The sequence below is a fragment of the Manacus vitellinus genome, unplaced genomic scaffold (genome assembly GCF_001715985.3).
Source record: "Manacus vitellinus isolate BGI_N305 unplaced genomic scaffold, ASM171598v3 scaffold_4_pilon, whole genome shotgun sequence".
Taxonomy (NCBI): Eukaryota; Metazoa; Chordata; class Aves; order Passeriformes; family Pipridae; genus Manacus; species Manacus vitellinus.
The window spans coordinates 34,185,788-34,329,966 of NW_021940604.1; the positions used below are offsets into that span (position 1 = coordinate 34,185,788).

Genomic DNA, 144,179 nt, shown 5'->3' on the forward strand with positions numbered 1-144,179 from the left:
AAGTCTAATGGCAATGCTGGAAAATGGGCTGAGTGGATTATTTTTTGGATTAGTGTTGCTCTGTGCCATGGCAACCTGCCTTGCTGCACACAGTGCCTCCTAGCTGACACTGAACTCAAAATCCCGTTTTATGGGCCAACTTGCAATTTTGTCTTCATTACAGTGTGTGAAGAAGGCACCAGGTTGGACTGAGGTGCTGGGTTCCAGTTCACATTTGCCCATGGTTTGAGGGGACTCTTAAAAGATGGCATAGGCTAGGGCAATCACCTACCTGCAGTGAGGAAAAGAAGGGAGAGCTGAAATACGTTGCTTTCTCTCTTGGCTCTGAAAAGCAGAAACCCAGATCTGCAGGGAATTTGGGCCAATGTGTTCCTCACACTTCTGTCGACAGTCCCACTCGTTCCTCACTCTGCAGGCTGTGCTGTGCCGAGGTTTCGCAGCCGTTCACGGTGCCAAGGGTGTTTCCCGGTTTGCCCTGCTTCCCCAGCAAGTAAGGGTGGCTGATTTCAGCACACAGGGCTGCAGGAGCTCTAACAACAGAGGACTGCAAGTCGGGAGTATTTCCATGTAGAGCTTTTTTCATGAAAACATGTTCATCTGTTGAAACTGAAAGTCTTCATAGGGGAGAGCTGACTTTGATGAATTCCCCATTAAAAAAAGAAAAAAGGCATATAAAAGGCTCAGCAGATTTGAGAACATATGGGGTTTGATTCTCCACTGTCTTACACGTTGTGCTGTTGTTTACAATCTGACAAAGCAGACGTAAAATGCAACTCACTGCCTGGTTAAGATTTGCCTCCACAAGTATGATTGAATACACAAGATTAACAACCTTGGTGAATCAGTGTCCCGCATCTTTTCCTTCATGATCAATGATCATTTGTTACCCACTTTTGACTACCATGTCACATATTTGTTTATATAGTCCTACTCTACTGAAAACTTCCTGTCTTGCTTTGCCTTCCCATCCTTCTGCTTTTTTCCCAAGTCTTTGCATCTTTCTGGGTTACTACATCTGAAGTGTGTTGAAAGGAATGCATTCTTAGAGGTTGAAAGAGGGTGGGAGAAACAAAGGAAACGGTGATTTTTTTATGAGGGTCACACATTCTGTCAGCAAAGGTGGAAGATGATACCTTCCCTCCTCTTTAGCACTGGTGACTACACCTGAAATACTGCATTCCATTCTGGCATCCTATGACTGGAAAAAAATTACAAGAAAGAAAGAAGAAAGAAAGAAAAGAGCAATAAAAGTGATTTGGAGGCTAGATGTACAAGGACTTAGTGGAAAGACTAAATTAACTTTTAAAAGTTTGAGCAAAGGCTTGCCCAAGCAAAAGGCTACAGGAAATACTTCTGTTTCAAAACAGACTGTAAAACTGAGTGAAGAGGTGAGCTAGTTATAGTACTTCCAGGTGGATGGGGATGATTGGATGAAATGCAGAAAAGAAAAATGTATCCTTGCTGTGAGATATAAACTTGCCTATGCTATAGAACTGTGTCCTTAGTACACTGTATTAGTGGTATTTTATTGTACTTAGTTAAAGACAGTACTTCAGAATTCATAGCAGGTTCCCTGTCCTGTAATCAGCTGAATGAGCTAGTGAACACATGACTCTAATAAATACTTATATTTCTGCTAGGCCTGAAAAGAGTCTCAAAGACCACAATGGAAGGTGGGTGTATGTAAATCTGTACGTATGAAGGGCAAATCTTCATTTTTTCTTGACTTCTTCTTGCAGCTTTGGAATTCTTGTTCCTTAGTTCATGGTTGTGAACACTTACAGGTTTTTGTACAATTTCTCACTATTGCTGCAGTCCAAGAACCTCTAAGGTCCAATCTTTGTATCCCTTGGAAGTCCACTATCTACACATAAGGCCACTATGGTGACAGACAAAACCTAAAGGGAACCGATGTAGTAATTGAGTGTTTTTAAGGAATACATGTCCTTAATTTTTTATTTCTCTGTTTCTGTGATGTCATGGCCAAGAATCACAGGGTCCTCTGCAAGTATATGTGGAACAAGTGTCTGTTCTGGTAGTCTCGTTCAAAAAAAAAATAAAGTCAGGATCAAAATGCCACAGCACTCTCTGTCCAACTTTGCATGCTTAAAAATATGCTAGTTTTAAGGATTTAATGCAATAGTGAAGCATGATGTGTGTCATCACCAGCTAACCATTGAAAATTAATCTTACTGGGCTTACTGAAATGTTTTGATATCTTTTATGGGTAATAGATGCATTTTACATTATAAAGACTAATTATCAGCTCGATGTTGTAAATGATTTGAGGTCTGCCCATTAGGTTTATTATTTCTGAGTATGAACTGGGGAGAACTTCAGCACCAGAAAAAGGAAACAAAGTCTTGTTATGGCATTGGAGAAAAATCTGCCTAGTCCAGCATTTTGTCTCTTATGATGGCCAACAGAGGTTGCTGAAGAAAGACATTAAATTCTATTCAAATACGGACTCCTCAATATTTTTTCCCAACCTCCATTGATTTGTAGCTGAGGCACTTCTTAAGTCAGAAATATGCTTCTCTGTTAAGCTGAAGTTTGCAAATAAAATTAAGAATCCTTAATATCTTGAATGTTTTAAAAACAAAGTAAAACTGTTACAAACTTACATCACCTCTTTTAATTTTCTAGCTCTAAAAAATTTCAGTTATAGAAGGAAAAAGGAATGGAAAAAATGCAAGTGAAGCAGAAGACCTGATTAATTCAGTTACATTCCTTGGCCAAACAGAGGTGGAGAGATGAAAATAAAGGGGACAAAATTCTAAAATTTGTAGTTTTTGAATATAAAGAGAAACAGAAAACATTTGATTTTTTTTAAGATCTATTTTTGATCTATCTTTCCCTACAATATAACTAACAGATGACATGAAAAAGTATTTGAACATTTTTCTGGGAGAAATTCAGTTTTCAAGAAATTGTAGTTACGAATTTCTGTGATCATCTGAATATATTTATTCACAAATATTTATTAAGGGATTAAAATATTTATTAAGGGATTCAAAACTTCCTGCCTTTAAAAATTAACAGTTGATCTAATGCTAACCACATTAATTCTGGATTTCTGTATGTTTGTAATACACTTCAGAACTATCATTTATGCTTGATGTTAGAAAGACACTTGCACAATATATGTCTTGCAAAGTCCCACAGAGAAAGTTGTTGGATTGTTTCTTTGTTTTATTGTGGCCTCCTTGTGTCATATTTACAGAGTAAAAATGCGTTGAAGTAGCTAAAATGGATTTCTGAAGCTCTTTAGCTTCTCTGTGTGCAGGTCTCTACAAAAATGCAGTATTGAAGTGACATTTTGAAGGGTCATGCTAGTTTCAGAACGAACCATATATACCCGCAATTTATTTAATGGGTATTGAGGACAGCAGAAACTACCTGAGACTGCTCTGGCTCACATTTGGGACAGAACAGTCACAGCCTACAACACAGACTGACTCTCAGTGCCCACATCATTTTTCCTACAATTCCTACCCCCAAAAACACAAAACCAAAAACAGGGTTAAAGAAGTAACTGAAAAAAAAGGCTTCCAGTTGTGGATAACCTCAAGGCAATACAAACACACAGATATAGAGGTTCCTCTAAGTGGAAGAGATGTGTTGCTTGAAACACGGCAGAGTGGGCAAAGATGGCACCCTCGCAGCCTGTGATGGAGGTGATACAAGGTAACATAACAAAGGTGTTCTTGTTGAGGCTTTCCTGCTTGAAGAGATTCATGACATGAAATTAGATCCAGTCTGGAAAGATTGTTTCTTTTACAGCTAGGTTAAAATATTCTGAAGTTTGAGATGCTAATACTGAGTAAATAAACATGACACTTCAAAATTAATGTGGTGCTGGGGAAAATGTCCAGAAAGCAGTTGTTAAGATGGTTAAATCATCTAGGTCAAACTGGAAAAAAAAAAATCCCGCTGAAGTTTTCAGTGCTGGGTATGTTTTATTGCTTATCACATATATTTTCTGCTGGTACTTATAATCATAACTGGAAACCGATCACACTGGGCGTGGAGGTCTTGGCTGCATTTAAGTTCTAAATTATACTAGTCCGTGAGTCCTTTCTTGAGGGTAAATCAGTTTCAGTATTTAATAGTAATTTTAATGTGAAAAAGTCAATTTTTAGTAATTGCAAAAATACTAGGACATGCCCTGTTGCATTTATAGATTCCTATTCAAATGAGTGGAAACTGCATAGTATCTTGGAATTGTTGAGGCTGCAAGTAAAATTATTTTTTTTTTTTAATTTTATGATTCTACAGTGACAGAAGAGTCGTTTTCTCTCTTTTTTGCACTGTTAGTATTCGATTTATTATTTCTTTCAGTCAACATGTTCTTTATCACATGCTTAGACAAACTGCAAATGCATGTACCTCTACAAAACTGCTGCAAGTCAGGAAGCAGAACCAGGCAAGATGATAGGAGAGGAAAAATGGGTCAGGATGCATTCATTTGCTCTTCACTGTGTTTTCAACTGAAACTCAACAAGTATTAAAAAGGTAATAATTTATTGCTTTACGTAAAGTAGAGGCAGCTTTTCTATATGCCATGACAACTAAATCTCCAGTCAGCTGGCATTTTTGTCCATGATTTAGTATCAGTTTGAAAAATGCATTCACTTTGCCAATCTTACGTTCCCAAGTCACAGTTCAGAGTCGTCTGAGAAGGCAAACTCAATAGCTGGAAAAATACAAGAGAAAAAAGACTGGCCTTGGACAAGATTTCCTTTAATGCTGCTAGGAGATCTAGTGCTGGCTAGATCTGTTTCAAAACCCTGTATTTTTATGATCTTCCTTCAGGAAATAATATGTTACTGTACATAATGCACACACTGCCAGCTGCTGTTCTTCATAGCTGTGGCTAGAGCTACAGGCATCTCAGTTAAGCTGCTCTGAGATAATTCAGGTATCTCTAGCCTTACAGTGAAACCTGCAGCAAAGATAAAAGCTCTTCTAAGTTTTATCTTCAGAAATGACCGATTCTATGGAGCCCAGGTTTCCCAGTTTCTAACCCTTTTTGATGTTTTTGAAAGTTGGACCAATATTCTAGCAAATGAACCAAAAAGCATTCCCGTTAGTTGGTATGTAATCTTTACAGAAGATACTGGCACTTGGGACCATTATGCACACGTTAACATTAGCAGACATTCTTAAATGCTCTGTCCCCTCTCTCTGGTCCTTACTTTTTGAGGGCAAATGTGATTGAAAGTTGATAAATTTCTTTAGAAGGTAAATGATGGGTTGATTTTTAGCTGATCTTTAAGCATGCATACAAGATATATGCTTTGAAAAATACTTAATATGCAATCATATACTGATACTTTGTAAGCACATCCGTCACTCTCATGGGACATATCTTTCCAAAACTCTCCTTCATGCATATGTCTTTATGATTTTGCAGATACTTAACATTATTCAAAAAATTCTTTCTTCTACTTAAAGTTAATAAAGGGTTTCAGAAGAAGACAGGAAATCAAACTTGGGTCTTCTGGAATCAATGATGTTGTTAACATCTCTCATGATCAACAGAGCTAAATACCTTTCTTCTTTACAGCAAAGAGAAAAAAATGTTGACTGTGTCATCATGGACAATTCTGGCCAAGTCTTGTCTGTTTTAGTGATTTCGTGACAGTGATCAAATAGAGCTTGCAACCCTTTGTCAGCTCTGTTTACTAACTCTGAGGTTTCACATATTGCCTGAGAAGCAAGCAGCTCCTTGAGCAATTTGACAACTATAATGTGGCATCCATCACTTGCATCCTCCTAGAGCATTGAGTGCCTCTCAGCTTTGCAGCAGGATGTTCAATTCTTTTGCTCCTTCACAGACACCTGCATGGCCATAACTGACACCTTGTGTCATCTGCCCTGTGAACATTTCTCAGATCATAGCTTGACTTGTCTTTTATGCTCACATAAAGGTATACTTTAATTACTTTTATGTTTCAGGCTGAACAAGCGGTTTGTTATTTTCAAGAATGCTCTTAAAATCATGCTCCTTTTCAGTGACAGAACATTACTGCCTTTCAGGAGCACAGGATGACTGCCAGGGCTATTTGCCACAGTTTCATGAGCTAAAGAATTTAGTGACTTGCTAGGCAGTGACAGTTTCCCAAAATCTGATGGATCACTTAATCTTGTTCTTTGCCTTAACTCTCAGCACTTCATTATGGGTCTCCTACATGTCTTTGAAAAAGCCAAATAAACCCTGGCTGTATGGTGCCCACTGATAGAACATTTCTTATTTACATACTTGCCCTGGATGGGGTGTGATTATTTTGAAAAAGTGTTGGCTGGTGTAGAAAATAAGCCTGTGTAAGCAGAGAGGGAAAATATATTTGAAAGACTCTCACAAAAGGCTAGGACTGGCATTTTAACCACGATGTGCACGAGACAGATGATAATGTAAAGTCTTAAAAGCCACAGGTAATGTGACACTCTGCAGATGTTTTTAATGGGAGCAGAAGCTCTATAGAAATGTTTTCATCTGGTTACACAATTACTTATGTTGCAGGCTCAGAATTAAATCGTTTCCCAATTCAGATAGGATGAAATAATTCCCAGGTTTTATAGTTGCCATTTACACTGGTAGAGATACTGAATGTGAAAGCTAGAACAATCATTTTGCTATCTCAAATCTTTTTCAGCATTCTCAAAAGCATGTTAATTCTTCTCATTATTTCTTCCTTGGTTTAAGGCTTTGTTTATTTTCTTCAGGTTAATGCTAATAGGCTAAGGAATAATCCAACAGCATATGAATTCAGACAACCCCCCCACTTTAGCAAAATAGCAAATTTAGCACACTTTAACTAACCTTGTTTTGTCTCCAGGAGTTTAATTCATTCATTGTAAGTAACTAAATTCTCAAGTCAGGGCACTTTGTAGGGCTTCTAACTATTTCCTTGTTACAGAGATGTTCTTGTGCCCAATACTCACAGTTGGTGTCTCTAGAAGGTAAATTTATACTGTTTGTACACTGTTGATGAATAGAACAGCACTACTCAAAAAAAGGAAGGTTCTATGTATAATATCAAAATATGTCCCTTGGAAATAGGGAGAAAATGCAATTAGCATTTCTTGTTATTGACTAAATTTTGCTATTCAGTCTATAAGGCAAAAATGAGATAGGCTATGCTTATTAAATCTCATGTCTTACCTTGCCAAATGTAATCCTAAAGAAGGTTTATTAAGTGTTCAGGCAATGTCTTTAGTAGTGAAACATGAATGGGGAGAATGTATCTCATAATTACTTTTTCATGTCACTTCTTCTTGGAAAAAAAAAAAAGTGCTGCAATTGTTTAATCTAAAAATAAAGATAATTTGTAGAAAGCAATACTGAGTGTGTGAAAAGGTCAAATGTCGAGCTTCAGAATAAATGAGAGCTAAATTTGTCTAGGCATGTATTAATTGTGTGTACCAGAGGTCTTTAGTTGGATGGAGAAGAGAAACTAGTTTTTCATTCAATTAATTAAAAAAAAACAACCTTACATCAAAGCTTGGAGTAGATTTGAACAAATCATCTTTTCTTCATTTCAATTATGTGTGCTAAAGGCTGGAACTTTTTTTATGCAGAAATGTCAAGTGAATTTTGATAGGAGTATTTTTAGTTTGTTAAGCCTACAATTGACTTTCTGTATCTCAGTGGCTGACTTGTTTACCTGCAGTAATAAAACAATTCTGGTTCTGGAAATCTAACCTGTCTTATATACACTCAGGTTTGCTTCTATTTTTGGATTAGTATAAACCCACTTTCTTACAGATCTATGCCACTCCTCTGCAAATGAGCGTGGGACCATGTATATAACTCCATCCTATGGGGAAGAGAGGTGATCCATAGGACAAAGCCTTTGCATGTGGGTTTCTTAGGCTGCAACCTCAGCCGTGACATGGATTCCTTTTTTTTTTTTTGTACTAACCATTTCCTCACTGGCAGCGACATGTGCCTGTCTGAAACTGGTCATGATGCGTAACATGGAAATGTTATTTCCTATCCATAAGTTATGTTGGACTGTACCATGCCCTGTCAGATAGCACTGGCAATCAATGAGGCATTCACACTCTGTAAATTTTAAGTCAACCAGAACTTTTCATTTCATTAAAAGTTCATCACTTATGTTGGTTCCTTTTGTTTCTTATACTGGTTGTTCCTTATCAACCTGCTGTAGCTATTTTCATTTCTTTTGTGTACCAGATTGCTTTGACTGTGTTAATATGCTATTTTTATAGGAGTGGAATATAATTTTTTCTTTTTTGATATAAGCATGTTATATATAAAACAGCTGGCAGCCTGAGAATTCCAGAGATGCATTACGTGTAGCCGAAGTAAAAAGCATGCTTTTGTTGCAATGGCTAGAAATTATTTCAGGTGCAATGTTAAATGCAAATTACAGAATATATTATTTTGCTCACAAGATGGTCTTTGTATAAACACAATAATACGAAAATAGGGAAAGCATTATTTTGGCAGCTTAGATGACTTATTTACTGTTTCTTTTTGAAAAGTTAATATCCTTGAACATTTTCTGGTTTTGATGAGGCATGTTCATTTTTGCTAAAGCGACATTTCTCCAGCCTCAGATATGGCTCCTATTACAGCGACGATAGACTTAATTATAGAAAGGGAATAACTCCGCTGGGTCAGAATGCATGTAAAATTACAGAAGCTGCTTGACTAAATTTCAATGTTAATTCTACAAACAGCTCCATATGTTACATTTCTGTTCCTAGCTGAGTCCCAGGAATTAAGCTGCACTCCAAACTGGGCACTGTCTATACAAAAACAGAAAGAAAATCAGCCCTGTACTAGCATTGTTATCAACTAAAATGTTTCTACTTGCCTGTATTTAGTGTAAGAGTAACAGAAATCTAGATCCTTGGGATAATGCAGTGCTTATTTCTCATTCCATGGGAAAATTTTGCTTTATAAAAACAGGTAATGAATAAGGAAGGATTACAGGTACTGTTTTTTTAAAGAAACTATCCTGTGCTGTTCCTCTGGAAGGCACTGATTTCCATTCAAGCAGAGTTAGGGCTGAGCTCTTTTAACCCCTTCCTCTCCCTTACTAGTTTCTTGCTTCCATTTCTGGACTTTTCTGGGAGCCCGATTAAAGCTATTCACCAGATTGCATTGCTTAGGGCACAGCATTTTATTACTGATGATGTTCCTTTTTGGTACTTTGGTATCCGAAATGCATCTACAACTTTCATGGCTCTCTGATACTCCCCTTTTGGACAAAGTAGCCTTTCAGCTGTTAAAAAGCTTCTGCGATAATGTGTAGAGCATCCTGGAGATGTCCCATGCTTTTCTTTGACTTACCATAAAGAGCAGCCTCTAGCCAGTATAACAGATGTATTAACTCTTAATGTTTGAAAGGAATCATCTGATTTATGAACTCAGCTGAATCAGTTTTTGTTGTTATCCGCATTTCTCACAGGATAGCTTCAAAACTTACATTTTGAACAAGCTGACTACAACTGGTTATAACCTTGTGCGGTTTTTGGTTTCCTTTTTTCATTTTTGTCTAAATCCTTCATAAGGAGTATTAGGATTCATGTGTTTATCTTACTTCAGAGAATTAAAATGCTGATATCATTTGGCACGGGGCATATATCTAAAGACAAACAAAAAAAGTATTCTGAGGTAAAATGGCTTGTGAAAGGGGTCATAGTTGTAAAATTACTCAAAAGTAATTTTAGAAGTACTTATTTTAAAGTAAAAGTACTCAGAGTAAGCCCTATTTGCTTAGCTGCATATATAAACTGTATATATGTATGTCTGAGTGATGCACAAACACTATAGATATACTGGTAAAAAAGACCAGTTTGACACATTACAGAGTCACTGACCTGAGCTTTTACCAGCAGCTGCAGTTTTACAAGGAGGTTGTCATGTCCCCCAGGAGGCAAAGGACACCAAAGGAATGCTTTCCTCTCTCCTTGTGCAAGTGGCACAGGCAGCTCATGATCGCCTGGCTTCCTCATTGAGAGGCATTAATCTTTTCAGTATTCCTCTTGCAGCACGAGAGATGCACTGGGAGTATTCTCTCTTGTGTTGAGAGAAGAAATTACCTCCCTACCATTTTTCAGGTGCATGAGCCAGATGCCTAGCATTTCAGCTGTATTGTTATAGGCATTGCTGTGCTTGCTGCATATAGGTAAAAACTGATAAGTGTCATGTAAGTGTGCTATAGAATGAATCACTGCTGTTTGTTAGAGTGATCAAGCACTCTGTTGAAGGTAACAGGGTGACACTGGTTCATAGGTTTTCAGGCAAAATTCCTTAAAACATTTTAATGGACTTTCTTTCATTACATACCTACATTTTAGAATCTGAGAAAAGCAATCCTAGATGAAGTGTATGAGGTCACTCCAGAATTTTTTTTCTGCTTCCTTATCTGATGGGAGGATAATGGCTTTGTTTATCTTCTGCTGTCTTAGCAGCTGGTAATTCCCGTTCTCCTTTTTTCTCTAGATTTTTACCTTCTGCAGGACAGATCAGAACAACAGACATAATCTTCTGTTACTTTATATCCGATGCAGCCACTTACAGGTATGTGTGTAGTGTCACCTTACCAAAATGGCAATGTTTTAAAGAGATATAAATTAGAAGGTACAAGCAGTGCAAGCAATATAAAGAGCATAGCTAGGAGATAATCAAGTGCCAAGGAGAGAGAGAAACCAGGTTTAAGTCTTATACCATCTGGACATGACTTTTTGTGAGTGCTTATGAGTTTAAAATATATGTAGGTGCTGAGGCATCTGAAGGTTCAGTGACATATGCCATTTTTATATGATCAGCAGCTGAGTCCCAGATCAGAGATTTACTAGCTCTTAAAGGGAGATACTCCTTAAAAGACTGGAGCAGACAGATTAAGCTTCTTACTTTTCAGAAGCTGCTTTTATAAAAGAAGTTTTCTGTTATCTTCTTCCCCTCCAGCCTGTCTTTTGCATAAAGCTACACTAACTTTGGTGTTTGACTATGTGAGGACATGGAAAATGCTCTTGTGCAACGATATTGCCTGTGCTGGTAATACAGACCTCTTTGTTGGACAGAGTTGAGAAAAAGCTGGCCATAATCTGTTCAGGCTGAAAAAGACTGAATGCAAGGCTTTAAGTCATATAAAAGCAGGCTGCAAAAAGAAAAGGATGCTGAGGAGGGCTTGTAACAGCAATGTCCTACAGAGTAGAGAGTGAATCATTACACTGACTACATGATATCATTAAACCCCATCTATTTGGACCTGTTTATTACAGAAATTGTGTTTTGTGTCTCATTCCTTTCACCACTATGCAACACCAGTCACTTAAAAATTCCTTACGGGTCTCTTATTTCAACACCACCTCTGAGTATCTGTTCCCCAGCCTTTTTTTCCATGCTTTGGTGGGAGGATAGCATAATGCCACTTAGTATAAAATGTACCTGCACATGATGTTAGAACATCATAAAGGTTTTGTTGTGCTGCCATAGAGCCGAGCCAAGACATAAGACAATGTTGAGGTGAGACACTGCTGTGAATTCTTTACTAAGGCAACTAAAAGATAGACAAAAATAATTTCTCACAGGTCAGCTCTTTAAGGATGCTACTGAGTTACAGGGGAAAACAGGATTCTGAGTTGTTTTTTCCTTTCCTTTTCTTTTTGCTTGGGAGCTGAACCAAGTTTGCTTAATGAGCTTTGGCATGAAAAATGCTCTCTATTTCTTCCGTTCTATTATTTTCTGTAAAAATAGAGCTGAGAGAGCAAGGAAGAGTACCTGGCAAACAAATGGGTATATTCAGAGAGAAATGACCACTTTCCTCAAAATAAAGCAAATGTCAGGGCATAGTGGGGCTGGAATATGGAGTGGCAGGGGCTCCCCCGGGGCAGGCAGGGTCTCAAAGCCAAGGATCCCATCACCACAGCAGAGTGGGCTCCTGGGGTTTTCTTAACCATGTCATTAGTCGGTGAACTGATGCCCAGCACTTATAGCTGAGTGTTGCTTCTTGTCCTCCTTCTTTTTAAAAAACATTTTAATCTGTGAATATTTTTTCACATAATCTTTTCCCATACTACTTTGCAAGACAAGGAGTCTGTACTTTTGGCAGTCTCTATTCCATTTACACTGTCATTACGTGAATGGCTGAAATAGAACTAGTATGGTGAGCCAACCTGGAGCTTCCTGGCTGTCACAGTGATTTCGAAGTATTTTACCACTTATCTTGAAAATGTTACATGTCTCTGCTAAAACATCCATTTGCAGTCTGGGCAGTCTTATGCTAGTATTCCAGTTTTATTGCTGATAAGAAAGACATTAGAAGGGTGCTGTGAGCTGTGTAACAGACTGTGGTGTATTCCACATTTTCTTTTTCTTGCATAGTTGGCCCACGAAATTCCTGCCTCTCCATCCTATCCTCTGTCCTACACATTCATTCCCAGGTCTGTGCTGCAGTTGTTCTGTTGTGCTCAGGTATGTTTGTGAGGCTCTGCTGAAAACAAGATCTAGTCTGATTTGTATTAAAAAGAGGAGTATTTCTGAAATCCACATAACTTATATTGTAGATCTAGCAATGTGGGTCTACAGTATCTTCACTGACCTGAGAAAATACTTACTGGCTTAGTAAAAACTTAATCCAATCCTGTATGTAATCTGCCTTGACAGGTTTATTCTGTTCAAAAAAAAAAAAAAAAAAAAAAAAAGAACCTTAAAAGCAGCAAGCTGATAAGGCTGTTTTTCAAGAAGTAGCAGCCACATGTTCTGCAATTTACTAGTGACCAAACTCTCAAGCTGCAACAGCTAGGGAAGACGTATGCATAGTAAAAATTACTTTTAAAAATGAAAAATGAATTAATGTCTTTGCATTTTTAACAACATTTTGAATTTCAAATACTACAGGTTTTGATTCACTTTTCAAAATACTAAACATTCACTGAATTGCCACTTATAGATTCTGAGCACAAGTCCTTTTATTTCATTTCCAAATGATGCCAAATTAAAATAGTCTCACATTTGCTCAAAACAGCATCAGAATTACAGCCGTGTGTCACTGTTTCTCAGCTGGAACTTCAGGTCAGTCTCCCTATTGTGCCAGCCTACCCGAGCCTGGAAACGGTCCCACTGCCTGCAGGTACCTTGGCAGGAGCTGAGCAATATTTAGCATAAGGATAGCTGTTCAGGTAACCACTAGACCAAAGAAATGTGGGAGCGTGCGGACACGTTCTGCGACAGAAGGAGAACCTCTCACGATTAAGGGATTATTTCAGTTTCTAGAGTCTAGAAATAGGATTGCAAATTTGCTTTAGTCCCAGTCAAATAGCTGGATGGAGTCCTCCACAATATACCTTCAGGGTAATGGGATACTTCTTATTTTCTTCACTATTGGAAAAAGGAAGTGGAAGAATGGCCCAGCTTACAGGTTCCTTTCTTTTTGTCCTGGCTGTTGGTTATCAGCTGCCTTTCATGTGAGAAAGAACAGACGTTTTGCAGCTGAGCAAGGAAGGCATATATTCCCAGATAAGAGGACTTTGGCAAAACTAGGGAAGAACTAGCATTTTTTCCTGGTCTAATTAAATAGAAATCTCACACGCCACTTTCGCTCCCTAATTTTGATTCTATAATATTTAAGTAGGATTGTGATTAGGTGAAAGAACTTTATTCTGTCTCTAAATGGTACTGTAAGTATTTAGACAACTAAATACAAAATGAACTTACTTGGAGTAGTCTGAAAAGATATTTCCCTGGTTCTACTTCAGGAAACTATACCATATTCGCTAGAAATTTCAGCTTCTTTGATTGTGTTTTCCTGTCATGTTTTCAGAATAAGACCACCCAAAACGCTACAAATAAACATATCTTGCCATTCTTTTAATGTGATTTTCCTGAATACTTTTGGAGAAGCCAGATCAAAGAACAAATGTGTCTCGACAGTGGCATCTAGTGGTGCCATACGTGTGATGTCCTTGAGAGAACCGCAGCCGCTGAGCTGGGTGGGACAACCAGCCAGCCACCTTCTTCTACATCCTGATTAATGTTTGATCCACAGATTTGTACTTCTCTGAGAGGCCTCCCTGCAGGCGATTTGAAGACTTCTTCCATCCAGAACAGACGAGAGAGTATTTCTAGCAGTTTGCACAGGAGATGATATTTTGCGGGAAGAGGTCCACACTTTCAGTTCAGTTGCTGAGAAAGACTTGCCTTTTGCACACCTGAAAATATTTCCTGTGTAATGAAACCATAAAGGGAGACTGGTATCTTCTGACAACGTAGTGTTCCTTAAGCTAGTCTGAAACAGCGAGTCAAACAGTGAGCATAAGCACTATGAATTTGAGTTTTGTGGGGAAATGGAGAAGAATATCTCAGTTAGTAGAGCTAATAGGAACTATTATGGATGGAGCCCTTAGCAACCTCGTCTAGTGGAAGATGTCCCTGCCCATGGCAGGGGGTTGAAACAAGATGATGTTTAAGGTCCCTTTCAACCCAAACCTATGACTCACACTCATATTCTATGACTCTATATATATGTTTTAAAAAATTCAGAAAAAGGAGACCCTACTCACTTCTTTTATCACTTCACTTGCATCTTCATTTGTAATTTCATCACACACTAAACTAAAACTGAATCTCAAATTTTAGCTATTGAAATATTTACCATTTCTTATTCAGCCTTTTATTCATGTTTCAATGTACTTTAGGTAGCCCTATTAGCCACCTCCCTCCATTTCCCTTCAGTACCTGAAGGGAGCCAACAGGAAAGAATGAGAGAGATTATTTGCAAGAGCATGTAGTGACAGGACAAGAGAATGGCTTCAGACTGAAAGAGGGCATGTTTAGATTAGACAATAGGAAGAAATTATTTACTGTGAGGGTGTGAGGCACTGGAATAGGTTGCCCAGAGAAGCTGTGGATGCCTCATCCCTGGAAGTGTTTAAGGCCAGGTTGGATGAAGCTCTGAGCAAAGCCGTCTAGTGAAAGGTGTCCCTGCCCATGGCAGGAGATTGGAACTAAATTATATTTAAGGTCCTTTCCAACCCAGGCCATTGTATGATTCTATTTTGCTGGGGAGTCAGTGATCAGAAACAGCCTCCTACAAGGGACAATTTAAAGCAAAATAGTTAAGTTCCTGTTTTCTACAGTTCCAGTGGAGGAGCTTATTGTTACTGTGCATGGAGACAGACTATGGTGGAAGTGAGGAAGGATGAATATTCTCCCCACTGCCTAAAGCAATACTGAGTGAGCCACTGGCAATGCTGAGACTAGATAAGAGATCTGCCTTGAGTCCTGAGCCTGCACTCAACAAGCTCGGCTTGCAAAGAAAACTGCATTACTATAGTTTTTGTTGCAGAATTGCTCTGCTAAGCCTGCAAGCTGCTAACCAAACAATACTGCGGTGTCATCTGAGTGTCAGAAGAGTTTTTCAACTGTAGATGGCACTGCATGGTAAGTGCAAAGGTGTGCCTAGTAGCTGTGAAGATTTTATTTCCTTGAGGTTTTTTATCTTCCAAACACTCTGCCATCAAGAGGTTTTTAACACATGAGAAGACCTAGAAAGAAGTAAGGTAAGGCTGGAGGAGAATTATCTGGAGGCGATGTAAAGGGAATGCCATGCTATCTTTGCCAACATACTATTTAATGCAGGGCTATCCCATTTTGGGAACCAATACCTCCCACAACAGCGGTAAGTCACTGCAGATCAATGTGCAGGAGTGGTGACTGCAGGTGCTCCTGGCATTCCTGGTCATGCAGCTGGAGTAAGATAACCCAGTCTCCAGGCATGACTTCAGGTGGGCCGTGAACTCCTGCAGAGGTCACACTGGTACACTCAGAGATAGGGTGCATCCCACTGTGCCCAGTGCTGTGCAGTGCATCCTGGCCATGGCACTTTGTGTGGCACACTGTGTGGCAGTAGGTGGGCACCCTCTGCCACCCTGACTGAGCACAGTGGGACCATACTGGCAGCAGCAACCCCAAAGCCACTATATCTAGCACTCAGGGCCAGAGAGGGTATCAGATGACTTGTTCAGGGATAGCACCAATATGGCCCAAATAGCTGCATCTGGGCACGAAATGGCCAGAAATATATCAGCTGTACTGTAAACAGGACATTTACCTAGTCTTTAAAAAAGTTTTGAAAAAAAACGACCTCTTTTTCCCAATCATTGGAACAGGGTAAGAAAGGCAGTTCCTCTCTGTTCCCACCAGTTCAGAAGCTATAGACAGATCCTCCATTTCTCCTAATCACCATGATCTTGCCTCTCCCCTGTCTGTGAGACTGTCTCATGACCAGCAGTGTTATTTGCTGTGGTTAAGGAGTCTGAGATTTGCACTGGAAAGTCCTTATGAAGCCCAAGAGAATGTCTTTGATTCTCGCACATTTCCATCTATCCTCTTCTCTCCATGGGAGGCTGATGCTCTGAAATAGTCTGCAGCTTTGCTCCTTCTATTTAGGAAGATCAGAGTGAAAGATGTGCAGGAAAGACAGACCAAAAATTGAATTTTCGTGCTGCACTCTTACAATAAACTTCCCACAGAATAAAAGCCCCACTTTGTTTAGAAATCATGCTCTTCTGCAAAATATTTCACATCACAACAGAAAACATCCACTTTAAACATACTGCAGTTTCTGATTGTATTGAAGATTATATACCAATCACTGAGAGTGACTGTCCCTTTGCCAGTTTCCACAAAACTTCTTTTACTACTTACAGTATGTAAATGCAATTTTTGTTTCATGTACATTTGGCCCTTTAGCATAATTTTTTACTATTCTTTTAAATTTTTTTATTTTTTTTTTTTTTAAATATGGGAATTCTGAACAAATGTGGGACAATGCATTCTCATTGCACACATCTCACATCACTGGTATCTGGACTACTACAATAACAGAAAATCTACCTTGAGCATCAGAGATGCTCCCAAGGTCTAATGAGATAAGTTGGAAATCCTGCAAGTTAAAGAAGAGACATCAGAGTATCTGCCATGACAGAGCTACGCGGAAGTGTTCCCAGTCATGCAAGATGAAGACCCTGCTCTGCTGACCATTGTTTGATGGGTAAAAGCTCCTGGGTGCTCACTGCATCTCGATTTCCTACTTCACCCTCACGGGGGAACTTTCAAGTAGATTGATCAGAATTCCGGGAGTCCTCATCCATCACCATCCTCCTTTCCATGCTGTTCGATCCCCAGACTTCTTCTCCAAACTATTCTTAAACAGTATTGTCATCTGGAATTTAATAACCCTGTCTGTTTCAGTAGGAGGATAGGTTTTCTGAAAGCAAGATGCACATACTTTTAATAAATTTGGAGATACTTTTTTGCAAGTCTTCCCTGCTAGGAGGTGTTACATTGAATCTTCCTCTATTAGTTCTGTAATACAAATTTTCCAGTATTTTATAATATTTTTTTCCAAGTTCATAAAAGAGAAAGATCATGAGGAACTTATTTAGTATCAGCAGAAGTTAAGCCTGGAGCTGAGTAATTTTTTCTTAATCAGAGTATTACTGCTACCAATAAGAATTATTACTCAAGGTTTCAGAGGACACTGGTAATAATTAGGCCACTTGTGGACCATAAATAGATATGTGAAGGGGGAAATCTGTCACTTGACATTTAGCATAGCTGAAAAGAAAAAAATTAATTATTTTAATTTTTGATATATAGACTGAACTTTTTGATTATTGGCTGATAAAAATGATTACCACTTTTTTTCAACATTCAGGGTCAATTTCAGATAGCACAGAGTGCAGAGTTCATTTGTTCCTTATGTCATTTACATCTTCTCCTCTAATTCCACCAAGTAGCCTAAGTCTGGTCCAGACTACACCGGATGGATTGATAAGATTAACAGGTCACCAGAAAGCTGCCTACTGGGGTACTGTCCTCCCTATAGCCTAGATTTGTCTCCCCTAACCTTAAATGAGTATACACATTTGGAGCACAGGCAACCCATAACCCTTCAACAGTCAATGAACTGAGATGCAAAACTAAGACAAACATACCCTCTGTACGCTGTTAAGTCACTCAAAACTGATGTTCCTCCTCAAATTCTGAAGATGGCCAAGTATACCCGTTTTCCTTTTTAAGTGCTGCTTTTTCCATTTTACCTTTTTTTGTTATAGATTATTGACTTAAAAGTCTAGAGCTGCTATAAAAAGTAACAATGGTGGTCAGAGGCTTATTATTTTCTTATAATTACATGTTTATTTGTGATAATTCAGACCTTTTCATCACAGACTGAAAAAAGCCAGATGGACAGTTCCTTATTGTCAAGCAAGTAGTACACAAATCTGGCTGTTGAACTTTAAAAAGGACTCTTCAACGACTTGTTCCGGCTTTTCATCTCCACAACCTGTAATTTCTTCAGAAAGTCTTAAAATAGGATATTTTTCTGTAACAATGTTGTAGCTTTCCAGGAGTAGAAAAAGCCAAACCAAAAGACATAGTTTAAACAGAGGCTCAGGTTAACCTGTTTGAGCTACTTTTGTTTTACAATGTTACTTTATCACCTCAGCATAGCACTAGCAAATCAAATTACAGCACCTCTGTTCTGTGAAAGGTGTTTATTAGCTTGCTGCTGCTTATGCAGAGGCAGCACAAGATAGCAGAAATTTCTGTTACTGACCTATAAGATGGGGTCGATTACAAAAACCTGAACAATAAACAACAGGCAAAGTAGTTAATATCTTAATTTTCAATGAAAATATTAAAAGTCCTGTAAACAAGATAAAAATCTTGCATAGAAACTTATTGCTAAAAGCCTTTGGTTATTATGTCACGATTTTGGCTGACTCGGACTCCATTATGTCCTATTCATGACTTATTTTCCAACTTTTCTTTGTTCTTTGCTGTAGTTTTCTATTCCTTACAATAGTATTTTTTTTTAAAGACTTGAGGGGCAGTCCAGGTTCTAGAAATTATTTTTCTCATATAGAATCTTGGGCCTTATTCTACTTAAACCCTCTTCATTTTTCCACCGAGCCCTTTACCTCTCCAAAGGATGCCTGCCCCAGCTATTCACTTGAACTTGTTATTGTGCAATAAAGCATTTTTTATGACTGACTTCAGCTGCATTTGGACTTCCTTATCTCCCCAGATGGTCATCACTGTTCTTAGGCCAACTGGCAGCATACTTGGAGCAAGGCCACCTCTGAAGTACATTTGTGACTGGAGCTCAAAGAAGCTATCACTAGGAAAATAATGCATAAATAAATTTCATGTAGCGTGTGGGATTAGTTATAATGGTGAACGACTGCTGGCAAACTAAACTTTTATACAGAGAAAATCAGAAAGCAGACTGTACTATTCACATTTACTTCATCAGATGGCACAGATAAAAACACTTGAGATTCACCTATATACAACTTCTACTCAATCTTTCCCAAACTGAACTTCTGTTGAAGCACATACATAACTTCTCTTTCAACTGTTTTGTGGTTTAAAAAATAGCTAGGTTCTTTTAAGGTCTTAATGCTCACACCACATGGCATAATACTGTGGCTTTAAAGAAACATGTAGAAACTTTGGCCACTGGCATTAAGGCATCATTCATGTTTTTCTTGGAAAAAATATATCATTAACGATTTTTTTGGAAAAAAAAAAGTGATGTGTGTTTTTTTTTACTCTGTATTTTACAGTAGGTACTGCTTGTCTTGGTTCCAGCTTCCCACCCTAAAATGCTACGCCCTAATCCTGTTCCAGATTAAACTGTAATCTGTAGCACCCATTGCATCATCTGAGACGTTAATCAAGAACTGAACTGAGCCCTCAGGGAGTTTACTTGAAGCACACATGAAGTGAACCATAGGTAATTACAAGCGCAGTTTTGCAAATCCCGCCCACACGCCAAGTTTGCTTATGAGACTGCCCCCAGGTGGTGTCAAAAGCCTCATAAAAAATCAAGCTGTGTCTCATAAATTAGACCACTTGCTCTGTCAGAGAGACAAACTGCAGTAGCATAACGCAGCCTGAATCAGCACAGCCTTCTCGATTATTATTTTGAGGAGACCTGCAGACTGATTATTAGCTTTTGAGCCCTGCTGGAGGGAGGCGTTGCCTCGCCAGAAACCCATCCCCTCTCTTTGCAGAGACGCTGCTTCTCCCGTGAAGTCTGCCAGCGGGAGGCACCTCAGCTCCCTGACTTTCCTTAATCTCCTTGTTAATTCCAGCCCCCTCCCTCGCCCACTACAAGACATGTATTACCCTCATCCCTCCTCACCCGCAGCCGCCATTTTGATTTAACGCCTGCGCCACCTCCGACACCCGCCCACGGAGCGACCCCGCCCACCACTGTGGCTCCCCGCACGCCCCCAGGACCCACGCCCAGCGACCGGCCTTCTTCCCCTCGCCCCCTCCCGCCCCCCGCCTGTCAGTCAATCCCGGGCTCGGACCCGGAAGGGGGCAGAGCCCGAGGCGCGCAGTCACAGCCAATTCAGCGTGCGCAGTTGCGCCGGCCACTCGGAGCCAATCGGCGCGGCTCGCTTGTTGGTGGTGCCCGGTGGTGGTTGTCGGTGTTCCCGTGCTGCGGAGTTCTGGGGCCCCCGTCCGCGCTGCCGCGCCCGGTGGTCACCGTCCCGGTGTCACTGCACTGTCGCCGGCTGGGGTGTCGCAGCGTAGTCTTCTGGAGAACACAGCCACAGGCCTGCCCTGCCCCACATCATTGAGGATGAGCCCCCGCCGCTCTGCCCAGCGCCGCGTCCCGCCCTGCCCCGGCACCCGCCCGAGCCCATGTCATCTAGCGACTGGTGAGGGGCGCGGGTGTGGCCGGCGGGGGCGTACCGCGCCGCAGAGGTAACATGGGGCGGGCGGCGGTGGGGGGCTGTGCAGAGGGGAAGAGGGGAGAGCCCTGAACAGCGTAACCGGGCAGGGTAAAGGCCAGCGCCACGTATGGATGGAGCCGGCTTCCGTGCTCGGCCGCCGGTGTTGAGGAGTCTCTTGTGTCCCTCGTCGGTCCCCGGCTATGTGAACGTGTGTAGTGGGAGTCAGAACGGCCCTCTGTCCCCCTGCTTTCCTATGGCCTCTCTCCCGGCTCTGAAACATTTCAGACCTTCCCCCTCTTGACACTGGCTGCAGTCTCTTGCCAGATTTCCTTAGCTGGAGATTCCCGGGAAGCCTGCCGTGATCCTTGTCTGTGGCGTTTGGTAGAAGCTCACAGGGCTGCTGCTCCATTTGAGCAGCAGCGTAAGCACTAGAGAGCTGAGGTCTCGTAGTTAGCTTAAAAGGATACTTAGGGAAAATCAACTCTTTTTTTTTTTCTTTTTTTTTTTTTTTTTTTTTTTTTTTTTTGGTGACGTGGTTAGTGTAGTTGTCTGTCTTCATGGAAACTGATCACAATTTGTGGTTTACAGAAAACCAGCAATCGCCCAACATCTGGTGTGGGTAGTCTATAATAATACTGTACCAAAAGTTCAGAGTTCATTCAAAAAAGTCAGCTTTTCCTAAGATGGAAAAAATCCTTGATGGATTTATCAAATATGGTTTTAAGTGTGATGAAATTCTAGAGCACACTTGTGGTTTGTTGTGCTTGACTTCACTTCAGCATTATCTGTTTCAATAAAAAATCTATAGCAAGGTCCCAGTGTATTGTGGAAATGCCTATAGCTGCACTCACTATACTTTTGTCCGTATCACTTTCTGTATGTTTTAATTGTTTTGGACAGTATTAAGTTATTAAATATAAGTAGTCTTGACTATTTCTAGATAAGCCAAGCACAATATTTCAGTTTACTGTTTATGTACTATGATTCCTGACTAATAGATGTCCTCTGACGTGTTGTAGCTGAAATTAGCTACCAATGGTACTTTGGTCTTTTTTTGACAGACGTTTCTGCCTTTAATTGGTAGTGCTTGTTAGCTCAGTTAAGAACACCTGAATTAGAGTTGCTGGATTGCTGAACGTTTTAATTCCGATAAGGATTATGCTGCTGTCACTGTGAAGGAGGAAGTTATAGAAACTCTGGAGAGAGCCTCTAAAGGCCACTTGTGCCAGAGTGTACCTGTGCCAAGCAGTGGCACAGAGGCCCCAGCCCAGTAAATGAAGCAGCTGGGATCTGCCATGGCCCGAGGGACACAGCGGGCATGGTGGAACATGGTGTTTTTTAAAGCAACTTGGTCTTCCTCCATAGCTTTACTTATAGGCAGGTCACATTTATTTATAACCTGAGCAGTTTACTTGTTGTCTAGCCTGTTTTGAGAGTGTTATTTTCATTCAGTTTGTCATCTGAAAATCCTTCCTATCTGAATCCTTTCTGGAATTTGAACAAATGACTACTTATCCCACTGTCAGGGTAAAACAGACTGGAGTTTTGATTTTTCTTCTTTATGTAACAGATGCTGCATTCAGAGGCTCTGGGTGTTCTGCTGAAGCCACAGCTGAAGGAAAAAAGAGATCCAATTTGCTCAGCCTGTACTCACGGGTTGTTTCATAAACATTCTGAATCCCAGACTCTTTCCAATGTTTTCCTCTACTGACTTGCTTCTCTTAAAACTTGATAGCTGAGCTAGATTTTTGCATTGAGAAGAGCAGAACACTTTTTTTAAAGGTCTCTATGTGGGAATTTCAGACTGCCAAACCACTCTGAGCTGCTGCATGGCTTAGATTTACCTGGTTTTCCTTGTATAATCAATCACTTTTCTCTCCATAAAATATACTTTGTATTCATATAATACTGTTCAAGGGGTTGAAAAGCTTAGATTTTTTCCTAGACTTCAACAATTGTAAAGAGAATTTTTAAACAGATTAAACTGTCTGTGGATATGTAATTTCAGTAGAAATTAATAGTCTAACTGTTCTTTTAAACCTAGGACAATATGTTACCTATACCCTAAAGGTGTGTTCGCTTTGTTTATCTAGGAATTCATCTGTGTTTCCTTAAGGATATGTTGCTTAATGCCAGTGCTAAGTTTATTATATTACTACCCAGCTTCAATTTTCTAGTCACTTTTGCCAGATTCTAAACTATTACTTTAATATGTATTAGTGAAAGTTGCCTTTAGGTAAGAATATAGTCAGCAGAAAATCCTGAAAAATTAGTAGCATGATAGCAAATTCCTATGGCTTTAATTCTGTAAGCTTTAGATTTGCTTCTTTGATTAGCTTATTAGTCGAGTAGTTGATGTGGTGAAGTTTGCTTTGGCAACAAATATTTTCAGGATTTTCATGCTGTTATGGTTACAGATCTTTTGTGATCTTATGAAACAAGTGCAAATGGACCAACTTGGAGAACATTATGAAATGTCAGCATGTTTGTTTGAAAAACAACTCCCATTCCACAACGGAAATCTTTAGGATCTTTAGGATCCCTTATAAGGATGGACTTAGCCTTCCTGAAGTTTATGATGTTGCCAGTCATCCCTCACTTCATTTAGCAACTTATTATCAAAAGGAAAAGCAAGTGAATTTTGCACCTTCAGAAAAACCATATTATTTACACTATTTTTGTAAAGGAAGGGTATTATGATTGACAAGGAAAGCTCTAGGCTTCTTTTATATGGAAAATAGAAACCATTATTTAGCTCTGTTTTAGAAGAGTCAGATGCTAGGTAGGTTTTCACCAAGTGCATTTTAGATGCAACTAGTATTTAGTAAAACTAGTAACATCTTAAAAAACAAATAAAAAGTGAAGTGAATGGAATGAAGTTATGCCAATTTTAAGGTCTTGAGAAATATCTTCTTAGTAAAGCAGCCTGAGGATGGATTTCAAGGCCATGTCACTCATTTGACAATTGAGTTACTTTAATGCAGTGCACGTGGAAGATGCAAACCCATCAATCTGTCTTCAAGTGGCACTGAATTCTGAGTAGTTGAATCTCTTCTGTATTCTCTTTCACTTCCATGTGAAACCATTGTCTATATTAAGATGAAAAAAGCTACAACAGCTACTAGCCACTGCCTTGGTACTGGTATCCACATTCACGTTAGCCAGATTTTGCTGGATCTAATACCTCAGTGTAGGCTTTCATCAGGAAGAAGTGGAAGGACCACAGATACGAGTTCCAGTATCAAATATGTGCCTCCCAGACTGGTTGCCAGAAACATACGCTGAAGCTGCCAACCATAAGGTGAGGGTTGGTTGTTCCCTTGTACCTTTGAGCCAAGAGCAGACAACCTCTGTGGAAATGCTTTCTAGGAAAAGAGAAAATTGGGGATGTGTTGATAGATAATGTGATACACAGATTTCTGGAACTTCACAGTGGAGGGCTTCTGCAACTCTGTTCATTTTGCTCAAATGTTGAGATTTCATGTCCGCTGTCTGCTGTTTTCAGGAAATGAAATCTGCCACCATCATCCTTAGTCATGAAGTTATTTGTTAGCTTGGTCTTACAAATGTGTAGAATCTTTGTTCATTTCATACTCAAGAGAGGTGTGACAGCTGTGATTTTTGTAGTGACTTTTTCAAAGAAACAACCACAATAGGTAGAGAGCTACTTTTTCAACTACCAGTGTTCTGACTCCATAAGGTCAGATGACACATCTGACACACACCTCCTTGGAGGGTGTCTGACATCTGTGGTGCTTTGCCTTATCTGAACGGGAGAGCTGAGTGAGACAGCTCTACTTTGTTCCAGGAGGCAACATACTACAAACACTTTCTTAGTTCTAGGGAATTTCTTCCAAGTTGTTTGTAATCTTTTAAATTTTCCTTGACTGTGAACATGTATAATAAGTAGCTCATGTCTCTAGGGCAAAAATTTAGAAACCCACTTGCTGCAGAAATAAAACATCTTTGTTATCCTCTGAATACTGCTCCAATTCCTCCTTTTTTTTGATGACTTTTTTCTATAATAAAATGTAATTAGGATTTGTCTTTAAAAATACTTTGAATTCCAAATGATACTTATTTTATCATAAAAATGTTGAAAATGTTATAATCTTATTTATTTATGTCTTCTAATAATTACAGAGTTAGGAAGACAGTGGTATTATAGCATGAATATGACTAGTGCTGAGAAGCCTACAGAAATATCTGCAAATAAATGTAGAGACACGTAATCAAAAGGGCACTGTGTTCTAGACATTTCAATTCAGAGTGAAAAATGCTGTTGCTTCTCCTATTTTGTGCTTATTTTAGATGCTGATCATTCATTTGGGACTCCCTGTACTAGAAGTAAGCATTTGAACAGCAGAAAGGCTTTTACACAGACCTGAGCTTCAACTCACAATTTGAAAGTTTTAAGGTTTCACTTAAGGACTTCCTTTGTGTAACAGTCAGATCTGATTATTAACTTTTTTCAGATGAAGTATTAACATGATAATGTCTGTTACTGGTATGCCAGTCTATTGTGGAGGGGTGAAAACTTGATCTACATCCTTCTGTCTTGAAACTCAAGGTGTATGTATGAATATACTATTATAGTATCTAGTTTTGTAATGTTTGGAGTAAAGGAGGGATGGGTTGGAATGACTTATAAAGAAATAATTCAGCAGAGTCAGGTTTCACATAGCTGCGGTAAATGTCACCATGATGGAGTTAGTGTGACCTAGGAGAAGACTTTTTATTCTTTTAGTGTTTGATTTGTTGTTCACATTTTGGTGTTTGGTGAGGCTAGACCTCAGGTGCCTTAAATAGGTTTTTCTTTGGCCTCTCTCTTCCTTTCTTGCAATGGCACATGTTTCTTTGAAACCAGGATTTGATTGCTTCTGAATCATTTTCTCATGCAATTCAGTGTCTTAAATAGGTGTGTATCTATCTGCACAAGGGGAGGTATGGCACATGGCACAGCAGGACTGCTTCCTTGGGTGGTGCTGTCATTTCATACCGGTTTACCTAAGAGATTAGTCTACTTTGTTTTATGACTCCTCTGAGTAATTTTTCTTGATGTTGTTTTTAGTTTTATTCTTTGTAGCACTAATAATAATGTCTAAACAATGAGCTATATTTAAGATGTGCTTTAAAAGGCATATGTAAAATTCATCCTTCTTCCACAGCATAATTTTTTTGCCTAGTGGCATATTGATGAAATCAGACAAATTGACTTGAGGATTATGGCACTTCTGATGTTCTTCCTGTAGATCTCCAGATATTTTTTTTTAATTATTAGTGTTTAGAAAGGTGTTTGCACTGGCAATCTGAGTCTGCTGATAGTCACCTATCACACTTTGATTCCTTGGAGCTGCAAGTCAGGCTGCGTTCTTGAAATTAGAGCTTTTTTTTTTCAAGCCTGTGACAGTGATTCACTTCTCTTTATAGTCTCAGGCTTGAGAAGGTCAGAGGAGAAAAGTCGATACACATATATGTTTATTTTTTTGTGTTACTGCAGAAGTTTGTAAGTTGGTTGGAAAATGACCTGTAGGGTGAACTGAAGCTTGCTTTGACAAATACAAGTTTTGGTCAATTCTGGTCTCGTAAAGCTTTCTCATTGTTACTCCTGGTCAGGGATGAGGGACTAAATTGTAGTAGATAAAGACTACTTTTTTTTTCTTCTTCATTTGCCTCTCTGTGAAATTGTTTTGAAGGTACACACTGAAACAACTTCTGATCTGTAGCTTTGCATTCCGAGTATTTAATCCCTTGTGAATGAGGTGGAAAAATAATTGTTGAAGGCTTTGTCGTGAAATGTTTAAAGGAATACTCTTGGATTAGACCTTTGTTTTCTTGGAAGTTTACATTCCATTACTAGTGTTTGCTCTAAACTGATTACTTGCAGCTTTATGGAAATCTCTACAGGAGGAGAACTGGGATTTCTGTTTTCCAAACAAAATAAGTTTTTTTGTGATGTGTCTTTGCAGAGAGAGATGTTAACAAAATATGGTTATGCACTCAGTGCCTGAAAAGCAGTGAAAGCTAAGCTCAACAGGCTTTTTGGACAGGGTGGGGGTCAAGGAGTAGGACCTGAACTTGCTAATGACTGCTGAGCTGGAAGTAGCAGTGTGTTGTGTCTTGTCCTATTTCACTCAGTTTGAAACTAAACTTATACTTGGAAGATTGAAGCATATTGTTTTTTTGGGGCTTAATAGCAGTTCACAATTAATTCAGCAGTGTATCAGTGATGTCTGTAGTTTCTCTGTTTTCTGGGTTTGTCTGTGATTTTTATACTGCTGTGTACACTTTGTGAATTGCGACGCTTTTGACTTTAACTGTACATGTTTCATATGCAAGGTGAGTGCTTCTGTCAGGCCTTTACTTTTGAGAAAGAGGATGCCAGAGAAAGATGGATGTGCTAAAGATAAGTATGCCAAGCTAAGCAGAAATGCTGTATGCCCCAGATTGTGAATATATTTTCATGAAGAAAATTTGTATCTTTGGTTCCTTTTCCTTCTTTTTCCTCCCTTACCTCATCCAACCTAGACCTTCACTTCTTCCTACCTGTTTCAGGAGCGTTAGACCTTAGCCCTGCCTGAATTCATGTCTCTTGTACAAGCTGCTTTTATTTGCTCTGATGCCATCCTTTCTCCCACCTGTGTTAGCAGCTATGGGAGTGGTGGAGAGGAACCTTCCTGTTGGTTCTGTGGAATAGAATTAGTAGGGACATGAGTATGCATTCAGGGCAGGGAAGAGAAAGTGGGGCATAATCCTATTTTTTGCAGTGGCTATGGAAACTGTGGTGGTCCCTCCCTCCCCCCGGGTGTTACTGACAAGTCTTCTGTTAGCCAAAGTGTGCTCAACAGCTGGGGGGGTGTTGGTGCATGTTTGTTTTTGGTTTTGCTTGTATTTTGTTTTTTTTCTTTCTTTCTCTTCCCCCCCCCAGTCAATCTTCTAGTTCAGTTCAGGCTTTCTGATAACAAAGTAATGATACAGTTAGTAAACAGTCAGGGTGCTAAGGACCCTAAGGTTGGGAAAGCATACTTTTTTTTTCTTCAGATGACTTTTTTGGATCCAGTTCACGTTGTAGGCTACAAGATTTATGTCAAAGAAAGGTAGGAGGTGCCTCCTACCGACAGGTAGGAGGTGGTTGGGGTGGGAAAGGGAGTAATGTTTTTTTTGAACTGAGTGAATACCTGAATATAAGCTCGGATGGCATGGGGCAGGTCAGTTAACCCTTGCACATTGTCTTGTCCTGTACTTGAAAGTGCTAGTTTGGTATGCAGTTAAATCAGTACAGTTGCTGGGGAAAAGAGTTTTTGATTGCTAATCTGTTCTGGTTTGTTCTCTTTCAGGTCTCCCTTGCAATTATGGAGTTTTAGAAGAATAAGGTTGTGTGGAGGGGGAATCCCCCTCTGCACACTAGAGGTAGTTCACTTTTGGAATTTTCTATGGACAAGAATATTTGTTATATAAGATGGTGAAATAAGACTTCTAAAAATATATATTTATAAATATTTATTTGAATCAAGTGCCAAACGTAATAGAACAAAGTTTTCTAATGGCAGCTCAATAAAACTGGATTTACATCCTTGGAATTACAATTTTTCTAGGGCACTGTGTTGTGTACTGAATTAGAGTGCCTTGATACACTTAAGGGTTGTTCCCCTTAAGGAGAGGAGCAGCTTTAGAAGTGAAGATGAGTTCTCACATGCCAGAGTGCACTTCAAAGTGTCGATCTCTACAGCATGCTTTGGATGTTATTTCTGTAGTAACCAGAGGAAGTGAAGGCCAGATCAAGGCCTTTCTCTCTTCTTACTGCTACAATGCTGCAACTATAAAGGACGCCTTTGGCAGAAATGTTATACATCTCGCTTCGTCTTGTGGCAAAAAAGGTGTGCTAGACTGGTTGGCTGAGACCAAAGGAGTAGATCTCTTGGCGAAGGACAAAGAGTCTGGATGGACGGCTTTGCACAGAAGTATATTTTATGGATACATTGATTGTGTTTTGTCATTACTGAAGGTGAGTAATTTGCAACTGTAGTTTTCCTCAGCATCTACAATTTTTAGAGTTGTATTGGTTATGTAAAAGTGTGTTTTTAAATTTGACTGAAAGCCTCTTGAGGGTTTTCTCAATATATGTCTTAATAATGTTGTATTTAGATCGCAGAGCATTGATTTACTTGAAGGTTGTCTCTGTGTTCATGAAAAATGACTGTCTGCCCATGCAGAAATCAGCACTGAGTAAAGATCCCTGATTAAGTGTGGACTTCCTGAAGTCCACAAGTTCTTCTTGTTTGTGTGGGTGATATCAGGGTCAGGATCTTAAAAGTGGAGAGTGATCAGATTAAGGATACTCTAAAAAAGGACTCTTCAGTAATTGTACCAATTGGTGTAAGAGAACATAAAATAATGAAAGATTAAATGGCATTATAATTAGAAATGAATCTTATATTTGAGAGAGAGGCACTTCAAGATATGGCATGTTTTATTAAGTGGCTTTTGCTCAGTCCCCCTTATTCCTTTCTTACAACTGCTGTTTCTTCCCACCCACTTAGCGAGTTGTATGTATTTTTAATTAATCTTCCTTGTGTTCCTCCTGTCCCAAGTACAGCAAAGGGAAGAGCTACATTTGTTTGAGGTGTCTGATATCCCTTTAACCATGTGAGAAAAGGAAATATTTGTGGTTCAAGGTTGCTTAAAAACCTCTTAAGGCAGAGAATTTTCCATTTTGAGTTCAGCCTTTTTAGATTAGAGTGGCTAGCCATTTGTAGACATAGAACTCTCTGCTTTTAACAAGACTTGAAGCAAAAAGATTGTGGATCCAGTGTTTTATATTTCTTGAAGGTCTGATAATTGTTAAATATGTGCTGTACCCTTACATAGTGAGGAGATTTCCATTAAACTTCACAAAAGTAGGTGTTTTTATAAGAATTGTACATGATTCTGTTCTCTAGAAAATTAGTAACTCTGTGCTTGATATATGAAAAAGTTTTCAATCCTCTAGTGTATGTGTGTATATCTATATCTTTGATATTTGCTTACAGGAGGCCTCTACAGGTTTTCCCAGATGTATTTTACTTTTCTGTCAGTTGCATAAACAAATGAGATTTTTGTGATAGCCAGCTCTGCTGATACTCTTCTAAGAAGCAGAGAAAACCAGCTCATGGAGAGTGTTCTGTCTCCTAGTTCCTTAACAGAGTCTGCTGTACTGTGTTATTTAAAGGATATGTTCTTAAGGTATTATAGCAACAACAGGAACGGATTATAGAATAGAATTACGAAATAGCTGAGCTAGAAGGATATCTCTAAAGGTTGTCTAGTCCAACCCCCATATTCAGGCAAGGTCAACTAGACCAGATTGCCCAGGGCTGTGTCCAGCTGGATTTTGAACAGAGCATCAGACATCTCTGTTCCGATATTTTAATACCGGTGCAGTAAAAGTGGGGTTTAGATTTAAACAGAATTTCTTATATTTCAGTTTGTGCCTGTTGCCACTTTTTCTGTCACTGAGTATCGCTACGATCCCACCTCTCACCTCCAAGCAGTTGTTTATTATGCATATTGATAAAGCATGCTGTCCTTCTCCCCCGCCCCAAACCTTCTCTAGGCTAAGCATCCCAGCTCTCTCAGCTTCTCTTTGTATGTCAGATGCCTCAGTCATTGTTTTCATGGTCTTTTGCTGGACTTGGTCCTGTATATCCATGGCTGGGAGTCCAGACCTGAAGCCAGCACTCCAGCTGTGGCTTGCCAGTGCTGAGTAATGCTTGCTGGCAATGATCCCACAGGCAGCCCTGGGTGCTTTCACCATTCCTAGCTGTGAGGACACATTGCTGGCTTACAGTCAACTGGTTGTCTATGAGAAGCCCCAAATCCTTTTCTACTGAGGTGCTTTCCAGCCATTTGGCCTCCAGCTGTATCGGTACGCTGGGTTGTTCCTCTCCAGGGCCAGGATTTGCATTTCCATTTGTTGAACTTCATGAGGTTCCTCTCGGACCATTGCTCCAGCCTGTCAAGGTCCTTCCTTCTGAATGTCAGCACAATCCTCTGACTTATCAGCCGCTCCTCCTGGATCATCACCTTTGCTGAGGGAGCACTCTGGCCAGTTGTCTGAAGATATTAAGCAGTACCGTTTGCAACACCAGTATAGTTTGGTCAAAGAATATTTGGGTTTGAGGGGACCCACCAGGATCATTGAATCCAACTCCTAAGAATGGCTTGTATGGTGATTGAACCTGTGACCTTGGCATTATTAGCGAGCACCATGCTCTAACCAACTTCCTATACTGGCCCCAGAATCAGGCCCTGGTGCCCTAAACTAATGGGGATGACAGAATTCTGCTGTGGGCTGGAGGCAGTCATGCCTATTTCTCAGACTGTATCTTACTACAAGATTTGCCACTCAGCGATTGGGGTTTGTTTTCACAAATTCAGGCCATGTGAATATCACTGCAGCCTCTGTCTGCTTGTGAATGACTGAAATGACTTCCAAAGTGAAGAATATCCAACAACCGGTTAAGTCAAAGAAATAGGTCAGTCTTTCTGTCGTGAGTTAATACCAGCACTGTAGCTAATAGGGTTGCCTTTATAATTTGGAGAATGTGTATTGTTGTTCTTCTGACTAGTGGTTTTTCAAGGAAAATTATGGGTTAAAATCCCTGTTTCATATATGGCTGGCTGTCCTTCTGTCATGCTTGAAGGAATTGTGAACTGTGCTCCCTCCATTTTTGTATTTCATGTATTTACCTCTTAAGTGTGAGGTTCCGTAAGGTTTTCCTTTGTGTTAGCAAGGTACAGCTGTTTTATCCATTAGGTTCTATTGGGAACATCTGCAGTTCTTCCCTTTAGGGAAGTGGTTGATGACACTTGACTTCCTTAAAACCAAGGCTGGTGTAGCAACACTCTTTTGTATTGAGCAAATGGTATTTACAGAGGTTGTCTATGTCTCTCTGAGTTCTAAAGGAATGAACTGTTCATGTTTTCTGCCTCTGAACCTTCCCCACTGTCTCTTGTCTGGCTGTTTGTGTCCTCTTGCCTTTTCTCAGTAGCTGTGAACCACTGTTCCTTGCTTGTTTTCAAAGTCATATTAGTTTTTTTTATTTTTTACTTCTCTAGATTGTCAAAACTGATTCTATAAACATGCCAATTTAAGAAAATATGTTCTTTGAAGCTGGTAAATGCATTTTGTATGAATACTTGTCATTCTTAGATGTCAGTGATATGTTAGATATCTTCAAATCTGTTTACTTTGTATTTCACTGATTGCATCCTATTACACAGTCAGCATTCAGACAATAAATCCCAGTTAATAAGTCAACATGATGTATATGTGGCTGAACAGAATTACATTGTTTATTTTTTTTAGATTTGCTCAGTTTATTTGAATCTGAAGAGTTTCTTTTTTTCAGTATTAAACTTCAATTAAAGATTTGTATAGATTCTTAAACGTTTACCTGGGTTACTTCAAACTGTGCAGCTAAAATGAACTTGAGTTCTTCTCTTCCCCTTCTCTCCTTCACTTTCAGCATGGCGTTAGTCTGTATGTTCAGGATAAAGAAGGTTTATCAGCCCTGGATCTCGTGATGAAAGATAGGCCTATCCATGTGGTGTTCAAGAAAACCGGTAGGAGATTAAATAGCTTAATTCCTGTTTTCTAAGAAGATAGGTGTCACCAATGTATTAACGTATGTACCAGTGTAGACAATATTTTATTGTCTATATTTTAGTTAGGACTTTGTAAATTATGAGATACCTGAAGGTATGGGGTTGCCAATATCAGAAGAAAGCAAGAACAGAATCTTGGTGGTAGGCACAAGATGCACATATGTGCACAGGAATAATGACTGGCTCAGAGGTTAAAAAAAATAAGAAAAAAGGCAAGTGATGTAATAGGTAACCCAGAGAGGTTGTGCAGACTCCATCCTTGGAAATACTCAAAACATGAGAGAAAATAGTCTTGGGCAACTTGCTCTAGATGACCCAGCTTCAGCACAGGCGTTGGACTAGATGATCTCCAGAGGTGTTTTTTGACCTCAGTTATTCTGCTGTTTTTCTCAGTTAAAATCATCAGAGATGGTTTGGATTGGAAAGGATCTTAAAAGTCATCTAGTTCCAACCCTGCTGCTGTGTGCAGGGACACCGTCCACTACACCAGGTTGCTCAAAGTGCCATCCAACCTGGCCTTGAACACATCCGGGGATAAGGCATCCACAACTTCTCTGGGCAATCTGTTCCAGTGCCTCACCACCCTCACTGTAAATATTTTCTTCCTCTTGTCTATCCTAAACGTACCTTCTTTCCATCTGAAACCATTCCCGCTTGTCTTATCAATACATGCCCTTATAAAAAAATCCCTCTCCAGCCTTCTTGATAGGTCCCCTTCAGGTACTGGAGACATAAGGTCTCCCTGGACAGTGGTGCAGCTTGGCGAAATACACGTTGATTTCAGTTTTTTACTCATCAGAAAATGGTGTTCAGATGTCACCGAAAGGTTATTTAAAAAATATAAATGTTATTTTTGACCACCTCTGATTTGAATTTGGGAAAGGCTTTTTACTAAATTGAAGCAAAGCACATATAACTTAAGGTGGTTAATAGTTGTCTTCTGAAAACGATGTGTAAATCTGCTGCTGCAGAATGTTTGCATTTTCTGCAAATATAACTAATGTTGATCATCTGCACAATATTGTTAAAATATTTTGTCGTAGCGCCTTACTTCTCATAGGATTAAATGTTTGTAAAGTTTAGTTTTAGGTAAGAAACAGCTTTCCTCTTCAAATTTTAGATAGAAAAAGGAGTTGTTTTTTGGAGTCAGTATGCACAAGACTGGTAAATTTACAAGCTGCAGAGAGAATGTTTTTCGTTACAGATCCCACAGAAGTCTACACCTGGGGAAACAATATAAATTTCACTTTGGGTCATGGTGGTCAACAGGGTAAACATCATCCTGAGCTGGTGGATCTTTTTCCTCGGAATGGCGTGTATATCAAACAGGTATTCTTAATGTATTACATAGGCACCTTTCTTGATGAACTTGGATGGGTGTGTGAGGGGGAAGAAGTATCAAAGTTATCAATTATTGAGAACTCTAATAACTTCCTGGGACTTCAGTTTGAGAATGTTTGGAAGTTTAAAGTAGAACATGAACAAACATTCGGGGCATACAATCTGCTGCAGTCTTAGCATGTTTTCTTCAGCTATTCTGAGACAGTATTGTGGCCCTTAAAACTCAGTCTTTGAACTTCTGTTAGCCTGGGGGCTGTTAAACTGAAACTGTTGATCTCTTCAAGTACGTTAAAGCAGTACATAATATACTTAAAGCAAATATTTTGTGTTCCTTGTACCTTGATTTGGCAGTCCTGTGCTTTAATACTAATATCTTACTTGTATTTTCATGAACATATCTTTATTAAAGAAGAACTTCTTCACAAAGTACTTTTGACAGATGTTCTCAGATTATCCAGGAAAATTAATTTGCCCTATATTGCCTCCTCCCCTCCCCTTTTTTGCCTTTGTTTTTTTCAGGTGGTACTCTGCAAATTCCACTCTGTATTCCTTTCCCACAAAGGTCAAGTTTATACATGTGGACATGGACAAGGAGGGCGCTTGGGTCATGGTGATGAACAAACGTGCCTGGTATGCTGCTTTATGTTAATGTAGTCTAGCATAATGTTTCTTTTATTTCAAACAGCAAGTTTAAAAGTGAATTGGAGTTTCTGTCAGTGTACTTTCAAAATGAGTTTGCTGTTGATTTCAAACCAGCCCCCTTGCTCCCCACCAAATAACAGAAACCTCTCCAGTGCTAGTAGTGAGGTGGCAGAGAGTAAAGGAATGTGCATTTAAATATAGTTTAATTTAGGATAGCTAGACAGAGCAGTCAGACTTTTTTTTTTGTGTGTTATGGCTGAGTTGTTTTAAAGGTTAGCTGATGCCAGATAAGTGGAAGCAAATGTCTTTTGTGTGGGCTGGCTTCTTAAGTAGGTTTGTGATGCCTTCTGATTTGCAAGGCTGTCACAAAGGAAACAGCAGTACTGTGGAGCTGTAGTGGCATGAAGAGTGATGGTAAGGTTGCTTCTTACTGGACTTACACAGCTATTAAGTGCAAACTCACTGCTCACTTCCATTTGAATAGTACATTGTTGCAATATGAAAACTAAGATTCGACAAGACTAAGATATGATGACAATGCAATTCTTAGACTTAAACATCTTATCCTGTGCACATTACCTGGTAGTGTGCATCTAGCTTGCAGCACAGTCATTTTAAAAAATTTCTAGTATCCAGTATCTGGTAGAACTGGATATTCTGTTGGTGAATGCTATAGTGAAGATTGGAGCTCTTTGAAGAAGAGAGCTTTTTAAAGCAATTCTGTGAAATTAGAATTTTTTTTCCAAATTGCTCTTTCAAAATTAGGATGTTACCTAGTTGAATAAAGGAGAACTCATGTTAGAGGACATGAAGAATCAAGGATACAGAACTGCTTCCTTATTCTGTGGAATTTTCTTAGAATTATCCTGTATTGGAGGGAGAAATCTTTAATGTTCATGATAATTTAAAAAGAAAAACAAAAGAGGTAATAGCTAATATCTGTTCAGCTGTTCTAAAGATATAGTTTCCAATCTAATTTTGGAACAGGTGGTTTAAAAGTCATCTCACTTCATAGCAGAGGATGCATTTCAAATGAAAGTAGTTCATCTTACTGCATTGGATGTGGTAATTATGTTAATGAGCGTATCGTGTGTTCAAATGCATTTTTATCTGTATTTCAGTATTTGGTCATGACTTTCTATTGGTGTTACTTTGGTGTTCTATTGGTGTCATAGATGGCCACCAGTTAATATCAAACCAGTACATTTTTATATCAGTATTTCTTTTCTTGTTCAGGTTCCAAGACTTGTGGAAGGCTTAGCTGGTCATCAGTGCTCCCAGATAGCTGCAGCTAAGGATCATACTGTTATTTTAACAGAAGATGGATATGTTTACACATTTGGTTTGAATACTTTCCATCAATTGGGTATTCTTCCTCCTCCTTCTAACTGCAGTGTTCCTAGACAGGTAAAAATAACATCAGTCAAAGCTTAATTGTTTAGTTTTTGTTGGTTTTGGTTTTTTTAACAGAAAGTAAAATGTGAAGGTTATGGAAATAACTTTTAAACTTTTTCAGGACAACCAAGTTTAATGTGAGTTCAGATAAATCTTGTTTCTGTCTTATCATACATCTCAGATCTTAAATGCTTAACTCTGTCCTGAAAAATGTCTTAGTTTGTAACCTGAACACTACTAAAGTTTGTAGTGCGAAGTATGATACAGGGTACAATTGTCAAAACCCTTTTCTTCCTCAAATTATTCTGTAGCTGAAGTGATGTAACATTAATAGGTGTGTATTATTTGACATTCTTGCTCCTTTTGAATCACTGAATGATGGCTCTCAGGGTTTGATTGTTATATCCTTTGCTGGAAGCACTGTTGATTCTGGAGTCAGTGCTTTGGGAAGAATAATGACAGGGAAGAGAGGGTATAGGCATCAACAATTTAATTATATTTCTATACTTAATCTCTTAAATTTTATTTTTTTTTGTAAGTAAAGAAGTGTTACACTACCTTTCATTGAAAGGAAGGTTCATCTGAAGTAGAGCAACGCTGCACTACCAGTGTTATAAAAGTAGAAAAGAATTATTGACCAAAATGCAACAGGATAGTGTTTTGGGTTACCATGGGATGCTCTTCATTAGTGTAATGACAGCTCTGTATCCACAGGATTTGTTTTGAGTTTTTCATCTTAATCTGGAAAATCAAGTTAAATTTGAAGTGTGGAATTAGTAGTGTAGTGTTCTGCAGTATGTTTAGGGCATTAGGACTTACAAGTTGAAACTTTTAGCTGACATTTTGCAGCACCTGAGTCTTCTTTGGCTGTCTTATAACATGTTCTGTGCAGTCTTGTTCAAAATCTTACATGTGAAGACAACATAAAGAGACTTGATTCCGGTTCTGATTAGATAATGAAAAAAGTTTATTTCTTTTTGTCACTAGTGCAATAGTGTCCCACCTGACGAACTTCTGAAATAATCCTGATTTATTAGACTGTATGTGGATTGATGTCAGTGCTTCATGCTTAACGACTTTAGGAGTTAAATGTTGTCAGAAGTTTGTACATGTGAAATTCACCTGTTGCTACTTGATATTAAGATGTACTTTGGATTTGTGCTTAGGTTCAGGCAAAAAACCTGAAAGGTAGAATGGTGATTGGAGTGGCTGCAGGCAGATTCCATACAGTGCTATGGACTAAGGAAGCAGTGTATACCATGGGGCTGAATGGCGGCCAACTAGGTAAGGTAGAAGTGTTCTGAAAGTAAAACCTAAAATCCAGCCATTTAAAGATGTCGTTCATGCTTAACCTGTCATCTGCTTCTTAGAACAGAAGCCTGGTTGAAGCTTTCTTTTCCCTCTTTTTTTTTTTTTTTTAACCATTCTGATGACATCATCCCTTCACACTTCTTTTGAAGAATATTTTTCATTACTACCAGTTTCACATTTTGAGATGATAGGAGCTAGTCAGACTTAACTGACTTATTTGAACTCTTTATAATTCTTCTGCCTTACGTGTTTCAAGTATGGTCCTGCTGCTGAATACTTTGAGGAAACAGAATGTTGCTGTTTGTGTTGGAAATTACCCCAAGGCATGCTTTTCTCCTTCCAGCAGTCTGCCTTGTACTGCCCTTAATAAATTATAAACCAGCCTTCAGCTCTCCTACCTATGTCCTTCTTTCATCATGCACTGTAAACATGATACTGATAACTTTTTCCATACTAACTTTTTAAAGTTAGATACTTGCCTATACCTAGATTTTTTCCAACAATGCCATTACCAGAAGCTTCACTTAACTCTGTATTATTCTGAAGTCAAGAAAGAACCTACTAAAAACGTATTACCAATTGGTGAACTTCTCGATTTGTTGTATGAATGGTATATTTTAATTGCTTTTGTCTTTTTTGATAAACAGGTATTGCAGTATTGGTTTGGATTTGCATTTTTGCAGTTCTGTGTCTGTGTGCAAACAAAACTGTTTAGCTAGCTCTGGTGCTTATAGTTAATCTGCATCAGCTCTGGCCTCAGGTTCCAACACTTTTTGTGTTTCTATTTAAGGTTGAAGAGGTATGTGCAAAAACTTGTCTTTGTCAGAGAAGTATTTTACAGTGAATATCTCTTTGGTTTTGCCATTTTTTTTCATATGCACCCATCATATAAGTTGTTTTGGTGGTTGCTTGTGTTGTTGGGATTATTCTGGTAGGCACACGTCCCAGTGCAGTATCATAGAGACACTAAGTGAATTGTAAACGGTAGAGTTGTGTCAGCTGGGCACCATGATAGACCTGTGGTGGTAAACCTTGCCTGTTTAAAATGTTTGAGCATGGCCCTACACTGTCATAAGGCAGTGTTGCTTCCAGCTGTAGAGGTAGCTCTGCTGCTTGTTCCTGGATATCTGTACCCTGCTCCGTTTGGTGGTGCAGACCTAAGTGCCCTGCAATTATGCCCTGCACACAAAGCAGGGTTATATTATACATGAGATTCTTGTTGTTAGGTTTCTTGTCCCAGCAGAGCAGCAATGGCCTTGTTTTATTTTTTTTTTTTTAATGTTTTAAGAGATCTTGCATTACAACTGCAACCTTCTCTATTTCATGTAACTGCTGCCTTCATGCTTATGTGCACTTACGGTAGTTTTTCTGACAAACTTTTTTGATGTCTTCCAGTGGCTGAAATAAGCTATAGTTTATGCCAGTGTTACAGTATTTTACTGTATTGAACTGTAATATGATCAAATAAATATTCTTTTTTTTGGAATCAAAGAAGTACAACCACATTAAATAGCTTCCTAGTGGAATATGCCTTACTTCATTTTTATGTATCAAATCTTGAGTGTTTTCTGGTGTTTGTGGTGAACTAACAAGTATGTGTGGTGTGTTTCTTACCTGCCTTAATTATTTTGAAGATGAATTATCCAGCTACCTAAAAAATCTTTTAGAGTTTAAGGGTTGTTCAAAGTAGTGTAGCAAAGTATCCTTTAAATGTACGATGTGTAGAATAGCAAATAATGTTTTTGAGGTGTGTTGTATTTTTTAGGTTATCTGCTGGATCCTAATGGAGAAAAATGTGTAACTGCACCTCGCCAAGTTTCTGCTCTACACCATAAAGACATCTCTGTGTCCTTGGTCTCTGCAAGTGATGGTGCTACAGTATGTGTTACTGAAAGAGGAGATATTTATTTACTTGCAGACTATCAGTGCAAAAAGATAGCTTCAAAGTATGTGTTACTTTTCTAATTTGTTGTGAAAAACAATAGGTGAAGATTACATTGTAGTTGTATACTTGAAGGTCTTAAAAGATTTTTGTGCAGATAATACAATGATCCCCCAGGTTTTCTTCATTTGCAGTTCTTTTATATGAACTAGGGCTATCGTTTTTGTTTGTTTCTTTGTTTATATTTGTTGGGACATGAGGCTAAGGTGCCACTTGCTGTTTACCAAAGATATTTAAAGAAAACACACTAAGAGGAAATATTTTGTGCTGATTTAAAAACATTGAAACTGGTGTTTTTTCTTCCTCTGTTAGCCTGGTTTTGTATAAGTACATTTTGGTAGAGGCATTGAAGATCTGCTATTCTATTTATTTACGTTGTTATGATTTTGAATCAGTAATTTAGGGTCTGATGTTCATAACTAATGTGTGGATAAAGTATGTTATGAAGAGTAATTTAAGTTGCAAGAGGGCCCTTGTAACATCATCTGGTCCATATGCTAAAACCTGCATGTAAAACCTGTTGAAGAAGTTGGATCCTTGACTCATAAATTTAGGAAATTATTTGATCCTATTCTCTGTTACTTAGTTTGCAATAACAGATTAGAATTGATTAGATTTGTTTAGATTAGATTTTGCCTAGTTGACTCCCAACTAGGTTTTCAGCTTCATTTCAAATTCTGACAGTATTTATTGACGTATTAAAGATTATTTTATACTTCTTTTCTACGTGGCTGTAAGTGAAGGTGCTGGCACTTGTAGAAACTTAATACAACATGCTGTGCTCTTATACTAAGAAACTGAGAAGGGATAAGGAATATGGTTTTGATCAGCTAAAAGCCAAAATGTACCAAATCCCTGAGAAATAACCTACTGGATAAGATAGGTCTTTTAATACAAACAGCTAAGTGAATTTTTGTAATTCTGAAATCAAAGATGTATCATCTACTGGTTTTCACTAATGGAATTTTGTGAAGAACCTGTAGATACAAAGTGCTTACTTAAAAACAAAACAAAAATTATAGTCTGCTAATAGTAGTAGTAGAATACTATTATAGTAGCACTACTACTAGTAGTGCTAACAGTACCAGAGGGGCAAAATTAAACATAAGTAATTTTTCAGTGTCACTGCCTCAACTGTATTTTTTTTACTGCTTCTATAAACAAAAAAATTAACTGTCATAGGAGTAACGTAAATACGCAATAAAGAAATACGAATTTAACCTTTTGTGTTTTTAGGCAGCTGAACCTTAAAAAAGTTCTTGTCAGTGGGGGATATTTGGAATATAAGGTAGATACCCAACATCTTAAAGAAAATGGGGGTCAGAAGATTTGCATTCTGGCACTGGATGAAGCTGGAAGAGTAAGTTATTTATAGTTAAATGTATACACTGTGTTGTCTTAAAACTGGAATACTGTGGTGGATTTATTGTTTTCTTCCCATAATAAAGTTCCATTTCACAGGACCTTTCAGAATCTCGGCCTTTTCTAAGATCTGCTCATTGGGAGAGTTAAGCCTTCAGTGCCATCTAGTGGTGTTTACAAAAAATTTTTCTTATTGAAATACCTTCTTAAAGAATGTTAAAAACTGATCTTGTATATCAAAATAAGGGAGCTATGTGGGTATTTCCTTTTCTTTCCTTGCCCTTGACTGAATTATGTTTTGAGATGACCTTATCTGTTCATTAGGTTGGTGTAGTATTTGTGCATGTGAGTTTTAGCCTCTAGCATCTGTAGTATTGGTAGTGCCCTTTTAACATCTTTGGGACACTGCTTTAGCAGTAAGAAACTACTTTATCTTCCTGCATCAGTGGAACTATATTGATGTACTGACAAGTGCAGTGATCTTTAGTGCTTCTAGGCATTCTAAATTATTGAGTAAGGAAAGGGATGTGATCTTAATACTTCTCTTTCCTAAATCAGTGCTTCCTGGTCTGGCTTGGTTGTACTTCCTTTGAGGAAGTACTGTTTAACCTAGAAAAGAGAAGGCTCAAGGGGGATCTTACCAATGTGTACCTGAAGGGAGATGTAAAGAAGATAGAGACAGGCTCTTTTCAATGGTGCCCAGTGACAGAACGAGAGGCAGTGGGCACAAACTGAAATAAAGGAGGCTCTGTCTGAATATTGGGAAGCACTTTTCTCATTATGAGGGTGGTCCAGCACTATCATAGATTGCCCATGAATGTTGTGAAATCACCATCCTTGGAAATACTCAAAAGCTGTCTAGATGTGTTCCTTGACAGCTAGCTCTGGGTAGTTCTGTTTGAACTAGATAACCTCCAGAGATCTCTTTCAACCTCAACCGTTCTGTGATTCTGTAGGGCTTGAGGGACAGGAAAGGAAATAGGTTGCTCGGGTTCTTTTGTCCTCTCCTTATGTAGGTGTTAACAGACCTGTGCAAGCCCTTTAGTGGGAGAAGATGAAAGTCTGACTTTTAGTGCTGTTAATGCCATGTCTGGGCTTTACCTTGCTTGCGACTATTTCTTTATGTTCGCTTCCTTGACATGTACAATTTACCTTGTGGGGGACTTGCTGTGCATGCAGTGTTTCACATTCCTGTTGAATATTTTTAATGTGTTTGGTCATGGTCTCCATTTCAAAACCTTGACTAGTATAGAGAAATCTAAGATTTTTGTCAAACAATTAACAGGAAAGGGTTTAAATTTTTGGTATGCTAGCTTTGAATTTTGTCTGATTTATAAGCAAACCAGTTGGGCAAATCTGTAAATTAAGAACTAGATGAAACATGTTTCTTGACTTGATGACACCTTTTGCTGTCCTTCTTGATGTGTCAGTAAAACCTGTACTGTATATTACTGCCTTGAAGATATTCAGAGAAACTTTTCAAATGCCCTTCATGGGCAAATGGATCTTGATATCATAATAGCTTTTCCCTGTTTTACTTGTGGGTTCTTTGATGCTCATAACACTTTATTCTAAAATTTTGGAGAATATCTTTCTCCTTTTATATGCAACTTAGAGGTGGTATGTTCTTGTGTTTAGAAAAGTAGTGTGTAATATGTGACTGCTTTTATAGGATATGAAGATTTTCCCTTTCTCTAAAATATTTATATTGTAGGTGTTCTGCTGGAAGTCATCTAATAACTCCATGAAGCAGTGCCGTTGGGTATATGGCCGGCAAGTCTTCATGTCTGATGTTGCTTTAAATGGGAACGAAATAATGTTTGTCACACAGGATGGTGAAGCCTTTACAGGGAAGTGGCTGGAAGAAGGGAAAAAAATCTCAGAAAAGAAAGGTTAGCCATGATTTCTTAGTGGCTTTTAAGTGCTTTAAATCAATATAAAAGTTTAATCGAATATTTACAGTCTAGCCATATTATGTAGTGAGTTTGTTCTTCCCTCTGTGACTGATGGTTATTAGTATTGACTCCTACTCTACATTTTCGTCAGTAATACTAAGACTTACTTATTTTGCAGCCTTCAGTTAAACTTTAAGTGGAGATTTCTGGGAGGAAAAGTACTTCTGAAGAGTAATAAGAGCACGAGGGTCTAGTGCAATGATCTTGTCGCATATTAGATAATGAACCCTAAGAGAATTGGCATTAACCCAAAGAAGGAGCATATTCTTGCTTGTGCTGCTAAGTGTGTGAAACCTTATTGTGTTTCCTAGACCCTTACCTGGGCAGAATACAGGGTCCAGAGCAATTTCCACCTTACTAACTTGGCTCATATTGCTGAGAGTAGGTCCTGTTGGTTTGTTTTGATGCAAGGAAAATACCTGTCTACTACAGGACAAGATTTTAATTGAAACTGTCAGCTCTTTTTCAGGAATGTATTTGAACTTTATAACTGTATGTTGCAGTTCGACTTCCTTTGATACTGAGATCCGTCTTTACTTTTCAGTCCAATTTTATATTCTTTCACAGTAAAAATCTTTCCTCTGTTTTTAATTCAGAGTTGCACACTCAATTGCTACTTTCTTTTGTTCTACACAGCACATAGTACAGAAGCACCAAATGCATCTCCTTTTTACTGTTTGTCCTGGTGCTGATATGTGTCTGTAGGCACTCTTTTTTATGCTTATTGCTATTCTTTTTTGTAGTTTTTAATGTCTTCAGGGAAACTTCAGAATCCACACCTGTTGACTAGGTGAATGCCTAGTTGATCACACACAATGACACATACACAGAATCATCAAGGTTGGAAGAGACCTTCAAGATCATCTAGTGCAACCATCAGCCTGGCACCACCATAATCATCTCTAAACCATATCCTCAGGTGCCTTTTGAATATTTCCAGAGAGGATGAGTCCACCAGCTCCCCGGGCAACTTTTTCCGATGCCTAACCACACTTTCAGTGAATTTTTTGTTCTAATGTCTAATCTGAACCTGCCCTGGTGCAACTTAAGGCCATTTCCTCTCATATAGATGAACATCTACGATATTCATCAGTGATTTGTAATGAATAAGGGCTTCTGGTTTTTTGCAAGGTTTTAATCAATGTTGTGAATGGTGTGCATGTATTCAGTTACCAGGTAATGGAAAATTCTAGAGATGCATTCAGAGATGTATTCATGTTATTTCAATAGTATTTGGTTAGTTTGGGTATAATTCAAACAGATATGAAATCCAAAGGCAATTGTGTTATCTCTGTTATAATGATTTGACAGGAAAAGAGAACAGTCTTGCACGGCTGTACGCTGATGCACAGCTTGTTTCATTCTGCAAGAGGTTGCACTGAATGTTAGGTGGAGTGTTTTCCCTTACATAAGAAGTGGCAAAACACTTCCTCAGGAAGTTCTGGGTAAGTTCTCCTCCTACATATACAGTATATAAGCTAGCTGAAATCTTCAGCATGATTTAGTCTTATTCAATGACTCCATCAGTGGACATACAAAAGTCAGTCTTGCCTTTTTGTTTTATTTGTTGCATTTTAATTATCAGGATCTTTCTATGATTTGTATTCACTTTTTTTTTTAGCAGAACTCGTATCGAGCCTTCAGAATTCTTCATACGATGTGTCTTGTGAACATGATGCAAACAGTGTGTATGAAAGAATTCGACTTCAGAAGCTAACTTTTGTCCACCGAGCTGTTAGTATTGCCACTGACCCTAGTGGCTGCAATTTTGCTGTATTACAGTCAGATCCTAAAACCAGGTATATTTAAAACACCAATGGTAATGTTTTGCGTTTTTGTGTGTGATTGCAGTTGAATCATTCTTTTCCAAACTATTTTTTGGCTCATACAGAAGTCACAGTAAATATGGTTACCCATCCTGCTAGAGGATAGCACTTGTTAGTAACTATGTTGAAGTTACCCAAAAATCTCAGCTAGCATATTTGCATAATTTGTATAGACAGTGTTGTTTTATCTAAGGTGTTTAAGGCAAGCGTTTGCCCTGCATTTTCTAACCCACTCTGAGTTCTAAATACTGTAGACATTCACCTCTTCAGTAATCACCAATAATCAGCTTTTAAATAGAAGTGAAAAGTGAACTTTTACTTGTTTGAAAAAAAATGTATAAAGTAAAATAAATAAGTAGAATACTGAACCATGTTTCTTATACTCTCACAATAGTTTCCAGTATATCTGATAAATAGCTAAGCATTATTGGTTTGGTTTGTAATATGAAATACAGTGAACATTTTTGTGTTTTCTTGTTGGAAAAATGAGATGAAGATAAGATAGTTCTGATAATACGTATTTTTTGGGTACATTATAAAGACAAAATACCATATTTGATATTCTGAAGCTAGGGAGGTCTTACATGTGTGGTGTAATTGCCTAAATACCATATTATTAGTTATTTTTGTAAAGAATAGGACAAGAAATGTTGAGTAGTGCAGCGATGTTAGAAAAAACCCAAACAAATCAAAGGGAAGCAACCTCATCCTCCTCATCAAACATACTATATAAAGTTTTATGAAGCTTGTAGATTTTGGTTTTTTTTAATGTATTTCATTTTATTCTAGTCTCTATGAAATTCCAAGTGTGTCATTATCAAGTTTTGGAATGGATTTTGGCAAACTGTTAGATGAAACAGATGAAATGGACAGCATCCACGATGTGACTTTTCAGATTGGCACAAGAACGTACCCCGTGCACAAATACATCTTGGCTGTACGCTCTGACTTCTTCAGGAAGCTGTTTGTTTCCAGTGACAACCAGCTAGACACTCCAGACATCTACCGTAAAGATGAAGATGCTGTTGGATGTGATCTTTATGTAGTAGAGAAAGTTCATCCAGATCTATTTGCATACCTCCTGCAGTTCATATACACTGATACTTGTGATCTTTTGACTCATGGTTATAAACCAAAAATCCCATGTAAAGAAAAATCAGAAGAATATCAAAATACTTTAATTTCTAATCTGAGCAAAATGAGTTTTGATGAAAATGTTAATGGAAAGTCTGCATTTGAGATTTATAGAAATAACCAAGTACAAGTTATGAATGAAAAACAGAAGAGCAAATCTAAAAAAGGCAAAGCTGGTGAAGAAGCTAACCTCATTAAAATGTTGCAAAGTGCAGCAAAGAAATTTGGACTCAGCAATTTAAGTGGAAGGTAGGTGAAAGGAAATTATATATTTATATTATATATATATTAAATTTATATTATAACAAACTCTTCATGGGGTGTTTTTATGTCAGCTGATTTAACTTTAGTTGTTATGACAATAATGTAAATAAAGACACATGTTAGAATAAAAATTGGGAGGAAATGGTGGGGGGATGCTGCTTAGGAAGTCGGCATCGGTTGGCAGATGGTGAGCTATTGCATCGTGTGTCAGCTGTTTAGTATGTGCTAAGTCCTTGATTATAATTAATATTTTCCATTGCTTTTATGCTTTATTAAACTGTGTATCTCAACCCATGAATTTTACTATTTTTTCCCTGGTTCTCTCCCCCATCCCACTGGTGGGTGGGTGGGGGAGAGTGAGTGAGCAGCTGTGTGGTGCTTACCTGCCAGCCAGGTTAAACTGTGGCAGTATCTTTTAAGGCATGGGCTCTATGGGATTTGATATCTGATACAAATCATGTGACTTTCCAGAATGGCTGTTTTAAAACATCAGTACTTGTTTTGTTAGAGACAGCTGATCTAATTGAGTTTTATATTGATTAATTTCTATACTCTGGTCCATAGTCTAGCAGTTTTTCCACAGACAACAAACATATTTTGTGTAAAACAACACAAAGCCAAATTGAATTCTTGTTTAACTGTTGTTAATTTTATGTTACATGGTGAAACGAATGGAATTGAGACCAAATATCTCTGTAGAACAGTATTACACAATTGTCTAGGGTTTCTTTTCTGCATTTGTCCTTTCAAAAGAGGGAATGAGTTTTTTCAGGACAGTTTTCTTTGCTGTAGTTTTTGCACACACAGCAAAGATGTGAAACGGCTGCTAAAACTGTGTTCCTGAGTAAAATTTCCATGGTAAAGCACTTTGCCTTTGGAAGTGTGTTACTTTGTAATCTGCCAGCAGTACTCCTGTGTCTTTACCATCCCATTCATAAGCCTCTCTGATGAATTAGGATGCTAAAAAAGCCTGTGCTGAAACATGCATCTCTTCTAAACTGCTATCTTTGTTCAGATAACTGACTGGTAGCAGTATATATTATTTGTACATTTTTGACCCTGTGGTGTGGGACTTTGACCTTAACTATATAATATAGCTTTCAGGTAAGATAATAAATAAGACAGCTAAGATGTGGAAAGAATGTCAGTTATATTTTACATCTGCAGTGAAGACTTTGAAATAAGAACTGACCCTTTCTAGTTTTCTGTGATGAATCATTCTGATTTTTTTTCGTATTCACAATATGAGGCCACTGAAGTACTGTTACTTGGTGGAACTGTTCTTAATGGTTTGAACTGTATACTAATTGTATTGCTTATTACTAATGTTAATGACTTGCAGGTTGGATGGAGTCAGGTTAGAAAATGGAAAAATTATTGTTGTCAACAAGAAGAATGGGAACAAACCAAAATTAAATCAGAAGAAATGGTAATTTTTTTTAAATCAAACTTCTTCTACCCCCATTATCTTCTTTAACGTCATCTCTTTCTCTATTAAATGCAAGCTAAGGTTGATCAGCAGCATTTTAACTTCTGGTGTACACTTGTCTCTTTCACAGTAATTCATGTTTGGATGTTCTTTGTAGATGCTTATAGACTGATCTCTAAATTAGTAATCTGGGATAGATTTCGTGTGGTGTATTTTTGTTTCTTTTTACTGTACCTCTGTGTTCTGTGGGTTAACTGTGTCATAGAATGCTAATGTCAGGAGAAGTGTGGGTAATTCAGTCAAAAGCAATTTGACTTCTGTAAATGTGCTTGCTGTGACAATAAGACTACACAGATTGGAAATAAGCAAATGGATAATATTTTTTCTAATTTGCTTTTAGCAAAGTGATATTGGTTTTTTAATTCCACTGATGTGATTGAGTTATTTATACCCAAAGTCTTGAATAGTCTTATTTACATAGTAAAAACAACATTGCATAAAAGTAACTTTTTAACAGAATTTGGATTATTGCACTCCTAAAATGCATCATGAAAGCCTATAGTAGCTACTGATATAAAAGAAATCTGTAACTTAACATAGACCATTTAAGATTGACTAAAATTAGCCATCATTAATTTATTTGATCATAGTGGTAATTGATCTTGTTTTGAAGGAAATACTTCAGATAGAATTTTGAGAGCTCAAGTTTGGAAAAAAAAATTCTCTCTGAAAACTATTGTGCTTGTACTTTTGGGTTCATTTTCTGTGATATTATTAAAGTTCAGGTGTGTTTTATTTCAAAGAATAAATCGTAACTTGCTAAAGTTAGCATTCATTTGTAGAGTTTACAGCTTGTAGATCTTCTGAATAGTCACAGTTTTGATCCTATTAAATATCTTCTAGTTCATACCTCTGCGATGTGACCCTGAAATCTTTAGATGGAAAGGAATTCCCGTGTCATAAGTGTGTACTTTGTGCAAGACTTGGTATGTGTGTGTATTTTTATATATATTTATATAACATAAGTCATATTGTCTCTTTTAACTGTCATTTTCTTGCATCTTGAACTGAAATGCCTTTCTTTACAGATTATTTTCACAGCATGTTAAGCAGCTCATGGATTGAGGTAAGCTTGCCAAACACGTGTGGTGGTATGTTTTTTTCGCATCAAATAAGTGAGAGATTTTCAGCTTTTTCCTATAGTAACATAACCTAAATAATGGGGAAAAGGAAAGGCTGGATTCTTGGGTCTTGTTTGCAAGAAAAAAACCCACAAACCACATTTTTGGTTACTCTACATTTGTGCTATTTACATTGTGTATTAAATGAGAGTAATAAATGTAATACTGTATATCAGGGGAAATTACAGTATTGCTTTTGTTTTAGAGGTTTAGTTTGAGCTAGTTCATGGATTTATAAAAAGTACTGGACTTGCGGGGTACTGCTTTGAATGAATTCTCATTTTCTTTCTGTAAAAGATCTTACAATTTAAATAATATGCAGTTTGGAATAGCTTGTCCTGTAGTGAGTACAAATACAACAGGATCAAGAGTCAATGTATAGAACCTCCAGTTGATTTCTGCTGTTTAATGAAATAGAGGATATCAAGGACTATTCTACTTAGTCATCAACTGGTGCTTCAAAAGGTGTAGATCTTTAATTTGTCATGGTTCCTATTTGCTAGCTGTGTGTCAATGCCCTGGTTGTTCCTGGACATTGTAATTTCACTAGTACCTCTGTTTAACTATCTGAATACTGCTGAAAATGTTTATGGAAAGAGAGGAGAGGTGTAAGTGGAGAAGCATTTTTCTGAGACTGAAAGCTAAAGCAGTGGCAGGAGTTTTTTCAGTTTCATAGCTTTCTGGCAATATGTAAATCTAAGAACCTGGTAAAGTACTGACAGTTCTCTTCTGCTGTGAAACAGAACTTCACCTCTAAGTTACTGTGCTACCTTTTCCTCAGTCAGCCCAGAGGAAACAAATTGAAACACTGTGAGACAAATGATGGATTTAAGGCCTTTTTTTTTAAACATTTAATGTCCATTTGTATCATTGATTTCTATATTAATTGTATGTAGTTCATAAGTTATCTATTATTTCATAAGTAAATCTAAATCAACCTAAACTAATAAGTAAATATTTTGTGAATTGAGTGCTCTAGATGTCGTATAAAAATCTTAATGTCTGTAAGAGGTTTTAAACTTTAGATGGAAAATATGTCATTACCAGTAGCATGTTCTAAAGCAAAAGAAATATTTTAGTATGAAGCTTTACTTCAGTACCACTTGAAATAAACCAAAGTTGTTAAGCAGTGATGCTACATAAAAAGTGAATGGGGACACATGATTTACTGGCTAATGTTTGCTCATACAAAAACTTCAATGGTTAGGATGGTCCTTCAAATGGAGGGTTTGATGAGGACTTTGTTTTCAGAGAGATTAAGAGTAATGAGTAGTTTAATTTTGTTTTTCCTTGGAAACTTGTGATTTCACTAGATCTTTTGACCTTGAAAGGAAAACAGTTCAGTAGTTGCATAGGGGATTCCTGTAGTTCTACTTTTAGACAATTGTGGGTAAAGTAATATAATCAAAGAGGATTGTTAGAGAAGATGATCAAAGTGATGAAACACTGAATTGTTTCATATATATTTATTCGGAAGTTTGGGCAGATTTTAATTGCTCTGCTACAGTCAATTCTTAGTACAAATGCTTAAATAATTGTTTAACTTTGAAAAGATGACTCTCAGTTTGAGTCATTTGCTAAATATAATTGCTGTCTTAATGTTGTATTTTATTCCAAGTACTCAGCTTCTCTTACTCTTTTTTTCTTTTCTTTTTTTTTTTTTTAAATACTTTTAGGCTACCTGTTGTTCAGCTCTGGAAATGCCAATCCATTCTGACATACTACAGATAATTGTGGATTACCTGTATACAGATGAAGCTCTTGCCATAAAAGGTGCAATTAACATATTTTCAACTGTAGCTGTTGCAATTTTTGTATTTTTTAAAATAGAAATTCAGTACTTAACATGCTTGTGCTGAAGTTATATGTAAAAAAAATCCCAATTTTTATGCCTTCTGCTTTAGAGCGTGAGATGATAGCTGTACCCTAGGCCTCTTTTCTTTTCCAATTTTCCTTTTCCCTCCTATTGCTTAAAAAAGTTGACTGTCGGTGCTCTTCTAAGCTATTCCTTGGGCTGTGAAAATCCCACGGAAATTTGCAAAGCCATTATATTTGTCCCTTGGTAAAATCTCATTGAAGCTGTATGTGTGATAATTGCTTTTGATTTACCCACAGCATTTACATGATGCTTTGTTTTCCAGATTCTCAAAACGTGGAATTCATGTGTAACGTTCTGGTGGTAGCAGACCAACTTCTTATATCCAGACTCAAAGAAATCTGTGAAGTAGCTATTGCAGAAAAACGTGAGTTCTTTCGCTTGTATTATAAAGGGTTAGAGAATAAAAAACAGGGTTTTTAGAGGTTCTTACCTTTTTCAGCACAGAATTATTTGCTTATATTCCTTTGCACTGATTATGTTTTGCTGTTCATTGCACAGCTAGCAGTTGTATCTCTAGTCTGAGCAATGTTCTAGGTTAGCATAATCTTTCATTCCTTATGCATCAATGTCTTCATCTCATGCTCTTCAATAAAAGAAAAAAAAAAGCAAAAAAAACCCCCGAAAAGCTAACCACCCCCCCAAACCCCCTTATTTCATTGAATTCAAATTTCTTCTCTTTAAAATATGACAAAATTAGTTATATGTTTCTGTTTCTATCCTTGTATTTAGTTCTGCTAGTTCTTCTGTTGTTTGTTTGATACAGTGCTGTTTTTATATGTCTATGAAGACTTGTCTCTTCTAGAAAACACTGTGTTGTTGCATAACTTGATATTTTTGCTTGGCTTTCTTACTGACTTTCATTTCACTCCTCTCTCCTGGCCCCGATCCCTACCTCTCTCTCTCCCCCTCACCTCCCCCTTATTTTTTCTTTGTCCCTACTAAATTAGAACATTTGGAACTTTAAGAATGATTTATGCTATATATGAAACTTGCTATTTTTAGCTTGCTTTTCCCCCTTTATTTTGGACTACTGTTGAAACTGATCTGTTTGCAGGTAGGACTTTCTGTTTCTGTGAATTAGCCATTGCATTCAAACTGCTGCAAAGTTACATGGGGCTTGCTATAGTTTATGGCCATTTTGAGCATTAGCATTTTTTCTAGGAATGGAGAAGTATATAATATGTTTCAATTACTAGATCATGCTGTACAATAAGTCTTAAAAACTACTGCTTGATAGTGCAGCAGATTATCTAATTTAGTTTGTTGTTTCTTCTCTGCAGTTACTTTAAAGAATGCTGCTGAGCTGTTGGAGTTCTCAGCCATGTATAATGCTGAACAGCTAAAATTGTCCTGCTTGCAGTTCATAGGACTCAATATGGCAGCTTTGCTTGAAGCAAGGTGAGTGGGAATGCCTTTGTGTTCATATATTAGCTGTTGAACTTAAACATCTCAAAAAGGCAAAAGGATTGGAAGAACTAATACAGGCAGTTAAATGTTAAAATGCAACAATGCTGCTAGTTTAAAGGTAGGCTCAGTTTTACCAGAGAGGGAGAGAAAAACTAGTTAAATATCTGTACATACTGTACCAGTTCTGTAGTACAAAACCATATGTTACTGTCTGCCACGAAGAGCCTGAATTAAGTGGAAAAACCTCTTTTGAATTCAGTGGGCTTTGACATTATGCATAGTCATTTTTGGGTTTTTAGAAGTGTTTTTGAAGATGCATAAAACTACTGTGGGGTTTTTTTTTGTTCTCTGTTTGGGGGTTGGTTTTTTGGGGGGAAGGGAGTTGTGTGGTTTATTTGGTTGTTTGCTTTGTTTTAGGATTATTTGGGGTTTTTTTAAACATGATTGTTACTATACATATTTAATTTATTTTAAATAGGTTTATTATATAGCTACTGCATTTTCCAAGGAGGATGGGCCTGCCATTTGGTAGTCTTTTTCTTTAACTGTCAGCAGTGAGAGCTGAACAAATTAATTTATTATCCTTACTTTCCACAGCGATTCTTTTAAAGTTCTAAGAAGTTGAAGGTGTGCTCTGGCCTTCCTTCTCTTGGACAGGTCTTCAGGTTGCTTCCTAAGTACATACCATCTTTTCAGAGCAAATCTTATCAGCACTGATTGAACTTCTTTTTTAGCAAAAACTGGAAAAAAAACACCAAAAAAACCCAGCCAAAGAAAAAAATCCATCTCTATTGTTAGTCCTCACTGTCCTTTTTGTTAGACTTCTTTTCACTTAAAGAAATTTTTAGAGATCTGAAACAGTTCAGAATGCCAGCACTTCCTTGCCATGTCACATAGCTACTCCACTTGCATCACAGGAGTTTATTCATATTAGCCATTTTCCTTGTCAATCTGTATAAAGTATAAACATTTTAACCTTTGATTTTGGAGAGAAAAATCTAATAAAATTGCTTTAAATATTACTCTGAATTCAGATTTGTTTCACCTTAGGCCTGAAGGACATGCAGCATTCTGACTATGATTAAGACTGCATCTGTATTTTAGTGAAAATCTGAAAATGTTAGTATTGGGTAGAAAAACTTTTAATTTGATACTTAAGACAGGTAGAACTCAGTCCTGACAGCTTCGTGCGAGGAGGACTGTTCACATGGACAAGACAGTTCTCTTGAGTCCAGTTTGTTGCTATAGAATTATTTTTTGGCATAAATGTGTAACGATGTTGGGTTGAGTTTTATAGGAGAATTTACATAGACTTGGGGTGTTTAGATACATGTCAGGAAAACTTGAAAATATGCAGAAACAGGGAGAGTAATGACCAGTTCATGGTTACTTAACTATGTAGGTCTGTATTGGCTCTGACCTTAAATAAAAGTAAGTGGAAAGGTTGTGTGTTTAATCCTGCCTTACAGCAAAGGCATTGATTAGTTTATATTCTGTGTAGGTGAGATTCATCCAAAATGTTAATTTGAATTTTTCATTACTGGGATTTTTTTTTTTTAATAAGGTGCTAAGATAATTTTTTTTTTTCTTTAGGACTCTGGATGTCTTAAGTGATGATGTTGTGAAGGATCTTTCTGTTTATTACAGGAAAATGGTAAGTTGTACAACTTGAGTGTAAGCTGATTAGGTTTAAAATGAGAATAGATGAGTAATAAATACATACCTGCAGGGTCTGTAGATGACAGGCTAAATGTGAAACATCTGACTCAACAGATGAGGTTGGCTGCTACAATTATCACTCTTGAGCTCATATTTCATTATTCACTAGCTACTGCTGCAACAGTATTGTGTCTTTAGAATTAATGAATTATATACATTAAATATATTAATATTCTGTAATTAACAATTGTTGCATGAAAAAGCGTAAGCAAAACCTGTGGAAAAGAGCATCGGCTACTTGGAAGAAAGGAGAAGAAAGAAAATGATATATCTCCAGTGAAAAGTTCAGGGTGATTCTATAGATCTTAAAATCAGTAAGAAGAATAATGTGAAAGTTGAGCTTTAATGCAAAGGTGAAAACCAAGACACATTATAATCCAGTATTTTTTAATTGTAAAAGATAAATGTTTGCAAAATCTTGAAGCATATTTTGTCAGGAGTTATAGACAGATGAAACAGACATTTTGAGTGTGTCAAAATAGTTCACTTGTTTTGCTTAAAGACGTAACTTAACTTTATAAGCTTGTTAAATAATTAATTACTTGATCTGTGACAGTGTTTTAAATTACAGTCAGTTTTGGTCCTTTTACAAGAGACCATATATTTGCTAGCATACAGCTTGAGAGAAACTTAATGTAATGGCTTTTACAACTACAGATTCCAGCTATGGTCAGGAGAGTAATTACCCCATATCCAGATGGGCCTGACATAAGTTCTTTTGAGCCTGAAGATGGAGAGAATTGTGTCTTTTTAAGGGAAGAAATGAACACAGAACAAAATTCTCAGTAAGTATCTGTTTTTTATCAATATTTTTAGCTAGATGAACTGTGTGTATTAAATCCTCATTTTCATGGTGCCTGACTCCCTTTAGATTCAGAATTGAAATATTAAGAAATGGAGATTTCAAAGAAAATCCCTTCAATGTTTGAAAATATAACAAACCTGCAGCAGAGCACTTCTTTCAATTTATAAGTAGCATGTGAGTAAAGGTTGTAAAACAAGCATTCACAGTAATGTTTGGGAGTTGTGCATGTGAGGAGAGTATCTGTATATGTGTGAGACCAAATGTGGAGTTCATTGAACTTCACTGAATTAGGAGAAATCAAAAGAGAAAAAAACAGACTTTAACATACTATATAGATATCTTTGGAAAATTGTGATAATCTACATTTCTTAATATTTACAGAATTGTCAAGTGAAATATGAAGTTTTGTAGCTGATAGGATGGCTTGGTAGCAGGCTTCCAAATAGCGAAATACAATATCGCTGTGCAGATGAAACCTCACCTACATTATTGTGTATGGTTCTGAGCATTTGTGTCTGGAAAAGTTGTGCTAAATGAACTAGGTAAGAACTAGTAGATCAAGGGAACTGAGAGGCTATTCTGTATTAGACTTCAAGCCATTCAGGGTTCTTAAGGGCTAGGTGATAGATAACGTTTAGGGTATTGGGCACTCCAAGGGTTAAAAAATAACACAAACCCAGGCATTGTAAGTTAGTGATGCGGAATGGAATAAGTAGCTGTACAGTTGTTCCACAAAAAGCTTCTTAAAGAAACTTTTTGAAATAGGGTACTGTAGCTGTGATTCATATAACTCTGAATTTCTAGTAGTTTTTCTAAAATGAAAGATGCCTTTTGTTTTATTTCACTCTTCCTAATAGCATATACAGGAACACATGACATTTAGGTAGCATGGCCCTAGACCTGCTTTATTGTAAAGTTAGTATTATTATGATGGCAATGTTTGTGTTGGGGAAAAATGAGACCAACTGTGGAGTTTATTGAACTTCACTAATTTAGGAGAAATCGAGAGAGAAAAAAGTGGAGACTTGTATGTCATTTGCTTTATGTCCATTGCTGTGCTGTGTAGCAGGTTTAATCTGACCTAGGTGGCAGTGCCAGTCTGTGCAGCAGCTGTATCTTCCACTGTCTCATCAGAAGTCTTTGTGCAGTGTAATAGTTCGGAGACTAGATCTAGATTGAAAAGAATTTTTTCTTTTCCTCCTGGATTCTTTTTGTCTCCTCAAATCATTTATGAAATAGTTGTGCCAGTGCATAAACAGAGCAGGAACAAGCAGCTCTTGCCAGTGGGTGGGACCAGGTACTACTGCTTGAAGTATAATGGCTGTTGCTGACTGAAAGACTTGACATTGACACCGGTAGTTCTGGGCCTCAATTTCTGTGGCTTAACGCATTTGGGGTTTTTTTTGTTTCTTTGTTTGTTTTTAATAGGGAAGCCCTTTTCAAAAGAGCAAAAAATAAGGCAAAAAAGAAGCCACGAAAACGGTCTGACAGCTCTGGAGGATATAATCTCTCAGATATTATTCAGAGTCCAGCCTCTACAGGTCAGTGGAAAAGAGATTCCTTTCAGGTATAAAACCAGAACGTAAAGTGTAATATGCAATGCAATTTCTGTACTTCAGGAAGGAAATCTTAGAAAGATTATTTCTTTTGTAGTGAACACCATAGTTGAATGTGAATAGTGAATTCTTAAGATTGAGGTTTTTTTGAGAGGACTTTTGTCATTTTAAGCTTGTGCCCAAAGTTCAGATAAAAGCACATATTTTATCAAATAAAGATAATGGACACTTTCTCATGTGGTTTTAATAAGTGGAACATTTCTACTAATGTGTTGTGGGTTGTTTGTTTTTTTCTGGAATATAAAAGATAAATTAGTCACTTTTTTTTTTGAAAAGATGGTAGAAAACTTCATTTTCAAAGAAAAAGTGTCAGTGTTACTTCATAAAACTTTATATTGTGAGACAGCAGAAGAAAACTGGGACCAATATTATTCTGAAAAAAAATATTTAAGGTAGTCTAAAATTTGCTTATGCTTATTACAGCCTAGTATTCTGATCTAGGTAAACTTCTGGTTATTTTGTATTCATCATATGGAGTGAATAATTTTGGGGTTTTTTAAACATTGTTTAGTCTGGCTCTTATGATTAATAGTTCTACTGTCTTTTCTTATTTCTAGGCTCAGTAAAACTGGATAAAACTAACTCTGTAGAATCACTTCCAGAACTCTTAACATCTGACTCTGAAGGTAGTTATGCAGGAGTGGGTAGTCCCAGAGACTTGCAGTCACCTGACTTCACAAAAGGATTTCATCCAGAGAGGACTGAGGTTGGATAAACAATATATTTGTTTGTTTTTACCTCGTTCATCAAAGGCAGAGTTTGTATTTTGGAGTCTTTCTGCAAAGTTGTTGTACTTAAAATGGAGTAGACAACTTTAAGTAGTTATTGTTTGTTTGATTAAGCAAATAAAAATTAGTGTTTGTAGCATTTATTCAAAAATTTTCTGCCTGGTTTTTAGATGAAAGACAAAGCATGTGCTCAGGGAATGAAAGCCTCTCAAGCTAATAAGGAGATGAAGTCATACAAGGGAGCATCAGCATTGAAACAGTCTGTTCCACAGTCCATTCCCAGTGCCAGACACAACTCTGCAAGCTCTCCCAATTGGGTAGCAACCACTTTCAGGTGGAGTAATACTTACAGTAACTATTCTACACTTGGTAGTGAATGCTAATAATATTCTCTTCAGATTGAAAAGCTGTCTGCTCTTCAAAACGATCATATGTTACTTGAAATGTGAACTCAAGATTTTGGTAGTTTAATAAAAGTGGTACATTTTTTAATTATTCTTTGAAAAAAGCAGTGCTACTTTTCTAAAATGCTAATTTCTGACACTTTTCCCAGGCTTTGTGGGTTTGTGGCTGATGGGCTTTGTTAATACAGGTGATAAAGCTGTAGAAATTAAAGTTGCAACTCTGAAGTGTATCATGAGCAGGGTGAATCTATGTTTGTCTCACTATGTCTACTTGATGCAGAGAGGGAAACACACCCCTCAACCAACTCTTTGGTCTTCAGACTAGTTGGAAGAAGCTTGACCCTCATCTTCTATCTTAGGGTCCCTTGTGATCATTTTCTAGAGGGTTGTATGGAATGGGAGCAAATAAAACCATAAGACTTTGTTGTAATGTCACTGTGCCTTTATGTGTTTCTCTTGTGCTATTTCTTAACTTGTTCTAATATCACTGGCATGATGTCAAGAGAAAAGCAGGCAGCACTGCTGTGTAGATTGTTTAAAGGGTTCATACTGTAGTGTATTTTGTTGAAATACTTTGGAGGAGCAGTGACCTTCCAGTGGTTAATACACTAGTTAGACTGTGGCAGTTGGGTTTATGTAGGGAGAGATGGAGAAAGTGCTGCTTATATTTCATTTCAAAGCCCGTCCTCAGATCTGGTTGTAACACATCTTGATTTATGGAAGTTTTTAAGTACATGGGTCTTAATTTATAGTTTTATGTAAAACTTGAAATGTCTAGGTTTAATTCATGCTCATTTCTTTGGAAGTTGAAAATTAGGTCATTTATGAAAAAAAGACCGATTCCTAAAGATTGAGAATGTTACTGATGTTTGTACAGACCTCTGACTGCGAAGACTGTTCTGTTTATCATGTGAAATAGTTTTAATCCTGTTCTTCAGAGAAAGATCAAATTCAGCCTTCATGAAAGAGCTGTGACCAGTGCCTCTCTATTACTTAGCATGAGCATTTGACTACTAAATAAGTATCTTGGATTTAGGTATCTAATTTTTTTAGTGTAATCATAGTTCACATCTTTTTGTTTCATAGTATAATGAGTCTTGAAAGTATTTTTATAGTGTGTTCTTAAATATGTATATATTTATAAAAGTTTTGTCAGAAACATTTTATTTGAGGTTTGCCATAATTGAGGAAACAGACATAAATTATACAACTGGTCACCAATCTCGTGTATGATTTAGAGGATTTCAGTGAAGGTTGGAACTGTGGAATGTAAGTAAAAATCAGTGCCTTGTAAGGTAACTTTTTATTTTTCATTTAGCCCTGCCAGCCCTCCTGCTATGGATCTGAGAACCATCATGGAAATTGAAGAAAGTATGCAGAAATGTGGAACCATGCCAAAGGCAAATTCAGGGTTGGTAAAAAACCAAAATCTATAAAAAAAAAGTGTGATAGGCTGGGTTATTATGAATTTACTTAGTGGTTTAGGCAGTTCAGAGTTTAAAATAAGCAGGAGAAAAGCTGTCCTATTTGGTTTTGAACAGCTTTGTTTACTTCAGTTCATTATGTTGCTTTTCTGTAGGCATGCAAAGTTTATCCCTTTATTTTACTCTAGTCTTGTTTTGTCAGCTACTGCGAAAGAGCTAATAAACTAGTATCTTAAATAAGTGGCCTGCTCTGCTGAGCCTTTCTATTTCCAACCAAAAAGAATTAATTCTTCTCCCTAGAACTTTGGAAATTACTTGTGGATGAGTACTATATTTGATAAGTTTGTTTCTTGTCTTTCATCCTCTGACCTCCTCCAGCACTCATGTCTTGATATTGACAGTTCTTCCTCAGACAGAAGCAATGGTAGTTCTTGCTTGGAGAAGCATCCGAAAAGATACAGGGAGATAAATGTACTTTTTTTTTACAAGGCAGTGTATTAAACCTAGTGTTTTTTAACTAGAAACATATGGAAGAGAACAGGAGATGACTCTTAGGACCTTTTGAGGTGTGGCATTCTTGTAAAAGAGAGTTAGGACAGTAGTAATGGAGCCTGGTAAAGGGTTGCTTGCTAAGTAGGTTCAGAAGCTGCAAACAAAGCAGCCACGACTGAATCCAAATAACTTAGAAAAGAAAATTATTACAAATAGAAAAAATGGCTATATGCTGTTATATACTTTTTTTAATCTCTGAATATTTTTGGTTTAAGGGAGCTAAGCTTAACAGTCTCTAAAAAAATCATAAAATTAGAAAATAGTAGTTTTCATCTAGTGGTAGTCCATCTCTTTTGGACGCTTGATTCCTACTCTGCATGTTTTTGTTTACAGACATCTATGTGAAGAATAGTTTTATGATGCTTTTCTTTCTGTCACTCTTGATATTAATTGATCCTCCTTTTGCTTCCCAGCCTTCTGAGCCCTCCCTTCCTTGCCTCTTGGTACTCTAAACAAAGTATTTTGGTCCAGGAAAGAAGTATTTCTTAGTTTAATTTTGCAGGGTTAAAGGTGAGTCATCTCAAAGGACCTTGATCTTATGTCTTCTCTCCTTGCAATATCCATTCACAGCAGAATGGTGTCTCATGGAACCAAACTTTCTCAGAAGCAAAGGAAAATGATTGCCCTGGCAGCAAAAGATAATGGATCAATCAGTAGCAGCATGGAGCCTACCGCTATAGTAACTACACCACCCCCCCCTACAAAAGTTGCAAAACTAGGGAATGCATGGTATGTTATAAATCTATCAATTCTTTCTCTTTGGAGGGTTTTGACATTGAAATAGCTTCTTTAAAGCAGACTGAACTGTTTGTGTCTACATTTGGTAGTAATCTAGAAATTCAAAGTGGGTAGAGAAATGCAGTGGTTGCAGTTTAACATTTCTTTGAAATACTTCTATATGAGTCAGAAGACTGCATCCCATCTGGTGCTTTCCTGTGTATGATGTGGTATTTGCAGATGGTATCCAAGTAAAGCACAGATGAAGGCTGAGCACAAGCTCTGAAACTTAGGAAGGAAGGAGTTACTAAAAAACATTACGAATGGTGGTTTTTTTCTGTCAAAAACATATCAAAAAATGCTAGCCCTTCCTGGGGGGAAGGTCTGCAGTGACTTTGAGGTAGAGCAAAATCGACTGAAATTAGAGATAACAAAGTTATCCGGAGTCTTGGAGCTGGGGGGGGTGTTGGATGCTGGTAAAAATTTTTATGGTGGAAGGATGCATAATGGGTTTCAAATGACTTTTAATGCTGATTGCACACAATTTAGGTGTTCAAGTTAATATCACAGAATATGAAGAATAGAAAAATAGTATATCATCATCTGTTCAATGACCGAGGTTTATAACTGTTGAGGTGCTAGCCCAACTCATGCTTTGTTCTTCGTATTTACTGTTGGTATTGGATAAAAGCACAAATGCAAAATGTAGAAGTTGCAAGCTATGTAAATTTAATGTGTTTAATTCTTACAGGATAAATACCTATTTGCATGCTCTTAGCTTGAAGTAAATGTTGGGCAGTTCTCCAGTTTTCGCTGTTCAAGAAGGTCTAGACTTTTATTGCAAGTTACTTCTGTTACCCTAGAAGAACTGTTATTCTCCTCTCTCTCTAGCTTACTTTTTTTGTAACTCAGTGGGAACAAAGGTAGCTGCATACCCCCCACAGTCACTATTTTAAATGAAGTCTTTTTTTATACAATTTAGCTGTTTTAAATGCTATTATAGTAGTTTGGTTTTTTGTATTGGATGGATTTCAAAGTAAAATAGCATTCTGTCTTTTAAAGGGTATGTTTAGTTTCCACAGTCATCTCCCTCTTGTGTCTTTTGGCTCTCTTTCCTTTGATCTTTTATATGAATTGGGTGCTCCTTTCAGAAATAACAGTAGTAAGCATCTGCTGGAATCTTTGCCTTTCTGCTATGCTCCTGCAAATTCAAAACAGACAAGTAACTTGTTAGCTATTTAATGATTGTATGAAGAGGAAAAAAAAGTCACATGGCTAGCTGGCTGAGGAAAAGGTAGGCTGCTTCTTGGTGATAGTCCCTTCTTGAAAGTCGTTCTGTGTCAAAAGGTTTAGGGCAATATCTAGAACTGCTTGCTTCTCTGCTTCATTTCATGTTTCTGTTACCTCATTTCTCTATTTTGGGTGGATGCTAATACAATCAGCACCTTGAGTTTTAAGTGCCTTTAGATTTATTTGAGACTCCACAGAGGTCTGTTGGTATGCTATTATCTTAAGACCATAGTAATAACAGTAATATCCTGGAAAACAACAACGGCAATGTAGAACTGGTGTTCAATATATTAGTCAGTAATGTATGGGAAAAATGTGATTCTAAAATGATATTCTGGTTATGACACCAGAACAAGCTTTGCTTGTCTACTGGACAGTATGCAGTACATTCAGCCTTATGGTGAAAAGGCTTTAGTATCTTAAAGGATCTGTCAAGGATCATGTCAGTCTGATCTGAAATGGACAGCTGTTTGGTAAATTCAAGGTAGTGTGGCATGATGTTTCCTTCAAGTAGTGATTCTGGTTGTGATGACAAGGATTTCTCCAAGAGCCAGTAAAAACAGGGACAAGGAGTCTTCTCTGGCCATCTGTATGTCATGGATTGATTATAACTAAAAAAAAATAGTTATATCTATGTTTTTCTAGTGTCCAGCTTACAAGCCATAGAGGTATGTTACTACAGTAGCTACTTACAAAAATAAATTGCCTAAGGTGACCTGGTTTTAAAAATACCTTGCACTCAGTATTTTAAGTGATTCTAAGAAAAGTTGAATTCTAATGTTTTGATTTCTCCCAGGCAGCCAGCAGTAGGACAAGAGAGCACAATCTTAAGCTCTGCCAGGGGAAGTTTAGGTTTGATATTAGGAAGAAATTTTTTATGGAGAGAGTAATCAGGCATTGGAATGGGCTGCCCAGGAAGGTGGTGGATTCACGGTGCCTGGAGGTTTTTAAGGTGAGACTGGATGTGGCACTGAGTGCCATGGTCTGGTAACCACGGCGGTGTTTGATCAAGGGTTGGACTTGATGATCTCAGAGGTCTTTTCCAACCCGGTTGATTCTATGATTCTATGGTTTATACAAGCAAGACTTAGATATCTGTCTTCTCAATTTATTTTCATCCATGAATGCTTAATACTAAAATTTAGGGTTTCATTTGCTCCCTCGGTCCCCAAAAGTTATTCTGAAATAATATTGGTAAAAATCCACAATTTTGTCTTAAGAGGAAAGAGAATGAGTTGCTTTGCACCTAACGATTCAGACTCTTCCTGACCTCTGAACAGTAATTGAAGACCTTCACAGTAGGAGAAACAAGGTTTGCAAGATTCATCTTCTGAAGTCTATTGAGCCAGATGAATTTTAGTCCTTAAAACTGGTCCTCTCAAATGCCCCGAAGAACATGCTACCTGCTTTACACAGGTGATTCTGCAGATCAAGCAGCACCCTGGTTATTTGCCTTAGCGAATGGAGGTGTCACAGGGCAGTTATAGCTCTGAGGCCTAAAATGTACTTGGAGAAACTGACAATTGAATCACATGTTGATGAACACAGGGAATACTGAGTTATTCAATCCTTTAATATATTAAAATAATAATACTCCATCTGCATTTTCAGTCTTATTACTAATGTAGTTATGCATAAAGGCAATGAAATATAAAAGTTCTAAAAAATAAATACAATAAAATTGTTTCTAGAAATAAAAGGAGGGGAAAGGAGAATATCCTTTATCAGATGTGGATGGGAACACAGTGACAAAGGACAAAGAAAAGTCTGAGATACTTAATGCTTTCTTTACCTCACTCTTTAATAGTAAGGTAAATTCCCCAGGTGCCCAGCCCCCTGAGCTGGAAGATGGGCATGGGGGGAGCAGAATGAAGCTCCTCATAATCCCAGGGTAAATGGTCAGTGACGTGCTACACCACTTGGACACACTCAAGTCCATGGGGCTGGATGGGCTCCAGCTGAGTGAGCTGATGGAGGTGATCACTGAGCTACTTCCCATCATTTACCAGCAGCCCTGACTAACCGGGGAGGTCCCAGACAGCTGGAGTTTAGCCAATGTGACGCCCATCTACGAGAACGCTTGGAAGGAGAATGTGGGAAACTTCAGGCCTGTCAGCCTGACTTCAACTCCAGGGAAGGTCATGGAGCAGATCATCCTGGTTAACAAAGGGCAGTCCTGCCTGAATAGTTTGTTTTATTCATGCTGCCCATCTACTCTCTGACAGATAATTCTTTACATATTCAGTGTTATTTAATTTTAAACTACCAACTGCCTATGAACTGTTCCTTGCATTTAAAAAGCAAATATGGACTGATTTTGGAATACCCATATATAACTGTGTCCAAAAAATATATTGTGCTCTTAAGGTTCTGATTAAAGACTTTTTGAAAAGAGCTGGGCTCTACTGTGTTACACAAACATCTTAAGTGGAAAGGCTAGGGTATATTTCAGGAGGATGGAATCCAACCTAATGCTCATGTGGTCTCCATGCATGATTCCGTACGTTCCTCTCCTGTGTTGCTCTGGCTGCTGTTCTGGAAAATGCCAATAGCTCAAGAATTCAAGCAAAGAACAGTGAGAGCTAGATGAATATTTAAAATTAGCTCTAGCTGCTGGAATAAACTTTAAGCTGCTTTAGGCAAGCAGTAAATTATTTGATTGCCCTTGCTAGTTTCTCAAAGTATTTTGTATGTATGAATAAGTGTTACTCATCTGCTCTAGTATTATATTTGCAAAGTTATAGTCTGTAAATTCACAGTGGATTATGAGAGTGCATTTGTCAATAGATTGAGCTTTCCACACATGCAGTATAGTAAGAGCCATAGAACTTGTGTTCCCGTGAAATCAGATAATCTTGGATGTGCAGTGAGTGCACTTGCCAGAAGGGTGTGGGACCTTCTGGCTCTTTTTTGGTTGACTGAAAGTCAGAGTCTGTCATACACAATACCTTTTCCACCAAAAGAAACCTCCAGTTTCATAGTTCTTGTGGAAACTGAACCTATGTTTCCTCCCTTGAAGAAAAGTGAAAATTAGAAGGGAAAAAAATAAAAATAAATCAAATACTTTGAAAGAATCTCTAAAGTTAACTAGATGTTGACTTTATTAGTTCTCAAAACCTACTTTGATCGAGGGAGGGGCAGTATTGCTTATTTGTTTTGGGGCTTTTTTAAGATCAAGAGAGCCTGTGGCTTTTCAAGACTGGAGGCATAAAGAAATTTGAAGTCTCTCTTGAGAATTAACAATTGTATATTTTAATGTCTAGGTTGTCAGTTTGACAGTATTCTAGCTTATACTAAAACATCAACAGCTGTTTTGGAACTTCATGCTTTGATGTTTTGCAGTTACAGCTTAGAGAAACTTAGTCATATTCCACTTTTTTAAAAAAAATGTATAAATTAGTTTTTCTAATTTTACAAATTAGATTGAAAAGACAATATATCAGACAGGACAGGCTGAAATTTAGAGTTGTGACTGTTAAAAAAGTTTTATACCAGTTTAAGACAAACCATTTTAAGCCAAGACTAATTGTTTTGGGTAGGTTCGCAAACTGGAAATGACACAGTTGATTTTTGGGGGGAAGATTGTTTTGATGTTTGTTTGGGGTTTTTTTTGGTTTTTTTCTCTGTTGCAATACATTTCTGATTGCAGTACAGAATTTTTGTGAAAATGGGTAGGCTACTTAAAATGTTAGTAGCAAAAGAAACTTCTATGGAAGCAGATCATATGGACCATCTGCCAACTTGGTATAATAGGTTTGGGGAAGTTCAAACACTTGCCTTGACCTCTGTGTGCCAACTGGTGGTAGGAATAGAGGATGTGCAAAATGACTCTGAGCCCCTGCATCTGGAGGTTCCCATTCTGATTTTTGTGTCTTCTGAGCTGCTCATCCAATATTTAACTTAAAGAAAAACCAAGAAAAAAGAAAAAGACCCAAACTTAAGCCGGGGTGGTCTAACATCAGACATCATATATAGCTTTCAGATGCTTTTGTTTTAAGATTTCAGATACAATGTTGCAATGTTTTAATTCCTTTGTATTTCTTATCTTAAATTGTATACCACCTAGATATAGTTTGAAAGTCTTTGACTTCAGATGCTTCCCTTCTTATGGCAGCTGCACAAACAACTGGCATTGTATAAAGAGCTTGTTTTACTTCAGTAGTGTTTATAATTAGTCCTTTGTTTCTTTGAGTAGATAATGAGCAGAGCTGTTCTTCCAGAATGTATTTGGTGTATTTAACAATGAATGGGACTGCTATGCTTAAAAAAGTTAAGTCTTAAGCAAATGTATGAAGAATTAATTCCAAAGCCTTGATGGGTAAGGGAAGGACTAATGGTAATTGCCTTGAATTCTGTAAACAAAAAGGCTTTGGGATCAGGAAGAGTTCATAATACCCAAGGTGCTAAATTGCTATTTTTTCATAATGGTTTATTTTTGAAAGATAATATGCAGGCTCTAGTTCAGTAACTTATGCTTGGTCAAGTTAAAGAAAATCAAGGATATCATTTGAGCTTCACTCTGGATTAAGTGATTTATAGAGCATCTAAAAGGTACGAGTAACTCATTCAATATCTCAGGAAAAAAGATCAACTATACTTGACTTTCATGGTAGTAAACTGCCAGTATTAGATCAACAGTACTAGGGCATCGTGTGGTTTGTGAAAATATTTTTCATGGACTAGTACTGTTAGACAAGCTGTCTGTGGAAAAAAAAATTGATTTTTAAGAGGATGTGTTAGGGGGAATAGAAGGAGGGATGGGTTTTTGGTTTGATTTCTTTATTTTTAATTCTAATGAAATTTCAAAACTACTGGCTTGTTCTGTTCTCATAGATATTTATTTCCTGTTCTTTACTTATTTGACCCAAAATGACTTATTTTAGCAAATGGGGTCTATCAGGATAATGATGAAATAGAAAAACTGAGTAATATTATATTTTTATTTTTAGCAAGTGAAAAGATTCTCTTTAATATCTGAATCATGGAACAATATGGAGTTTTGGAAAGTGCAAATATAAAGTGAATTGGTTTTGTTTGGTTTTTGTTTTTAAAAAGGTCGTCTTCATTACATTCTGCCTTGCCCAAGTCATTCCGTGACCTTGTGATGGAAGAAGAAAAAAGTATGAGTGTGAATAGTTCATCTGGTACTGCTATCAGAAGATGTGGATATAAAGGATCTGAGGATTCATTAGTCCAAAACACCTTAAGGTAAGAATGTAGTCTTTTCTAATTGATCAGTCATTATACAGGAATCACAGTGACCTTGTTTAGATTCTGTTGAAAAAGAAATAATAAAATTGTAATTTGAAGAAAGAATCCCATCTAATGATTCTATTAATAGGATTTATGAATAGAATGCTCTTTTGATTAGGAAGCACAAAGACTAAAGCAGTTTAATGCCACTGCTAATACTTAGTTTCAAGGTCAAAGTGTTTGTGTCCGTATAGATGGAGATATATAAATATATATATATATATACAAACACTTCAGTCTCCAAACAAAATATGTGTGTGTGTTTGTTTGTATATGTATGTATAAAATGATAATCCTATATTTTCTAACTTCTGTAGAAATTATGTATTCATTAGCATTCAGATTGGCATGCATGAAAACGTTTGCTTAAGGGTATTTCTGTGTAACCACTGACTGGATAAAATCAGTTTATTCAAACACAGTTCTGGCATTTCCTAATACGAGTTTTCTTATAAACTGACTTAATTGTTTTAGAGGAATTTTTCATGGATTAGGAGGGCTTACAGAAGTATTGATGCATTGGTTATGTCTGTCTATTATAACTACTGCAGGACTACAGTTCTAAGGTACTGCTAAGGTGCTTCTAAGCTGCCCACTCACCTGCATCTCTTCCCCCTGTCATCAGTAACTTTCAATGCTAGGCATTTCAGATATATTCACAAGACAGAGAGCCTGAAAATCTTAGATTTTCCCACCTCCTATCTGGAAGTAATGCAGGCCAGCTGACCCACAGTGGTGCAGAAGCCGAGATGACAGCAGGACTGGCTGGGCGGTGGCCTTCGTGGCAAGCGCAGAGCCACAGTGTGCTAGAGTGAGGTGAGCAGGGCAGACTGCATGACAGAAACCAGGATGAACCACAGAGAATTCCACTGTGATGAGGCAGGGTTGAGGTCAAACCTGCAAGTCATGTCGTGCTCAGGAACAGCAAGGCTGGGCTTGGGCATAGCTGCAGCATGGCTCAAGAACGACTGAGGGACTGAGCTTAAATGCAGCTCCTGAGTAAAAAGCAGTAGCCTCTGTAATCCTTCAACTCTTCCTTACAGCCCAGCTCTCTTCACAGCAGTTTGACTCAAGTTTACACAGCTGCATTGAGGGAGAAGAGTTTGCAGAGCCCATTGATGCGTAGAGAGCCCTGACACTCATTATCTACCAGTTTTTCTTATGAACTCCTGTTCTGTTCTCCTCCAGTAACTGATTCCTCTTTAAGGAAAAGAATATTCTACTGGACCTCACTTTTGGTTGCTCAGCTTGTATAAAAACTGGTGTTTCCTTAGGACAGAAGTAGTACATGTCTTATTGGTAGATAAAGAACAAAATGAGGGTGGAAATATAGGAACACTGTGTGTGGGATGGTGTCTGAGCAGAGATGTAGGAGAGATTTGGAGAGTGTGTGTGATGAGTACACATTCTTCAGGAACAGAGGGATAAAGCTGAAGTTGCTGTAGTGAGTGGACATGTAGGGACATGAAACACAAATCCACACAAAACCAGGTATTCATTTTGTTGCTTGCACGATAATAAAACTTTTCATCATATAGGAGATGGCAAGAACTGGTGCACTGGATGCTATTATTAGCTTTGTCACAACAGCTTTGTAATCTTCATGAAGTCATTTCTTTTCCTTTCACATTGCTCTGTCTAGTCTGTGCACTCTGGGCAGTCTGCATGCTCTTAAAGTGGATTATTTGAGTTGAATCCAGGTCTAATATGTTAACTGTCTGAAAATGTTACATTAAGCCAGTGGAAACCTAGTAGATGGCTAAATTGACTATCATCAGTTTGAAAAGAAGGTACTTCTAGAGCTATTTCAGGATGGTTTTGAATTGTGTCTGAAGACACTTATTTCTCTCTATTAGGTATAAAGAGCCTCAATGACTTGTTCCTCCATCTGAAACTTATGAGTTGAGTTTCTAGTTTGAGGTAATTTTCTTCTTTGACTGTACAGTTCCTGTCACAGTAGGCTCTGATTTTTCCCTGTGGCATTCAAGGACTATTTCTGTGAAGATTCATTATCCATACCCTTACCTCTTCCTTTTTAAGGGAAGGAAATTACACACGTGTAGAGCATAAGTAATCCTCACCTGTTGATGTCAGATTTGTTGATGGAACACTGAAGATACTTGCATGACTAATGTTCCTGCTTTTACTTTTTCTTTGGATAAAATGTGTGGTAATTAAACTGACAATTTTTTTATGTCTGTGGATTTTGGATGGTTGCATAAACACTCTTCTATGCCACCTTCAAATTTATGCAACCCAGAAATTTTCTGTATGTAAACCATGTCATTTATTGTGGTGATGTGGACTGGATTTTGTCCAGACGCAGATCATCCCAAAAGCTGGGATGTGTGGATGTGGCTGCATTGTTTCCAGGGGCACCTCACCTTGGGAGTTATGCTGTGCAGCTGTGCATGTGTAGCTCATAGTCCAAGCTAAAAACACAGGCCTGGCGTGACTTAACTTTGTTGTGGCAGCCTGAGTTGTCTTCACTGTTTTACTCCGGGGAGCAGTGAAGAGTCTTAGTGGAAACAAGTATTTGTGGCTTTGTGTGGGAACGACCTAGTTCTGTCATGGCTAATAATGAGCTAATAAGTAGTACATGCCTCAAATGGTACAGCAAAACCCAAGAGGTTCTGCAGGAGACCAGGCTTTGTGTTCTTTTTCTTAGAGCAGTTATTAGATCAGGGAGGCACTGGACCTGACCTGGCTTCAAATGAGCAAATCCTAAAGAAACACTGGGGAGCTGAGTGCTGGGACATTTTGGTGGCTGTGCAGGAATCATGGCAAGTTCAGCCAACTGAGTTAATCAGGTTGGTTCAGTACTGATGATATTTGGCTAGTTTGTTACCATGCAGAACCACTTATATGTCTGCATCAGTCTTTAATTTCCAGGACTTCCAGGTTTCCAAGTTCTGTATTTTTGAGCCTTTTTTTTCCATTTTCCTGTATATGCTAGCTTCACGTTTCCTGTCTCTTCCATTTCTCCTAGTTATTTTGATGCCAGCTGAGGAATTAATCTAGTATGTTGAAATATCTGCAGTTGATTTAATATCTGGACTGAATATCTTGCTAGCAAGAAGCACAGATGTATATATGGACAAACAGCTTCAAAATACCTCGACTGCTTCCTACACTTTAAAACCACATTTAAATTGAGGGAGATGACACAAGTATTTACTTGTCTTTTAACTGATCGCTAGAGTATGCTGTGATGCTGGAACTAGTAATTCCAGTTTTTGGAAATTCCTGTTGAGGTGTTTTTTTTGGCTGTTTAGGTTTTTTGGTTTGTTTGTATAGAAGTCTTACTCTGGAAAGAACTTTTAGTCTGTACTGAGACAACTTTGTCAACTACAACATTCTACTTGGGATCATTTATAGTAGTGCTGTGAGTTCTTTGGGTTGGGAGTGGAAAGAAGAGTGTAGCTGTCAAATTGGTTACCGTCAAACGTGCAGGAAGGTGAGTATTACTAAAGCAGGTGGAAAAAGAGATAAAGCTGAGAGATAACACGAGTATGAAAATGCAAAAAGCTGCCTTCATCTCCTCTTCTTCTTCCCTCCTCTGGTTCTTTTGTGCTTTTAATATGTTGTTATCTTAAAGTGCAGTAAAACCTGGATGATAATTTATCATGGAATCATAGAATGATTTGGGTTGGAAGAGACATTAAGGATCATCTGGTTTCGTCCCCCTTGCCATGTGCAGGGACATGTTTTCCTAGATGAGGTTACTTAGAGCTCCATCCAGCCTGGCCTTGAACACATCCAGGGATGGGGCATCCACAACTTCTCTGGACAACCTGTTCCAGTGCCTCACCAACCTCACAGCAAAGTTCCTCATAATATCTAATCTAAACCTACTGTCTTTCAGCTTGAAGCCATTCCCCCTTGTCCTTTCACTACACACTCTTGTAAAATGTCCCTATCTGTCTTTCCTGTACGCTCCCTTCAGGTACTGGAAGGCCACAATTTGGTCACCCTGAAGCCTTCTCTTTTCTAGGCTGAACAAACCCAATTCTCTCAGCCTTTCCTCGTACAAGAGTTGGTGCTCCATGCCTCTGATCATCTTGGTATCCCTCCTCTGGACTTGCTCCAAGGTCCATGTTTTTTTGTGCTGAGGATCCCAAAGCTGGATGCAGATAAAAAGTAGTGCCCTACTGTTGAAATCATAGAATAATTGAGATTCTGTAGTTCAAACTCCCACTCTAAGTAAGTCAAACTAGATCACTTTGCTCAGAACCTGGTCTAGTTGAGTTGTGACTGCTTCCAAGTGTGAAGATACCCCAAACTTTTTGGGCAGCATGTTTCAGTGTATAATCATCTCCATATGGGATTTTTATTTTTTTTTATATCTGTCTGGGATTTCCTATTTTGCCTCTTGCGTATGTTGCTTCTTATTGTGCCCCTCTAAGAAGATTCTTGCTGCATCTTTTCTCTACCCTCCAGTGAGGTTGTTGAAGACAACAGCAGTGAGATCTGCCCTTTGCTGACTCCCTTTAGGATTAACACCTAATCTTGGTGGCCCTCTGCTGGATTTGCTCCAACCTGACAGCATCCTTCTTGAACTGAGGAGCACAAAAGTGAGAATGATACTCTGTTTATAGACTAATAGATACAGGGTATCTATTCTTCATTTATATGAAGAATGAATTCCTCTGACTGCCTTGCTATACTTTTTGTATTATAGCCCAGGATGCAGTTGGCTGCCTTTGCTGCCAAGGCACAGGCTGATGACATCTTCGACTTCTTGCCAACCAGGACTCTGCAGGTTCTGCTTTCTCTCTGCAGAGCTGCTTTCTTGCGAGTCAGCCCCTGGCTTGTACTGCTTTGTGGGGCTGTTCTCTTCCAAATACAGGACTTTGCACTTGCTGTTGAAATTCATTGGTTCTCAGCTGCACATTTCTCTGGCCTCTTGAGGGCTTCTGAGTGGCAGCGTGGCATCCAGAATGTGCACTGTCCACATCCTTTCCCCATCCATCTGGGGCCTGCTGAGGGTGTGTTTTCTTGTACCGGAGACGCTTGAAAGGATTGGTTCCAGTATCAGTCCTTGAGAACCACCACAAGTACTTGGTTTCCATTTGGACTTTGTACAGCTAATCCATTTCCAGCCTATTTTATGCCCATCTTGTAGTCCATTTACTCAGTCCATATTTTTCAGACTGAGTACAAGGATACATGTCCTGGCAATGTGCACTGTTTGTTTGGTGGGCAAATTATATTTTTTGACAAAGAGGTCAACACAGTTCATTTAAATGTCATTTTTGATGATGGATGTTGGATTCCAGATTTTTTGAGACCTTGCCCTCATTGCTTAGCGGTAGGAATCATGGTTTTTGTTGTCTTTGGAATTGTGTTCTGGGGAAAATATTCCATACAGAGAACTTAGTAGTTACTGGAATTCTCTTAGCGTTCTATAGGGGTTTTTTTGTGTCATTTTCAAGAGTTTGTGGTCACTTACAAAGGATTACCAAAACCTTAAAGAAAGTTGAGACTGATTTATTGTAATAGCAACACCCTTAGAGTTATTTGCAATGCCACAGAATAATTCAAAAAAGTCTGCCAGCGTTTCATAGTATGCTGTAACACTTTTTTTAGAGTTCTGGAAATTGCAGAAGTTGTCAAAGAGAGGTATTAAATCATGAGAATAGTGTCCTCTCTTCCTACTGGTGTAGGATTTTTCTTACAAAAATCCTCATCTCTTAAGGAATACAATATACCAAATGTGACTTATTTTACTAAGAGGTTAACATTTTGCAACTGCATAAAATATCATCCCGTTGGGAACTCTATAAATATTTCAAGATTTTTTTTTCTATTCTGTTAATTCTGGTTTTATGCTATTCTTATGAATGTGGGTGGGGGTGGTTACAGGATGAGTACTGAAAGTCCATAATTTTTGGGCTTACACTTGAGGAAGTAATTTACTCTAGTGCTATTGTAGCACTGGTTCTTTTATATGAAATGCTTAATTTGAATGCAGGACAGTTGGATTTTTATCTTGAAACCATATTCTTTTCATATTAATTGCAATGTTTTATAGTCAGTGCTGTTAGTGCATAACTCAGTTGGCTAATTCACATGTAAAAAAGGAAAAAAGCCTTTTTTTTCTTAATAAACAACCAAAACCAAAAATGATGCACTTTTGTTTAAATGCTCAAATGTTAGGAAATGCCAGAATTAATGCCCAAACTGAAGTTCCATTAAGTTCTAGTAGTTAGAAATGAGCATCAGCGTCTCCTTTAGTCACAGTATCACATTTAAAAACAAATTCACCATTGCATTGTAATGCCTTTCTTCTGGAAAAACCATACACATTTGTTCAAATTGCCTACTGGAAGTTTGTACTTCACAATGTGATGTAGGAGAATGCTCTGTCTGTGACTTTCAGTCTCCTTTCCTCCCTTTTTCCAGGTGCACCAGTAGTAGCCCAGGTCTGGAAGACCATGTTGTGGATTCTCCTCAGCTGGAGAATCATAAGTAAGTTTGACAGTGGCTTAGATTCTGGAGCTTGTTTTCTGTGTATTGTGCTGACTTTGCTCTTGTTGTTGCCTCATAATGTTGTTTGTGTTTCTTGCAGTCCTTGGTCAGCAGCGTCACCAGCCAGCTCTCCTGTGATGGCACCTGTCATGTTTTCAGCTATTGTAGAGGAAGAACTCCAGCAAGAGGCTGCTCTTATTAGGAGCAGAGAAAAACCTTTGGCTTTGATCCAGGTAAAGTGCCAAGTTACTGCTGCTGTAAAGTAACACAGTGTGTTTCCAATGGCTGTTTCAGAGATCAGTTATTACTATTAATTATGTATTAGTACATGCTATTTATATGATAATGTTAAATATAATTTAATAATAACTTTACATTGCTCCTTGATAAGGTAGGCCTATATTAAAGTCAGATTGACTACTGAGTCCATGATAAATGTATTCACAGCATCAGAGAATGGTTGAAGTTGAAAGGAACCTCTGGAAATGTCTAATCCAAATCCCTGCTCAGAGCAGGGCCAGTCAGATCAGGTTTCTCAAAGTTGCCATGCAAGGGTGGAGACTAATAGCCTCTCTGGGAAACTTATTCCAGGGACCACTCTCACAATAAAAGACTTTGAAAAACAGAAAATTGCATTTAAATCTGTGCCCTTTGCCTCTTCTCCTGTCTTTGGGCACCACTGAGAAGAGCATGGCTCAGTTGTATTTGTTCTCACCTATCAGATATTTATACACTTTGATAAGATCTCCCAAAGCCTTCTTTTCTCCATGCTAAACGACTGCAGTGTGCTCAGCATCTCTTCAGTGTCAGATGCATCAAGCTCTTAATCATTTTTTGCCTCTTCAATGGACTATCTCCAGTATATTGCCTCTTCAATGGACTATCTCCAGAATATCCGTGTGTCTCTTGTGCTGAGGAATCCAGCAGTGGACCCCGCGCTCCAAATGTGTCTCACCACTGCTGAGTAGAGGGAAAGGGTCATCTATCTCATTTTGATGGCAATGCTGTCCCTCACAGAGCACAGAAGGCTGTGCTTCTTTGCCATATGCACACGTTGCTGGCTAAAAGTCAGCTTTGTCCACCAGAACTCCAGCTACTTTTATGCTGGGCTGCTTACCAGCTTGTCAACTCCCAGTGTGTACTGGTGCCTGGGATTATTCTTCCCAGGAGCTGGACTTTGTGTTTTCCTTTCTTGAACTTCATGAGGTTCCTTGTAGCTCATTTCTCCCGTGTGTCTGGGTCTCTCTGAGTGGCAGCACAGCTGTCTGGTATATCAACCATCCCTGCAGCCTTGATGAGGGTGCACTGTGTTCTATCATGTGGGTTATTGATGAAGATGTTAAACAGTACTGACCCTAGTCTCAGTATTGGTGCTAATACCTGGCATCTAGCTGGACTTTTTGCCACTGGACACAACCCTTTGAGATCACAAGTTCAACCAGTTTTCTGTCTCTCACATGCCATTTATATGGTCTGTTCTTAGGCTTGTCCACTTAAGCTCTTAGTCCATACTTAAGCTGTAACACTTTCCTAGGGATCAAGATGAGGGTTGCTGATAAGTAGTCACCCTATTGCGGTTTTTGAATGTAGCACTGACATTTGATTCCTTCAAGTTCTCAGGAACCAATCTTTCAAAGATTTTTTTTTTTTTGAGAGTGAGGCTTGCAGATATATTAGCCAGCTCTTATCTCAGGGGCTTGAGATTGCTCAAGACTGATCTTGCCACTAAAGACCAAGATGAAGACGACTGTTGGGTCCCCAGCCTTTTCTGTGCCTTTGTCATTCAGCAGTTGTCTTTTTTTGCTGCTGTAGAAGCTTTTTTTGTTGCCCTTCAAGTTCCTTGACAGATTCCGCTACAAATGGGCACTGACTTTCTTAATTCTGTTCTTGTGTGCTTACAGTGTCTTTGTTTTCCTTCTGTGTCACCTTTCTCTGCTTCCACCTCTTATATGCTTCCTTTTTGTTTGAGTTTTGTCAGGAGCTCTTTTTATGTCCATGCAGTCCTCTTGCCACTCTTGCTGGGCTAAGAAGTTCATTGGCATGAACCATTTCTGGGCTTGGAGGAGATGATCCTTAAAATCAACCAGCTGACCTGGACCCCTCTGCTTTCTGAGATCATAACTCTTGAATTTTTTCCAAGCAGACCCCTTCAGATCGTAGTCTTCTCTTCTGACGTCCCAGGTTGTTATTTGCTATTTGTCTTGTTCCTAACTCTCAAGATCCCGAGCTCCAGCATCTCATTGTCATTGCAGCCAAGGCTGCCCTCAACCTTCTTATCCCTGACCAGTCCTTTTTTTGCAAGTATGAGATCCAGCAGTGTCTCCCTTGATCATCTCCTTGATCATCTGTGTTAAGAAGTTTTCACCAATGCAAACCTCCTGGACTGCTTGTGCCCTGCTGTGTTGCCTTTACAGCAGATACTATGGTGGTTCAGTTTCCCATGAGGAGCAGGGCCTGAAAACATGAGGTTTCTTCAAGTTGCCTGAAGAAAATCTCACCTACTACTCCTTCCTGATTGGAGGTCTGTAACAGGCATTCATTCAGGACCAGTAAAGCCAGTTCATAACTATGCCAGTGTTGTAAATGTAGATCTGACACTGACATACATGTTCTTTTTTTTCTTCCAGATCGAGGAATGTGCAATTCAAGATTTATTAATCCACTATGAAGCTTTTGACAACCCTGATGAATTTGTGACTGTTGAAAGGGCTTCACAGGGACCTATAGCTGCACCTATGTGGAACAAGCACTAATCTGTACTCTTCAAAGTCCTCCCTTACACAGTCTTCACAGTTGTATGTGCACTTTTGAAGTTTTAATTCTTGCTACAAGTAAAACAGGACTGGAAGAATAAGAATCATGAAACTTTTAACATCAGCATTAAAACACTGCCCATAATCACTAGGTATTTGTTAGAGAGAATGAAATAATATGTTCACTGTGTCCTTTTCCCACAGTATCTATTGTATGTATGTTTTGAGAGAATTTCTTTAACAAGACATACTATTAGTAATGTTACATGAAGCTGTAGATTGGGAATGCATTTGCTAATCTTAAATTGTAAGGGTTTTTTGTTAAATTTACAGGTGGCTGGAAAGTGAGTGCTTATTTTGTGATTTAATGTGGAATTGAATGTGCAGAATTACACACTTGAAAAGTTTGGGGGATAGTATGTCCTTTAGAGCTTTCTGACCAATTGGGAATATTGGAAAAAAGTTTGTGCTTGAACTTTGTGTAATGGTACAGTTTGATGATGCAGTTTTCCTTAAGTTCCGTGTGCCAGTACTGGTTCTCTGGTTGCTGTGGCCAGTACATTTCACTGTTGTGCCCCAGGCTGTTCCCAAGTGCCCAACCTTTGCCTTCTCCTGGCTCAATTGTATATGTTTTCTACTGTTGTGAGATCAGCCTTTGAGCAGTGAGCTCTGTCATGAAGTAAAGCACACAGTTGGATAGAACGTGGTGGCACTTAATTAGCCCATCTATAGTCTTATTCTGGTAAATATGGTACAGTTTTAGAACCACTGTGTTTGAGGAACAATTCACTTGAAATGCTGAAGGAAATAAATCTGAGCATGCATTATTAAAACTATAGAGATGAGTGCTTGACTGGGAATTTGCAAACACCTAACCTTCAAAGATTATCATAGATGGCTTTCAATAGTGTGTTCCAAAGTTCTCTGTGCCTGGTTGAAACAAATTTGTATATAAAAAAAAAGAAAAAAAAAAGGTAACCTTATTTGCAATATTCTGTCTAGTTTGTCTTGTTTGTGTAGGTGTGTTTGAACTTGTACTTTCTCAGTAGTGTTAGTACTTGCAAACTCTGGAAAACTGGAATTGAGAGAGCTATAGAAAATGAATGTAGAGAATTGATCACTGTGTGATAAAAGAATCTTAAAAAAACCTACGTAGATATGTCTTAATGATTTCAGGTCAAGCTACACCAAAAAAATTCCCCACAAAAATTGTAAACAAACGCAATAAACCATAAAATCTTGATTTACACAAAGTTAATATACTTCTATGTGCTGTCTATATATAATCAATGATTTAGGTAACTGCAGAGTGATCTAAAAGTATTTCTTTTCTGTATGAAACAAGAACTGTAGGCATTTTGAAGCTGCACGGGTGAAAAAAGATGTAACTTTTAATTCTGTTTTAAATTCTACTGGTGATTCATTCACTATACTGATGATACTGCTTGCAGTAAAGGCTTTACTTGATGCACTGCAGGGCTTTAGGGCCTGCTGAAACTATACTTCTGATTTAAAAGGAAGCTTATGTACTGTGAGAAACAGCTATAAAGGAAGTGGACCTTTCCAGGTGTGAACCCAATTTGTTATCAAATGTAAAATTATTGTAAAGTTCCTAATTTGTGGGGTTTTTTTCTTTTCAAAATATGCTGTTTGAAATCTCATTCTCCTGATATTGTAAGAGGATTGATGCTTCCACTGTGCCAGGGAGCTTGATGCTTTAAGTTCTGGGTTTATTGTCACAGTTTGTTTAGGCATCATCACTTATATGTAATACTCCTTAACAAAAATAAGGAATGATCAGTGTGCCACTCTTCTTGAGCTGAGAATGTTTTTGAACTGTTGTGGTAGAATAGCTTAAAGTTAAGGCTAAACTGTGACACAGAAGGCTGGCATTTTCTAAGTCAGATGCCCAAGTTTGTGACCTTTCTCATAATGCTAAAAATGAATTCCGTCTTTGTTCACTCAGCTCTAGTAATGGCTTGTCATTTCTGGGCTTATTAATTCCTTTAACTTGCACCAAAACAGGGTGGAATTCCCAGGTTCCTACAAACATAAAGCAACACCTCAGAGTTTGCAGTAAAAACCAATATTTAGCATACAGATATATAGTTTCAAGGAAATGTATTATGGCTAATTAGTGTAAGAAATGCAAAGTTATCAAAAGGATTCTAGTGAAATATTTGTTATATCTCAAACCAACCAACCCCCAAAACAGGTTTCTTGAACAACAGTAAACATTTTGTCTTTTCTTCATCGTTCATTATCCCCAACCTCAGTCACTTCTTAAAAAATGGAAGGATAAGTAAAACTTGCAAATGTTTTCACATTAAAATGGAGAAAAAAATACATCTAAAATTCTAATAGTACTGCACTGCCTTCAGCATGTGCTATTATAGTCGTGTCAAGGCATTTGAGGAATGTATAACTTTTCTGCATTGTATATTGAAATGAAAATGTAAGTAAAGTAGGAGACTTCAGTCAATTAGAGAACCTTAACTGCTTTTGTTCCTCAAGAGGAGAGGTTGTTTTTTAGTGAATAATCTGACAGTAGAGTATCGTTGAATGGAATCTCCATATAAGGACTGATGATACAATCTTTCACAGAAGAGCATTGACAAAAAAATTACTAAATTTCCTAATTTGACTTGTATAAATCTTGATGATACCTTCCTACCATATGTTTTTTAACTGAATTCCCCATTCCCTGCCCCTTGTGATTGGTGTCATTTATAGGTGGCAACAGGACCTTTTAAAAAGCTACGTATTCTAAAATGAAAGCATTCATGAAGGCTCTACTGCAATAGTCAAGTTGTGGAACTGAACTTCTTTAAAAGCCTTTGGACTTTGAATGATTTTGGTGTCCATTTGTGTCCCCACGTCCTCCCATCCCCCTCTTTTCTTTTTTTGTAAATAATACAGTGAGAGACTCTTTGAGCTCTTTTGAAAGTGCTCAACTTGAGAAGTTCATTGATCGTTCTGCTGTTGTAATCACATTTTGCAGCCCCTTTGCAATCTGAACTCTTTCTTACCCAAAGAATTGCTTGCTCTAATGTAAAGACAACACAAGTCAGAGTAGAACACTGGATTCTTAGATCTCACTCTAAATATAAAGGTAAAAGATTTACACTGGAATTAAGTAACTTAAACTCTTAAACCTTGACTTGCATGATGTCATCAGAGAATGTTCCTTTCCAGTAATAGGAACTGGTCAATTAAAGTATTAAAAGATTTCAGAATGGATTCCATCCATTATACTCCAAAGAAAGTTTGTAAAGCTCCACCAAAGACCCTGTTAGTTAAACCAGAGGGAAAGTTTTTCTCTCTTTAACATGTGATGTTCTGTAGCCTGGTCAAGTGAGATGTTAAGGCATCCAAAAGGCAAATCCTTCCTGTCAAGACTCTAGCTGTGGCAGACCTCATAAGTGCCAAGAGGGCAGAGACTGTATTTGTAGTATTTTAGGTGTCTATCCTTGAAAAAGAACTTATTAATTGTAGAAGGCCAACAAATTCACACACATACAATACATGTATGGAAAGGCTTTTAGCAATGGTGCAGCAAAGGTATTCTTTGAGTTCAGAGAGTTCCCCTAATGTTTGTGAGAGATTTTTCTTGGATGAGAGAGTTGCATCTGACGCAAACTCTACCTAGAAAGTTTTTGCTTTTCAGGAAACTTTCCTGAACTATGATGTATATCATGGCACCAAAAAAACACCAATTTTGTAGCAGCTTTCAGATGGATAAGACCTACATGGACTTACGTTACACTAGTGCTTTCAACACTAGGAGCCTTGAAGGCCTTTTCTGGAGGAAGGCAGTTGGATGTAAAGAAACAAGCATCTTCTGGAGATGAAGATACTCTTCAGGTGAGCTATCTTTATTGCTCCAGCAGCAGTTCTGCCTTCTTTCCCCCTTTCCCTTCCTTTCCCCCCTTTTTTATTCTCCCTTTCCCCCCTTTTCTCTTTTATTCTCCCTTTCACCTTTTCTTTTGCTTTTATTTCTCATACCGAATGCTATTTCTTTAGCATGACCTTTTCCCCCCTTTTTTCTCTCCTAGCACTTGAATAAAATGAGAAAAGAAATTGAGCAAACTTGCAACGGCTTCAGATAAGGATTGGCAGGAACTAATACTAACATATTATACTAATAAAAGTTGAAACTCTGCTCTGTAGGTCAGCCTTGAAGAGTGTACTCAAGTTTATCAAAGTGTTGCTTAAACCATGTTGTATTTCCTGTAATTCGAGTGACTGAAATGCCTGCAGTCTTCTGTTCGGATGTGATGTGTATGGGTATCAGGGCCTGAAACTGGGCCTTGAAGTAGGAGTTATGTGACTGAGCTGCTGTTGCAGACAGGAAAGAGGTCGGCAGTTGAGTCAAGGGAGTGTGAAGATCCTGGAGTGGGCTTCTGAAGGCTGCTTAGTGGAGTTCTCTCCAGGTCTGGTGCCTGCCTTGAATGGGTCTTCTCCAGCTCCATTCAGACCACATGAAGGTACTTGAATTTGCATGTCTCAGCCTTTCCAAAGAAGGAAAAGAACTTTTTGGTTTGTCTTTTCCCAGGAACAGCATGAGTTTGTCAAAAGCATGAGGCTTTGTGCAAGTGCATTTTCTTTGGGTAGCCCTTCTTGGAGGATGCTTTTAATACCCAGTCAAAACCTTCTATAGGATTAATAATTTCACAGTGGGATAACAATATTCTCATTCAACTGCATTTTTTTTGAGAAGAAACCGATCCTGAAAGTTCACAAGATCTGAGTTAAGGGATGGTTTAGAACAGACAATCACACTCCCCTTGATCCTGATTTTTAGAGTTGCTTTAAAATACGTTCTTTTAATGTTTGGGGTCAATTCTTCCAAATTGTGCATAAACTGTTCAGATAATGAAGGGAGTAAAACTGTTAAAAGCCTGGGTATGTTTTATTGGTTTTTTTCTTCTGATTTCATTTGCATAAAGGATATAGCATGCATGAGAACTAGATAAGTAAGCAAACAAACAAAAGGCAAATTTACCTTAGAGCAGACTGAAACAGATCCACTGCGTATTCTCTCAAGTACTAATGTACAGCTGGGGGAAAGCCGAGAGTCAGTTCTCTCCCTTCTCCTAATAAAAAATAATCATAATTTTCATGTATCATTCTCAAATAAGAAAGTAGGCAGGAAATATGGGCCCAAAAGTTTTTTTTATCATTCTCAATACTTCAAGATTTCTTCACCTCCCCCCCCCTTCCATATTCTTTAAAAGTTTTTTCAGGAAGATAAGGAGAATGCAACTCCTGAGTCTGTGTTCTTAACTAATTTCTCACAGCACTAAAAATATTTACAGGTCTCTGTCTCCTCGAATTGAAGTGCCATTAAAGAAGAAGATGAGTCTTCTTCACCTAGTCATTTCACTGTTCTGTAATTCTGCAGGAATATGTCACGTACGTTTGTCAGGCACTGAACCCTGACTACAGGGAAATAGCTGCCTGTGCTATAGGTTATGTGGTTGTGATGGTGCCAGGTGCCCTTTGCTTTAAGCACAGCAGCTGTACCTGCTGCATGAGCCTGGCTGCTGTCCCTGTACAGGAGGTGAAGAGGTCATGGGAGCTGCACAGGGAATACAAGCTACTTGCTCCTGCTCCTGCTCAACTCTCTCCAGTCATCCTGATTCATCAGCTGTGACTGCCTTCAGCGTGACTGGGCTTCTCTGGGTATTTTCGATCTTCTGCTACAGGGTTTTTTCTGAAGGGAACCCTACCACTTCTGCTGAATGTCATAGATGGCAACACAGCACTTCCTGGTGAGAACTGTGCTCATGACATTTGGTGTCAGAATACTGGGAGCAACTGCTGATACATTAGCATAAAACAAAAAGATATAAAGGATGTATTAAGCATAAAACTGTTTTTTGTTTTCCTTATACACACATACAGATATTTTTGCTTACCCTGCCTTCTGTATGCTGCCTTTATTGCAATAGAAGGGAAAAATATGCAGAATATAAGTCTTTTTTCCCCACTGTATTTTAAGATGTTTACAAGACACACTGTCCACGTTCATGGATACTGCAAAGATGGAATGAGCTGTGAGTGCAGCGGGGTTTCCGGGATCGCATCTTTGTGTTACACATACAGCTTGTAGCAAATGGGCTGAAGGAGAATGTGTGTGCATGCACGTCTGCATAGCCATATTTGCTTCTCTTTGTAGAATTAGAATATATTGCACCACTTCAACAAATACAGCTAATGTGTTATCTCTTCCCTCCATCTGTGTGTACTGAGTGGTAGTGAACCTTTTCATCTGAACTTTATGCTTTGCAAATGTTAACAATTACGTCTCACTGTATTTGTGAGTTACACTAACTGTGGACTGTTCACCCAGCTTCCAGGTGGTGGCTGTCAGCACTCAAGTAGGAATTTGGTTAGTCTAAGGTTAAATGTACTCATTTATGGTCATGTCTTTAAGTCTTTAAGTTTTTTTGTTCCAGTCCTATATGGAGACTGTAGCTTTTCTGGGATCAGCTATATAGAAATTCCTTTCAACCAAAACTTGTTCTCTTTCTCTGACCGTCTTTATAAAGCAAGTGCATCTGCTGCCAGAAAATGCTCCTCTGGGCTCCCAGCTGTTTGGTTATATCTGTTCATTACTGTTCTGAAGGGGCTGTAAGCCCTTCACAAGCTGATCAGGTCATATTTCTCTTTTGTTCTGTTTCCATGTTCATGAGCAATTTCTAGTCTTGTAAACTAATGTTTTTGTAAAAAGTGCTTGACCTGTTATTGACAAGTGTATGATGGTTGTGATTACAAGTTTTAGTGTGATGATGTCACTTTAAATAGGGAAGCTTAACTAGTTGAACTGGTAATGATGAATTCCTTGAGGGAAAGCACACTAACCTATGGCAGGAACTGCACAAAATAATAAGTACCACTTAGGTGGAGAAGTGATGGGCTGACTGTAAGGTGTCTGAAAGTGAACTGCAAAGAGAAGAAAATTGAGTTTATGTCCTCTGCGGTTTCTTGTTCATGTCGTAGAAGTAGTTTTACAGTACATCTTTTACATATTTCTGCACATCATTTTTTTTTTGCATCACAAGTTCAGTCCATCTCTATGTTAAAGATACTGTATTATCTTAGTACTATCAGGACAAGAAAGAAGCAAAGAGAAGGTGAAGATTTTAATCACAACTTGTATTCATCTCAACACAGATATTCTCTTTGAGGTGTTTAACAGGTAACATCTTTCATCTAACCTGTAAGAACAGGCGGTAAACAACTTCTGAGTCTCTAAAATGTCCTCTTGTAAATCTAGGAAAGTTTTGACCTGAAATTCCTGTTATTTGAAGCAATAAAATTAAAATTATTCCCAGTAGTTAAGCTGGGGGCAGGGGGAGTGGGGGTGGCAGAAGAGAGACAAGGAAATGGTTAAACAATACAATAAAATAATAATAAAAAAAAAGGCATGAGCATAACTTGATTGTTTAAGGGGAAAAGAGGAATATATTTAGATTTCAAAGCATGTGGTATTATTTGATACGTATAAGATTTCAGGGCTGGACAGCAATGCAAGCAGAGGTGGAAGTTGCACTCCCAAGGACACTCTTCTGTCTGGAATTCTGAAAACTCATTGTAAGTTGCAAGCTGCAATTGTTTATGCTGCCCTTTATTCACTTTCATCTTACAATTTCCAACCTCTTCTTTCCTAGAAACAATAAACTCAGGTTTTACTCAGGCCTTTTCCCCCTGTTCCTTTGAAGCTTCAGAAGGAGCAGCAATAACTGAAGGTCTAGTGTTGAAAACCATTGCAAAATGAAGGTAACTACTGACCTGGTGCAAACTTTTGTTAGAACATGAAATCACTTTTTGCAACATCTTTTGTCTTGTCCTGTTTTGCAGAGGTCAGCATAAGCTTGTCTTCCGTTACCTTTCTGTCACACAATGTTGGAAGTCACAATGGTTACATCTGTAGTCGGGGGTTCCCTCTTGGTAAGCTAGTTCTCTCACCAAGGGAAAATTAAATGCCCATGCTTTTGGACTGTCTAGGAATATTTAAAGGACAGGCTTTCCAGTTGGAGTGTTCAGAGCCTGCATTCAAACAGTTGGATCTTTGAAGGGGAATGGCCCTAAATTTGGGGGAAAACACCAGTAGAAAAGGTAATGCCTAAAGACTAATGCCATCAGTCTTAGTACATCTGTCTCCTTTTCATTTTATGAAGAGAGTGTTCCCATTTCCCTCCACTTAGGATGTGTACCCTCTTGCCTTTTCCTTCCCTGTGCTTTGGATGAGACAGCACTGATGGATCAAAGAGATCTTTACTGGCTGTATTCATCTTAGGCCTCACAACCTACTTGCATCCATGTTTCTGTGTTAGTAAGATTTTAGGGGGAATGCTGTCAGAGTTTGCTTATTGATAGTGTACTGTTTACTTGTTTCAATTGTTTCATGAATGGGAAAGGATCTCTCTCTGTTCACCACCTCCCTTCACATCCGCATTTATATGTCCTTCTCAGCTTTACTTAAAGGAGTTGTTGATAGGGAATGTCTGCATGGTCAGAATTAACTTTAAACAAGAGTTTAAAACAGATTACCATGTCATTCATTGTATAACATTATAATATATATATTGCTATTAATGTGGTTCTGTTGGGGTGAGGTCTTGACCACATTCTCAGAAACCTTACTGCAGGGACAGAAATATGAAAGTCCAGCAAGCTCTTAAAGCTTTGTTAGCACAAAATGTGTTGTATGTTAAATAGGAAAGGAAATTAATTTATGAACTATTGAAGACGATCTAGTTTGGGTAGGACTTCTTATCTGTACTATGGTAAGATGGGTATATTGGAGAAAAGGAACTCTGAAAAGAGAATTTCTGTATCAGTTCTTTTTAGGCAAGGAAAGCACAGGAATTTAATCTCCCTGTGAAGGTAATGCAAGGAAGTTTATGCCTTTTAAAGGAGCAATGTAATGGACTGAAAATCAATGCTTTACCTTATCACATTTATACTTATCACTGTTCCTTTGTTTTCATCTTAGTCGAACTGGGTTCTCCTGAAGGACTGTAAAGCTGTTTACTTTAGTAATCTCTGGCTACAAAGCTGAGGAATATTTTGAAAAATCAAATGTTTTGGCAAGGTAGTTCTCTGTAAACCTATCTGGTTTAGACTACTGCTTCACAAGTTTTTTGCTTGGGAGAAATGGCCAGCCCCAACTTAGGTAGTGGGCATGTGGCTATGTGGAAATAACAAACTTACACATTCTACTCTTTAATATGGTCTTGTAAACAACTGTACACTGCATATCATGACTAGATATTCACTAAACTATGATGTGTGGATCAGGACTTTTGTTTGTTTGTTTTGTTTGTTTTGTTTGTTTCATGATCTGTTCTTTGGGGTTGGTTTTTTTGGTTTGTTTTTTTTTTGGTAAATGTCACCACTCCGTCCACCCACACCTTCTTCCCCCCAGGTGAAGCTGCAGATGAGAAATGAGAAGTATAGAGACACTGGCTCTGGTTAGGGATTGTGGACTAGCATATGAAGAGTCTCCTCCCACTTAAGTCCAAGGAAAATTTAGGTTAAATCAAGTGGGAGTAGTTATGCCTTGCATTATTATTTGGACACTTATTTTCAGCAAGGATGATGGGTCAGGTAAAAACTGTTGGAAATGTCACTTTCTGTTTCATTTTTGTCAGTTCTGGCATTTGGGAAGAAACAGGAACAGTTCCATGTTTTCATTCTGGAAATATTAGTAATAGCTCATAGCAGCTGGAGGAGATGCAGTGGGTAGAGCAGGAAAGTACAAACATGTGACAATTGAAAGATTTATCATAGAATAAAAGTTGTTCTTTTATTTATTGAGAACATTAATCAATGTCCGTTCTGGAAGAAGGAAGATTTTATGAATAGGAATTTAATATTTCTTTAATTAACATATTCAAAGTGACATCTGTAAGTTCAGGGTTGGATGTTCACAATGCTGCTTTGGACTCTGAAGCAGTATACTGACATCCAGCAGATTCAAGAGCTGGTTTATTGACTCTTACTCTTGTCTAGATATTTCTCGCATTTTTAATAACATCTCTTTTGGATTCTACTGCTGACAGCATAATGATGATTAATTTCACATACTGGATGTTGAATTCCAGTTCATGGGAAGAGAAACTAAAGCCTAAGTGAAAGTGTGAAACAGAGATGAAAAATGAATTCACAGAGTTCTGTGTCCTGTTGAGCTGTACATATAGAGTATTTCTCTTGCAGTTTTTCAGATTCTAATCAGATGCTAGTTTTCCAGCCCTGTTTCCCCCGAAGTATCTGTGCCTTGAATATCTGCTAAAAGTATGGCTGCTTCTTCATGTACTCTCCTGTGGTGGTGCAGCTGTGGTACAGTTCAGCTGTTGTAGATGCAATGTATCGAACTTGAGCCTTTGCAATATTTCTGGCATTCTTCTATCAGTTTGCCATTTTGGATCAGGCTGAAAGGGAGAAAAAAAAATTCAGTTGCATTTATTTTAATGTCTTATACATTGAACTGACTGAAACGCTGCCTTGCAGTAATAACATTATGAAGGTCTGGGTTAAGGTTCTATCATGGTATTTTGATGGTAAGTACTAATTATATAGTACAGAAAGCTTGCTTGAGTAGAAAAGACAAAAAAGCAAAAATTACTTTCTCATTAAACCATTTCATGCTCTTGACCTGTGTCATGGAGGTTATGGTAACTCCTAGACAGTGGTATGGAGGTATAGGCAGCTAAGCAGCAAAGAGGAGGATGGAGAGCAGACTGAAATCAGGAACCAGTTTCATTCTCATGCACCCTCACATAGTCACATCCATGGCAGGAAATGCTTCCAAATGAGCAGAGAAAATTTCAAGCAAAATTGACCTGGTCCCCTGTGGCTAAAAGTATTTCAAGCATACAAATTATCAAAGAGACTCTTTTGGTTCCCTCCTGTTCTGTGTGAGACAGGAGTGAGACAAGAATTCATTGTCCTGGTTCTGTTTCTTCTTGCACATGTGCTGTCTTCACCAAGTAAAACGTCCTGAAAGTTGTTTTCAGTTTTTTTACGTAAGATCATAGCTCCCTATTCAGGGAGACTGCATCACTTTTGCTTCTGTCACATTAGTTTGAGACAGTAAATTTAAAATCAAATCATGTTGTCTTAGGGTAGATTAGATGACTTCTTTATATGTTTGTGTCATGGTTTAGTCCCAGCCACCAACTCAGCCCCACACAGCTGCTTCCTCACCCCTGAGCAGTGGGATGGGGGAAAGAATTGGAAGGGTAGACGTGAGAAAACTTATGTGTTGAGATAAAGACAGTTTAGTAGGTAAAGCAAATACTGCACATAAAAGCAAAGCAAAACAAAACAAGGCATTCACTCCCCACTTCCCATGGGCCAGCAGGTGTTCAGCATTTCCCAGGAAAACAGGGCCCCATCACTGGTAATGGTGACTTGGGAAGACAAATGCCATTAGTGTGAACATCCCCTACTTCCTTTTTCTTTCCTAGCTTTATGTGCTGAGCATGATGCCATATGGAATGGAATGTTGCTTTGGTCAGCTGAGGTCAGCTGTCCTGGCTGTGTCCCCTTCCAGCTCCTTGTGCCCTTCTCAGAAATATGAAAACATCCCTGTATTATCAATACTGTTTTCAGCACAAATCCAAAACACATCCCCATGCAAGTTAATATGGAAAAAATTGACTCTATTGCAGCCAAAAGCAGCACAATTTGTCAATACAAAATTATCTCCAACCTGAACAAACACAATGTTCTCCATACTAATGGTGATTCACTGAAGTGCTCAGTCCTACATTGAAGGAAATTTGTAAGTAAGTTCTTTCATGTATGTAGCAATATCTCCCAGGGAGAAAGATTGATGCTTACAGAGCTTTTGTATTTCTAGCAGATCTGGGCTTCTTGGACACTTCGTAATCATCTTTCTTCTGAATGATCAGTCCTACTCTTGTTTCTGTCTGTGGACATGCTAGAACCAGTGGCCTCTATAGATGTTTAGGTTGAAATATTTCAGCATTGATGTTGTCAAGGAAGAGGGGTTTTTTCAATTAAAAAAGGTATTCTTTGGGATTTTAATAGAAGATTTGGTTTTCCTCTGTATGTGACAGTGATATGGTGGTAATGTTATATACACATATTTCTACAAACTAACTGCAAGAAAACAACCATACTCTTCCACTGAAATACTATTGGGTCTTTTTTCTTCTTTTTTTTTCTTTCCTTTTTTTTTGTGTTTTCTCCATTTTTTCCATTTTCTTTTTTTCTTTTTTTTAGAATTTTTAAATTTTTTCATATCATGACTAGATATTCACTAAACTATGATGTGTGGATCAGGACTTTTGTTTGTTTGTTTTGTTTGTTTTGTTTGTTTCATGATCTGTTCTTTGGGGTTGGTTTTTTTGGTTTGTTTTTTTTTTGGTAAATGTCACCACTCCGTCCACCCACACCTTCTTCCCCCCAGGTGAAGCTGCAGATGAGAAATGAGAAGTATAGAGACACTGGCTCTGGTTAGGGATTGTGGACTAGCATATGAAGAGTCTCCTCCCACTTAAGTCCAAGGAAAATTTAGGTTAAATCAAGTGGGAGTAGTTATGCCTTGCATTATTATTTGGACACTTATTTTCAGCAAGGATGATGGGTCAGGTAAAAACTGTTGGAAATGTCACTTTCTGTTTCATTTTTGTCAGTTCTGGCATTTGGGAAGAAACAGGAACAGTTCCATGTTTTCATTCTGGAAATATTAGTAATAGCTCATAGCAGCTGGAGGAGATGCAGTGGGTAGAGCAGGAAAGTACAAACATGTGACAATTGAAAGATTTATCATAGAATAAAAGTTGTTCTTTTATTTATTGAGAACATTAATCAATGTCCGTTCTGGAAGAAGGAAGATTTTATGAATAGGAATTTAATATTTCTTTAATTAACATATTCAAAGTGACATCTGTAAGTTCAGGGTTGGATGTTCACAATGCTGCTTTGGACTCTGAAGCAGTATACTGACATCCAGCAGATTCAAGAGCTGGTTTATTGACTCTTACTCTTGTCTAGATATTTCTCGCATTTTTAATAACATCTCTTTTGGATTCTACTGCTGACAGCATAATGATGATTAATTTCACATACTGGATGTTGAATTCCAGTTCATGGGAAGAGAAACTAAAGCCTAAGTGAAAGTGTGAAACAGAGATGAAAAATGAATTCACAGAGTTCTGTGTCCTGTTGAGCTGTACATATAGAGTATTTCTCTTGCAGTTTCTCAGATTCTAATCACATGCTAGTTTTCCAGCCCTGTTTCCCCCGAAGTATCTGTGCCTTGAATATCTGCTAAAAGTATGGCTGCTTCTTCATGTACTCTCCTGTGGTGGTGCAGCTGTGGTACAGTTCAGCTGTTGTAGATGCAATGTATCGAACTTGAGCCTTTGCAATATTTCTGGCATTCTTCTATCAGTTTGCCATTTTGGATCAGGCTGAAAGGGAGAAAAAAAAATTCAGTTGCATTTATTTTAATGTCTTATACATTGAACTGACTGAAACGCTGCCTTGCAGTAATAACATTATGAAGGTCTGGGTTAAGGTTCTATCATGGTATTTTGATGGTAAGTACTAATTATATAGTACAGAAAGCTTGCTTGAGTAGAAAAGACAAAAAAGCAAAAATTACTTTCTCATTAAACCATTTCATGCTCTTGACCTGTGTCATGGAGGTTATGGTAACTCCTAGACAGTGGTATGGAGGTATAGGCAGCTAAGCAGCAAAGAGGAGGATGGAGAGCAGACTGAAATCAGGAACCAGTTTCATTCTCATGCACCCTCACATAGTCACATCCATGGCAGGAAATGCTTCCAAATGAGCAGAGAAAATTTCAAGCAAAATTGACCTGGTCCCCTGTGGCTAAAAGTATTTCAAGCATACAAATTATCAAAGAGACTCTTTTGGTTCCCTCCTGTTCTGTGTGAGACAGGAGTGAGACAAGAATTCATTGTCCTGGTTCTGTTTCTTCTTGCACATGTGCTGTCTTCACCAAGTAAAACGTCCTGAAAGTTGTTTTCAGTTTTTTTACGTAAGATCATAGCTCCCTATTCAGGGAGACTGCATCACTTTTGCTTCTGTCACATTAGTTTGAGACAGTAAATTTAAAATCAAATCATGTTGTCTTAGGGTAGATTAGATGACTTCTTTATATGTTTGTGTCATGGTTTAGTCCCAGCCACCAACTCAGCCCCACACAGCTGCTTCCTCACCCCTGAGCAGTGGGATGGGGGAAAGAATTGGAAGGGTAGACGTGAGAAAACTTATGTGTTGAGATAAAGACAGTTTAGTAGGTAAAGCAAATACTGCACATAAAAGCAAAGCAAAACAAAACAAGGCATTCACTCCCCACTTCCCATGGGCCAGCAGGTGTTCAGCATTTCCCAGGAAAACAGGGCCCCATCACTGGTAATGGTGACTTGGGAAGACAAATGCCATTAGTGTGAACATCCCCTACTTCCTTTTTCTTTCCTAGCTTTATGTGCTGAGCATGATGCCATATGGAATGGAATGTTGCTTTGGTCAGCTGAGGTCAGCTGTCCTGGCTGTGTCCCCTTCCAGCTCCTTGTGCCCTTCTCAGAAATATGAAAACATCCCTGTATTATCAATACTGTTTTCAGCACAAATCCAAAACACAGCCCCATGCAAGTTAATATGGAAAAAATTGACTCTATTGCAGCCAAAAGCAGCACAATTTGTCAATACAAAATTATCTCCAACCTGAACAAACACAATGTTCTCCATACTAATGGTGATTCACTGAAGTGCTCAGTCCTACATTGAAGGAAATTTGTAAGTAAGTTCTTTCATGTATGTAGCAATATCTCCCAGGGAGAAAGATTGATGCTTACAGAGCTTTTGTATTTCTAGCAGATCTGGGCTTCTTGGACACTTCGTAATCATCTTTCTTCTGAATGATCAGTCCTACTCTTGTTTCTGTCTGTGGACATGCTAGAACCAGTGGCCTCTATAGATGTTTAGGTTGAAATATTTCAGCATTGATGTTGTCAAGGAAGAGGGGTTTTTTCAATTAAAAAAGGTATTCTTTGGGATTTTAATAGAAGATTTGGTTTTCCTCTGTATGTGACAGTGATATGGTGGTAATGTTATATACACATATTTCTACAAACTAACTGCAAGAAAACAACCATACTCTTCCACTGAAATACTATTGGGTCTTTTTTCTTCTTTTTTTTTTCTTTCCTTTTTTTTTGTGTTTTCTCCATTTTTTCCATTTTCTTTTTTTCTTTTTTTTAGAATTTTTAAATTTTTTCTTTAGTTTTTGATGTTTAAGTTTTTTCCCTTCTTCTTTTTTTTTTTTAACCCTGTAAAGATTTGTCTGTAGCTAACAATACTCTAAAATATAAAAGCTGCTGCCAGTGCTATGAGCTCTCATTATCTCTTTACCACTTAAATTGACTTCTGCAAGTATCATGACCACTTAACCCAGCGTCCTGGGCAGAATTTGTCAAATCTGACTTTTCAGAAATAGCCTTCCCTCTCATAGTGGCTCTGACTTTTTACAACCCTTTTGTTCTTGATGATCCACTCATCTTTTAAGCAATGCTTTCAGTCTGATTCAGAGGACTGAAACAGGTGAATGAAGAAGCAGCAATGAAGCTTTCCTGGTGGTCAGCAAGATTCATGTTTGGGTTTGTTTGTGCTGTAGATGGGGGCTGAAGGCAAATCCTAGAATGCTTTTGTTTCCTCCTATCCCTAGTTTTTAAAGTATTCTCTACTTATTCAGTAATTTTACATTTGAAAAAAATCCTATTTTTCTTGTGCTGAAAAAGAGCTTCTGAAAGGGAAAATGTCAGTGGCTCTTCCAATGTAAAACTTCATATTCTTACCTTCCTTTTCCATTCTAAACAAAGAAAACTACTTTATATTAAAAGACTGACAATAACCTAGTGAATTAAGAATTTAAAAACTCAGCAAGTTTTGAAATTGCAACATTAACCTAATCAAATCGTGATGTAATGCAACTCTTTTACATTTAATGCACACAGTCTTTTTGAAAGACAACTATCTATAGGTCTTCTGGAATACTCTGAGCAGTTTTGTCTTCTACAGTAGCGGGTTGACTTTGAATCTTACTTCCTTAGCTTCAGCTTCCAATCATTTGCTTTGTGTGCAATGTATTTATAATATATGTATATTTATAATATGTATGTATTTATAATCCCAGAGTATGTAACTGAGTAACAGCTCTTGCTGGAAACTTTCTGGATTTTTTATTCTTTTCTTCTTGAAATCCTCTTTGAAATGTGAATATCTGGGTTCCATGATCCGATACAGCACTCCACTGAAGTCATAGTATAACCAGATTATGAGATATATAAAGTTTCCCTGCTTTTCTCATCTGACTTGTTGACACACACAAAAATCCTGGTAACCCTTTCACCTCATACTCGGTGTTTATGTTCATCTTATTATCCCTACTTTTCCATCATCACTGTTTTCTTGGGTAATCTCTCATACTAACAAGTGGCATTCATTTTTGACTCTATAGGTATGGTTTCACATTCATGCAAAATTAATGTTATGTATTAGGAGTTATGTATTAGGTGCGTACATGTCTGTTGCATTCAGAGGTCACAGTGGCCTTTTCGAGCACCTTCTGCTATCTCTGCAGTAAAATGATACCTGTGAAAGTGAGCTGGGCTTGCTTTCCTGTTCAGCTTTCTGGCTGAAGTAGATGCATTTTCTCCCAGGAGTCATTTCAGGTGTGGTAAATATCACCACTGAGGAAGGACTGGAAAAACTGAAGTTATTTAGTCTCAAGAAAAGAATAGAAATGGATCTTTCAAAGCAATAGGAACGTACTGCACAGCTGGACCATTGAGGACTTGACTTAAACACTGCGATAACACCTAAGGTGAAGCCTTGCCATGACTTTCCTAGGCAGTCTTAATCACTGAAGTCTTTAAAATTAGGCTGGATGAAGGCAGGTGTAGATAATCCCAACTCAGGATAAGGTGAACTAGGTCCCCATCCAAGCCATTTCTTCTGTTTCTCATGTAGATAGCCTCCTGCTTAGTAGTTCACCTGAAATCATGATCAACATCCTCCTAAAATGGGAGCACTTTCTGCCCCTGCTGACATCTGTATGATGTTATACCTTTATACCTTTGTATAAAGACAGTTGTTATGTGCAAGGTTCTGCATTAAAAGTTGTTATTATTACAAGGAACTTTTAGTATTTTTAGTGAGGAGTTGTTATTAACGGTTGATATTCATGAGTCATGGAGCTAAGCATTCAGACTTGCCACTTATTAAGAGCACTGGCAATTTTTTCAGGACAAATTATTTTAGAGTAATTAATAACAACCCTAGAGAGCTACCAAATCTCCACAAATGAATGCTTGGAGGGAAAAAAATTACAGAACTAATAGACATCAAAGCATATATCTCATGTGCCGTGGCTGAATAACAAGATTTCACTGATTATCAATTTTTACTGCTTGGAAATTACTTTTCTTTAAGCATAATCAGAAATTATTTTAATTATTTCAGTTTATTTCAGCAAGTGGCTTTTAATATGCATCTGTGCACTTAAAATGCCATTCAGGGCAAGTAGAGCTTGGTGTCGTCTCAACGAAAATAGCGTACTAACACTACTATGCTTGCGTGACTTTGCGTAAAGTGTCCATTTTTAAAACCCCATTATGTTCTTAAAAAAGAGTGACTGTGATTTGGAAAATCCGGTACCTGAAGCAAGAGCCAGGTGCTTTTATCTGGGCAATCAGAAGGATAAGTATAGTGCATAAGTGCCTGGCTTTTAGTGGAGAAGTAAAATAGCAGTCTGGATGTGCCAGTGTGTATGAAAAAGAAAAGCAAGTTGACGCAAGTGCCTGATTGTTTCTGCTTCATTTTACATAGTTTATAGCAACTGCATAGTCTCTTTAGCCCTGGTCTTCTTCATATAGTGTCCCTGAGCCCCTCAGTTGCTGAAAATTAATTATTGGACACCTTCTGAGCACCTTCTTTTGTGTTGAATCATCTACGGAAGCAGAAATTAAACCATTCTGTGAAAAGAGTTCTGCAGTGTTGAGCCTCTAAATTAGGTATAGTAACTGTGGGTTTCAGTTTAAATTAGTTTCCCCCAAGTAAAACAAAGGGCATGAGACTGTTTTGATAAGAAATCACAAGATCATTTAGAGTTTATACATAACAGTTGGCTTTCTAGTGACCTTTGCTTGAACACAAACAACACAGTGATCAAGACTCAGTCAAACTGTATTACAATATTTTTAGTTTAAGCGCATTTCTTGTGGTGATGGTTTCCCAAAGTTTTTTTCACTCATTTATAGTTATAGTTAGCTCAGTCAAAGTAACTGTAGCCTGGCTGATTTAGTTTTAATTTTTTCCCCCCACTTTTGGATGTCATTAAGGAGGTTCACAAATTAAGTCTAAGTGAAGGAAATAAATTGACATTTCTTGAGAAAAGGAAGAGCAAGGCTGAGTAGGGCACTGGAGAAATGCAATGTTTCAGTTTAAGATTGCTTGGGCTAGATACCACTGCAAGAGAGAGAGTATGTAGCATATAAATTTGGTGCCATGGGCTCAGTTCTCACAATATATACCATTAGAATTAGCCCAGAGTTATGCAATCTACCTGTGGTTGATCTCAAAGTGGATGGGGGGACACTCACTTTGCAGTAAGGAGAGGACATCTAGAAGCCTTACAGGGCAGTGGAATGTTGGGTTGGTCTATGAACAAGGCAAATTAAACAATGTGCACAAAACAAATCTGTTTCGAATAAGAAGTGAAATCTACTGTAAAAACATCCTCTCTACTTTGAGGAAAACTTTCTTTCTGCCTTCAGACCTCTTACCCTCTCACCCCATTTACCTCCAGTACACTTAAACTTGCAACTTTCCACTAAGAGCATCTCCTGTGTCTGCACTCTATAGATCTGTTGTTTCCTTCCTCCACTGCACTCCCCCCAACACCCCCATCCTTATTTGTAAGAGTTATGCCCATTGACAACTCTGGAAATATTTATTTATTTCCTGGTTTAGATGATGAAGGTATTTGTGAAGAGTGGCTACAAGATGTGATTTCCCCTGGTGTCCCATCATAACTTTTGTACCTCCTGTTCTTGTGAGGAGATTTAGTGGACCTTTGAATCAGCAGCCTCTACTGGTGAATCTTAGTTGTTAATTTGGAGGTAAAGAAGAATCTGGGGCTGAGGCCAGAGCAGGGGTCTGTGAAGGGTCTGAGTCTCTCTGTGCCAGACCCTCTGCACCGCTGACACACACCAGTAGGACCGAGAAGTCAGAATTTTTTTTAGGAGACCCTTTTTCTTGGACTTTTTCAAACCAACAAGTGGATCACGCTTCTTGGCCTCCCAGTTTACAGTTCCATAGGACTTTTTCTCTGCTAATCATGACTACATAGCATGTTTCTTGAAGCCACACCACTTGCTGACACAGGGCAGGAATGTGAAAAACAAGAAGGCTAGACATCTCAGAAATGCCAAAGGTGAAAATCCCTGCATAACATAGCTGCTTTTTATGGCAATTTAGCAAGTGGAAATGAGGAAGAGAGCCAAAAAGCCTTTAACAAGTTAGGTTTCCACAGACCACGAACAAACAGTGTGTTCTTGGTCTGGAAACTGTAATAGAAACTGACTCAGACAAGGCAGTCCAGAGCAAGATCTTGTTGCTGTGCTTTCCCTCATTATTCCTCCCCATTTCCCACACACATACACACACACACACACATGCACACAAGTCACCACAACAGTTAACATTTGACCATTGATAAAAGGTGTAGCCTTAATTCAAAGCCATAGCCTCTAAATCAACAAAGGAAAAGTCTCAACCCTAGTGGTTAAGATGTGGGTAGCTGTTCAAGTCTTGTACAGGGGTAAGACTATGTGTACTGGCATTAGAAACTGTTGGAAAGAAAGCTAGCATAGTTTTGATTGTTGTGGGTGAACACGGTCTGAACACATTTTGAACCTAGCCTGACCATGAATATTTCCTCTGAAATTAAAACTTCTCCCAGTTGATTGCAGTGTGAGTTATTACTGTATTTCCTCATTTTTCTTCCTGCTAAATTTTTTTCCTGTCACCTTCCTATATGATACCTTTTCTCTTACAATTTCTTGTTATCTCATCATTACATGAAATATTTCTTCCTTGTTTTGTTTTCAGAAACATGTTTTAGAGACAAAACATCCTGTAATTTTCAAAGGTCCCTCCTTTCTGCTTTCCTGCTTGCTGCATCTCATCTCTTGCATCTCCAGTCTCCCAGCAGGTATGCTTAAGATCTTCACATTTCTTTAGTATGACCAAGTGTTTTTACTAAGTCTGAGTCAGTCATTTAAAACAGTGAGGATTACAGCAATTGTTTTGGTGTACAGGCACTGATGGTGGTTGCTCTGGAAAAAACCCTTACTCTCCGCTGAGCGCCCAAGGGTATTATTTCACAAAATGTACACCTACTCCAGAAATGTCAGGCCGTAGGGGAGCAGCTGGAAACCACAGCATGTTATGACTTTCCCTGATCAGCTGCTCTCCAACTGGTGTATAGCTGGAAGTTTGCAGCCACTTAGCTTACCACAAAGAGCATATGGATCAATTTGAATGTCTGGGGGAGGAATGTTCCTTCCCAGCTTTTACTGCCAAATGGAGTGACAATATCTTCTGATTATGTTTGTGCCAATTAGTCCCCAGTTGTGAACTCAAGGTGAACAGCAATCTCTCTGCATCTGCTGATGACTGTGTTACTCAGAATTGTGGAGTGGGCAGGGAAGTTTCCAGGAAAGAATGGACTTGCTTTTGGTACATTTCAGGCATGATGTACCTTGTGCCCTCATCAGTAGCTCTGAGCAGGAATGACCAAGTTTGGGTCTGAAGATACAGCCAAATTTCTGGAATGTTGCATGGCCTGTTGAATTAAACAAAACCAAACTCTGATTCTGAAAAGTGCAGAATAAGAAAATATCCCACAGAAAGGGGTGAATCTGAAGGCATGATGGACTGCTGAGATGGGATGTGCAGCTCGGAGCTCATCTGTTACCTCTACCATGTAAGGATCTATTAGCTGGTTTCCAGTCTAGCTATTCTATTTATATCAACAAGGCAATGTCCTATCAGCAGTCACTTGTGTAGGCTTTTAGTAAAATGTGCATTTGTGAAAAAATCAAAATATAGAGCCATGCCCACTTATGGCAGTTGTGTTCATAAATTGTATTTTTTTGTTTCTTATTTTCAGTGCTTTATCAATTGACTGATGAAAGACTAATGTTCAAGCAAGCTACGTGGCATAACTTTATTTCCTCAGTACAAAACTCTGTGCAAATGAGTACCGAAACAGCATTGCCTGCTTTGGAGTCAGATTAATCTGCTGAAGCTCATGCAGTAGCAAGCTATCAAACAAAATCTCTGTAGGAAATCTACTGCTTAAAGAGATAAGCCAGAAGAAGAGTTTTGCATTTTATGAGGAAGACTGGATGAATGATAAGCATGCTTTGAGAACATTTCTGTCTTATGGATATTAGCCTTACTGAAACATGAAAGGTAAGAACACTTCAGGCCATGTATTTGCAACCATTAACTCAGTTAATTGCCTGTTCGAATTGCAACATTTAAGGATAACCCTCATTTTGTAATTAGAGATATTAATCTGTTCTTTTACTTTTCATGCACAACACATGGCTCCTAGATTACTTTGAACTTTCTTCCTAGGTCTGTCACACAGTTTAAGTATGTCTTTTATTTCCTTTGGTACTGTGTGGGGAAGTCTCTGTGTGTACATGGAGTGGGTGTTTTGCAGTTGGGTTAATGTGTGCAATGATTAATTACAGATCAATACTACTGTTGATAACATTAGTAAGGAAAAATAATCTTTCCATGTAAAAGCTAGTAGAGCCTGGGGAAAGGTGAGCAATTAGCAGGCATGTATAGAGAACATCTGCTAATCTTCCTATGCTGATTATAGTGTTCAATGCTTGGTAGGGTCACATGAAACTGGAGATTTCTTTACATTCTTCTTTCTCCATCAAAGGTATTTTTTCAGGTTTTTTCTTCCATCAAAGATGTCTTAAACTTGATTGTTTGATTCCTTTCTCATAAGCCTGGATTTCTCTAATGTCTCATATTAAGTTGCCACCAAGAAGCAGTTATTTTTATTGCATTTAAAAGGTCTTATTCACTGTCAGTATTATTAAGTAAAAAACCCTGTGAAATGAGTATCTTTCAGTAATGACCTTACTGTTGTTTCGATGTTTTGCCATTATCTGCAGAAGTTCTCATTTATGCTACATTATTCACTAGCGTGTATCAGTGGTGACTGATGCAACATGACAAGATGACAGTCAATGCTTTGCCCCCTACCAGTCAGCTCTACCACTCGTGAATGCCAATAACAGCAATGAGAAGTAACTTCTGGAGGAAGGGTTGGTGTAGTGCCTGCATTGCTGCAGGCATCTCTAAAGATACCATTTTTATGAGATTGCTGAGGAAGTGATGAATTTCAGATGCAAAAGCTGTTTTACAGGGCATTGCTACTAAAGTGTGCTGTGAGATACTTGTGACTTTTTTGATTGCCTTAGGGCTATGTCTAATATCATGAGTCACTAACTCAAGTGCAGAATGTTCTAATGGCATATTAACATTAATGAGAAAATACTGGGAAATCTGAAGACATTCTGAGCACACCAGTAATTCTTCTACTTGTAATTTTGATGAAGTAATGGCTAACTGGGCATTGAAAGAGTTAGCACCAATGAGACAGTAAAATTCTCTTTCAAGGAGTAAATGGTTTGATTTATTGGACTCTTTCTCCAATTTAAATTTTTTTTTACTAAGTAGATCCTATTTATTCAGTCTTGTGGTTTAAAAAGTGTCCTCATTTTTTGTTCTGAATACCTCTGTATTCTTTTAACATGTTTAGTAAGTCTTTGCAGCAAAATAAAGAACATTTAAAACCCCGGAGCTCATTATTAGAAAATTACTTAAACACAATTACTGGAGTTGTTACAAGCTCTTTGTCACAGAAGATAAATTAGTGGAGTTGTTACAAACTCTTTGTCATAGAAGATATTCAAACTTTCACCTGAGACTCCAAACCTGGAAGACTCGTGCTGGTTTTTTTCTTAGATTAGATCATGCTACCACTCAATGTAACTGTGGTATGAAGCATCTCATAGAGTTTACAACTCAGTTGTGTTCACTGATTAGTACATTCTTTCTCATTGATGTGAACTTTCTTTTGATGATGATGTTTTCAAGATTATTTTAATATTCTACATATAATATCTTTTAACATTTTTACCTAGATCTATTTCTGTTTTAAATAGTCTCTTTAATAAATGGGGAGTTCTTTAAAATGTTTTTCAAATAAGGGGATAGGTTTTCTTCAACCACCCAACCTTTCTGTCAGCACCCAAGACCTAAAGCCTGTCCATCTGAAGACATAGCAGCAGTGAGAGGCTTTTGGGATTGAATATGTACAATTGTAGTATGGGAAAATGCTCTACGAAGAACCCAATTGAACAGAAATAAATTTCTGTTTAAAAACAGTGCAGCCATTCATTCATAAGAAAAGTTCTAATGGTCTCACGGTCTCATTACAAAATATTTCTCTCCAACCAGAATGCTGAACTCATCTAATGTAAACATAGTTTCTGATTACAAAAGAACATTTTGCTGGCAGAAATTCGTGGCATTGCATGTATACACTAAGGAAGTACTGAAGTACTTTCCCCCTCATGATATAACTGAAAAGCTATTGTCACTCAAGAAAGAAATAGATCATCCCACTCACACCCTGCAGTACAAAACTGGTAAAAACTTCTAGTGCAGACCCAGGATGATGCGGTTAAAGGAAAACAGCTCCACAGAATAAAAGCAGATGGATTAGTAATAAAAATACTCTTTTACCTTTATAAGCCATGAAAAACCTTCTTTTTCCAGCTTTAAAGACATACAGGTGATGCCTAAAGAAGCTGAGGAAAAAAAATCTCCAAAGCAATTTAATTGGAGATGAGCTAAGAAAAGGATTTAATTCAGTAACAAGATGTGTGCATGTACCCCCGTGTCTCAGATGTTACCATTTATAATACTACCTGTCCAATCCGAGGTTTTCCCACCCTGTGGTTTTGCCTGATCTGCCCCTGGCCTACCCCTGGGGAATTCAGGTGGGTGTCTTTTCAGGACCCTCTCTTCGTCAATCTTCATCTTCTTCAGAGCACAAAGGGTACATGGTCACCCAGTTTCTGGCCATGTTCTGCAGTTTAAGCTAAGATTCAAGCATTCTCTGAACAGAACAGGCCTATCTTAGAGTGAGACTAAACATGTTCTAATGGAATCTAGGGGTAAAATTGATATGGGGAGCATAGAATGGGGTTAGAGGGTTGGTAATCTATGTAGCTTCTGTGTTAAGGGTAAAGGAATGAAATACTGCTGCTTCTGAACCTACTTCTGCTATATAACTACTTATAAAACTTATAAAAATTAGAAAAATCAAAAAACTAAAAGAACCTTAGGGCATCACAGGGAAGAAAAAAGGCTCCTTAATTTTGTTTTTTTTTAAAGCTGTATCTAAGCAAGTTTGGTCTGTAGCTAATTCTTTGAAAGCACATACAAAGATGTTTTTGTTGGAAGATATTTGGAACACCATTACTTGATTGGGATTAGTGAACCAGAGAAAGCTTTTCAGCATGTTCTGGTCAGGGTCAACCTGAGATCATTAAGGAATCTTTCTGTGCACTTACCACCACAGTTACCCATAAACCAAAGCATAATGAGGTGAAATGTTTGTCTCTCTATATTTACTTACCGGTGTTGGATGGTTCTAAGAAAGGCCCAAATAATGTTTTTCCCAGTCTAAGAGGTAACTGTATTGTCCTCTATTGGAAAGTTGATGTTGGTTCAGGAAGCAGGATTTGGACTTCATTTTGTTAGAAAAACATGTTTTATTGCATCTGAGTAATTTCCGTTGATGAAAATTATGCTCTTGAAAGAAGGGTAAATAATGCTGTGTGGAGCTTCAGCACCTCTCATGGGAAACCTATCTCTTTTCATTAACTTATGAAAACATAAAGCTAGGAAATGTGGCTCTTGTTTATGTGTGAATTGTTGAATTATTCAGAGTACAGATGTTGGCTGTGCCTCTTAAAACCTATCAGCTTATCTCCATTAATTTATATTGGTACCCCACCACATTTCGGTGACTGAAGCACTGAGAAGGGGTTTGAAGTGAACTACTACTCTGTATCAAAAAAGGAATCAGAAGATTAAAGAGGGAGTAAATCCAGAAGGGAGAGGGTTGAGCAATGCAGTCTGTGAGAGGCTCTGTTGGTGCTCCCGGAGCTCTCTGGCCCCCATAAAAAAAGAAATGGGAACAGAGAGGACAAATCAGCCTGTAGTGGGGTAACATTTTCACATGAGTTGTAGGTGCATTGTTTTCACATGTTTAGCACTGATATCACTGTTTGTACTACTCATCTTGCATTTACTATTGCATACATCTCATAGTTCTATGTAAGCATAAGGTTGTTTGTGCTGCTCTGAGGATTCCCATTCCTCTATAGAAGGAAACAAACTAGAGATGAAATGATTGTTGAAATGTTTAAGAAAACCATGTGTCAGGAATAATTGTGAGATGGTCCATCCTTGGAAGTGTCCAAGGCCAGGTTGGATGGTGCTTTGATGAACCCTGATCTAATGGAAGGTGTCTCTGCCCACGGCAGATGATAGATGATCTTTAAGGTCCCTTCCAACCCCAACCATTCTATGATTCTATATATGTGTCTGGGCCTTGACACTAAACATAACCTGTACACCATGGAAAATATTTGTTTATTCAAAAGCAGGAATTGGCAGAAAGTTACAAGCACCAAAACCCAAGGCTTTGGGTTTTAGATAGGTTAGCTGCTGTGAAGCATTAATGGCAGATGATGATTTTCATTCCTGGACTACTATATTCTTTTAAAGTCAGTCAGCGAGACTGACAAGGGAATAATAATTTCTTCCTTAATAGAAAGTGTGTAAATTTAGGAGATTATTCTTTATGCAGTGTTGAGCTATTTGGAAAATCATATCTGTTTGATGCTTCAGACATCATAATTTTGAGTGGATTTTTTTCTTGTGGTGGATGATGATGGTTGCTCCAGTGGAAAAATTTAATGTGATATTTGCCTATGCCTTCTGCACTGTAGAGATCTTGTCTTTTTTTGCTTGACCACAAATGAACCGATATATGGTTGCAGCTATCTGTTGAGTTTTGTACTCATGTATGAATGCTTTCAAACAAATCAATGAACAAGGAACAATGGCTCTTCGAAGCTGTGTTTTCCTTGGCTACTCAACCAGTGTCTGGAACGCAGTTTAAGCCAAATATCTGTAGGGATGTCCCTGAATGCAAAATATGGCCTACCCGACATGGACTCTTGCTGTTGTGTCTGCTCATAAGGCTGCCAGATAAGCCATCTGCATGCTTTTTGCATACTAATGTCTAATTGGCTGGCAGAATTGTGGTTTATTAGCAAGTGCACCATTACATGTTTTTAGAGATTGTTGACTCTTAAGATGCAACAGTGCCTTACCCAGCACAGATACAAATGTAGGAGCCTCACTAGATTCTGAAATTGAATCTGTGACACTAAAAATTGTTATACAGGGAATAAGAAAGAAAAGAACAAAAAAAAAATGGTCACTAAGGAGCTACATGCTGAAGGGTTTCTCTTGGACTTGATGAACCTGGTGTGCTCACTTGAAATTCTTGTCATGCTATGTTAGACTTTTTGGAAAAGTCCTTCTATCCCTACCTGTTAAAATGGATGTAGCACTGAAGGTATTTGTCAGTTATCACAGGCATCACAGGAAGGGAGGGCAGGGAGATAGATGGCACCGTTGCATACATTCTGGGAGATCTCCCCTCTGCCAGTGCACTGGCATGACAAGTTAACTGTGAGCTCATTCAAATGAGTTCTATAAACTCACGGCATGCATAAGGTAATACCGTGTATCTAGTGAGTTTTTTAATATAACTTGCATGGATTTCTTCAGGACTCAAGAAAATCCCTGGGTATGCAATAACACAAATTGTGTGTCTCATACACAATCTTTTTTTGGGGGAAAGAAAAAGTAGGTAAGTAACGAAACAAAAGCATCTACTCAGTACTACTGGCACAGACCAGACCAGCAGTGCAAAGGACAGCATTCCAAGTCTGCAGAAATTGCCAGGTGTAATTCTTGTGAACACAGATGGCATCTTTACAGCACTGACTTCAGTGGGACCTTTGGTGATTGCAACACATCGAGATTTCACTGTTTTTTCTTGCTGTGGCCCACACCCACTTGAAAGTAAAAAATATAAACATTCAAATGAACCCACTTGTTTCAACAGCTCTATCCATGTGTGTAACTATAGGTGTGTGCTGAGCTGGGATTGCCTCTCCCATAGCACACCCTGTGCTGCACAGTTTGCCACTGATCTGCATAAAATATTCTTGTTTACAGGCTTATGGAATGTCAGTGCAGATGTTCAAATGACTGTTCAGTTGAAATAATTTCATCTAAAGCCAAAAAGAGCTGTTACTGACAATAATATGAATGATCCCACAATTCACTTCTGAGGCTGAATTTTATTGGGATGGACTCTGAAGACTGTCTTATCTTCATGAAAGAGTTATCTTAGTTTAAATCTATTGAGAAAGTTTATTTAGTCAAATATATTCCATCCACTGTGTGGATACTACAAATAAAACGAAGGGCTTTTGTAGCAGATTTTGTAGTATAATCAAACCAGTTTTTAAACTCAAGGAAACAAGACAGGTTGGCCTGATGGTTGGGGAGCTGCCCTGAGACCAGATGCCATTGAATTTAATTCCCTACTTTACTCTCTGGCTTCCTATAGCAATCTGAGGTATGCTTCAAACCTGGCTATTTAACTTTTACCCAAGATGAGGACTGCATTGCTGTGGCTCCTCTGGAACTAGAAACAAACTCCATTTACCCTCAGCATTGTTGGTGCTTATGCTTATTTTTTTTCAGAATGGGGATAACAGCACTTCCTAGCTCTCAGGGATCTCGTAAGGGAACATGGATTACCAGTAGCAAGTAGCTCTGATATTACAAAAACAATTACCATACAAATTTTGAAGACAGTAAGATTCATGCATTCAGCTCAGATGAACAAAATCACTGTGTGGCAAGAAGAGCTCTGAGTTAAGGAAAAGGCCTGATGGTCAGTCTTTACTGTTGCCCTTTCTTTTCAGTTAACTGTTTCAGGGGGAAAACTGCCCAGTGTTTGTCTATCAGAAGTTTTGTTTTTCACATTTTACTCTTGTGAGCTCTTACAATCCTAGTCATCTGTTCATGCACATTTCAGACCCTGATGAATGAATTGTTTGAGCATGATGGTGGAGTTACAGAAAAGTCAAGACTCAGACCAATGTTCAGGGGAGCTTTTGTTTCCAAACCTGTTGGACATATTTCTGTAAGAAAGAGCAGAATCTCTACCAACTTGTTATTGCTAATGTACTACATAAAATCTAAATTACTCTAGGAAATATGAAGAAGAAATATTGGGGGAAATGATTAAATGTAAGCAAATTGAAAGAGCTGGGATGATGTTCATCTTCATAATGGGAAAGTTTTGATTTGTTTCCAGCTTGCTTATGATATTTTTTTGTGATTTTATTATCACATGCATTCAACACCTCAAAAAAAAAGAAATGGAGATAAGGAGTTCGACAGAACTCCTCTATGGCCATTAGCACTAGGTCTTATTTGTTTGTCTGCAGAAAAGGAAGTCTGTCAAGAGTTGTTTAATCAAAGGACAAACCCCCAAGTTTATCTGTTAATCCATATTATCTCACTCTGTGCATACTGCCAATAGGAAGGGAGGCTGTGTTAGCTATAGAATAAAGAGTTGTGTTGGTAAAGGAAATTCCTAATTATCCTCTCTGTTATGCTTTGAGATTCTGTTTCTGAGGTGAACTCCAGAGAGATTTCTTGGAATTTAATGGGCTCTTGGAATAGAGCAAACTGATGGCTTGAGATTTCCACCACTTGGATGAGAACATATGGGTCTGTATGTCAAATGAAAGACCTGTTTCTTATCTGCTTTGCTGGAGAGGATTTCTTGCCTTGGGAAAATGAGGTACTTTCTATCCAGTTCTGTTAAAATAATGGGATTCCAAAGCTTGCTTGTTGGTACCAGCCAAGAGAATGCCAGGAAACTTGTAACGTTCTTAGAGGCACAAAGTTTTTGCTTTGAATTTCCTGTGGAAATTATTTTAAAAAACACCCTCCCTGTGATTTAAGAGTCTGAACATTTAACTTTGTGTAACAGGTTGGGTATTGTCAAATAGATGATTAAAAAAAAAACCTTGCTGTTTTTGAGGTGCAGTTATTTTTTTAGTATTTCTATTAAACTAGGGCTCGTATATAACTACGAATGTTATAAAGAGTGAATAATTTCAGAGCAGCATTTTTCAGCTGTTTTCTTTACTCTGAAATATGGTTCTTCTACATCTTGAAGGGCTGTGTCCAGCTTGTGAAAATATATGAATTTTGATAAACCATGTCTGTCATTGTTCCATATGCTGTACTTCCATCCAATCAATGAGAGAACTTAAAAAGCTTGGAACAGGATATTGCCAAGGATATGGTTCCAAGATATACAATAAAGTGCAAATTTTTTTTTGCAAAACCAAAAAAATGCCTTTTTCTCACAGTCTCACAGTTGCATTAATCTTTATATTCATATGTAAATGATCAAGAAATGTGTGTTGTGAAATGTTGGAGTGATAGGAATTTCTGGTTTTTCAGTTTTGTTTTTTTATAAATGTACATTTTTTTCTTTAAGGACAAAAAACCCTTTCTGAAGAGGCTTTTAGCACTTCATCTTTCCCACACTCTATTCTTTCCTTTTGCTTCTGGGGTGCTGACAGGAAAAAACTGAACTATAAAATGCATTTTCACTTTGAATTTCATTGTTTAGTGGAGTTATAGGGCTATGTGTTCCAGTTTTGGAAGCTTTTCATGTCTGCATCTAAGTCTAAGCATACATGTGCCCTCATACTGCTGTGTTGCAATGCTCTTAGCTGTCTTGCTGAATTACAGTCAGAATGCTCAGAAATGAACCCTTGAATATATGTAACCCCCCCCAGACCTTCCTCCCCCAAAGCTTGGCCCACTTCTCTCAGTGAATATTTTGAATAATCTTGAGCAAACTGTGTAAACTATATGAGAAATGAAAAACGACAGTGACTTCAAATCTACAAGTCTTCAATGTTTTGATGTCCCTAAAGAGGCACAAGTTTGTTAGCCACCCGTTATTTAGAGGAATACTTAAATGGCAAGAACAGGATGCTGATGATTAGATCAATAGAAGCCTGGATTAACTTACTTCCCTGCAACCCATAAAACTTTTATAAAATTAAGTAATTTGCTTCTCCTAGTGTGGTATCTGGCTATGGCTGGAAAAAAGAAGTCAAGAAAAAGTACAAACTGTGATGTTTGCATTTAAGTTTTCTGCAGAAGCATCTTGAACACATGTATATGACAGTATCTGTCTCTCCAGCTATGAGCATAGATGAAGGGACATATCACTAATGTGAGTTCAAAGCTGAGCAACCTCTGTTTTTGCTGCTTGGTGACCTGGACTAGAGAGTGTGTCAGTTTTTCAAAATGTATGAAGAATATCTAGTGTGAAAAACAATGAAAAATGCAAACAGAGAACATTTAGAATTCTTCCCCAAAAGCTGTGAAGCCTTGTGTGGGCACCTTTAAAGGGTTGGGGAGTGATGAGAGATGAAGATGTGTCAGTAGCTTCCCCTGGTTCCACAGAGAGCTGCCTAGACTGTCAGTCTCTCATCCTCACATGAGCTGCCCCACAGGTATGTCCATGTCCCCATCTGACCCTGACCCACTGATGGGACTTCCTGGCCTGACCATGGATGGCCCCATGGCTACGGACTGGCCTGTGGCAGTGAGGTCTGGGCTGAGCCCATTACAGTCCCATCCTGCTCCCGTGGGTTAGTAGTGGATCTGCTCTTGCACTTCCTGATGGGGATGTGACTGGGATCTACAGTTTCTTTCTTGAATGATCTGTCTTGTGCTGCCTGGATAAGGAGCTTTTCAACACGTGGTTATTCTGGTGTAAGAGGTTGAAACTGCTCATGGCAATTCCTCCTTTTGAAAGGAGATTTTTGACATTGTTTAACATTTAGGATTTGTTCCCTGATTAAATGAGATTGTGTTACAAAATGCAGGTGTGTGCATATGAGTGTGTTTTCTGGTGCTCATGCCAAAATCCTTGGTGGTAAGTTGTACGAGTTACTTGTGGCTAGACCGGCCACTGAGTCACCTTAGGAGCCCTCCAAACCAAGGGGCTCAGGAACTGGCAGGCCTATACTGATTTGCTTCAATTCCTCTACAGAGCTCAGAATGGAAAATATTGAGGTACTCTCAGATGATTTTTTGATTTTTGGTTTTAGTTGATTTTTTGTTTTAGTTATTGGTAAGGCTCAGATGAGTGATGTACTGGGTTTACAAAGTAGATTGCTATTCCCTTTCCCCAAGAGAAAAATCATGATATTTCCATTGGTTGTATTGTGTAATTTAGGGGGATTCCAGCTATAACTAAGAGAACAGAGATGATCTGAGCTTCAGGAGCAAAAAAAACCACTTTTCTGAAGGCATCAACTGTGAGCTGCCTTGTAGCCAACAGGGAGAGAAAAGCATTCTTGGCAGGCAGAAAGGGAAAAGACAGCCAGCAAGAGAGGAAAGAAAAGAGGGACATCTTTCCAGTATTATCGAAGTCCATATTTCTCTCCCTTCTATCCTACCAGGCTGTTGTTAATTAATAATTTTTTTGGAAAATATTGCATTCCCATAGGCCCTGTGTCAGTATCATCCTTGTCCCTTGTTTTCTCATAGCTACCTATGACAGGTTTTGTTTTCCCTTTAATTCATAGATGAGAAAGCTGCAACCTGAAACAGTAAATCCTTCTCTTTTCCTCTGCACTACTGTTGCTCAGCTGTATGAGGTTGCTTTCCTCCTAATGGGCCTTGCTGATGGCATTTGTCATCCCCAAGGAAGTGCTGCCCAGCCCTGTGCCTCCTAACAGATTTTGGGGAAGAAATAAACTTCAATAAAAAGCTCAGGAAGGAGCAGCTGCAGCAGGCTGATAGCCAGCTGTGATAAAAGATCAAACACAGCTGAACAAATGCAAGCATCCAAGCAGTGTGGAAGCAGCAGATCATGGCAAGTCATGTACAGTAGCAGAGACTCCTTCTGTGCTGAAAGTTTTCTATATCTTGACACTAGTCTTTAATTCTTGTCCCAAAACTGTTAAGTTTCAGGTCTGTAATTTTCTATAACAAACATGGGCTTTTCAGAGCTGATTCCAAGGAACAGAAAGGTAAAATTATTATGTCAGGAGGCAGCTCTAGAATCATATGGAGAAAAAATCAAACCGACAAACAGAGAACCTCCAAACTGATTGTTCCAGTGAAAACCAGCTCTAAGTTGTGCCAAAGTTTAGTGTAGAGTCCTAAATCTCAAATATACCTTGAGATCTCCTTGCTTCCTCTGCTTGGAACATGGCCACTACATTTGCTTTGAAAGCTTTCCTTTCCTTTCAAAGCTGTTTGCAAAAAGTCACCATATGGAATGACAACATTTATAAAGTGTTATGGAAATGGAAACTGCGGTGCTGTTTTGTCTTCACAATGCTTGTCTTTCCTTTTTATTCCCACAGAAATACTAAAAGCCAAAAATTCAAACCAGAACTTACTGTTGTAAGATAATGTATACAATTTCTAGTGGTATGCTATCTGTGTTTTCCCTCAAATATCTCAAACAGCTGGTTAAAGGCTGGCCAGCAAGCTTAGACCTGTGGATGTAATCACACTGTTCCTGGCTGCATGGTTTCTTAGAAGCTGGAGCCCAGGCTTAATGTATGTCTCCAGAGTCTTTTGGCCAAGTACATGTTTTTGACAAGGTTTTTCTTTACCGGGTACGTGATAATTGATTAGTATTTTATTTATTTATTGAAATTTTAAGGTGTGAACACAGTTTTGTTTTAATAATCTCATTCCACGTTAACACAGCTTCTGAATGAATGAGCTGGAGCCTCAAGCCAAAGCCAACATGAAACCTGAAGCCTCCCGAAGAGCAGACAGCAGTACAGTTTGACACTTAATGGTGGGAAGGAGTACTATAGCTGGTTCCACAATGCTTTTTTTTCCCCTATTTTTTCTACTTATTTCTATATGATCAGGTCAGAGGAGGGCTGAGGCACGGGTTAGAACATTGTCTTTTGATAATTTAATTGCCTAGCATGCTCTCAGGCATGATTTTGGTCACTGGCAACTAGCATGTGCCTTGATAGTGCTGTGGTACAGTTCAGGCACAGCATAGCCTAGGATTATTCCTGATAAACAGTTTGGAAAGGGACACTCTTTTGTGGGAGAAAAGAGAAGCAGATGGGGCATGGGAGAGGGATGCAAACCATGGTATAAAATCTGAGCCAGAAAATGCAGTTTCTGTTGTAGCCTTTAATTATCAGGTTTGTGTAAAAGCATCTTATTGGCTTTAGTGACGGATGGATCAGACTGTTAGTTGTGTCTTTGCTTAAAGAGACTTCATCAAGTCATCATTATTTGCAACTGCTTCCCTTTACTTTCTTCTCTTCTTTTTTAGAGTTGTAGTTTCTTTCCATGACCTCCTTTCCTGAACTGTTATGCAGCATTTTCCTTCATGTCCTTGACCGTAACTGCATCACTAAACATCAATAAGCTACCAGGACCTTCAGTGCGGGCTGGTCCCCTTCTCAACAGCCATGGCAAACTGTTAACATCAGCGACAGTTTATTGGTCAAGACTTGCCAAAAAGGAAACTGGGCTGTTTCTTAAAACCAGTTTAACCACAGAGACCAAGAAGTTTCACCATCTCTTGACTTAGGATGTGATGGTCAGTTTCTGTTGACATCATTGGAAAGATTCTTCTTTTTGAAAGAACCACTAAATCGGACCATTACTCAGAAGGAAAGGTCGCAGTTATTAAGTCACCCACGCCTCTTATGTTTTTTTTGGAAATCTGAACTGTCGGACCTTCTGAAAACAGATCACGTCTTAAGATGATGGACAGACACAGTGTAACTCAGTGACTGGTTGTTTGGTACACCCATCATCTGCTGCTGGTGTTGCTACATTCTAGACTGTATTGATGGATTCATGGCAGAGCAGTACTGTTTGGACTTGGGGCACTATGCAGATGTAATTTGGAGATAGTTATAAAATCACTATTTTTTTTCCAAAGATGAAATTTCTTCTGAGGTGGCAACTGTAATCTGCTGCCCACCTACCTTTCTAGCAACTAGTTTTCAAGTGCTTATCTGTTTTGCTGGATGCCATTCAAGCATGACAGTTGTGGTGAGAACTGAGTCAGAATCTCTGGTGGTTCTGAAATTTGTCATCAGATGTGTCAGAGCTATACCACAATATCCCTCCCTTCTCAGAATAAGCTTCTGATGGTCTCTATCAGGGTCACATCCCTGTTTGAATCTCAGCAGTCAGGCCTCCACACCATATTTATGTAACTTTAGATCTCATGCTAGATTTCCATTATTTTCCCACAAGTATAGTGGGAGGAAGGAATGAGATACTAAGAACTCTTTTGTTGAAATGTTTTGTGTTTTAGTTGTGTGAAATTCCATGAGATTTACTGAGATATAACAAAGGCAATTGGTGAAAACTATTAAAATGCAAAGATAAAGACAAACTGTAACCCTGTATGAAGTACTGAGCAGCAGGGTCAATGGCAGAGCTCTGTTTTTTCAGTCAGTTTAATTAGAAAACATAAACTACCATGACTCACTCACTTCACTGCAAAACCTTTGCTATAAAATCAGACAGCCTAGGCTTCCCAGAAGCAGAATTCTCCCTTTTACCAGCACTGTGTGAAATAAAAGACCATAACAGAAGAGATTTTTACTGAAGAAGGAAGAAAGACGAAATGCTACAGTGCTATTTGGAAAGCCTGACTAACCTGTGCACTACCCTTTTCCACTCAGCTAGAATGTGCTGTCCTCCTCTAAGGGCTGTGGTGTTGTGCTGGAGTAGTCAGTTGTTACTCTTTGTGCTGAAATGAGCCCCACTTAGAGTCTGTTGGCTGTCACAGAGGATTTTGATAGGTAAGAAGGGATGAGAGTTTCTGGACCTCTACATCTCCCTCTGGACAAGAGTCATTGTCCTCCACTGGGGAAAAAGGACCTCGTGAGTTATTCATGAACTGACATTGCATAGGAAGAGATGAAGAGAGACTTGCTTGCACAGCTCTTTTTACTGGGCTGTGCTGGCCCTCAGCATGCAGTGTGTTTAGTGGGCTTCAACTCCTTTGGATGAAATGGAATAGTAAGTGGGATCTGCAGAGTCTGTCACAGAAAAGATGCTCCCTAAACAGGTTTCTTTTTTCCTTAACAAAAAAAAAAATTTCTTTTTCACAACTTTGATCAAGTTGGCACCTACCCTTTGGGCATTCAGTGTATTTGAGTTTCCAGTGGTTGCCTTTATATTTTTATTAACTTCACAGCTCCATCCTTTCCTTCAAACTTTAAGTAACCAGGATCTCCTCCTAAGGCAGTGATTACAGGGGGGTTTGAACTTGAAAAGGCAAAGATCCATGATGAATCACTCCAGTCTTACAGTCTTTAGAAAATGAGACATCAGTGGGAGCTTTTGATTTTGGCAAGTTTGCAAAATTAGACACTTTTTCATCAGTAACCCAGCTGTTACCATTAATCTAACTGCTCTGGGATGTTCTGTGCACCAGTCCCTGCTATCTGAGAACCAGGACTGAGGATTTTTTTATAGCAAAAACTCTCCCAAAGGCCTATGTCATGAGAACATTTTGCAATTGTAATTGAAATTAATGTAAGAACAGAATTTCTTTTGAGCATGCTTTTACATTGGATGGAGGGTATCCTCACTGTATTGCCTTAATTCAGTTTACCAGTGACAATCAAAGTCAGGCTCTTTATTTTAAAATACATATCTGAATTTGTTTAGTGGAGCATTAGTGTACCTTCACCAGCTTTTAAAACTAGATAAGTATTTCTGTACAATGACAAATTATAGCAGTGTAATAATAATTTAAGCATCTACAACTCCCTTGCTACAACAGGTGTCCAGTAGGAAGAAGATCGTTAAAAAATCCTATGGAGATTGTTACTGGTAGGTATTTGGAATCAGGTGGAATCCATTTTATTGCCAGATTTTGTTTAGCAGTAGCAGCTAAAATCAAAAGAATCGAGATGTGGCTGTTGAAGGTGTCCCAGTGGAAGAGTGGTGGGATGGATGCTTGATGCAATGGATATGGGAAAATCCATGGCAATTAATTTGAATTAGATCTAAGTCGCCTTTTCCCCTGTACCATGGCAGGATTGATGACAACATCAATCAATAATTCAAAGAGCTCCTTTCTCTTTTTATTTTGTTAGTGATACTAGTAACAAGAAACAATATGCAGGACACATATGAACTAGAGAATATGTGTGTATACAGAAACACAAATACAGAAGTTGAAGTGACATTACTTATCAACTCTATGGCAAATGTAGGTCAATGTCCAAAAGCCTTGATCTGTAAGTTGCCCTGAGAGAATATTCTGTTCTGAATCACCAGCAAGGCCTTTTGCTTCAGCAGGGTTTGTCATCCCTCTCAGCTGTTACTCTGTGTCAGGTCTTGATCATCTGCTTGTGATAACAGGGGTGGAAGTGCCAGAAGGAACAGATTAACTCCTCAGAAGCAAGTGTTCTATTTTTATATTTGCAATAAAGGGAAAGAAAGAGAAAATGCAGCAAAACTGTTATACAGTATCAGAAAAACTTTTCCTAAATAGAATGTTTTTATGAGCAGTCAGCAGATTGCTGAGGCTCTGATATTAGTTTAGTGACTATAACAAATTATAGTCATAATATAAGACTCAGTTCACTTTCACCATCTTGTGCTTATTTTAATGCAAATAAAGACCTTGTAGTTTTTGGGGAGGTTGTTTGTTTGTTTGTTTTTGGTTGTTTGTTTTTTCCTTGTTTTGAGTTTGCTTTTTTTCAGTGAAGATTCATATTCCCTTTTTCTGGCATTTAGAAGACTCTAACTTAACAACAAAGGGCCTCACAAAGACCTTATTATCTTCTGATTTATTGGCGTGACTTTACCCTCTCTCTACACAAATAAGTCTCTTAAATCTCTGCAGGCTATTGTGTTTGGACTATTCTAGGGCAACAGCTTAGTTAATTTAACATGTAGCTAACCTAAATTTTACAATAAATAACCTTTTAGAATTCTTTTCTTATTAGCCAGTGTAATTTTTGGGCTCTGTGGATGTGTGTAATAGTCTCAACTAATCAATTCAAAAAGTGAGGGTTGTGCATGAGGTCCAATGAATTTCCTGTTGTTCAATTCATGCCAAAACAAGTTAGTTGAAAAACTTCCTTGGCACCCAGCAGAATTAGATTACAGATATGGGAAGAAAAATTGAACACGACCCGACTACGTGCACTTGCAGCCCAGAAAGTCGAACCATTTCTGGACTGCGTAAAGAGAATCATCACCAGCAGGATGAGAGGGGTGATTTTCCAACCCCTACTCCACTCTTGTGAGGTGCCACATGAAGCACTGCATCCAGGTCTGCTGCCCAGTACAAGACAGAGCAAATCCAAAGGAGGGCCACAAAGATGGTCAGAAGGTTCGAGCACCTGAGAGAGTTTGGGTTGTTAAGCCTGGACAAGAGAAGGGCCTGGGGAGGCCTTATGGCATCCTTTCAGTTCCTAGAGGGAGCTTACAAGCAAAACAGAGACTTTTTATAAGGACCTGTAGTGACAGCACAGGGGATGATGGTTTTAAACTGAAGGAGGGTAGGTTTAGATTTGATACAAGGAAGATTTTTCTACAGTGAGGCACTAGCACAGGTTGCCCAGAGAAGTTGTGCATGCCCCATCACTGGAATGTTTAAGGTCTTGTTGGACATGACTTTGAGAAACCTGACCTAGTGAATAATGTCCTTGCCATGGCAGAGAGGTTGCACTAGATGATATCTAATGGTCTCTTCCAACCCAAACCATTCTATGATTCTAAGTTTTTCAAGTTCATGTTACGGAAGTACAGGAAAGTGAAGTAAGTGACTGGGTTTTTTTTGTGATCTCCACATTCTGGTCACACCTCAAAAAGCATTGATGTTAGAACAGTTGGAGAGCATCCATCTTCTTTTGCAAGACTGCATTTCATCTGTAACATCTGGTGTAAATAACTAAATTCCTTTTAGATGCTGAATTCTTGTTCTTTTGAAATACTTTGCATATTTTCCAATTCTGTGTTATTTTCCTTGCCTGTGGCTTGTGTTTGACTGCAGTTAATGAATATTGTGTGTTTGGGATAGAAGCACTCTCCTGTTTCACCTGAATTACTCCTAGGTGTGTGCCTTTTCAACATGAGGTAATTTATAACTAAACAGCCTATTTCCATAAAGTCTCTTATTAACAGTTTTCTTATTTTTCTTTAATTATAAAACCCTGGAGAACACCTCCAGATATATTTAAATAGCTTTCAATATTTAGGTGGATGGATGAGAGCTGCTCTGCTCCCTCCTGAGCCCAGGCATTGTCCACCCTGCAACTGTCTGGGGCAGTTCTCCAATTTCAAGCCCTGTTCCTTATATTTGTGTGCTCACAGGCTTTACTGCCTTGTTTGTTCAGTGGAACAGAGAATCCTATGATACATACAAATATTTGCACTCTGTTAGAAGTTTGCAACATGAGGAGAATTTAGGGGGAGGGCATTAGGATGCATTCTCAGCAGGTGAAAACTGGCAGGTCTTAGATGAAGGGAAAGGTGTTTAGCTCTGCAGCAGCTGTGGATTTGCCACTGTATGTCCACTAGGATATTGAATGTTCAATAAAATCTTGGAGTAAAAGCGAGGGCAAGGTTTTGGGGAGAGCTATCATCTTATCTCTCTTTGTTACTAGTGATAGATTTGGGAAAAACATGAACTTGTAGGACACATTCAGAGAAATGTTTTTGTGCTTGAAAACTTATCTATTATGCAGTTGCTACAGTGAGTCCAGTAAAAGACTACTTCTTCTTTAGAGAACTTGCTTGCTCTTTATATGCTAAAGCAAGTCAAGCAATGTTTGTGCTAAAAAAATTGCACTGAGCACCAAAGGTGAATTATCACATACATTTCCTGCTTTCATTTTGTATGTTGAAACAAACTTGCAGGCAATATTATCCCTAAGTTAAATGAAATGTAAACTGACAGGTGCAGATCAGGACTGTATAATTTGATGCTCATTGGAGAATTCTTTTCACATGAATTTGTATGAAAACAGGTTTGGGAGCCTCAGTTAAGATTTATAATGAAGAATGAATTGCAAGTGATATTTGCTCAATTAGACAGAAATCTTATTATTGGTTGTCTGGCAAAGGCTGTTTGCCTCGGTTAAGTGAAGTGTGTAGGGTAAATTACTGGTTGCACAGTGCACAAAAATAGTCAGCATTTGGATCCATAATCAATGTTTCCACTTCTGTTTTAGTTTGATCTGATCCTGTGAGATATTGAGCATGTGCTGTCAATGATTATTGGTTGCCCAGCAGACAGAAGTACATCACATCAGTAGGCTGAGGATTGTATATTGGGGTTTTTTTGAAGTGTTATTGAGAACAACTTTCACCTTCTTTGACAACTTTTTAGGTCTTTGATGTTCCAGCTGGTGTTGAATGGTAGTGATGAGCCAGGATTCTTCTGCCTCCAACAATAAGCTGAGCATACCTGGAGAAAATGAAAAAGTATCAACTGCTGGGCTCAGCTGTGCCCTGCATTGGGTTCACTGGAGCTGGCTGGAACCCTCTGCAACTCCCACTGCCAGCTCCTCACCATTTATACCCAATGCATCCTTGTTTTTAGATCGTGATTATTTTTTTTCAAGGTCTGTTTTACAGAAATATTTATCTGTACAGAATGTGTACTAAACAAACTTGTCACCCCAGCAGGGGACATTAATTTAGTAACAGTTCATATCCTGTCTATTTAGATTCTGTTTAGGGCTTTGAGACCTACCCCCCTTTGAGAAATCAAAAGCAATTTTTATCTTTCCTAACACTCCTGAAGTATAAATTTTGTCAAAAGCATCAAGAAGTGGAGGTCAACATGGCTAGAGTTTGTCTGTCACTTTGCCTTTCTCAGTAGAGGGAGCTGCTCCCTGCTCTTCTCCAGCACCCCAGAAGAATTATCTACAGTTTGCCAGGTAGTTCTGGGATATGCAAGTGAGGACCAGGGTTGAAGCAGGGCAGATCTGCTGTCCTTCAGCATAGCAAGTGCCAGAATTTGGTTTGTATGCTGTGTTTTCAGCAGATGGAAGAATAGATTTGAAAGGGCTACGGCTGCAAACAAAAATTAAAACCAGTGTTTTCAAACATGGCCCTTGCATGCCCATGTGCTTACGGCAGATTTTTGGAAGCATTCCACATTTCATGCTCTCCAAGGGGAGAAATACTTACTGAATGAAACCACTATTTTTTAGCAGTTTTGTTCTGTAGCAGAAGTTGTAGCTTTTGTGCCTGTATTTGTAAAGGCTGGAGTATAGGTCTATCTGCACTAAATTCTGTAAAGTTTTCCCATGTAGAAGTTGGAGCCAGAGAAGGGTCCCAAACAAGGGACCCTCCTTGATTCACATACCTTCACAGCAAGGAGTTTGGAATCCAGACATCTACCAGATTTGTAGCAGCAACAAATCTAAAAGCTTGTAAAAGCATTTGATCCTTTCAAACCCAAATTTGACCTAGGTTTGAACAAGATAGGAAGACATGTTAGTAGAACTTATATAAATGTGAGATGCAAAGGAAAAGTGTATGTGAACTGCAGGCTTTTCTGCATGATTTTCTGACAGGCTGATGCTGTTGCTAAGAACACAACAGGAATTTAAAGCCAACTCAAGGATCATATTACAACCTGAAATTCTTATTATTAATGCAATAGTAGATGTTAGTTTAGAAAACTAACTTATCAAATGAAAATATCTGCAAAAACATCCTCAGGTTACTGAAATGGAAGTTTCTTTCCCAGATAAGTTTGATTTGGTTCACAGTAAATATGAATGTCGATCAGTGCACTAAAAGATATCTGCTTGGAAGATTTGTTTTTACTTTGTAACTGAACCTTTTCATAAAATAAGAAAAAAGGGAGCAGGGGGAGGGATCTCTAAGCAAGGAATTTGAAGATCATTCTAACACAAAATCTGCATGGTTTTACATAACCTGCAGCATCTGAATATCTTCCAGAACTTGTAGCTGCTTTTTATTTTAAATAATTTCCCACATTCTATGATACAACTTTCTTTTATATCCTTCTTTTTTAGCATCAGTGTGCAGTAAATATAAATCCAATACATGTTATATTTAGTTGTGTAATGTCAGTTAAGAGGCTGCCCAAGGTGGAAGTTGAGACTCTGGCCCTGGCAACAGTTTTCTGCTGAGCTCTAAATGCAACATTATGGCAAAGGTGATAATAGTGATCCTGGTTTTGGGTACATAGGTAATTTCTCAATCAGGTAACTTAAACCAATCTCTGGATTGCTTTGCATATTAGGACCTGAACTTAAACTAAACTTTGATTCCTGTTAAGGAATTGTGGAGAGAAGAGCCCTGGAAATTGCATCCAGGTTGACCTGAGCTTTCCAGATGACCTGGTTCATTTCTGCTCTAAACCTTTCAAAAGCTTTTTTTTCAGTAAGCTAATGAAATCTGTTTCTGGAGGAATTCTGGGCATACACTACTAGAATTAATTCCAGACTCATATATGCACATTAATGGTGGATACTCTTCATCTGAAGTTCTGCCTACTGCTTTCTAGTGACTTCAGTTTGACATCTGAGAACAAAGCATATAGGGAGTCTTTTGTTTCCCCATTGTCATGTAATGGATAGCAAGTAAGCTTTCAGTGTAGCATATATTACTCGGGGGGAAATCTTGTGTTTAAAGATCATGGGTCAGTAGGGGATCTTGGTGATGTTCCCTTTCTGAAAAAGCTATTGTATCAGTTTATCTTATAAATCTTATTTATAAACTATCTGTGCACTATGGAAACAACCCTCAGGACTGCTAAGCTCCAGACACTGCTCATTCTTCCTATAACCCACAGTGAACATACTTTTAGGAAGGCTCAGAAAAATGGTGTTTTAATTTTTCTATTTGTCCTGTAATGTTAGTGTAACTACTCCTAACATTTTTGCAATTGTAGCTGGAATAACAATCCTTCTCTTCTTTCACCTACCCTACCAACTACCCAAAGTCACACAAACTCAGCAAGTGTCTGTGGTTCTCATCACAGTCATTCAAAACACAACTGTATGCAATTTGTCTAGCAAGGTCACCAAATTAATTTGGTACTATAATCAAAGCTTTTATGACTGTCCTTTTAATATACAGCACTTTTTGAAAGAAAAGAGCTTCCAACTGAAAAAGTTTTCATCCACATGAATATATCTGAACCTAAGAGAGCACTCCTCTTATTTTTTCTTGTACAGTAGACCAACATGTGCTACAACTTCTGGGAAGCCTTTATCACCTGAGGCTTCACTAACCAGATGCATCTGCAATCTCAGAGTCAAATTTCCCACTTGTGAAAATGGGTAAAGATTTATTTAAATCAGTAGAAAAATACTTAATTGCACCATTTCATTATCTAATTGTGAGGACCTGACAGAATCAGCATTTCACTTGTCTTGAATACTAGCTGGATTCCTTAGTCACATATGAAGCCTTCCTTCCTGCAGGTTGTTTATTTCAGAAATTTTGTTTTATCAGTAGTTTTATTTCTGGTACCACTTCCAGAAAAAATGTAAGAAAGACATTAAACCACTAGAACTGCATGAGCAAATGCAAAGACCATAATGTCCTTTAAGTGATGCCTCATAGTGAGAAACTGAACTACCATCCTTGATAAATAAAAGTTTTCATCATTCGTTGTTTTAGAAATAATAAATGGAGTAAAAATGAGACAGAAAGTAAGGTTCAACAATATTTCTCCAGAAAATTGAATCAAAACCTTGCAGTACCTGGAGTAAAAACATGTCTGGCCCTGAAAAGGGAAATAAGAGACTATCCAAATGCAGATAGTTTTCAATAAATTATGACATTATTCGTCATGTCAAAGGAATAATCTAGTACTTGATTTTTCAACATTTACTTTTCTTGGCTTGCTGTGTCTATTGGTATCAGGAGTTTTCATAGAGATACGTATGTGCAAAACCTGCACTTCAGGATGCTGTTCCTTCTGGGGCAGACCATTAATATCCTTAATGGAGGTAAATGAATTTATTATAGGGAAAGTTCTAACATGGCAGAATTTCTTGATGAAGATTCTGTTCCTTTATAAGTGTGGATGCTTATTTGCAGCTGAAAGACAACAAATATTCATTATTTTAAAAATCCTGCTGATGTTTTTTTGCCTGCAGTAGCTGAACATGATAGAAATAATAAATTGAACATAAAAACTCTGTGAAGTTATCTTGATGTTTAGAAGAATGAAGAATCTGAATGTTTAACCTTGAGCAAGACACCAAAAACATTGAAAACATAAGTGTTATGCTCAACATCAGAAACACAGTGGCAAAGTCTGAAATCAAGACCTAATCTGGGTTAATTGTCTGTGCTGAAACTCCACTACCCTCTCTTAGAGAGCAGACAGAAAAGGTTTGCAAACTTCCTGGATATTCAAAATGAGCCCCAAGTTGCCAAGTTCATATCCCCAGAAATGTTCATGCGTGAGTCTTCTGCCTTGCAATATGAAGAAAGAATGAATTGCTATCTGTATGAACAGAAATTGTTTTGGTGTAGGGTCTATCTGTTCCTCTGCTGGACTATAAATGGCAATTACTTTTCTGTAATCCATATTTCAGTGCCCTACTGACAAGTAAAAGGATGCACAAGTAGTGAAGTTTATTGCCAGTTACAAATGAGCAGCTGCAGAGAAATTATTTATTACACCCTGCCACAGCTCAAACACAGAGTTAATTCAGTTCAGATGCCGAACAAATGGTTTGAATTTTGTTCCAAAGGATTATGTTAGTGACATAACTGCTGCCTCTGCAGGAGTGAATATTGCTTGAGCAAAAGGCTAAGTTCAGACTGGTGGGGTTTTGCCTTTTTTGATCCAGTTCATTAGCAAGGGACCTAGGCAAGGGAATCCCATGTGGCTGGTCATAGATTCAGAGAACCATAGAATATCCTGAGTTAGAAGGGACCCACAAGGATCATCAAGTCCAACTCCTGGCCTTGCACAGGACACCCCACGAATCACATCATGTCCCTAAGAGCATCGTCCAAATGCTTCGTGAACTGAAACAGGCTTGGTGCTGTGACCACTTCCCCGGGGAGCCTGTTCCAGTCCCCTTTCACCCTCTGGGTGAAAAACATTTTCTTGATATCCAGCCTAAACCTCCCCTGTCTCAGTTTCATGCCATTTTCTCCAATCCTGCTACTAGTCATGAAAATGAAGAGATCAGTACCTGCCCCTCCACTTCCCCTCACGAGGAAGTAGTAGACTGCAATGAGGTCTCCCCTCAGTCTCTTCTTCTCCAGGCTGAACAGACCAAGTGACCTCAGCTGCTTCTCATACAGCTTCCCCTCAAGGCCCTTCATCATCCTCATGGCTCTGCTTTGGATGCTCTTCAATAGCTTAATATCTTTTTTATATTCTGGCACCTTAAACTGCACAATACTCAAGGTGAGGCTGCACCAGTGCAGAGTAGAGCAGTTGACATTGCTTGTATCCTCTAACTACCAAAACTCGAAAGATAAAGAGGCAATAGCTCTTGTTCAGTATTATGTGTAGTGCTATTTATCCTAGAGAACTTATTTGGTATTGTCATCCTGAGTTAAAATCTTCATCAAGACATATTTTAAGTTATTGCCATAATGTCTGTTGGCTTTGAAATACTCAAAAGGATTTATGATGGTAATACATTGCTGTCAAATCTTTGTTCAAGTCTAATTTCCACAATTATCAGGTATATAATCAGGCTGTATATTATAAAACCAGTAGAAGAATATTATACTGTTGCCAAAAGCAGCAGTTTTACAGATTTTTGGAAATAAATCTTTCCCTTACACTCTCACATGATCAAATTAGACTGCAAAATTAATTTTAAAAATATCACGATGAAAATTTTTGTTGGACAAAGCATATTAGAGTGAGAGAAATGGAAACTACGAAAACCACTGGGGAGGAATCAGACCAGAAAACTTTCTCAGCATCTTCTAGACTGGACAAGTTCATTCTATGACATTCAGGGCAGAGCTGTGGTGAGAGAGATAAAAATGGAGAAATCATAGCTGTGACAAATGTTCTCCTGACAGAGCCAGGATTTCACTTGGCATAACCAAAACTTTTTCATCCAATAGGGTCATGGAAAGCATCTGTCATGCTGAAAAACGAAATTGCCTTCCATAGTATGTCTCCCCTTTGAGTAGTGGCCTATGAAATATCTTATGCTACCTCAGGAGGACTGCAACTTGCAAAGCCTCTGCTTCATTAGTGTAAATATATGCAACATATAAACCAGAAAAGGAATGTAATGGGAGAAACAAAATAGTTACAGCATTTAAGAGATATGAACATTAGAAACAGCTAATTAAAAACTGACAGGAGCTAATACGATCATGAAAAAAGAAAGAATAAGTGAATTAAATGGAAACATCAGGGTAAAATAGAGGAAATATTCCAGAAGAAACCTACAGGTATAAATAAATATATCAAAAAGACACTCATCGCTTCTCATTAGAAACATGTTCTGGAGTAAAACTGAGCTAGTGATGCTTTTAATTCTTTCTAGGGCTTTGAAAATTCTGTGGGATGAAGAGACATGGTGATCTCTTGTGGAAATGCTACTTAATGTTTATCCTGAGTTGACTCAAAACAAACCATCCAAGCTTCAAGGAAGAGATTGCTCATCACTGGAAGTTTTAAGTGGCCATGTGTATTTTCATCTCATGTGAAGAGATAAGTGTGCTTCTGTATGATGCACGGCCAAGAGTAATTCTTATTGTCATAGCAAGCAAACTTCTGCTATGATTGCTATGGTGATCTGGCATTTTAAGAGCAACTAAAGGAGTAACTGGCTCAAGACCCATTCCTGGAACATAAATAGGCAAATACCTGTCATGATAGGTTATTTTTTCCCTCATTTTATCAGCCTCTGGAGACTAAACTCCTGAAAGGGCTGTTGGTCAAACTGGGAGACAAGGGGGCCAATGGTTTTCAGTCATGGTAGCTGGTGGGATCCAAATGAGGAGATGGTGATGGTTTCCAGCTCTGTGAAGGAAAACTCCTGCTGATTTAGAAGTTCTCTTTGATGAACACCACATGTCTATACTGAACTTTCATTTCTATTTATTTTAAATTTCCTATAAAAACCATTTCTATGCGAAGGGATAAAGAAGCTACGTGCTTAAAAAGAAAATCAAACTGCAATGCTTAGAAGTATGTTTATTCAACTGTGAAGTTCACTGTTGAAATAGGGATTGACAGACGTTAGCCATATTTTATCACTACTCTCATGAATGCCAGGACTAGAAGTACTCAGAAGCAGCTCATGCCAACAATAATCTGAGCCATCAGCCCTCAGTTGAACATGTACTGAGAAGATTTATTCTTCCCTTTTTTTGCCTTTTTTTTTCATTGTTCTTATTCCAGACTTCCCACAGCAGATCTTAATGAAAAATATTCCAAATTTCAGTGACAGTTCCAAGTAACTGACAGATGTAACAAAGTGCACTGAGAACTTGATTCAAGGAAGAGGACACTTGAGATAGAAGAGATGTAGGTGCTTACTTTTGATACTGTACTTTTCAAGACATCCTGTCAGCTGCAGCCTAATACTGGACAAGTTTAAAATGTGTTGGCATCCTAGTCTTTGACTTTCTAAGCAGCCAAATTTTGACTTCTCCCCTGTCCAAAACAATCCTCTTTGTGGTAATGGCAATCACGTAGCAACCATCCCATGCCTAAAACTTCAGAGGATGCCAATCTTGAGCAGCCTTCTTCTGTCTCCCTTGCTTGAAGGTGTGAATGCAGTAGGTGATGGGAAAAGGGCACACTTCCTCCAGGATGGTCTCATGCACAACATGCAGCAGCAATGGCCTTTGTCCTCAGTCTGGCACTGTGTCCCTTCAATGCAACAGTCCCATCCATGCATCGCTCAGTCTGCTTGTCAGATATTTTTTCTGATGAGGGTGAAAACTGCAAGGGAAATCTATTTTTGGGACAGGAGAAAGCTTCCCCTCCGTTACTATGTCCCATTGCCTAAAAATAATTTGAGACTCATTTTAGCATGTGAGCTGTAAAATGCTCTTTAATGTCACCAGAGGAGGATTAGCTAAACATTGTACTAGCTCACATATGCCTCATGGCTTGTACAGTGCAGTCATGATAAAGAAAAGATTCAGGACTGGTTCTTGACAGAAAGGATTTTTCAGTTTTATGTCTCTTCCTGACCTACCTCTGACATCTTCTCACATGCACATGCACACACACACATACATATTTGATTAATACTCTTGAAAAATCTTGGGAAAAGCAGAAAGGCTTCAAGATTCACTCCAGGTCAATGCTGTGTTCAGCTGCATAGTCTGTTCATATTCTCATCACATAATGTTCTGCCTCTGAAAAAGGAATAGATACAAATCATCTCATTGATTAATGGGATGCTGTTACACACAGTATCATTATAAATGTGTACAGTGAACTAGTGACAAACAGCATAATATCCAAGCATTTTTTGTTAAAGGATTTACAAATAACTTCTGCTAAAGTATTTGAAAAAAGTATTTAATAACTTCTCTGTCAAGGATTTGTAGGCTGCAAGTGCAGGTAAAATTCTTTGAAATAGTGATTTATTGCAATTACTTAATTTACTTTCAAATATATTTATATGCATATGCAGAGAGTGTGTGGGATCTTATGAAGGAGGGAGAAATATTTTTTTTTCTGTACAAACAAATCCCTATGCAAGCTTTGGAGGCAGAGAGAAAAGAGGAAAAAAGAGCAGAACTTTTAAGTTTTCCAGAAGTTTCTTGATATATCAGTCCTGATTTACTGCACCTCTAAGAACTTAGAGGGGAGGTTAGAGATATTTTTTCCCACTGGGGAAACCTGAATGGGATTGCTGTGGAGGACTGCTTCAACAGTATGTAGGAGAGTGATGTTCACCACAGCTTTTTGAGAGATGCTGCTTCTGCTTGAGAGGTAAGGCTACATGCTTCTCCACCTCTCTGAGACTCTTTCAGCTCTGGAACACTAGCTTTGATCCAGAAATTATGAAAATCTGTTTAATAGCAGTGCAGAGAATGAGTTGTAGAGCCATTTATAACAGCCAAAATAATTCAGTCGTGACCTCTTCATGTTCCCATAAAACTGTTTTTCCCTTGGCATCAGGAGATGAGTCAGCAGTAGTGATAACAAGAGTTAGAGAAATACTGGAAAAAACAAGTGTCCCAAGTACTTTGGCAGTGAAAAATTAAGCTTCGAAGTGATTTCTTCATGGAACATTTTTTCTCTTTCCAGGACCCCAAATTGACTGACTATATTAAAAAATGAAGAAAAAGGGAGTGGGGGGCGAGAGAAAACAGGACTTGGATAATATTTCTCAGTTTCTGCCAATATCTAATATGCTTTTGGAAAAGTTGCGTAACACAACCTACCAAGGGAGCCCTGTTTGAATAGAGGTTATAATCCTTCCTATTCGGTGCTGTGTTTGTGGTTTTGCAGAACTGACCCATAGGGCCTCATTTTTTGACTGGTATAACAGGCTGTATTGTTTCTTAAGCCTATAGGGATGACGAAGTTGTCCTCTGAATGCAGCCTGACAGATCACATGCCTGACCAGAATTTACCATCAGTTTACCATCAGCTCAAATATTTTTCCTGTAGGACACTTTGAGTGATGGGAAACCTTGAATGTCCTCTTTGATGAAGGAGGATCTTTGCCTCCAGTGATCAAATATACAAGTAGAATGTCAAGGAACTTGCAATATGAGTGTTATGTTTGAAATAATTTAGACGAAGACTGTTGCAAATATTATTTTCTGGTTTGCAATGTTTTCAATCTAATTTCTTCAGATATTTTAATCTACTCTGCATGACAAATTAAAAGTGGTGTTGCAAAAAGTTTTTCACTACAGATAAGAGTCAACAATTTAAATTTTCAAATGAAGGAAAATTACTTCTAATATTTAGCTAGGGTTTTTTTCATGGCTTTTGGATAATGGCTATGAAGAAAAAGACAAGGAAAATTGTTGTAAAATAATTTTTTGGCCCTTCTTCATGACAATGAAGGACAAAACTGAAGAGGCACATTCCCATGTGTGAGGTAGTTTATGTCCAGGGACCTCTTCAAGGCTGACACCAACACTGAAAACTGCAGCCTGAGTCTGAAATAGGCAATTTACCTTGTGAATAACAGTTTGGCATGGGTGGAACATCATCTCTTTCCAGAGGTTTGCGGCCTACCTGTCATCCAAAGCTACTGTCTTTGCAGTTTCACTCATATAATGGACCCACCAGAGTCCCGTCGCACAGACACAGGTTGTTCATGGTCACACCACACCACTGACAAAAATCTTGTCAAGTTGGGTCTTTTACTGGCTTGGCTATGCCTGTTTGATACTGGAGAACTATGCATCCAGCTGCTCCAGGAGCAGATCGAGCAGAGGGTGACAAAGATGAGGAGCATCTCTCCTAAGAGGAAAGGATGAAGGAACTGGGCCTGTTCAGCCTTGAGCAGAGACAACTGAGGGGGGACCTCATCAGTGTCTATAAGTATCTGAAGGGAGAGTCCCAAGAGGATGGAGCCCGGCTCTTCTCAGTGGTGTCAAGCAATAGGACAAGAGGCAAGAGTCAGAAACTAATGCGCAGCAAGCTCCACCTGAATATGGAGAAGAACTTTACTGTGTGGGTGACAGTGCACTGGAACAGATTGCCCAGAGAGGTTGTGGAGTCTCCCTCACTGGAGATGTTTAAGAACTTTCTGAACACAATCCTGTGCAATGTTCTCTAGGATGACCCTGCTTGAGCAGGAAGGTTGGACCAGATGAGCCACGGTGGTCCCTTCCAATATTATCCATTCTGTTATTCTGTAATCTATCCCCTCATATCTAGTGCAGAATTTTCCTATGCTTGTGCTCTGTGTAGCTGGGACAAAGGGAGCTCTGTTCCACCTATCTACAAAAATGTAACTATCCATGGGACTTCTGATAAACAGAGAAAAGAAGGGGCTTTGGGCATTCTTGAAGGTAGGTAGCAGCTGAACTGGGTGTTGAGATTTTGAGACTGCTTCCGAGGGTGAAAAATTGCCTGTTTTTAACATTCTGCAGAAAATGTTTGTTGCTGTGACTCTAAAATTATGTTTATTGTAATAGTGAGTCTAAAAGAAGGTAAGTGTTTCATAAGGTATTCCCCAAGAACTTTGTCCTCAACATCTGCTACTTTTTTAAAAAAAAGACCATTGCTATCTTGTTTTATTGTTCTGCCTGGCACTGTCCTGTGCAGAATGTTTGAGAATCTGACTGCATAGCAACAAAATTTTTGCCTTGATCCTCTCTCCTCATAGTCATGAGGATGTTTATCAAATTATCTGGGATTTGGATGAAACTTGCTGAGAGGACTATAATGTTCCAGCTTTTTTCAACCTAGAGCTGTGAGAAATATTCACCACAAAACCTAAAAGTTTTCATAGGAGCTTAGACTGAATATCAGATGCAGTGAGGGATTTACTGTTGGGTGGGAATCGTGTAAAACTCTACTTTTGACATACGTTTGACCTGAAACCTGACAATGCTCAGATATTTCCACTGAAGTGACTTTGAGGCTACAAAGCCAAAAGTTAAAGAAAAACTCAGAAACTGCAAAGGTGGCATGAAGAGCTCAAACTTTACCCAAATCTACTTCAGATTTCATGCTGGATTGAGCTAGGTGCTCCTTAGCCTCTCTGCTTCCAAGTAAACAACAGGCGTACTATTAAAGCATTGCAATCTGTTGCAGGCACAGACACAGACTAGTATATTGTCAAGCCTGAAAATAATCAAATCAAAATTTTCTTGTCAGAAAAAAAGTCATGAATTCTGAGGAGTGTTATTGGTGATTTTCCTTAAGATTTGCTCTAGGTCATTGTTTAGAATCCTAGCTGAGACAGAGCTTTCCTGAATATCTAATCTGAGTTGTTCATTGTTTGGTGTTGTCTTAGGACTGTCCAGCTGTCTCAGCCTTTGATGATGAGCAGCAACTTGGAAATAATTTTGTGCAGTGTATTTGTGTTTTCCCCTATTAAAAAAAAAAAAATTTTTCTCATCTTGTATTGCATTAGAAATGACTACAAAAAATCAACACTCAGCAGCAAGTAGAAATAACAGCAGGATTTACTTAGGTATTTTGCCCAGACTGAATTTAGTGGAAAACCACTATCAGATGGAGAAGAGGCTGTATTATGTTTGCAGATGAGAATATTCTTGGGACAAAAAAGCTTTTCTCCATAAAAGTGTTGCTGCAGAGGATCAGACAAACATTTCCAGCTCTCTGAATAGTCCAACTTCTGAGATCTGTTGTTCCAACAGACTCAAGGAAAGTCATGCACGTATATATGAATTCTCTCATATGAATAAAAGCATTTTGCATTGCCGAATCCTACCTTTTTTGTCAGAAAGGAATTTTGTGTCTGGAGACAAAGAACATCTTATTCTCTCCCTTGCTTGCCTCCCTAATTGGAAGCTGCAATATAGATGTGCAAAAAAGGATATGCTTTGAGCATACCTCAAGGGTGAGCTGTCTAACCAAGGAAACAGTTTCATTCTTCTGCTGTGAAAAGAGCCTGGCTTGACAGAACACCTATTTCATTGCTCAGCAGGGCAAAAGACAGCAAGGAGAAAAGACTCTGACAGCTGAAACTGCAATACATTAATATTCATATTTTTTTGTGTGCAGCATTTTGCAGTCTGCTACAAAATTGTTTATTTTTCATTTATTTTAATAAAAATGAATTATTATTTATTATTTATTTTAAGTTGGATAGCTAAAGTTCCAGAATTCTGCTTTTGTCACTTCTTCAGACAAAACTATAATTGAATCACTGAAGAAAGAAAACATAAAATTCCTGGACCTGTTGCTTGCTGCAGAGTGGGCTATGCTTTCAAATGGTTTCCATCATACACCTTGCATTTGGAACTCACAGGTGCACAAATGGAATTAACAGCTTTCAAAGGCAAGACTGACAGTCTAGCAGTGCTCTCTGCAGGGGGACCATGAAGTATGGTCTGTCCTACCTGTGTGTAGGTGACACCTTCGGGATAAGTCATTGTATTAAATCTTGAATGTCATGGTGCTTCCAGAAAAGTATGTCTAAACTAAAAAATTGTTAAGTCTGTTTCATTGCCAGAAATGCCTCAGCTCTACCAATGCCAAATTACTATCACAAATGAGACACAGCTTCAATAAGTATGATGGTCTTCATTCAGCAAATTTTAATGATAAAATATCCCAGCTAAAACCTGTGGAGTTATTCAAGTGTTTAAGATTAAGCATATGCATATTTTCTATGTAGTATTTTGGAATGATAGAAGTATAACTGAACCAAGCTTCAGATGCCCTGTTTTCTTGCTGACATTGTTTGTAAGTTGAAAGTAATATTTGTCATCAAAGACAAACAAACAGAGGATGACTCAGTCTCACCCTCACTCAGAGGGGAAGAATCCAAAGGGAATTGGATTTCCCTGTTTAGAGAAATCTCCACACAAAGGGAAGGGAACTCACATTTTCCTGAAACTGTGAAATGCAATCCTGTTAAAAACTCTTTTTCTGCAGCTATTAATATTAATTTAAGTCTGAGGTTAAACACAGCTGAATTCTCTCTTACAAAGAAAAGCTGAAGGAAAGCCTTGATATTATGGTGAACTTCTGTTTCTTAAGGAAACACACATGATTCTAGTCTCACATGTGTTCCTTTTCAGAGCAGTGAGAAGTACTTTTCAGTACTTTTCAGCAGCACCTCATCAATGTAAAGTCCACAGTTAATTCAGTGCAGATAAAACAACTTATTAGACCCCCCTCCTCCTATCAAGATCACTGGTGTTAAACTGACAGCTTATTTTTCTTATGTTCTTGATGTCTTGGGTTTTTTTACAGATAGTTAAACTTGTGGAAAAACAATACCCTAAGAAAAATTATTAAAATTGGAAGATCACATTAAATATTCCTCTGGGTAAATAAATGCAAGTTGAAAGGTTTAAGTATTGAGTTCATCAGAGTGTCTCAGAAATATCCTTCATTATTTTTTTATTAACTATCTCACCTTCCCTGGTTAGAATCCTGTTCATTTTGTTGAGTATGCATGAACAAAGCTTGATGGATGGTGAAAAATTAGCCATAAAGAGCCTCATAAGTAGCAAAGCACCATTAATCCGGCAGAGTCTGAACTTTACTTTCAGCATGATGAGTGGTAGAAATTAACTGTAATTAAAATAAAAGATCTTTTGAGCATTGTCAAATAAATATTAGAAGGTATAGCTCTGAAGAGCTCATGACACTGAAACACCACCTTTCCTGAGACATGTCAGCACTGAGCCTGTCCTGTGTTATTCACAGAGTTTCCCTGAGCAGAGAAAGAAGTGCTCCTGCTAGTTCTCAGTACAAGATTTCACCAGGAGGGGAACATAGCTGGTTTGGGGAATTAAATAATGAAGAGATTAAGAGAAATGTGGGGATGATCCTCATTAACTTCCGGCCAGCAAGGGAGAGGGAAGGAAGGCAATACTTTAAAAGAAAACTTTTGAGTCACATTTTCTGAACTGCACATCTGCACGTAGTTTGTGGAAGGATAAGATTTAGCTGCAGAAAACTTCAGTGTGAAACAAGTCTGGATCGGGGGGGGCCAGCAAGATAAGTACAGTGTCCCCTTTAGTCATGTAAACCCTCATGGTGAGCTCCTATTGTCAGTGGAAAAGTTTGCTGAGAGACATTCTTCATAAACAGTGCATAGGGATATTCAAAGAAAAGTTAAACAATTCAAAATGAATCTAAGCAAAATGTACTTCAGTTAAATAACATATTTGAAATATATTGGACTCTTATTTGTGATTTTCCTCAGGGCAGTATAAACACAATAAGAAAACAGATGAGGCGGAATGCTTGATTTAAAAAGGTTGTGTCTTCAAGGGCAGATTTACTGTCCAGCGAGGCTCTTCAGGCTAGTCTTCCCAGGCACAGCAGTTCCCAGGTTTGGAATGCTGAGGCAAGAGCCTTGGAGCGTAAAGCAGTCCAACTGCGGCTGAACATAAGGTCACAACCAGGAACATATGAGATGAATAAATCTTTATTGGGCAAGGCTGCAAAACATTAGGTAATGGGGTTAGTGGCAAAAAAAGAACTTCATCTGAATCATGTTCCAGAATGTGCACAAGAACAGAAGTCCAGGCCTCTTGCAAGGGGCAAAATTCATGTTTCTGATGCTGATAGGCAAAAAAAAAAATCCAGAAAGAGGTTTAAGTACATGCATTGTGCACATCTACAATGTTTCAGTTTGCAAAAGGTCATGGTATTTTCCATAGTTCAGACTGGATGCAAGTGCTAACAAAATCCTTTTTACTTCTTTCCAGCTTCCATCACCACATTTGTCTTCTGCCCTCTTCTCACCTTCTTTCTCACCTACAGATGGAGAAATCAAGCTCAGAAAAAACCAGAACAAAAAACCTAAACAAACTTTCTATTTCTGGGGAAAAGTTTCAGTGCTCATCTCCACCCTGAACTGTGGTTGATAGTTAAGAAATCCCTTCTGCCTCTTCCGGGAAATAAAGTCCTGAGAACTCTTTGCTTGCAACGAATTAAACACTTAGTTGTGAATCATGTTGGAATTAATTTTTCTGTTGAATTGGACTGTGCCTAAAGGAGATGATTACATGATTGAGTGGCTTGCTGGGTGAGACCTGAGCTGTCCGTCTATTCAGGTCAGATACCCAAGAGCCTGTGGCCTAGAAGTTTGGGGTCCTTCTTCATTTATTGAAATATACACCCCGAGCTATTTCCTCAGAACAAGGACTGATCTCCTGTAAGGGAGAAGAGCTTCTAAGAGGTAGTGAGACCTTGAAGAGAAGGCAAAAATGTCAGAAGGAATCAATCCCGCAAAGTGGATCCAGATCTTAGGTCCCCATTTGATCCATTTTAATGATCTGTGCTGTGACTGCTACTCTGAGCAGGACAGGGACTCATCCAGAAAGACTCTACCTGCTGTGCTGAGAGGCCTGTGGCCACCTCTGGGATGCTTTGGTCCATGCTTACTCATGTCTGTTCATGGGCCACCTTGTTCCAGAAGTCTGCTTGTATCTGAGCAGCACTGCCTCTCTCTCTATGTCAAGTGTGGCCTCATCTGCTTTGGGTATGCAGCATTTCTCATCTCAGAAACATTCTAAACTAAATAATGAACTTTTCAGGTCAGGATTGACTGGACTCTTTTTTTCCTCTCTTTTACAAACAACACCATGAGGGATGCACAGTACAATACAGACAAGCAAAAATCAAGAAACAATGGAATTGTACAGGGTGTGCAAAACTCATAAATAAACTCTTACTGAGAAAAAAAAACACACTTCAAAGAGGAATCTGAAGAAGAAAACAGGTATTCAGTCAACCACAGCTAAGGTATACTTCCAGTTTAGTGGGCTGTCTAATGGTTTGTTGCCAGAGAGAAGGGATAAGAAACAGGAACTAACACATTTTTCTGCACTTCTTGCTGCAAGAAGAATAAGTAACTTGTGCATTAAAATGAGACTCTTAATAAAACTGAATATTGCTGAAATTGAGATGGTGCAGTTTGTATGGAGTGGAATTGCACTTGAGATGTGAAGTTCCATTCTTCCCTTTTCAATTTCTATTTCTGTTTTTATTTCTATGACTGTGCCTACGAGATGACTTCTGGTGTATTCACCAAGTCTGTAATGCTTTAAAAGGCTTTAAAAACTGGTATTGTGAAAATAATACTCTAAAGCACAAAACTGTGTATAAAGAGAGACGTCATGTTCTGTGGATTTACATCAGACAGGGGAACAAAGACATGCGAACTTAAAAAGAATGTAGCAAACCCAAAGGAAATCTCTTCCTGATAAATTAGAAATCTTCCTGATTAATTAGAAATTAGTTACAGAAGTAACACTTATGTCTGTTCCCCACTGCTAAAGCTGGGCTACTTCTGACAGAAAATGTTGTCCAGTGTTGTCTTAATTGCTTTGGGCAGCGTTGTTACTGTTTACCTCTCTAGGAAATGGTTCTAGTTTTAAGAAGCTTGAAGAAATAATCACTAAAAAATGAGCTGAAATATCTTTTTCATAGTTTTGCATAGTTCAAGTGACCATATGGACTGAGTTTTGTTCAGTAGTTCACATTTTGTCTTTGAGCACCATCCCACCTCTTCTGAATAGCCTTTCTCATTTGCTTTCTACACTTCAGATGTGGGGGGAAAGTGTGCTGGAATTGACTCACCAATATAAATAATGCTGCTGCTTTGCTCTGATTTGGGTTTTCCTGAGGTAATTACTCAGTGTTAGACCAAGGCACTCCACAAAAATCTCCTTTCTCTCTCATGCTGTCCTATTATGTGTGGAATTGATTTTCTAACTCAAAGTCAGCACCCTCATCTTGTATACTGTCACTCTGAAGGCTCACCATTTATATCATGTGTGAGGAAAACTGGCTGTCATGTTTTTAGTGAGTAATATAATTGTATAGTACTTGCTTGTGTGGAGAGAGTGGAGTCAATGCCAGGAGACTAGTGTGGAGGAAATACAGGGAAGATAGACTGCAGGCCTATAACTCTATGTTCAATGAATAACTTTCTGTGCTGAGATGTCATTGTGTTGAAATATATTATAATTTATATTAATATTAAAATCTCAAAGGGGCTTTTTTCCTCTGATGAAGTCAGGTTGGTTGGATTAAAACTTCATTTCAATACATGGGTTGAGTTACTGCATGCATTCAGAAAAACACAGCCTGACTACTCTGCCTTCCTTGGCAGTATTTCTTATCCCAGTTGGCTCCACCTGAAATCTCATGCACATACCTAGAAAAGAGACTGGCACCTCTCCAGTCTTCACAGGCAGCTGCCCAAGAGATGTTCCAATGCTAGGCTGGGCTGTAGACTGGCATTAATTCATAGTACATGCACAGTTGCTTGGGCAATGGGTAAAAGTTTGTTGGTCCAGAAGTGGGAATCCTTCTTCATTGGCTGTAATTGCCAAAAATATTGTTTCATATTCAAGAAAGCAAACTACTGAAATTCATCCATTTTCTTCATCATTATAGCCCTCAAGTATTTACAGGGAAAATGATGATCATGCCTTTTTCATAATTTAATCCATTCTTAGTCAGAGAAGTGTGTTGTATTCATTTTATAAAACTTCTCTTTGTACAGTTAGTCAGCCTATGGAGTCCTTTAATCATGTGTGTTGCTCTAATCTGAAATCTCCTCTCATTTGTCCATGAGGTAGGTCTCTGCTTTTTGCATGAGGTTCTAAGAAAGATTTGCATTTTATGTGAAAAGAAAAAGGAAAAAGAAAGAACTTTGTGGGGTGAAAACAGCGAGCACCCGCTTCTGTTCGTAGACTGGTCCATTTAGTGACCACTGGAATTATCAGTCTCTTCATTTAAGGACTCATGTGTGGGATTTCATTTAAAGATGGTTAGGATGCTATTTTATGCAGGTAGGCTGCCTCTAAACCCCCTTTCTGTATAGGGGAAAAGGGGAAAGATTTCTGAAAACAGGCTAAAAGTGACAGATGCTTTGCAAGCCATGGATCTCTGGCTACTTCTAAGGAATTCCCAAAATGTAGCTAACAAAAGTACAAATTCAAATTTACTGTAGAAGGATCTGTAGCTCCGTTGAATAGCTTTGAACATATCTGAGCATTGAGAAAGGCTGATCAAATACTTTAGAGAATAATAAGAGAAATGCATTTTTTAGAAAAATAAAGCTAGAATATTGCAAGCATCGAACAGGTTTCACATATTACTAATAAAGGAATTTAATTTAGTGCACAAAAAATTTATGGGATTCAAAGACTGGCTGATGGGATGGATACCCCTGCATGGGGATTGTTGTCTTTCACTTAGTTGCCAAGTCTGAATGACATTTTACATGAAGAGCTGTCACTGTGAAAACATTTATATGCCAAGAAGTAAATTTAGTACTATTTGACTTCTATCTAGCAGCAATTCAGGATGTCTAAATTACATTAATGATTGGAAATTCAGGTCTTGAGGAAAGGATTGTGGACTGTAATGATATTAATCCAAGGCAACAAGATAAGAGATATGAACTGATGTACATAACCTGAAAACTGAGATTTACTTGCAATCTGTTCTACATATTTTACTATGTATTATTGCCATATAAACTACTGTGTTTGGATCAAACTAAACAGAAGCTCCCATTTATTTTAATGTGACTTTTATTTGTGCAGCTTCACTTTTATTTTTCTATAACAAATTATGGTAATATGACTGACAGGAATATTACCTGAACTTGATGTAGATTTAACGTTAAACTAAGGAAAGGATCATCTAGATGAGCTGGAGAAGATCCTTCAGGGCAAAAAAAGGAGACTCATGTACAGCAGGCTGGTGCTTTAAGTGCCTGTTTTTGAAATGATGGAGAACAATGAAATGCTCTTATCCAACTTGATGCCTAAGCTCTTCTCCACCGCTAAGATTTTGTCCACGGTTCCTTTTACTGTTAATTAACCACTTAGACAGCTTCTGTAGCTACCCTGCACAATAATTTCAGTCTCTGGAATATTTTATTTTAGCTTGGCCAAGACTAACTCAGCTTTCTGTGAAGTTAGCTGTAGTTCAAGGAACAATCATGCATGCACTTGTGATATGCTCTTTTCTGTACAAGATGACCTCGAATATCTTCACTGGAAATATTCCTATACTGGGAAGCAGAAGCAAGTTCCTGTCAAGTAGCACCATATCAGTTAGTGGATTCATCCTGATTTCTGTGCATGTTGGCTGGGTGTGTAATGTTCTCCTCTGGCATGTACTTTGTACATTAAAATCTCTTAGTATCAAGATAGTGAACTCCTTCTCAGGAGGAGGGAACATGCTAAAGAGGTGCTGGATTTCATAACTTGGCCAATGCATTATTGCTGCTGGAATCTGGGGGACTAACCCTTTATTCCCAGGCACGAAAAGTGAGTTTAAAAAAGGCACCGAAGGCTCCCAGGGCAGACCGGAGGAATGAAGGAGAAAGCTGTCTGCCTCCTGGCATGCTGCAGTGCAAGCAGATGAGAGCAGGGAAAAGACAAACTTATGGCAAAGAGCCTGCTTTCCTATTAGGTAGTTCCACTGAGGTTCTGCTCTGTGGATCACTACAGACAAAAGAAATACTGGACGTCTCTCAGTTGTAGCCCTGAGTCACTTACCATAGGCAAAACACTCCCATTTTTAATATTCAGGAACCATTAAGCAGCCTGGCTCTGCAACCTTTTAAGTGAAAGAACTATAACTGAATGTTGAATGTTAAGTCCATTATCAACTAACACACCATCCCCTTTGGATATCTAACATCAAAATGGGCAGGACAACATACCATCTGTACAGGGACTGTGATGTCAAGCAAATTTACCAGCAAACTCCTACAGGAGCTTTGTGATAAGAGAATTCTCAAGGGAAGAGCTATTAAAATGGTAACAGAGAGATCACATTTAAACTGAAACAGCACAATTTAAATACTTCTGTTCATATGTTACTCCAATGTGTTTCGTCAGCAAAATGTTAATGCAAGCTAGGGGTCTAGGAGTGCAGAGGTAGAGTTTTTTGAAACTGGTTTGGAAAAACTTTAAAGAACCAATCCTGTTTTTTATTTCACAGAATCACAGAAGATGCTGAGTTGCAAGGGATCCACAAAGATCATCGAGTCCAACTCCTGGCCCTGCACAGGACCATCCCCAAGGGTCACACCATGTGCCTCAGCGTATCATCCAAATGCTTCTTGAACTCTGTCAGGCTTGGTGCTGTGACCACTTCCCCAGGGAGCCTGTTCCAGTACCCAGCCACTCTCTGGGTGAAGAACCTTTTTCTAATATCCAATCTAAACCTCCCCTGACACAACTTCAGGCCATTCCGTCAGGTCCTGTCACCGGTCACAATAGAGAATAGATCAGTGTCTGGCCCTCCTCTTCCCCTCATGAGGAAATTGTAACTGCAATGTAACTGCCTCAGTCTCCTCTTCTCCAGGCTGAATAGATCAAGTCACCTCAGCTGCTCCTCATACAACTTCCCCTCAAGGTCCTTCCTCATCTTCATTGCCCTCTTTTGGATGCTCTCTAAGAGCTTAATATCTTTCTTATATTGTGGTGCCCAAAACTGCACACAATATTGAAGGTGAGGCCCCACCAGTGCAGAGCAGAGTGGGAGAATCCCCTTCCTTGACCAGCTGGTGATGCTTTGCCTGATGCCCCCAGGACACAGTTGGCCCTCCTGGCTGCCAGGGCACTGCTGACTCATATTCAACTTGCTATCAACCAGGACCCTCAGGTCCCTTTCCACGGCACTGCTTTCCAGCCTCTCATTCCGCAGTCTGTCTGTACATCTTGGATTGCCCCATCCTAGGTGCAGAATCCACCACTTCACCTTGTTGAACTTCATATGGTTGATGATTGCCCAGTTCTCTAACTTGTTGAGGTCTCTCTGTAGGGCCTCCCTGCTTTCAAGGGAACCAACAGCTCCTCCCAGTTTTGCATCATCTGCACACTTGCTTAGTATCCCCTCCAGTCCTGCGTCCAAGTCATTTAGGAAGATGTTGAAGAGCACAGGGCCAAATAAGCCTGTTTATTTCTTTATATAAAAATAGATTTCCCCTGCATATAAAGCAAAGCGAATAATTGTTCATATGCATAAATTCTAAAAAAAAGCAGCCAATGTCTTACAGTTTTGCTCCTTATTTTTGAAGAAAGCACAGCCCTGCATTCCTATCTCTAGGAAGTGCAGCATGAATCACAGAATTTTTAAGGTTGGAACGGACCCGTGGAGATCATCTACTCCAACACCCCTGCCAAATCAGCGTAAACTAAAGCAGGTTACACAGGAATTTTTCCAGCTGGGTTTTGTCTCCAGAGACTCCATGACCTCCCTGGGCAGCCTGTTTCAGTGCTCTGCCACTCTCAACATAAAGAAATTCTTCCTCATGTTGAGGTGAAACTTTATGTGTTTTACTTTATGCCCATTGCTCCTCATCCTGTGGCTGGGCATCACTGAAAAGAGTCTGGCACCATCCTCTTGGCACCTGCCTTTGAGATATTTATATGCATTAATGAGATCCCTCTCAGTCTTCTCATCTCTAGACTAAACAGGTCCAGCCTGGCGTCTCTCCTCATAAGAGGAAGATACATCTTCCTCATGAGGACACATGATCGATTTCTCCTTCTATCTGCCCTAAGACCTGATTTGCCTTGTGAGAAATTCTGACTCGTGTTGTTTACAAGAGAAAACTTAAAGATGGGAGACTATACACCCAGCTAAAACTTCTGCGTTGTAACATAGATGAGAGAATGAAGTAAGGAGCTCGCATGTGCCACGCTGTGGGTGTTCCTTGACACATCCTTGCTGATTTTCTTTGGACTGATGAAACTGTTAATGCCTCTTGGGCTTTGCTTTCTCATTTTATTCTACTCAGCAGAAATATCTGCTGTAGGATTTCAGTTGTCAGGTTAAAACAGATGGGTAGAAAGCTGACTGGAATTTGCACCCTTGCATTTTGCTGATGTAAAAAAGACAAAATCCCTGTTTTGTAATAAAGGTAAAATCCTGTCACGGGTGTATGTTAACTGTAAAAAGTTCGGATTGTTTCCGTATCATGGGATAATTCCTCTTTGAAACAATCTGATCTGTCATAAATCATGATTAAGAGCTGTTGCCCTTTCCCAGACATTTGTTCCTACCTCTACAATGCTGCTCACAGCTACCTCAGTTTTGCAGGTGCAGCTGTATTTAGGGTTGAGATAGAAATGAGGTTGGGGATGGAGAGAATGGCTAATGAAATGGAAGTCGGTGAGGATAGGAATGAGTGATCACAGGGAGTCTCCTGCAAATGGAACTCCAAGTAAAAATGCATGTATAACTCTGTCTGTGGACACTGGCATTTTTTTTTTTTTGAGCGTGGCACATAATAATTTGAATCCTTCTTCCCAGGTCAGGAGAATCTGGAGGTCTGTGGAAGATGGATACTTAGGTGATGGGAAGGAAATGATTCTGGTGACTTGGTTCTGTAATGGTCTTGTTACTTGACATTCAACACATATGTGAATGAGGGGTTTCTGGAACAGTTATACACATCTCTTTGAAAAGGAAGTTAAATCATCTGCTGGTAGAGGTCAGCATTGGCCCTGACATGTTGGTCTCTGTCAGCTGTTCACTGGTTTTAGTCCTGTTGTGAATGCTACCTGTGGAAATGGAGTCTGTCTGAATGATGCAGTGTAAACTGGTCCTTACCAGCCTTAATCTGGATGGTCCTACATGTTTTCAGTCAGTTTACTAGACTGTCAGACACAAAATTATTATGTTTAACAATAATGTTCACTTGAACTGCACAGCTCTATAATATTCTCATCTGCCAATGTTTTAATTACAGGGTAGTATTCACTAAGGGAAACTAAAATTAGAAGTGGATGAATGGATTTTGATATCCAATTTGAAGGGGGAGATTTTTTCTTTTTTCTTTTTTTTTTTATTTTTCATTTTTCTTTTTCCTTTTCTCAAGGAAATTACATTCTTGGGAGAACTGCAAAACCAGAACGACTAAAATGGCCTCTCCTGAGCCATAGGGTGGAGAAGGCTTTGCAAACCAAAGGTCACATACAAAAAGACATCTATTTATAAGTAACAAAGCATAAAAATAAAAAAGAGAAAAGATTGGTGTGCATGTGGAAAAAGAATTCAGGAGAGAGGGGAAAAGAAAAGAAAAGAAGGAAGCCATGATTTGTAGTTTTGGCAGTGATGAGTGAATGAACATTTGTGCAAAGTAGGTCAAGAACAGAAGAAAACTGCATTGGTGGAAGGGTCCGGTGATGCAATATAGGGAAGAGTGTCTCAGTCTGTAACTGATGGGATCAAGGGATGCCAGTGTTTCCACAGGGCTGGGTTTGTCAGGGAAGTCCCATCATGCCAGAATCTTCAACAGCTCCTTCTGAGAGCTATTCCCAAATGACCACTGAGTTTCACATTAGCTAACAGGGTGAGGGCTGAAGCTTCCAAACTGCAGGGACATACAGTGTTGTGAGGAAAGGGAGGCCTGAATAAATGTAAGTACTTCAAGATGGGGACTCAACATTGTTACAGAGTACACCTCCAAAATGGGAAGAAGAATGTTCCTTGTGTACAGCTCAAGTAATCTCTGGTCTCTGTCTATTGGGCTGATTAATCTTGCAGTAATGCTTTGTAATTTTTTTCTCTTTTTTTTTTTTTTTGATAGATATAGCTACTCTGAGAAAGGGAGTTAGAAATAAAGTTTGATTTAATAAAATAAATGAATGTTTAAGATACTGGACAGTAATTTAACCATACAGGATATCTTCATGGATTAATAATATCTGTAACATGTTATTTATATATTCTACTGTTGTGGCATATTTTTATTTTTAAATTACTAGGAGATAGTATGATATCAGTGACATAAAGCATTTCTGTGTGATGAACTACTGAATTACTGGAGACATTCAGCAGAAACTATGTGATTGTGCTGATGACAAAATCAGCTCCCAAGATAGTTTTCCAAGAGCAGTTTTTCTCTTCAGACTCTCATTGAGTCTATACAGCAGCACCAGGAGTCAGTGGGAGTTTTGTGTTGTGTGAGCTTGGACACCTGTGTCCACAGCAAATTTTCTCACTTGAAGATGACAAAGGTTCAAAATATTGTTTTTGTTTGGCATCTCTCAAGTAGTCATAGGTAACAATTTATGCGTACAACATGCCGTGTTCATCCAGACATTTGATACCTCACTACGTTTAAATTGAGAGACAGGCATGAATGCAGTCCCTGGAGCCATCCTGTTCCCCAGACTGTGGGAAAGATAGCTTATGCAGAATATACAGTCTTAAAATCAACCTGGTATGTGACTTTGGAGTTTGAGGAGTTAACGGCATTGGCCCTTATACTTAGTATTTCAAACTTAAGCATGCATAGCACTCTACAAAAACAAATAAAGACAAATGTGAGAGAAGCAAATAGTTCGTACTCTGAAGAGTTTACCGTTTAAGTTTCACAAGACTATTGAATGAATTTCTGCATAGGTAGGGCACAAAGAACCAAATAGAACTAACCATAAGCAGGAAAGCATGATAAAATGATGAAGGTAGATAATGTAGTTACCCTGGAAATCAATCCAAATACCTAGGGATATGTGCAGGTTGGTGTTTATGTTTGTCTACCTTTATAAATAAGATAATATATAATAATATTCTTTTATAATATAATATAAGAACAGAAAGTTCAAGGATTGTCTGGTAGTCTCAGAAAGTAGATGCTGACAGACAGGTAAAAGGCACACACAGAGAAATATATTAAGGAAATTTTAGGGAAAATCAGGAAAATTCTTGAACTGAGAGAAGAAATCATTGAAGTTATAGAGGTGGCAGAAGTTAGAAAAGGCCCGTGTTTGACAGAGGTGGTGGAAGCTGCTTACAACAAAAAAATTAATTTGGATACCAGGCAGCCACAGCTTCTGATTTATGCAAAACTGGAAGGAATACAGAAACTTAGCCCAAATACAGTAGCTGTCGTAATAGATGCACAGCTCTAGAAAGACAGCAATACTTAAATATAAAAGAACTGCAATGAGGTTAAGTGCTGGCATAACTGTGACAGTATTTCTGCCTGCGGTTTTACTCGAAAGCAGCACCCACAGTCAGAAGCTCAGATGACCGACCCGTGACGCGCCTCACGTGACGCTCATACACGTGATATGTGACGTAGCAGTAAGCATGCACGGATCAAAGGTACTTGCAGCGCTACTTTGAAAATTTCTCAGCAAATCGGGGTAGACAAATGTCTGCTAGAGTTATGGTTAGAGTCTAACTTCCAGTCCAATTTTTTTTTCAATTGCTTGTAACATTCACAAACAAATTGTTTTCAGCTGAAGCTTTCTGCATTGAATGTCCATTTTGCCAGACCCTTTAAATTAAATCCAAGCACCTACTTAAGGAGTTTCCAGTAATGGGAAAAAAAGTGCCTTTTCTTTTACGATCTGCTAAGACCCCTTCAGCTTTAGAGGCAGAAGAGCATATACCCATTGAGACTTGCAAGTGAATTGAATCTCAGAGAGTCAACTCGATAAAGCAATTGGCTAATACCTGTGCTGCAGTAATACTCTGAGACTCCTGTGGATTTTCATTCAGTGGGATTTGCTGATTCTCAAGAAAAAAACTCTGGATTTTGTATGTTTTTCTTTAGAAAAAGTCAGTGACACAATTTGTTCTTAGAACTGAAAGGTCTTTATTCTATAATGCAACAGTGCAAAGCTGAAGGCTAAAAAATTAAATTTTCTATGTTTTTCTCCAGTATTGTTTGCTGACTCTTTCTTCATACAAATAATAATTTAAAAACCCCAATCAACCAATCAACCAAAAAAACCCAAACAAACCAAAAAAACCCTTGCAAATAAACCTGAAAATAAGAAACAAGAAAATATATAGGATAAAGAACTTCTATGATTTTCACTAACACTGTTTTTGTGAGCTCATGAAATTATCTTTATATTCACCTTTCCTGTAATATCTGTGTCTACAAAAGGGAAATGGCAACCTTGTGTCCATTAATCTGACTTGAGTGGTTTGCAGAGTATTAGAATAAAGAGTGAAAGTTATTGCAGCGAAGGAAAAAAAATACAACCTACAAAGGAAGACTATGCCACGTTAATCTGATAACTTGCTGAAATAACTTCACGTCAAAAGATATGTGCTTGTTATTGAAGGTTTGCCATTAATAGTGCAAAGAGCTTTATCATTAACAGTGTCAACATATTGTAAAGAGATTCAGTTAGTCCCAGGGCTGAGAGTGGGATAGGCCTTGTCTCTGGAAACAGCAGAGGAGGGAGCAGAGAGATTTCAGCAATGACATGATAGCGTGAGGAGTAGTGGTGTGCACTTCCTGTGAGTAACTTCAGAAGAAGGTATCTGATTGTCAGAGTGCTAAAATTCAGGAAGATCTCTGACTCTGAGGCAAATAAGTAGTTATGAAGATGGATCCTGATAAATGTCTGAAACCATATGTCGTGGTCAGCCGCAGTTGCAGACAGCTGAACCCAGGGGTCCAGGGGAATCCTTTTGACTCTTGAGTTTCTGTACATTGATTATTGCTGTGTAAAAATGTCACTGTCCCGTGGGTGTGCACATGTGTATGTGGATAAGTGAAGATATTAAAGCCAACTCTTCTTCTAGTTGATAAGTGAAGATATTAAAGCCAACTGTTCTTCTAATTATTTCAGAAAATACCAATGGTTATTATAGAAGCAGCATACTCTTCAAATTCCTAGGAACAATTTAAAAAGAAAAAATAAAAGAATCAGAAGAAATGGGAGTTTGAAAGCATCTTGTGTTGTGGTATCTCCATGACTGCTGGAATCAGAAAAACAATTTATGTTTATAGAAACTTTTATTCCAGTTTCCTAGCATTTAATCTAGGATAAATGAGAGAATATGATTTTTTTGTTTGCACTTCTTTCTTTGTTTAAAATGGCTACAGGGTACATAGTTTGCATGAGGAACCTTTAAAGCCTCTCTGTTTATTTTGGGTCTTTTATTTTGGTTTGGGTTTTTTTTTTGTTGTTGTTGTTTGTTTGTTTCTTTGTAAGTGGTCTCCTCATAAATCTAAGAAAACCAAAGGAGTGAAAACCATGCTCACCACTATGGATATGATGCCCCAGCATCCTGAAAGCTGTTTGGCTCTAGATTACTCAGCTGATGCTTTCTATGGCTTGACTCATACAAGCCTGTTCCTCTACACACCCCTTCATACCTCAACTTGCCTGAACTCCTCTAGAACTGCCCATTGCGAAGATCTACATGTATTGAACTTAAAGTGACAGATATTAGAAATGGATCTTTCCTTTATCAGTTCGTTATTACACTTTCAAGTATTCAGTCTGGAGTGTTCCAAGGATTCAGTAAATTGTGTTTAGTTTGAGTTGCAGAAGTCTTTTGATCTCTGGAGACACTCTTAGCATGCAGTAGATGTGAAGTACTTTATCCCACTCAGACAGAAGTGTGCTTCATGAAAGAAACAGCCTTTATCATTGCAGTTGCAGGCTTTGCTTAAACTGGAAATTACACAGTGCCAGAAGACAGGCCCAGGCACTAACTTCATTGTCTACACTGCTAAATTGTTTGAGCAGACCCTGGAATGGTTTGTCCCTGGGCAGTTAGCCCAGGCCTCTTCCAAGCAGTTCCTGGGCATGTTTTGAGAATTGTCACGGGCCAGGCACCATGCCCAACATGTAGTTTGGATGCAGGCACCCTTTTTTGGATGATAATAGACTTCACCAGTGCCAGATGGCCTCAGAGCCAGAGGGAATAAACACAGCCTGATTACATATGCCATGTGCTAGTGCAGAGAATCTCTTGTGCTGTAAAATGATAGCTTCACTCGTGCCTACGTGTGCATCTCCACGTTAAGAAGCTGTAACCTGAAAGACTACATTTTACAAAGGGCAACCTCAGACTAGGACTTTGTGGCATCCAGGAAGACAGAGTGGGTGTTATGCAATTGCTGTATTGCTGAAGAAATCATAGGCACTTATCAAACCCTTGGACCATATGTTCAATGCACCATCTCAAGCAAGTACTAAGTATAAATTGGCTTTAGTCTGTCTTAGGCCCCCTCTGGCCTTAAGACATATTTATGTTTCTCTGCTGTTCAGACTGCCTGAAATAACATAGGGGCTGTGTTACAACCCACCAGACGGATGTTTTTAGCATACAAATTAGAACGTATATGTTGTACACTTTAGGAAGTGGTATGTTCAAAGATGCAACATCTACCGGGATGCTGTTATAAGGCTGTGTTTTGAGGCAGAGCCAAAACAAATGTACCCTTGACCATGATGAACTGAGAGCACCTCCTCTTGTGTTTGGGCAGTGCCTAGAAGAGTGCTTGTTGAAGTGGTCCAAAATAGAGGTGAGGAATGACTTCATGAGGAGACTGATTGGGGATCCAGTGTGTGGTTCCCACACTGATCCTCTCTTCCTGAGAAATGCAGCCGTACCCCTAGGTGTGGTGTCCATGGATGCAAGATCCTAATCTCTTGAAATATCCTTGCAGGTTTTAGGTTGTCCTGTGAAATCTGTGAGATAAACTATTTTTTTTTTCATGCAGGGCAAATTCTGACAGCAGGATGAGAAAGACCTCTTCACTGGATCCCTTTGTTGTTTTCTATGATTACCAGTTATCAGGGTTCAAGTTAGAAAAATTATTAAATGTTGAAGAGGCAAAACCTGCTGAAAAACACTACAAATCTATGGGGATTGTAGGAATTCAGCCTGATGAGATTCATCCCAGAATCCTCAAAGAGCTGGCTGATGTCATTGCAAAACCTCTCTTGGTTTTTTAGTAGTCTTGGGAGTCTGGAGACTGGAAACTGGAAACTGGTGTCAGGCCTCTAAGTGTGTCTGCTGGGTTTTAACTGGTTCCAGTTCCACTGGGGAGTACAAAAAAATTCTGCTGAGGTTTGATTTTTCCCCATAGTCTTTAAGTTAGACAGGGAGTCAGATATATAGGCTTTTATGTTCAAACTCTTCTCCCAGTTTGAAAGTTTGGGATGAAATATGAAGTTACTCCTCCTTGACTTTTTTGCTTTCGAAGTTGTAAACCCATTTCAAAGAACAGAACTTGCTACAGTATGTTACATTAAATGAAGAACACTTTAGG

General features: G+C 38.4%; 1 protein-coding gene and 2 long non-coding RNA genes across 6 annotated transcripts; 2 read left to right on the forward strand and 1 right to left on the reverse strand.

The window, feature by feature from the left end:
• Positions 1 to 13,831: 13,831 nt before the first annotated feature.
• LOC108640695 lies at positions 13,832 to 16,738 on the reverse strand. The gene is made up of 2 exons (XR_001921414.2): positions 16,095 to 16,738; positions 13,832 to 14,193 (listed from the first exon to the last, which is right to left on the reverse strand). It is a non-coding gene; the product is annotated as an uncharacterized LOC108640695 (long non-coding RNA).
• A 3,956-nt stretch (positions 16,739 to 20,694) lies between these two features.
• Positions 20,695 to 77,150, forward strand: IBTK (inhibitor of Bruton tyrosine kinase). Of its 4 annotated transcripts, none has more exons than XM_018078076.2 (29): positions 20,695 to 20,724; positions 28,077 to 28,744; positions 32,247 to 32,343; positions 33,590 to 33,714; positions 34,246 to 34,356; positions 35,605 to 35,775; positions 36,930 to 37,047; positions 38,840 to 39,020; positions 40,253 to 40,376; positions 42,093 to 42,270; positions 43,955 to 44,132; positions 44,949 to 45,542; positions 46,900 to 46,986; positions 47,890 to 47,972; positions 48,075 to 48,112; positions 49,844 to 49,940; positions 50,309 to 50,410; positions 51,327 to 51,444; positions 53,047 to 53,107; positions 53,830 to 53,957; positions 55,406 to 55,518; positions 56,151 to 56,299; positions 56,492 to 56,655; positions 58,044 to 58,136; positions 59,272 to 59,430; positions 65,764 to 65,916; positions 72,367 to 72,432; positions 72,533 to 72,665; positions 75,060 to 77,150. In XM_018078076.2, exons 2-29 carry the CDS (start codon positions 28,421 to 28,423, stop codon positions 75,183 to 75,185), a joined length of 4,071 nt encoding a protein of 1,356 aa, XP_017933565.2. In that variant the 5' UTR covers positions 20,695 to 20,724; positions 28,077 to 28,420; the 3' UTR covers positions 75,186 to 77,150. The 4 variants fall into 4 exon arrangements, with proteins under 4 accessions (XP_017933565.2, XP_017933566.2, XP_008918557.3 ...); XM_018078077.2 differs by having other exon boundaries at positions 59,275 to 59,430; XM_008920309.3 differs by having other exon boundaries at positions 43,958 to 44,132.
• A 1,774-nt stretch (positions 77,151 to 78,924) lies between these two features.
• Positions 78,925 to 79,363, forward strand: LOC108640648. The gene is made up of 2 exons (XR_001921331.2): positions 78,925 to 79,049; positions 79,241 to 79,363. It is a non-coding gene; the product is annotated as an uncharacterized LOC108640648 (long non-coding RNA).
• The last annotated feature ends 64,816 nt before the right edge of the window (positions 79,364 to 144,179 follow it).

Excerpts from the sequence above, each read along its gene's own strand:
- IBTK (XM_018078076.2), top strand. The coding sequence starts at position 28,421 with ATGAGTTCTCACATGCCAGAGTGCACTTCAAAGTGTCGATCTCTACAG. Across the intron at positions 40,377-42,092 it reads CACTGGATGAAGCTGGAAGA|GTGTTCTGCTGGAAGTCATC; the intron begins GTAAGTTATTTA and ends TTTATATTGTAG. Across the intron at positions 59,431-65,763 it reads GCAAAACTAGGGAATGCATG|GTCGTCTTCATTACATTCTG; the intron begins GTATGTTATAAA and ends GTTTTTAAAAAG.